Below are 123,618 nucleotides of genomic sequence, written 5' to 3'. Positions count from 1 at the left end.
GGCCACAAGTGTGTAATCTTCTAATTGAAGTGTAGATTTCATCCTAGAGAGAATACAAGGTATGAAGTTATCAGATCATCAGATTCCTCAGCCTTTAGAAGCCAGGTGGACTTAAGCAGGTAGAAATTCTTTCAACAGCAGCCATGCAGATACAGAAAAAATTTTAGTACAGAGGAACAAAAAAAAAAGAAAAAAAAGAAGCTAATTAAATCATATCTCCACATTACAAACCAGTATGCCAACAAAGCATTCGGTGTGCGTATGTTTTATAAAGCTGAAATTATAATTTATTATGTAGACATGCTGGCAAAAAAATGTTTAAAATCTCCGAGGAAATGAAGGACAGGGCCGGTCAAACTAAGTGAGGCTTAGGGGGTCAGCAGTTCACTCAGCACAATTACCTGCGAGACCCGGTCTGACCCCTGAGGATCCTGACCTCTCGTCCCCTCCCCACCTTCAGACAGCAGGGATTTACTGCCAGCGACAGCTGAGGGGAAAACTTCAGATTCGAAGGTTCAGTGCTCTCTGGATGAGTGCATGCAGCCAGACCTTTGTTTCCATGTAGAATGGTCGAGATTTATAAATTCTGTTAAGAATACGCCGTCCCGTGTTCTGTCACGTTCCGTGGCGTTCGATGCCATCTGCCAGTGACGGCACACCCTTTACGGACAAATCGGCAAGAGAGGTTTCACACGAATCGACCTCTTAACCGCACCTTAGACCTCATACATTACATGAGGCAAACAATGCATTATACATAGGTCCAAAGCAAAGATGAACAAATTGACAGTGACATGATCCTGCTCATCATTAAGGAGAACAGCGTTGGGCACCATCAGAACTGCTGCTCATCATTAAGGAGAACAGCGTTGGGCACCGTCAGAACTCCTGCTCATCATTAAGGAGAACAGCATTGGGCACTGGCAGAACTGCTGTTCGTCTATAAGGAGAACAGCATCAGGCTCCATCAGAACTGCTGCTCATCATTAAGGAGAACAGCATTGGGCACCGTCAGAACTGCTGTTCATCTATAAGGAGAACAGCATCAGGCATTGGCAAAACTGCTGGTCATCATTAAGGAGAACAGCATCAGGCACCATCAGAACTGCTGTCCATCATTAAGGAGAATAGCATTATGCACCAGCAGAACTGCTGCTCCTACAACAGCCTCAGGATTGGACAGGAACCTTGTTGACACAATAATAATCCACTGAAGGCTTACACAAATCTACATCCCTTTGTCATATCAATAATCTATTTTTCCATTGAGTATGATGGCAATTTTTTCTGGGTTTTTTTCTTACCAGCCAGGTTCAGTACGGCAGGAATGCTTCAGGGCATGAGAAGCTGGATCACATGGTACAGTTAAGGAGCAGGCCCACTGCATTAGGTCTGAAGGGTCACAGCCACATATGCAAGACTGATTTCAAGCCCTATTTCCAGCTACACAAAATAAGAGAAAGGAGCTCATAATTTTATAGGATTAATATCTGATGGAAAGCCCACCCCCCCCAAAAAAAAGTCTCACCTTGTTCCAGACTGAGCTCCGCTGGGAACTAGAATCTCTATGAAAATAGTTCAATTGTTCCAATTTACAGCCGGTATAGAATAACTTTATTTTACCACCTAAAATTACGTCTCGCCTGCACCTTGCCAAAAACAACAGCACATTGATTACTGTACCAGGTTTTAGGCTGCGAGGTCTCAGCAGAGAATTTTGAATTTTCTTTTTTTTTTTGGGAACAAATGCTTCGGCTGTTTTCACAGTGGGAAACGGAGGATAATATTCAAACACCGATGCCTGAAATGGGAGAGAAATTGAAACTGATAATCTCCTGAGTAAACAGACTTCACTCCTTGGTGGCTGTGAGAAGGGAATTGTGGGAAAACCGTGTGGAAATGAACTGCTTCTGCATGCGCGGGTCTGACCTCATAAAGCAAAGCATTTGAATGATGGACACTGCCCTTGTGCTCAATCTTTCTTCAGGCAGCGTGAAAGAGAAAATAAACAAGACCAGCTTCATTCATTTGCTCACAATGTCAAATTCAATCAAATGAATGCAAAATTCCACCAGACGTGCTCTTCCAGATTTTGTAATACATAGACATATATGACAAAAATACATTTTCAATTGCCAGCAGCGATAAAACATGTATTTTTTTCACTTTACACTGATAACAGATTTTCTTTACCATAGTTGCACACTAGAAATGCACCTTTGGTCTGAAGCTAACGTCAATGTTTTTCCATGCCCGATTACAAAGTACATCCACGCAAGTGAAACGCGTTGCACCTGTGAAATAATTCCACCATAATAATCTGTGATAAACTAGGCAGCGGTTTATCTGAAGATCGCGTTTCTCTTTGAACAGGCTGTAGTCTCTCCCCCCCGCCCCCCCCCGGGTTCAGTAGCTGCGCTTGGCAGTGCGTGCTGGAAATCTGCTGTGAGGCGTAGTCATTTCGGGTCGGATTTCAGCAGATAGAAATATTTATTGAGACAAACATTAAAATAATGGGGGGGGGGGGAAACATTGGATTGTCTGGAGCTGTCAGTTGTGGCCAAAGGAAAGTAAAAAACCCCTTTGATGCAAATTCATGTGCAAAATGTTCTCTCAACGCTCACGATTGAGATATCAAGTCAGTGCGTTATCTGGTGGCCAAGCTGGGAAACCAAATCTTCAGCCCATAAAACACAGAGAAATACTGACTGCTGTTCCCTGTGATAGCATCTTCAGGAACAAAGGCGGGTGCTGGAATTAAATATAACAAATATTTACGCAAAAAAAAAAAAAGGTTTTTTTTGCCAGCCATGGTTCGTACTTCCAACACCACTGGGATCATTTCACCGCAGATCTTTAAAGCGCTCAGACTTTTACCACCTCTCCCTGCGTATCAGCTTTTATTACGCCCCAGGACCCAACTGAACAACAATTAAACATGAACCAGACTATTAAAAACCATTTAAAAGGTAAGGTTTCCCACAGCCTGAGCAGAGATGGGGAAAAATATGTGAAACTGATGGATATGATTTGCAGGATATTATAGCCGTAGGTAAATATAAACAGGCCGGGCCCGTGTGGTGATCTGATCTGTTATGGATATATTGGCTGGAAAAGCCTGGTAACGGCAGCACATTCGGGTGGCAGCAGTAGCGGGACAGTCGGGCCCACTGGGTCTTCACACCCCCCCCCCCTTACCTCTAAGAGAGGCATAAAAGGCCCGAAATGCTACCCGGCTCCACGGACGTCACTCCCTGAGCCGCGGACCAGGGGCGGGAGGCTCGGGAGGCTAATATTTTAGTAAGTGTGAAGGCTAAGAATGAAGATGATAATGCCCGTATGATGTAATGTGCTCTTTCTGTGCCGGTGAGGAATCAGGGCTTGATTACTGATGGGGGGCGGTGGGGGGGGGGGGGCGGGGGGGGGGGGCGGTGGCTCTGATTACACCATGCGGTGCGGGGACTTATTTTTACACGCTGCACCATCTTAGCCATTTGACAATAGAATTAGGTGTGACATCAGATATTGGATTGTGTCCGGTTTAGGGCGAAAATGACGGGAACTGTGGGCCTTGACAGATTGTTCCCATAAATAAGCAAACAGAAACACGTTGCATCTACTCACAGCTTCTACCAAATAAATAAACTGAAGCTAACACGAAGCGTAGCGTGACCCTACTGTTGCTTCAAGAACAGCACTTTCTGCTCCAAGTTACTGTGTGTACGTGTGTGTGTGTTTGTGTGTGCGTGTGTGTGAGAGTGTGTGTGTGTGTGCTTCTCATGTGTACAACTTTTGATCAATTAGCATAGTACTACTTCACATGGATATGAAACGGATTTATGCGAGGGACAGAAGAACACGCGATAACACACTATTGGTGAAATGAATCCTCTGCCTTTAAAATTGGAAAAGCACACAGCTCAAGGACAAAATGGGATGCCTGTGGAAGGACATCTGCCGTCTTCATTCCTGCTTGCCAAAGGCGTCCTCCAGCAAGGCGGAGTAGGTGATGCTCCTCAACGCCGGGCCAACCGCTTCTCCAGTCCGGTCCACATCGAACTGAGGAATGAAGGATGATGAAAGGGGAATGATGACATGGACACTGGAGGCCCCAAATGGCCGACAAACCCACCGCACTCGTTCCTGAACCTCGGGCGAGCCGCAGCTGGCCGATATTAACGCCTGGACCTTTAAGCTCATTTGAAATGGCCGCCCCAGCGTGAGGAGAGGGCCTCAGTGAGCGCAGTTGGAAATGTGGGAGGAACACGGTAGCGAAGGTAGCGGGAAGTAGGACTGTCAAGCTGGCACAGAGATGCCCTCAGACAGAAGGGCTCTTCTGAGAGGGTCAGGTGGCTTTTCGGCCGTCAGTGGCGTCGTGTACAGTAAAGAGCTGGGTTTGGCAGACAGACAGACAGCCAGATGGACGCCACTCAGGCTGTTCGTTCTTCGCTCTTCAGGATCAGCCGCTGAGCTCCCGCGCGTGAGCGGAGCAGCACCCCTTTAACTGGCTGAGAGGTCTGGGCTGACCCTGTGCTACCGTAATGTAAGGGACTAAACACCAGCCACAGATGAGAGGAGTCAGACAAATTAGAGAAGACCATAGACTGCGAGGACCACAGTGCACATCTCCCAACAAGAGTCACCTGCTAAGCCGACTGCGCCTCATTCTTTCTGTGTGTGTGTGTGTGTGTGCCTGTGTGTTTGTGTGTGTGTATGTGTGCACATGTGGGGACTTATATGAGTGTAGCGGACTTGCCTCAGCTATTATTACCCCATGAATGTCAACCGATCGACAGTTTCTCTACAAAGCGCTCTGCAGCCAACAAACAGGCTCTCCATCTGTTGGAGAGGGCTGGAACTGCCCCAGAAATTCCTCGCTCTTCTCACATCCTGCCGCGTGTGTCCTGGGCAGATGTTTCTGCTTAGAGTCTCATGTGGCGGAGCACGCTGACTGACTTCTGCATAAGAAAATAAACACATCTAGAAGCAGCGCTCCTGAAAGGGGTTTCTCAGGGCCCAGCCCAAAATGAGACCTTTATCTGGAACAACAGGCTTGGCCAGACCCAGTGCCACTGGACATCCAGGACACAGATTCTGCTGTAACCATGACCCACAATGGTTTAAAAAAAACTCCTCTTTAGTTTCACTGCGAACGAAGCAAGCAGCTGCAGGAGATCCGGAGGAAGTGAGTCTGACGCGTGCGCTGTCAGCTGTCACTCACCTTCATGACATCATCCGGGAGAAGCGGGGGCAACGGGTTCTCTCTCCAGTTGATCTTAGACAGGAAGGAGTTGTAGTCCAGTTCCTCTGCCTCATTCTCAAACCTGGTCAGGAGAGTGGGCAGTAAAAAGAAAGATTCATGTAGGAAAATAAAATGGAATTGAGGCATAAGAAAGACAACAAAGAAAAGAAAGTAATACTCTCGTTTTCTCTCACTTTTCAAAGAGGGCCATCAGCAGGTTGTCTGCCAGGGGGATCTTGAAGGCTTTGCAGATAGTTCTGGCCTCCATGGTGGCCAAGCGTCCAGTCCTACAGCACCATGGGAGGGCAGGCATGAGAGATCCAAGAGAGCCGATATCGCTTACAGCTTAGCTACAGGCGAAGCAAAACCAAGTCATCAACGTCACCCACAGAGTCATCAATTAAGAGGCTCAGAAGCATCTCTGCGAGACACACATGTCTGTTCTACATGGGAGGTGGCCCGTTGTTTTCTCAGGATCCTGCAGGCCCACTGGAGCCAGTCTTGACATTACGTCTTTATTACCAGGAGAAGACAAGTCAGAAAAAATATGAAAATAACAGACGCGCGATTAACCCTTCGGTGCCCCGAGCCATCTATTTTCACCCGTCTGCAACGTGCCACCCTGTCTTTGCAGGACCATCTGTTTCCAATGTTACACTTGAATCCGCTGGAACTAATCGCAGCTCCTCTCTCTCGGGGGGCTGATGGCTTGCAGACCCCGGCAGGAGGTCTCTCTCTCCCCTGCCTGGGACGGGGACGTGGACGGGGGTGGGGGAGACGTGCCGGTACCTGTCCCGGTCCTCGTAGACGAAGGCATTGCTCATTTCGGAGAAGCTCTCGAAGTGGCTCTTCTTCAGGCGCTCCTGCGCCAGCGACAGCATCAGGCCCAGGTCCGGCTCCCTCTGCTCCCGGACCGCGTAGCTCCGCCCCAGAGTCATGACCTCATGATCTGACAGTTGGCAGCCCGCCCCTGCCAGCAGCCTCCTGCGGTGATAAGATCGTCTCTCACACATTCACCGGCTCGACAGCTCTGCTCTGACAAATGACCCACGGTTTACTGTACAATTACCAATTTACATCTCATAGGATCATTTACCGTACAATTACCAATTTACATCTCATAGGATCCTGAAACTGGGTGTACCGAGTATCTGTAAATCAGCCATGTTACGACATACTAACTGTCTGTGCTTAGCACACTCTGGTAACACTTGGGGTGGTTTCTACAGATTATTTTTCCAATAAGTACGAATTGTTTCAGAAAAGGCCATATTACATTCAGCCCCCAATTAGCTACACATATTAAATGACGATCAGTTATGATAACTCACAGAAGAGCCCTTGGGGCTGTTCTCCATGCTCGTCACTAACATGCAGACAGATTTGGCCCTGAGGAAATCTACTGACTGTATTATAATATACCTGACAGTGTCTAACGAGTCCTCACCTGAAAGGCTCGTAGTGGACGACCCCAGTGTTCCCCGGGTCGCTCATGACCAGGAACTGCTTGATCTCCTTCCGCTGGTCCTCGCTGAGGGACTTCAGCTTGCTCAGAATGGTCCCAAGGTTGGCCATGGGGAACTGGACAAAACATGTCATTTTAAGCACGGTGATGATATTTCTTCCATACATTTCATAATAAAGACATTTGCATGTTGTATTCCTTATATGTTTTTTTTAACGTTTTACAGTTATAATTTTACACATACGAATGCATATGCACAGGTACAAAAACTCATTTAGAAGCATACATTTTACAGAAAGGTCTGTTATTAATTTTATAAACCCTACAGAAGTCTGGAAAAAGTGCAGGAACCGTGAACACACAAAAGGGCGTATTCAAGGACAGTCGCTCAATTAGCGCTTTATTATCTGCTTTCTGACTGGCCAGTGCTGCCTTGACCGCACTACTGTGGTATCTGAAGGGAGTGACGGTACTGCTGAGCCACCGAGGATAATGAACAAGCCTGTCTCTCTGTTTCACTCCATAGGAATGTGCTGCTCCTCGTGTGAGACTTATCTCCCACGTGCACAGGTAAATAAAGCCTTCCCTGCTGCATTACTGCATGGCTTGACTTTTCACAATGGGCATTGTTGGCCAGGACCCAACAGTTGTTATTTCTTTTTTTGTTTTTCAACATGATGGAGTAACATGCACTTACCACCAAGGTTATAAAAGTCTCAGTGTAAGTTCAAATGTATGACCGAGCAACAGCCATAGAACGCACAGCAGCAGATATGTATCGACTTGAACAGACCGAGCCTGCATCGCACTGTGCTAAATTAGGAGAATGGAAATTAATGAGACCCTTCAAAATCAAAATGATCTACTGCTCAACAGAGCAGAGTTCAGAAATACTCCCAGGAATCGTCAGCTTGAGGGTGTCCAGTCTTATCATGAAAGGGCCAATGTGGGTGCAGGTTTTGGTTTCAGCCCAACATTACAACACCTGATTGAACTAATCACAGTCCTCCATAAAGACCTGGTTAAGTGGAATCGGGTGTGTTAGTGCTGGGCTAAAACAAAAACCTGCACCCACGCCGGCTCTTTTTGGATAAGACTGGAGCACCCCTGCACTAGAAGATAAGAACAATGACTCATCCATTTGTTGACCCGTGTCACAAATAAGGGATCCCTGCTCCTTTGTGTCTGAGTGAAGACAAGCAGAGTGGAGAGAAATAATGACTGGGAGAGAAGAGGAGAGGAGAGGAAGGGAGGAGAGGGGAGAGGACAGGAGAAGAGAGGAGAGGAGGGGAGAGGAACAGAGAGGAGAGAAAGGAAGAGGAGAAGAGAGGAGAGGAGGGAGGAGGAGAGGAAAAGAGAGAAGAGGAGATGAGAGGAAAGAAGAGAAGGACAGAGGAGAGGAGAGAAGAGGAGAAGAGAGGAGAGGAGGGGAGGACAAGGGAGGATGATGAGTGGAAGCTGAGCACCTCCTCTGCGTTTTGCTCCATGTAGCTGATGGTGAACTCGTCTGCATCCACCAGCTGGAACTCCTGTGAGTTCATGCAGAGTCTGGCTCCCAGGTACAGGTCCTGGGCGTTGAAGTACTCTGACATCTCAGACTTAAACAGCTCCTGTCCCGGCTTCTTCACCCTCCCCCTCTCCAGGAATTTACCTCCCATCACACCTGCAACACACAGAGCAAAACCCTCACCTGCCAGTCCACACCAACTCAGGCCAGGCCATTATTCAGGCACATTATCCTGCAGCGTTGCAAAACATTTTTATAAACTGAATCTAAGTGTCTTCATTTGGAACATATTTGCTGGACTGACAGTTCACAAGGACTTTACATGGATTTTAAGTTGTAACAGGTTTAACATTAAACGCTGCCGCATGCGCCAAAGCAATTACAAGGTACTTCATTACCCAGGTTCCTCTTGGTGCGCTCGTACACGGAGATGGTGTCATCGCTAAGGAAGTAGGAGACGATGAACATCCTCTCTGTGTCTGTCGGGACGTCGGACACCATCCTGCCCACAAACCGCAGCACGTTGCTCACCAGCCCCTGTCTGAGAGAGGACGCACTTAAGCAGACAGACACACAGACGGACAAACAGACAGACACACAGGTGGACAAACAGACAGACACACAGACGGACAAACAGACAGGCACACAGATGGACAAACACACAGACACACAGACGGACAAACAGACAGACACACAGATGGACAAACAGACAGACACACAGACGGACAAACAGACAGACACACAGATGGAAAAACAGACAGACACACAGACGAACGCACAGACGGACACACAGACGAACACACAGACAGACGCACAGACAGGCGCACAGACGGACACACAGACCCTTCCAGGCTACCTGCTCTCATAACGCGGTTAAAACTCCAGCCTTTTCACACAAAACTGCCACGCAAAATGTCATTTTTCTTTGAAGATAGGGCGAAGCCCAGTGAGCGCTTGCACATGGGATTCAAAGACAGCGATCAAGGCGCTGGCCTCGATAAAGCTAATGGGATCTTCAGAAGTGAGCCCCAATCCGCAGATCAAACAAAAAAATGAAAAACAAACGCAGATGCGGCGAAAATGCGTGCAGGAAAGTCGCCCGCTGTTAGAAGCTCTAGGAAATAAAAGCTGACTCTGAGATGGCTGTGGTGGCATTCATACACACAGACACACAGACACACACACACACGCCACCTGGCCCGCACCCACCTGTCTTTTTCCATCAGCTTCCGGAAGTCCTTCCTCGGGGCCTTGAGCACCAGGCCCTTGCAGGAGCACAGGGAGTCCTCCTCGGACCCGAAGCCATTGTAGGGCGGCACCTCCCTGGGGACTCTGGGGGCCGGGCCGGGCCTGTAGTCCACCGGCGTGAAGTCCTCTGAGATCAAAGAGAGAGAGAGAGAGTGAGAGAGTGAGAGAGAGAAAGAGGCCGATGTAGCGGAACAGTAACAACCTGCCCTCGCGTCTGAGAGCCGCGTCCCGCCATCGCGGTGGCGTGACGAAGCGGCGCCATTTTGAGATGTTTGTGACCGGTCCGACGAAGCCTTCCGTTGGCAGAACACGGTGTGACGTGCAAGGGTTCGTATCGCATCGCTTCCTGTTGGCTAGGGGCGCGCACGTCCCGGCGTTTGAAGACAAAGAGGCGGAGAGGCCACCTCTCGTTTCTCCTGCTCTGACACCGACGCGTCTCTCTCAGGCGTGTAAAGTGGTCGCGCCTCGATGGCCCGCACAGCTTCCCCAGAAACGCTTCATGCCACAACGAGCGCGCGGCCAACGGGGAAGCAGCGGCTCGGCGTGTTTTTGGCTGCACTCTTGGTGAATACTCACCGCCCTCGGGGGATCTGGGGGGTAAACCTCCGAAAAACGAAACACTGAACTCGCTCTTTAAGTTCCTGTGACCGTGAGCCAAAGAGTTGGAAGGGGTTGTTTTATGTCTTCTGCACATATCCATAAATCTGTTTTCTGTTTGTGCAAATAGGCTAGCCGTGGCTGATAAAAAAAAAACGGTATAGAGTCACTGCTTCTACATTTCAAATGATAATTCCACTAGCGCGCCAGATGCTTTTTTTAACCCCTTTTTTCTCCCTGTGCGGAATGGCCAATTTGAGTGAGACAGACACAGCCGTAGCAGATAGCCGTGTTTTGAGTTTTGAGAAAAGCACTATATAAATGTAAGGAATAATGATTATTATTATTATCTAGAAATGTAATCACTGGCAAGAATATTATTTCTTTTTAAGAAAGCATCCAAAAAACATACACACAGTGGATATATAAGGATTGTAAATGGTTAAAAGCTCTTCAAATGTTTCTCCCTTCTGCCCTCTAGTGACCATGCATGAGTAGTACAAGAAGATGACACAGGAGTGGGCTCCAGTTACTGTATTGTCAGTTAAATTCCACAGCTGAAGTTGAGGAAGCTGTGCAGCAGATGAGTAATTAGCTGCTTCCCATTCATGACATTCCTGCTCTGTGATGGATGAAGCCTTCTTCTGTAACCTGAATAATCGGCACGATCTCCTCTGCTCAAAAGAGCAGCGTGACCAAAGCGCAGCGACTCACCAATGCCGTACTTGGAGCGGAAGTACTCCTTGGTGAAGTTGTCGCAGTCGCAGAGCACCACGTTTCTACCCCACACGTTGATCACCGCGCCCAGGGTCAGATCGCAGTCCTTGTAGAACTCCTCACTGGTCGTGCCAATCTGGAATAGGAAAAGGGTAAACAGACTGAATGATTTGGTAGTGTACATAGTTGTGAAGGTTTTGTGTAATTCTGGACTCTGACATTTGCACAGTACTGTATATATTTATAATGTATTTCTTCCCCTAAACTTCACCTACTTTGAGATTATCCAGAAGGTAGCGACCCTTGTTCCCTGTGGGCCCAAACACGTTGAGTACCGTGCGGTCGGTCACTTCTCCAGGCTGGCGGGTGGGCAGGGGGGCGTACTGTCCATCGAGCGAGAGAGAAAGGCAGAGAGTAACACCATGATTTCTTTAGCGAGGAGTGCATCCGTTCCACAGACAGGAGGCGTCCCATCTCAACATGTCCAATGACATTTTGCAAAAGATGGTGCAGCTTTTGGGGGTGGGGGTGCACAGGCATCACCGACACAAGATACAGACTGCATGAGTTCTGACCGTCTTTCACGATGAATCATATCTCAGCGGTAAGTGGGGAGGAAGGTAAGAGTGCTTTGGGGAAGGCCCTGTCGGCCTGGATACGGGCTCTGTGAGGGGGATGCAAAGCTTGCCCAGGCGGAAGGAGGAGAAGGCTGGTGCCACCCCACTGGGCTGAAACAGAGAGGAGAAGGAACTGGCGACTGCAGTTCCGCTGCGGCGCTCGACTTTTGGCCTGCAACGCTGAGACAGTTCCACCAGGGGGCCACAGAGCACCCCAGGTTTTTACCAGGGAACCTGCACTGTAGGCAGAGCCAGAAAGGAATGACTATATTCTGAGAAAGCAGCATTTGTCTCCTTCTGCAGACAGAGAGAAGGAGGGTTACCACGTAACAGCAACAGATTCCCCTTTGTGTCTCTGGCACCACCTGCTGGGCTGACATAAGAACTGCGCTCCCGGCTCACCTTGGGCAGCTTGCTGCGGTTCAGGAACTTGGGGACGACGTCGCGGCCCGAGTTGCGGCTGAAGACCTCGCGGATCTCTATGGTGTCGTCGGACAGGAAGTAGTGCAGCGTGAGCTCGTGGGGGACGCCAAATGTGGTGTCCGAGTCGTCCCAGTAGCAGAAGAAGCGAAGCACGTTGCGGTCGTGGTCCAGAAACTGCTTCAGCGTGTCCTGCCTCTCATATGGCCGCAGGGGCTTCATGCTTCCCTCCATCTGCACGCACACAGCCACAACAGCTTTAAACAGGGCATCATTTCACTTCCTCTCTTACCTAGAAAATATACTTTACACATCTCAAATACAGGTGTAATTTCTTACTGTTTTATCGATAAATAACTGAGCTAATGTTTTCTATGATTCTTGCTCAAGCTACAGTATATATGTATATATATGCAGCATCTTGAGTGCCAGAAGGTTACATAGCCAGTGCCATTTTGTAATTAAAGTACACAAATACTCAACATGCAATTTGTCTACTAATCACAATATCACATCTTATCATTTCAAACACCAATTTAGGATCATTTAGTGTTTTAACATCCAAAAGCCTCAGGTTTCTCCCAAAATATGCGCCAGTCAAAATGGTTGAACTTGTGGAATATTGTGGAAAGTGAACAGCGGCTCCATGTATAGCTGTGCTGGCTGCTAGCGCAGCTAACCTCTGACCTCTTTGCGGAGGCTGCTGTAGGGGTCCTCTGGGGTAGAGGCAGGGGGGTTGATGCGCATCCCCTGTTTCCGCAAGAAGTTGAGGGTGAAGGGGTCGCAGTTTGTGAGTTTGAAGGTCCGGCAGAACAGCACCACCTCCTGGTTGAGGTTGAAGTGGTGAGAGGTGTAGTACTGGTCATCCATTGGAGGCGGAAGAGCGATGCGTTGACGTCGAATCAAGGTTCCTGCGTGGCCATCGCAAACAGAAACACATATTATCAATTACCCCAGAATTATACAGTGGCCATTTCTATACCATAAACCTGCTTGCGCACAAAGGAAAATAAAAACAATTAAACTCGACAAATTATTTGGGATAATTTTGGGACTTTGGGATCTACGTTCCATTGCTACAGTGCAGATCACTTCATTAGGATTATTACCCACAATCACATTGTTAAGACTGCATTTTTAAACTTTTATCTCTGATGTACATTTGTTTTACCAAACAACAGTATGTGAATCGGATACGTCAGTCAAAAAGTTCAATCCTTTACCATATAATGTTCCCTTTATGAGTGAATTCAGATAATTACCCTGTGATATTCCACTGTTCCTCACTTCTGGCTCCACCACCTGAATGGTGTCATCCTCCAGATAGAAGTAAATCTTACACTTCCTCACTCTGTAAGTCTCCTCTCTCTTCTGGCACACAGGCTCTTGAAAGTGAGCATCAAAACAGAGAACCTACGGACACAAGCAAGTGTCGAATGCAGTGAATGCAGACTCCTGAATGAACTCACAGGTTAACAGAAGTACCTAACAATATGCAAAATTATTATTATTATGCATAAAATGACTGATCTAAATACAATCGAAACCAAATTCTCATGGACATCGAATCAATCATATGTCTGAAAAAAAAATGCAATTAATTAACAGATATATTGCTAAATTGAATCATTCTCATTACAAATGCCAAAATAAATAAGCTTATTTAAAGGTAATCAGGTTCTAGCATCTGGTCTTCAAAATGTTTATTCATTTTTTTAAATCATTCAAATCGCTGCCACTAACTAGCAAGGCAGTCCTACAGATCCGTTAAACTAAGTAGCTCACTGGTGAATATTTCTGCGACGGTTTGAATGACCTGTTTGTCAAATGCTAGCCACGACGGAGCACCGCTACCCCCTCCGCTCGATAGTCGGGAGCGGGGCTTCTGTCCGAGGAGCAGCTCTCCTCCAATGCCCGGTTTGTTGGTTCCCACCAAGAACGGGACTCCATGGGAATAGTCGAAATGCTGGGATTTGTGAAACTTCTCTTTGCCCAGCTGTACGAACACACGTCGGAAGAGTTTGCATTAGCTTAGATCAGTGGTTCCCAACCTCGGTCCTGGGGGACCACTGCGTATGCTGGTTTCAGTTCCAACCGCAATTGCTATCCCATAATTTTAACAAGATGTCAATTTTTTCTTGATCAGGTGCTTTTAATGTTTAGAGGGATTATTTACCCTCCTAAGTCACATTATGTCAGAAATAGCAGCGCATGTCATGAAGAATGAAACTCCCATGTTCACATTGTGCTTATTGTGTAAGGTAAAGAAATGTAATTGATCAAATTAATGACTAAGATGAATCATTAGGCTCCTAGGTTGTTGAACACATGTTTAAGTTCTTTCATCATTTTTTCCCCTTTAATGTATGAATTCAATGCAAGCTTTATTCATAGTTGTCTTTGAATTCATTGTCTAGAAAATGGTTCATTTTAGTAGCAATGTGATCATACTTTCATTTGAGCAGGTAAAAAATTGTTACTTTTGTTTATATAATTGTTTCCAATATATAACAATCAGTATAATGTGGACACAGGACTTCGATTCTTTATGGCATGCATAGTTATAAGAGGATAAATAATTCCTCTAAATATAAAAAGCACCTAATTAAGAAAAATGAGCATCTTGTTAAAATTCTGGGTTTGCAAGTGTAGGTTAGTTGGAATGAAAACGATAGGGTCCCCCTGGACCCAGGTTGGGAACCACCGGCTTAATTTAGATCTTTCTAATAAGCGAGCTCATTTGTTACCGTTAGCAATTCTTGTTAGCTAGCTATCATTCTAACTCTACCTAACACAACCGATCATTGACAAATATTGTTACCTGGAAAAAAACGGACAACGAATGAAGAAAAGAACACTTTAGTATATAGCTAACTTGGTTATTTAAAGGCAATTGGCTATTTATGCAGTTACTAAGTGGGACGACTCATACGTTCTAGTGCAATGTATCAGGTAAAGGAATGTTAGCTTGTAGCTAACGTTAACTCAGGTGCATTTCTCTTGCAAACGTTAGGTAGTAGCGAAGTGCTTAGAGTGTGTAGTTCTGGTGTTAAAATTTTATGCCAATATTTTATAGTAACTTACGTTTTTATTGGGCGAATTTCCCGGCAGCATAGGCAGCGCCACGGTGGCAGAATAAAGCAGGACTAGTTTCACCGAGAAAAGTACACTTGACTACTGCCAAAGCAGACTGGGCAGCTCACTGTCTTGGAGTTGCTATGGAGAGTGCGTTGTTTGCTCTCGTTGCTCAGATACTCGAAACGTCCTGTAGGATTGGTGCATTTTCAGAAAAACTGGAAAATAACAAAACAAAACTGGCAGGAATACACATTATCTGCGGCACGGGAAAAGAGCTCATAAGTAGCGTAGCTTTGTTTCAACATTTTCCGATAAATGTTGACGAGTGAGTAGGACCTGATCGGCAGTCTATCCTTGTTTTAGGACAAACTGCTAAACAGTCCATTTTATCACGTATACAAATGCACTGTATTTGTTGAGCAGAAAAACAACTAGCAAGCTATTCAGTTAGGCAATTGAAATTAGAATGGAATCTTTTTTGTAACAAGGAGTAGGCTAATCTATATTTTCAAAAACAATGTTTCTGGCACCAGTGCGCTAGGGATTCAAATCCGAGTTTTTGTGCTTTGGGTCATTGCCCAGTTGGAACATGAATCTTTGCCCAGAGCGCAGAGCTCTTGTGCATTGAAACAGGTTCTCTTCAAGGATTTGCCTGCATTTGGCTCCATCCATCTCCTCTTTGATGGAAACAAGCTGCCCAGTCTCTCCTGCTGAATTGCAACCTCATAGCATGAGGCTGCCACCACCATCATGCCTGACAGTGGGGATGGAGTTACCTGGGTGACAGGCTGTGTTTCAGGCCAAAGAGGTGAACTTTAGTCTAATCTTACCACAAAACCACGTGACTTCTGGCAAACTCCCGGCCTGACATAATGTTGGCCCCCGTCAGAAGCGGCTTCTCTGGATGGTTTCTGCCATTTCCTTGGTCACTTTTCTGAAATTTGCCCTTTGTGTCCCGTTTTTCAGGTGGGGCAGCCTAATCTTGGCAGTGCATGCGTTGTGCCATTGTTTCCCATTTTATTATGCTTAAGACTTAATAGTGCTCCTACAAAATGTCAAAGCACAGCCAGTCTTTTTTGAATCTTCCTTCCTAAAAACTCAAATCTTGAAGTTACACAGACAGTTTCTTGGTCTTCAAGGCAGCGTGACTGATCTGATCTGCCATTTCCGTCAGAAGACTTTAAAAAGTTGGTGATGTTTATTCTGCAGTCATGCAATTGCATACACAAGGATTCAAAATAAACCTTCAATTCAAAATAAGGATTTAAAAAATCTCATTTAAATATATTTTAGTTTGTCTTTGCAATAACAATAATGAGGGTTGAACATTTTTGGAAGGTAGTTATGGATCAAGAATCAATTTTCAAACCTCACTGAAGAGGTCATTCACAAAACTCTAATTTGGCCACTTTAGCCAAATGCATGTCATAACACATTGGGGATATCATAGCACATTACTGCCCAATACATGATAATTCAATCTGATCTGCTGCAACAATATCATATGGAACAATTCATACACATAACATTGGCTTCTTTCCCTTAGGAAAAATAACGAACAAAACATGATGTTTTGCCAAACTAGGCTTCAAACACATTTATTTCAGCTGTACACTTTAAAAATCATAGTTAAAGGAAAAAAAGGCTATTTGGTATTCATGAGGGAGAGAGGAGACATAGATTATACTGAAGGTCAAGGAATATTGCGCTGTTAAAAGGCAAGAAATGAATCCAAACAATGTGATAATGACTCATTACTGAACATAATCATGTTTTCTACACTGGTAAGAGGACGCATCGTGAAGCTGCACTGGTTCCTATTTAGCACATTAGAACACTTAAATAATATGACCGTGGTCTAGGATGCCACAGATTGCCTGAAGACGCATCTCACCAATGACAAGCCACAATACATAGATGACCGTAATGCGAGGAGTGAAGCTCATCCTATGTACAGTTGGGTGTCAGTTGGGTTGCGAGACCTGCCAGGGGTGACTGGCTACAGAGGCACAGTTTTACAGGGGGGCTGGGGGGGGGGTAATATTTCAGCAGCCTGCACAGCCGAAACGGTGCGTCCACCCTCCCATCCCTGCTGCTTCACAGTATACGCATCTCCCCGTTTCTCCCGCAGTGGAACAGGAGGAAATGCTTCACAGTTATGACAACTTCCTGTGTGCAGTAGCAATTCGTGGGCCGGCCTGGGCTAGCCTGGCCTGGCGGTGGACCCACGCCGGATTCTAAGACGCCAGTCCGAGCAGAAAGCCTCCGACAAATCCGCTGGAAAGGACAATGTTCCTCTTCACGAAATCTGTAGACTAAAAGGAAAGGCGAAAGGAAGAAAGTACACTGTCATACAGTATCACAAAAACTGAGGAAGCCTTCCCAACAGCGTGAAAAGTCCTGAAGAAGCTCCCACATTCTTCAATTTTAATTTGCTGATTTTTTTCTTCTTCTTTTTTTCTCAAAGGGGATAATTGCTCATTGATAATACTGTGAATTAGAATGTTTATAGTAAAGTATTCCAGGGGTGCCAAACTCAGCCCTGAGGCCTCCCCGTATATGCTGGTTTACTTTTCAACCAAAATGACCGTTTCCAAGTGTAAAGGGCTCTTTATTGTTCAAAATGTGAACAATGAATGCAAAAGATCGGATCCGAGCAAAAAAAGGCCTGTAATGTGAACCCTAAAACTACACCATTTGTGGAAAAGGAGGCAATAATGACAAGAAGAAAATGGCTATGCGCCAAACCTTCATTCTGATAAAATCACTTTAAGGCAGGGGACTGCAACCCTGGTCCGGGAGAGCCACGGGCTTTGCTGGTTTTCATTGTTACTCTGCACTTAATCCATTAGAGCCAACTCACTTCATCTGGTTACCTGGGTCTGGATTGGGTGCTGACAGCAAAAACCAACAGAGCGTACAGCTCTCCCGGACCAGGGTGGCAGACCCCTGCTTTAAGCACAAAACTATGGAAGCATTTCACCAAATCATGTTAATAAGCCTCATCGATCACAAGACTGTCTGAAATGAAAACCAGAGTACATGGGGACTGGGGAGGTCCCAATTCTAAGTTTGAGAAAATGCATTATATCCCTATACGAATGCTCTTTATGAATGCTTTCTTTTCATCTACCAATAGGGGGCGCCATTACTTTAATATTTAATGAATGTGATAAAGTAGGGCAAACTGATTGGGGGGGGGGGGGATGCTTACAGATCGCTGCCTGTTCATCTTCAGGATGAATAAAACATTTTTTTGCCATTTCAAAGTGATTACATTAACCTAAATTACACTTCTCAGATCAATTTGAAACTGAGGGATTACTACACACCATAAATTAATTAGCACACAATAATGACACCTCAGATCAGAAGCTAATGAGTGTGAATGCAATAACAACACATAACGACAGCTAATGATGTCTGCAATGAAAGCTGTGTGCCCTCCACAGCCCACTTCCATCATCACATTATCGGTGCCTCGTACTTCCTCAGGATACTTCACACATTTCCCAGAATGCCTAGGGGAGATACGGCTGAGGACCAGCAGCAATGACAACTGTGCCATTATTAGGACACCCTGCTGCTGCAACATCGGAAGGACTCATTTATTAATACGGCAAGAGCCACATTTGTGGGAATGTGTGAAAAAAAAATGAAGAAAAAAACAGGATCCATTGGCTTTTTGTTTTTTTGAGACGCCAACTTCAAACCCCTGGATAAGTAAATAGGGATGTACGGTTAAACCCTCCCCCCCCACCCCCCCAAAAAAAAACACTTGCATATCTGGTATAAAATCTGCAAGCCATGGCCCCATTTCCAACATCACACAAATGGAACAGTAGAACACGACAGTTTAAGTGTCAAGGTCCTTGCAGATGCGAAACACTAACTGATAATTTCATGGTATCATAGTCAATACAGCATTTTAATTCAAAATGCTTTTTACGTAAGAGCTGTATAAAGCAACACCCTAGTTCATAAGGCCTCACCTCTTCAATGAATGAGTTGATTTCAGGTGCTGCCTTGTTGGCTTTTTTCTTCAGATGTTTCTTTGCTTTGTTCACGTCCTTCTCGACCTTCTTCCAGTCGACCTGCACATACCCACTGTGATTTGCAATCTGCAAAATAAAAACAGCAGGAAAACGTGAATGCAAACTGTAAATGGAATTCAAAAGCGATAAGCGTCAAAACATATCCGTTTCATTTCATCTGGCGGAACATTTCACAGTTCACAAAGCACCGTGACTTCACAGAGCCTTCGGTTATTCGAAGTCTGGACATTTTTCAAATTCAAAGTCTTAGAATTCAACTTTTACCACCACAGAAGCATTCTTCCTCATTTAGCTTTGTATCAGTTATTTTACACTTTGGTTTGAGATTAGCACTATGCTTTTAAAAGCAAAGGAAGTGTTCCGGACAGTTGGAAAAGATGTTCCTGTGTTTGTCTTCTATACTCAATTTATCAATATCAATTTATCTGGTTAACATGGTACTAAATGGTTTGACGTATATATTTTGTAATACATACATATATACATAAAATTGCACATTTGGTGTTAAATATCGCCTTTAACAAAATTGCATGTTACCTTGCCCTGAGTACTTTTCTAGTACTTGTTTATTTCGTAATATGGACATGACCAATTCATTACAAATGCATACTGTCCAATTGAAAATTCAGTAAATATATTGAAAAGGCAGAAGTGGAAGAAGATGACTTCGATTGTAAGAGCCAGCAATGGGAGGACGAAGAAGGAACTCAAATAAGGCATAGCTGGTTTCTAACTGCGGGAAAGATGCAATGCGATCTGCAATCTGGATAGGAGAGGGCCATCTGGGAGCAGCAGTCAGTTCCACAAGGAGAACGGTCAGCCTGCTTTAAGTATCGCAATTATATCAATCAGCTAAACTGAAAAATATGCAAATAACTAACATGCATTAGGAATCACACTTACGAAAGAGAATTTAGTAAAAAAAAAAGCAAAGATGCAGCTAGCTGCCAACCTGAGCGACAATATGTGCTCTGTCGTGAAGGAGGAAGAGTACATTCAAATCCCTGCAAGAGTTCTAGACTGTAGGCCAAGTTCTGAACAAGCTCCCAAATAAGACAGCGACTAAAAACAAGCGCATCCTACTGTTCCTAAAGGTCAGCTTGAAATGCAGCCATCTCTACTCAGGCGTAATAAAATGAGCACAAGCAGGCCTATTAGGTTTACTGAGCATTAGTCAAGCTTTAAAACGTAGAATGTTACTATTAAGAGCATTTTTATTATTTTAAATGTTACGCAGTAACATGTGAACGCCCTCGGTTTTAACAAACATTAGCAAGTTCCCAGAACACAGAGGAGGAAAAACAAAATCAGTGATTCTATGAATGATCTAGAGCAGACAAATTGGTGGTGGGGGGGTTATCCTTGTAGTTCCTGGTAATACATTGCCATTTCCTGAAGTGACGTTGCCTTAGCTTGTACAGTACGATGTATGAAATTACACAGCCTTACTTGCAACAAGAGGAATCCTCCACCAACCGCCGTGGCTGCGATCTTTCCCACCCTCTGAAAAAGATATCCTGCACACCTTTCAGGAGAAAAGAAAGCTGTTAGCACCGAAGTTCCATGCATTAATTGAAACAAGTGCAGTGCTGATTCTCAGCTTTTTAAAGGGCATTTCTATACATTTTGGTTTCACCATGTAGAAATTACAGCACTTTTTATACACAGACCCCCCCATTTCAACATTACCATACGTTTGGGACATTAATGTTATGTAAATGAAAGTAGTCATGTTCAGTACTTTGTCACACTGCCTTTGTACGCAATGACTGCTTGAGATTGTTCAATGAGTTTGGAGGCTTTTGCTCGAACTTGAGCAGATAATTCTGTACACATCTGAATTAATTCTGCTGTTGCTGTTAGCAGCTACATCATCAATGAAGACAAGTGAGCCAGTACCTGTGGCAGCCACACATGCCCAAACCATAACAATGCCACCACCACCATGCTTCACAGATGGAGGGGGTGCTTTGGATCTTGGGCAGCTCCTTCTGGCCCCCACACTTTGCTCATGCCATCACTCTGTTCTGTTTGTGAAGCTTTCTGCAGACAGTAGTCATCTACACATCCACGCATGCCTCCTGAAGAGTCTTTCTGATCTATCGAAAAGGTATTTGGGGTTTTTTCTTCATTATGGCGAGAATTCTTCAGTCACCGACTGTAGAGGTCCTCCTTGGCCTACCAGGCCCTATGTGATTACTGAGCTCACCACCAATACCCTTTAATAAAAGCTGAGAATCTGCACTATATCCACATGAGAACCGTTTGATTACAAATTTTAAATTGTGGAGTACAAATGCCAAATCAAGAAAAAATATGTCTTTGTCCATAACATTATGGAGCTCACTGTATACTGAATTGTGGAAAAGATAATACCCATCAGAAATCAGAGCTGAAAGAAAGGTTTGGTTGTGCTAAATTTGCACTGATTGAAAGGGCACTGCAAGACTTGGGGAATGCTGAGACACAGCTATCGCGCTAACAGCACTCTTGCCCTCCCTGAACAGCATCACAGCCAATTACGTGCTGGTTTTGCAGAACAGCAAGCTGCAGACAGAACTGGACTGGTATAACTCTGGTTCAATATCAGACCTTGGGTCATATGCACACACAAGAATAGTGCCTTAATTGGGCGAGTCTCCCAGAAGCTCCTTGGTGTCTTAACAGAATTTCCATTTTAGCGGCTTACCAACACCATGCATTGAGACTTTAATAATGGCAAGCGTAACACTTCACACTTGGTGCTATAAATGACTGGCGTTCATAGGGCTGTACGGCGAGCCATTGCATTGTGACTGAAGAACAGTGCTCACGGTCACACCCCCACTATCCCTCTGTGCCTCAAGATCACCTGTGCAAACGTTACATACCAGCCGCTCACTCCCCCCATCATGATCTGAGTGGCCACAGAGTACTTCTCTGCGATTGGTCCAGAATTGTTCCCGAAAACACGGCTCCACCATTGATGCCGCCTGGCATAGTCAGTAAGGTCCAACACTTCATACGAGTCATCTTCACTCTCTGGATCTTAATGAAGAGATTGGCATCAGTTTATAAATTTGATCAGAAAAGACCTCCAAATGTATTATTTATTTAAGTGTCTTTCCAGAATACTTTAAACAGGTAGTATTGAAAAGATCAATCGTCTGGAATAAATGGCATGACACAATACGAATCTCCATATTCTCTATGAGTTTAAAGAACCTGGTGTTGCATAAAACCTACCCACGCAGTCCGTTTTAACGGTAGGGAGCACAAATAAATATCGTTAGCAAGGGTAATACGCTATACCACACCTGCCTGTGTTATTGTGCGAACCAATATAGCTCTGGATTACGTTAGTAACTCACAGCAGGACCTACAGCTTCATCAAATTTAGAAATAAACTGAAAAAGATCAATCAGCCCTGCACCTAGTAGCTAATAAACGAACACTACAATGGAACACATTTTTAGAAAAACTTCTTGAATAAAAACGTTCACGTGCTACAAATATGGTTTCCCAGCGACGTTAGCAAAAGTGCTGGTTTGTCACTTTAAAAAAATTATTCATACTAGCTAAATTAAACAATGCCCATATGCAAACTACGCACTTTCAGTGAGCTTGGCAGTGATTGACAGAGCCATTAATTTCTAACTAGCAGCACAATTTCGCAAAATGTGGGCATGGTAAGTAATATTAGCATACAGCTATATATAGAAAGCAACAGTACATGGTCCTAGCTAATGCATTCCGATCAGTTTCGTTGGCTAATACTATAGATTGTTGATGTAGCTAGCTAGTTGGCTATTCTGTCAACTAGCTATTTAGCAGCATACCACCAACAACCTGTAGACTAACGATTAATATATCTAAACAAATGATTGTGATGTGTTAATGTTGTTCCTTGTTGTAGAGCTAGTAATAGCAAGCTAAAGACCAGCATATTTTATTTGAATGTTAAATGAACTAGCAAGCTAGCTAAAGTCAGGTAGCTACAAAGACATGCTAGGTAGTAGTTAGCTAGCATTTGCTACAAAAAATACATTCACAAAATGGAATTTCAGTAGCACGTAGTCTGGTAGTACATTACGGTTTTAAGGCCAAGAAACTTAATGGAATGCTGCAATTATGTCATTTTGTTTGAGGCATGTAACACTGCGATACCTACACACAGCTAGTTAGCTATATACACCTCACTAACCTTCTCTGCGACCGGCCATTTTGCAGTATGTTGACAATGTAGCCGTTCCTGATAACGCCCACTAAGTTCTACTACGTCACCATTTAAAAAGACAAGTAGTTCCCAGCCCAGTGCCTGGTCGTACCACTAATAAACTCAATAGTACGCCCAGTAGTTGAAATGTCGACTAAACGTTACATATAAAAAATAAGGCCCACTGCACGGTGATGACAAACAATATATTTTTTGTAATCATCACGTCCATAATTAAAGTAACAAATAACAAGCAAGAGACCTTTTAGATAAAAATTTAGCTACACAGCAAAACCACACGTTTCGTTAAACCTTGCAGATTTAAGTCTACGTTCATTTGACATAGTAAATGTAGAAAGCCAACAACTGGTAAAAGTAACATTTAAGGCTGTTTTTACCATTTTCATGTTAAACCAACATCTACAACAGCCTCCATCACATTGCACAGGGTCAGTTACCATTTTCAAGCACTTTCTTTAAATTGTGAGTGAATACAAATTCAATACTTGTGCAAATCATTTATAAATGTTCCTGAATGGAACCAAATTAAGTTTGCTGATTCCTTCCAGAATTCATGCTACAATCCTTACAATATTACAATAGCATAAGCTATGTTTAGCCTACTTAAAACCACTTTCAGCAGGTCAGCATGCCCTGATCAGAGGCAATGTGCCAGTTTACTTCGAGTAAACATTGTCAGCTTAACTTAATGGAGACTTGCATAAGCAGTCGCACGTAAAGGTTACATTTTTTTGTTATCTCTCATTTCCAACAACTATTTATATTATTTTAAGAATATGAACTCATTGTCTCATTTGCATGGTTTAGTTTTTATTTCCATCATCTTTTTTTATGAATACAGCAGTCTCACTTTACAGTTCACACAAATACAGATGGCAATTTAACTAAAATGCAATTATCAATTAAAGAATATTTAAATATATAAATATTCTAATCTCAGTACATCAGCACCACAATTGTACCTGAATCTGACTCATTTTAAGAGATGACCAACAATGCTCCAGCAATGAAAGCAAATCTAAAGTAAAACAAAAAGTAAAATAGTCATGTTGTAAAATGAGAACATTCATTTGGCTGGCTCCAAATAAAGGAATCCGCTAACTCAGAAACGGTTCTGTTACTATTTTAGGAAAAGGCCCTAAGTTTGAGCATAAAGAATGGTGGAGAACCCTATACTGAGCAAAGAAAACATGGTATGTAGTCCATTTTAACTGGGAATGTACACCTTGGATGAACTAAAAATAACCAGTGTAAGGATTTTGCATTTCTGAAGGACATGGAAAAGCTTATATAAAATTGAGGGGCATTTTTCTGGACCATGGAGCCCTGTGTGCAAGAACACCAAAAAAAATGTTTATATAGAAGTAGTGTCTTTCTGTATACCCAGACTGACTTCTGACAAATATACAGTATAGCACTAGATGGGTGGCACTATACATTTGTGGCATCCTGCAACACCATGATAGAGAAACATAAAAACCATCATGCTTGAAAGTTATCTTCCGTAATGTTCATAATTCTTTTAAAATAATGATGTTCATTCACAATGGCAAACTTGGTTCCGCAATATTAATTTTATATCGCTTCACTGACATTGCCGTCTGAGGGAAAAGGCCAGAGAGAATGGTGTGATCATTTTCCCTCATCTTCCTTCCCTCATATTTCACAGGTTAATTTCCACAAGTAATGACAGAAAGCCATTAATCTCTTCCATGGACACCCAGGACAGATTTACTGTTCAGTTGGTCTGTACCAATTTAGGCAGTGGAGCCCCTTTAAAACAAGCAGGCTTTGAATGATTACAAGCAAATTAAAACATATTTTCAGCGCTCCCAAAGCACTGTGAGACAATCTTCAGATTAAGTCCATTTTAGAATGGTTATTTCAATTACATTTTCGCAAACTGTACATTTTCGTGTGCAGTGCAGTAAGGACTGTATGAGAATAGTCACGGTTACCAACATCATCAACAGAAACACAACCAAAAGCAAGCAAAAATCTAAAGACTAAAAGATGCAACTTAAACCCGTTTTTAACCTTTCTTGGATTTGTGCTGTGCCCAACATCAAGGCAACCAACCAAATTAGAAAATCGCATAATTGCAACTGTTCTGATGAAAATGCACGATCAAGACACAGTCGCGACGTGTTACTTGTGTACTGGCCTTTGTAACAACAAATATCGTACCACAATCAATTATTACCGTACCTAGCTTCCACAAACACGCCAGTAAAAGACGCAGCCTTCGCAAATTGCTCGTATATATCAGGCCAAACAACCAAACATGCTGCTTCTTACTTTGAGTATGCTAACAGTACTTACAAACGACAGCTGCTGTATCCAATAGGACATCTGAACACCGACTAACGTCACGTTATTATAGAAGGGCAAACCAATCATAACAGCGAGCACGGGTGCGTAAAGTTGAGTGTTTTTCATCCTTCTCGAGAAAGTTTATATGAGAAACGAGGCTCCAGAGAAAGGACCCCCAAGATAAGGACAGTCACGTGCCGATATACAACCGATACCATTGGTGGGAAAAGGAGGAGAGGGCGTTCCGACGGCGGCGGCGTGGGTTCGCCTGTGTGACACAATTACAACAACTTTGAGCTGGTGGCTAGGGGGAAGTTTGTGATATTACCAAATAACGCCCTGTTTAACAACCCTACATCATCAGCACTCCATGCACCACACGGTATTGGCGGCATAAAATATTTTGAATAAAAATGTAAAAAGAAGATCGCAGAAGTTTCTTCTTACGGAATTACACTTCTTTTACATTTTAATCCTGGAAAAAAGTTGCTTTTCCCCGTTCTATTTTTCGTTCGGGTTTTTAATTTGGTGGAGTTTCTGGTTTGCTAACCCGTTGCGTTTCCATGAAATCGTGCGGAGTGTCGCTCGCCGCTGCTGCCTGCGTTGCTGTTCGAAGTCTCGGCGCTGCTGGTGATGAGGAAAAGAAAATGGCGGCGGGAAAAGCGAGTGAAACCGAAGAGGACTTTCCGAGGCTGACAGCGCAGGAGAGGGACAGCTTGGTCGAAATTGACAGGTTAGATACCCGACCTGGCACGGACTTGTTGTGTTTTCTGATGTCTTTGTACACATTTTCCTGTTTCCAAAACACATAGAAATTCAAAGTGGAGCACTTAAAGTAACACGGAGCCGCCTGTGTTGTTCTCTGCCTTGCAGCCGACTGTTTGGATTTCAGAGGCTTCATGAAGATGGCGCCAGAACGAAGGCCTTGCTGTTAAAGGTAACTAGCCAGTTAGCTAGCTAGCTGTGTCAATAATGGGACCCTTGCCGGTTCTTCTCAAAAAGCTGTTCTCGTGTATTTAGCACCTGGATTATGGATAGATAATTATGTTTGTTTGGAAACTTGTTTACTCACTTAGTGCACAAGACAGTGGATAATTAAGACAGATTTCTTAATGTGCGCATAGACAGCTAGCTAGCGTTAGCCAGTGAACCTGCGTTTACGCACCATTCTCAGTTCCTAATCCAGCACCACGTAGCCAGCGAGCTAACACATTGTGATTCATAGAGCTAAGGCTCAGTCGAGGCACAAAACTAATTAAAGTTCACTTTTTAGCCGTGGTGACATGTTTTAGTATTTGAATGGATATGCATGATATGAAATATAGCGATAAGATAAATAACAATTCTATACCGTTAATTTGCACTCGCTCTGCAGTGCCAGCTGTGGCTGAGTAACGTTAGCTAGCAGGCAGACTTGCAAGAGTAGACGAGGTAGCTTTCAAGCTAAATGGTTAGTTGTGATTTTGACAGTTCGGCAAATTGCAATGAATCTAATCGTCTGCTGCTAACTAGCCTTTGGACAAATGTCTCTCGTATGAGCGATCAGTGAGTTGTGAGAAGGAGCAAGAATTGCTATTCAAATAGCCTATAAGGAGTTGAACTGGGCATTGGAGATTGAAGTTTGATTTGTGCGGCATGCTTGGTCGTGGATTGAAACCATGTTTACTTTTGCCATCGTTGCAAGCTGGGTAGTTGGCTACCCATCTGCGTTTTGCTGCTTACATGTTATTTTCTAAGTTTCACGCTCATGCAGTTTGGACCCAAAGCTTCTTTCGACTATAATGTCAGCTAGCTGGGTAATTGCTAACTAACTTAGTCCTTACTATGCAGAATAGCTAAATTGCACATGATTCTTTATATGCTGAGCTATTATATGCTGATAGGATTATCCGCATGACGCTGTTTTGAGTGGCTTTGAAATTCAGTTTTTGCTCGTGGTTTTAAACATGGCTAGCAATGTAGCTAACGTTAGTAATGGCTGCTTGGATCGGCCCAAGATGGCGGGACAGGGAGGAGAAAAGTGAGAAACATCGGTGGGTAATATAGGAGACCCACGTAGCTAATGTAACTCGTTATGGCGAATAAACCGAAATACAATGTCGGTTTAAATACATTTCGTACTATTGTGTTATGTTCATTATACATGCCAAGGGTCAGCCGTTTGTAGATTTGGCACAGGGGTTTTGGCATGCGTTCCACCCTCCGTTTCTGCATCACATCATCATCAACCTGTAGAACATTGGACACTGAACAAAGGCCACAAAAAGATCGTAGCTAGTTTTGTTTGTATTGTGTTGAGTAGTGCATACGGTATTTTAGCCGCACAGTACTCTGCGTCTCACTTCCAAGGTGCTGGAGATTTTCGAGGATTTAGCACGGCCTCTTATGTGTCCCCAAAATCACTGGATGAGGCTGGCTTGGTAGGCTAGCTGGTTAACCGTAGCTCGCTAGCGCTGTATTAAACAAAGCACTCACTTGTCACCGAGGCTTCGTTTATTACACTCGGTTTTAGGATCAAGTTTTTTGACTGTTACGAAACGTATGTTCTCCTTGCCAGGTTCCTCCGATGTGTGCAGCGGTGTGCATTCCGATTTGTATGTGGAAGCCACTGCCGGGTAAACCGCGCGCATGGCTCAGTTAAGGTCCTGCAACAGCGAAACGTTTTCCGTTTAATCTGCAATGATCTTTTTGGGGTTTGGGGGAGGGGATACGCACAAACAAAGGGTTTACATAAACATTGGCGTTAATAGGATAATGCAATATCAGTACGCCTAGCAAACGGACAATCTGCTTGTTGGCATACCCAAGTTGGGAATTATTTTTAGTTTGAAGTTCAGCAATTGGAATTGATCGTCAGTCGAATCCGTGGATTTACATTTGTTGTCCATGAGCCATATTTGTTTTCTGAGGACACAAAAAGTGTGCAAACATGCAAGGTTACGAAGAACAATGTACCGATTATGAATCAGGCAAAACTTCGTGTCACTGAGTTCATTCTCTGCTGCTTTGCCTGTATCAAATGCGCTGTCATAATCTGAAAGGACGAGGCTCTTAGTTAGCCCTAAAAGAAAAACATGCTCTTCCCGAGTAATACATTTGACGAGACCCTCAAGCCAATGTGTTTATATTGTTGCTTTCATAGGACTTATCAGTGTCTTAAGATTGTCTGTTAGAGCTACTATTTAGCCTTTGAGTTGTCTAAGGCCATACCTAGCATGGTGTTGTAATTGAGGCTGGGGTAACAAAAGCAATGTGCTTAAACCTGTCTGGGTTTAGACAGGAGACTAATCCAACGAGCTCTCTTTGAATCGTGTGCCCGTATTAATGCAATTATGTATTTTTTAGCAGGCCATTTTTGTAGCTAGTGGTCTGTGTGATTTCTCATTTTGCAATACGATAGATAAGCTCATGTTATATTTCCTGTTAGTTTGAGATGATACTTGTCATTCTTTTGTGCACATGAGCGCCATGTCATCAGTTAGACAGGAAGGTCTGTTGAACTGAAATCCAGTTGATGGATGTCTTGTCACAAGCATTTTTATGTCTGGAGGCTGCTGACTGTAGTCACTGTTGGTACAAGAGCAAAGGTGTAATCTGGGTGAGTTTCTGCAGTTGAAGAATCATTCACAGACTTACGGAATTCACCTTTGAAAACACAATTAAAATTTTCAAAGTGAATGAAATGGAAGTTCACTGTGGCGTGCCAACTGCCATGGTAACCGGCACTGTTGAAATGCTGGAAATTGGGCCGGGGGGTGGGGGCATGCATGCCACGGTATGCAGGAAGCACGAATTGAAATAACTCGCAATCACAATGCTTTATGGCCTTTGTATCTGGCTTATTCTGATGGATCACTGAGGAGATGTAATACAGGATGTAATGCACATGCAGCTCTCTCCTGTTCCGAATGGTCGAATGTGAGACCATGGTTAAAAAACAGCTGGTAAATCACTGCATATCGTACTTCTGCCTCCTAAAAAAAATCCTTCAAAGTCTGTACCCAGGTCAGGATGATAGCAGCCCTCCGTAAGTGCTGTTGAATTGTGGCTAGCTAAGTGTTGCCTTGTGGCGATAGTGTTTTAGACTGTAGTTGTACCCTTGCTATTAACCGCACCTGTGTGATTCTCTGAGTCCTTGTCATGCCTCGTGAACACCAGCCGTAGTGCTCTTGTTGGAATCCCATCTCTTTTCCCTTTGAATTAGCCTGACTCTGTAAAAAGAAAAATGCATGCTTAGTACTGGGCTATGTGGATTTATGAATGCTGCTGTGGACTGCGGTCTATTTTATGATCATAGTATTGATTTAGGGACCCCCCCCCATCCCCCCCACCCCGTGTGAACATTTAGAACAATAACATGCTCATGAACACACTTGTAGCCGGATACTTTAGTCTGTATTAGGCTTACCTGTCAGTTGGAATGAGGAACAGCAACTACAGAAGGATGCTGAGATTGTAGAACATTTACGCATCTGCAAAATGGGTGCCGTATGTAGAATATAATTAATCTGGTAGGTACATTCTGATGTATTGTTAAGACCAGGTACATTTTTTGCACAGTATTTTAGTGATATGATGCATGTTGCCCAGGTCTGACCTCTAAAATGCTGCTAGGTTTTATGTTCAATTGTGTCATTAAAAGCATAATTGAACTGCTTTGTTCTGCTAATTTTATTAGTTATCATTTGAACACTGGACTATCGGTTTGTACCTGCCCATAGTGCACCCCGAAAGTGTTCATCATTACTGATGGAAGCACTGGCATCTCCCATCATTCAGCATTTACAAAAGAGAGTTGACAGGTTAGTTTTTTCACCCAGAAAACGTGTAAAATGTTGACACTGGGACAAAAACCTAACAGAGGTAGGTAACGGTCTCAACAGCTGGATGAATTAATAATAAACGTGAGTGCATAAATTAAGGATTAGACTACATAATGGTGTTTTATTTAAATTTGTAGCAAAAAACTGTTACATTGTAACTCTTTCCTTTTGCATAGTTTATTACATTGATGTCAAGCAGTACATTATGTAGATTATTCCGTTAAAGGCTGTTTAATTCTATCTTTACCTCAATAGCACCTCCTTTGGAATATGGCATATAAACATAAAAAAAGAAAGTAAGTGAAATACAGATTACGGTTACGTTCGGTTAAATACATTTACTTAAATCGTAGCATTAATGGGAAGATTAGCCAATTGGCAATCTGGGAGCTGAATTTATTGGTTAGCAGATCAGTAAGTACTAGTTAGGCCTAACTTATTTATTTTTGCATATATTTGCATAGTATGGCTTGAGTGGGCAGATAATTTTAAAGGGCTAATTTAGGCTTTAGTCAAACAAAAGGCTCATGTTTTTCGGAGTTTTTCAGTTTAGACGGAAGGAAAACCAACAAACGCACCAAAGCCACACAACTGAGTTTTGGGAAGCCCTGATCTAATCCACTCTTGAGTAAATCTAATCATTTCTTTCCAGTATCCGAGGAGCAAATTTCTTATGTTTGGTTTCATTGATTTCATTTTAGAATTGGTTTTATTTCACCGTTTTAAAGTTTGCAGTATGCAGTTTTGTATTTGCTCATTTAATTGGTTTCTCAAAAGTTAAACTTATGTCTGGCTACACTGGATTTTAGCAGATTGACTTAGTCATGTTGCTATGGAGAGGGAACACACTGAGGGTGCTCAGTCCTGAGTTGCTGTCATGTGGTGAAACATGCTCATTGGAGGCCGTCAAGAAATCCGGGCGTCTGCTTTGTGGAATACAGAAAGGATGCCCAGTGAAACTGTTGAAATAAGCTTTTTATTTTGTATTGCCAAAGAGGGCCCTTAAGAGCCCACTCTTATCGGTTTAGCTTTTCGAGTGGCCGTAATATCTGTTCCGCTTTTGTACAGGGCGCTCTGCCAATGCTAGTGACCATGACAGTACCAAAATTGTCTTTTGTACAAAAAAAAAGTGCTGTAAATGAATTTTTATCCCTCCTGCTTCAGAACTGAGAAAGCTGAATGCTGAGCCTGGATATCGGCCACTGTTTTTGGCCAATCAAGTGAAGTTGGCTTTTAAAAAAAACTTGTGTTTTGTTCTTCTTTGATTGAATGAGTTCTACTGTGGTTATATATCCTAATGTTTGCTCTAATACTGGAACTAATATTGCCAATAGGGCAGATTGGAATATAGGAACAGGGACACTAGCATCGCCTGTAGGGCAGATAGGAACTTGGTGCCACTAGTGTTGGGCTCAAGACCTGCAAGCCAAAGGGAGAGAAAGGTTAGTTTGAATATAGCAAGGGGGGTGGTACCCATTGGATTTGAATTGAATGCAAGTGTCCTCTGGAAGCCAGTGAGGGGTGCTGCTTCTAGTTTGTTAAAACACTGTTCTGAATTCTAGAACAAATGGACACTGCAGCCCATCTGTATATCTGCTATGCTACAAAAATGACGTTTCGGGACAACTAATCAGAAAGCCCGTGCAGGCGTTTGCAAAACCTTGCAGAAATTGTTTTACAAGAGCAGAACCGACTCCTGCAACCATGATTTCCGCTGTTTTTTAATGTAGTATAGCCTGTCAGCTTGAAGCTATGAAATGATGACTATAACTTATTTAGACTAGCTTGCAAAATTTTGTCATATCAAATATTCTAAATTGTTTACTACGTGAAATCGTTCGCGTAGTTATTTTTCTGGCAGTAAACAAATTGACTCTAGCTTTCCTAATGTGCATAGTTAATTTGGGAATACCCAGCTAGGGCTTAGTTCGCACTCTAGCTAGTGCTAGTCATCTGTTGTCTGCCTCAACTCACTAAAGTAAGTAGAGTCTCCGTAGTGGGTAGTTTGGGTTGGTCAATGTTATGTAACCAATTTACCTAGGCAGTGCAAGCTCGCTGCAATACAGTATGTACTTGGTTTGCTGCTAATTTATTGAATCGGCTAGTCTTGCTAACATTAGTTCTACATTAAAAAGCATATTCTTGATTTCTACATCTACGTGAACTCGACTTATGCTAACATATTTTGCTGTCATTCCCAATGTGTAAATCTGAGGCAACGTCCATCTTCATACCATGTTGTGCATCTATCATGAGAATCATCCGTTACATATTATACCCTGTGTAGTTAAAGGGGCAGTTCACCTAAAAATGAAATTAAGGTTTGTATCCACTAACTTGCCCATCCGGGTATTCTTCCTGAAATGTTGTGCGTTTCGCCGCACCCTGATTAAACGGACCTTGCGGGCCCATCTTCGTGTGGCCTCAACGCGCCCAAAATTTGGGTGACCTTGTGGGTTGCAGTGCATATTACGTTTTAGCATCAGTTTTTGAGTGGACTGCCCCTTTAGCTTGCGTTAACTGTGGCTCTAGACGGTTTGCGGGTCTGGATGATTGCGTAACTATGGCTCTGGACAGAAGTTTCTCGCAATGTAGAGTAAGTACGGAACCAGTTAAAATGCAAACTTGCCTCTGTGCGAATCACTTGTAGCTTTTCAGGCGGGAAAAACGATACGCACTGTGCTGCACTGTGCAAGGAAAGGACCGGTAAGAACGCTGCGCTGCTCTTGCTTTCTTTGTAAGGAACCTTTTTTTTAATCGTCAGTTGCGTAATCAGTTTGAGGCTGTCACTCGTCGTTCCTAATTGGCTGTTTTTCCCCCCCTTGTGAGGATTGAGGAAAAATGGAAGGGAAATTCTCATTTATTGTTGTGGCAGCTTGTTGAGTAGCAGCCAAGAGAGAAGCAGTCAGCGGGATTTCGTAACATCCGAGGAGCGTTGAAGAAACATTTCTCATGTACTTGCCTTTCCTATTTTTTTTTTTGATCCAGTTTTTTCGCCTCTACTCAGGTTTTCTTTCGTTTGGCAAATCGCATTCATCACGTTGTGGTTGAGGTTGCCTTTGGATGCCTTCCAGAAGGTTCTTTTCAAGGACAAGTAAGAGCATCTGAAGCATTGAGTCTGTTGCTGTAAATATTTAGATTTGAGGCTGGTAGTGCACCTCCTGAAAATATAATAAATGGGCGTGCAATAAAATTTAAGTGTGTATTCCTACTGGGAGCAGGATATGTATTATATGTTACCCCAAATATTGACTTTATCGCAGCTAATGTGCCATGGAGCATTTGTAAATAATTCACTCTCAAACAACCATGCCTGTGGAGCTTGGCTAGACGGCCAGACGGGGTTTTTCTTGTCGATGCACCCAATTTGAACTTTAATCACTTTACACCGAGCAGACCTGGGCCTTTCACAGTGTCTACACGGATCGCTCGGTGAGCGGGGAAAAAGCAGAGCCTTCTTTCGGATATCTCAGGGCTAGACCCTTCTGGCGAAAGTGGGTCACTGTAACGACGCGGCCTGTTGAAGGTGTGCTTCACTGCGTCAGAATGCGAGGCGAGGCTGCTGCTCTTACGTGTGGTATGGCAGCGATTCAGCAGCAGCACTACTCCGACGGCATTTAGTGTGGGTTTCCTGTCCAATCTGGCGTTGGCTTTGGTTTCAGATGGTGGCATGAAATACCGGCAACAACCTATCTCTAGATTATTTTTTTTTGCAGAACGAGAGGCTTGTCGGTCAAGCTGACTTCTCTGTGAATTCTCTCATGTCCGGTGCATATCATGCTCAGATTTTAGAGGGAGACTCGGGCTATGTTGATTGTTGATTTTGGCACTCTCGAATCTTCAGGCCATGAAGCTTCGGCTGGCGTGGGGAGTAGCTGCTGCAGGGACACGGAGCCTGTGTGAATGTGGTTATCGCTTCGTATCGCATCATCGTGTTATGCAACTCGGGGGCCCTTTGATGTCCTCCAAAAGCTATTTGAAGTAGAAAAAACAATACATTTTATTTCCAATCGCACGTACTGATTGCATTGTAATCTGGCAACAATAAAAGCACCTAATGAAGAGCTGCTGTACTGGCTGTTTATCGAGCCTTGGGAATTCACAAGGCAGTATGTAGGCTGTACGTTTATGTGCTTTCCTCTTCAACCAAAAATATACATGCATTGAGATAAGCCTGCAAAAATGAGCAGCTTCTATTTTTATCAGGTTTTATGGTTAAATAGACAGGCGCTTTGTTGTGTGGTAATGGGTGATGGCTCACTTCGTACAGTACTCATTAAATCTGGTCATTAGCGTGCTTCAAAGATATCAGCAGAGCTGTTTATTCACCCCAGGCAGCAATTGATTAATGCATTCGTATACGGTTTATTATTTTTAGACGGTCTAATGGAAATATTTAAAGTACTGCGGTGCACCGAGATTTGCATTGGTGTTATTTTTGGAAAATTATTTTTCTTGTCTACTATTTAAGCATTGCTTTCGTCTGTGAATTTAGTCATTGTAGCGTGTAGAAATAGGAGAAGCATAGATGTGTTCTGTTTTTTCTTCTTTAAATCATGCTTGTGGACCTCCAAGACTTTTCTCCCGTGGAGTAAAAAGATGCTTCTGTCTAAATTAGGGCGCTGTGCTTTATTTCTAGGTATACCGGCATGAATTCATGCGACGGTATGTGATTTTGCCCCATCTCTTTGTTGATGGTATTTTATTGTTTTTCATCCAATGAATATTAAAAATTGGACATTGCAGCGACGTACACTTGAAGTGAATTGTCCATTTTTGAACGATACTCGCAGAATTTCGTTAACAAACGTGATATGACTTAGCAAACGGCACGTGCTGAGAAGTTTGTCGAAACACACGATTGCGTCGGAACAAGGTCACAACAGCAGTGAGCCCTCTCGTGCTTGTGTTTCCATCACTTCACTTAGCAGCGATAACGCTGCTTCTGTCTGAAGCCATTCATACAGGTTGTGCGGTTAGCATGGAGCCCATAGATATTGTCTAATATTTTTGTCCTGGATGCACAGGGAGGATATTGGTATCAATCTCATTGTCTAAGTGGTAAGATATCCAAAAAGCAAATTTACGACAACCCTTTGATGCGGTTCATTTGCAAGTTGTAGTTGTCTTTGTGATATATATATATATATATATATATATATATATATATACATGTATGTATGTATATATATATATATATGTGTGTATATATATATATATATGTATGTATATATTTTTGTTTTTTCCAATTAGACGCATATAGTTTCCATCTGATATTCTGCAGAAAAAAAGATCTGTGGTTGTGTGACCTGAATTGAAAGCGGTCTACACTCAGCATGTTATTTAAGTACTATCTGGTATTTGAACTTTCAAATGAACCACAAGGCTGAGAGACTTTTTTTGAGCTTAATGGGATGTAATTTTAGCTTTCACTTTTGAGCATGCTACCTGCGGCTACATAGACTCCCACTGTTTTCAGACATAAATGCTAGCTGTTGATTGATGTGTTTTCAAGTAGGTGGCAAATGTGCTTAACTCTTCTTCGGGTGTGTAGTACATTGTATTGAAAGGCAACTAAATGATAATGATATTGCATTTGGGAGAACTCCCTTAAGGATAGATTAGTACAGCCACCGTTTGTAGTCACACACATGAAGATGGTTTATTTTTGGGAGGAGTTAATAAGAAGATTAGGTTGCAAATGTGTAAATAGGCTGAGGCCTTGAGTTGAATCAAAATCAGTCAAGGGTTCGAGTTCCATAACTTTGTATTTATATAATATTTCAGCCCCATTTCAGAAGTTTGCATGAACAAGTGAATGTGACCTGGCAGATGGAAAAAGAGGAAAAAATATATTTTTCTACCCCCTGCTGTTCTAGGAGCAGCCATTCTCATGAACCTTGCTTCAATTTCTCCCTCAGAGTACATTCATTTCTGTTCTTTTGAATTGTGTACATCTTTCACTTAGCGGTGCCAAAGTTGACCACACAGGAAGGCAGATCAGAATGGTATTGATGCTGATGCTCTGACATGTTTTGCAGGCAGCCTGCACGTTTGTGTTGGGGGTGGGGACTGGAGGGCTGGGCGTGTGGAGCATAGCGGGCAGCTGCACCGCTAGACTTCCTGCCAGCTGACCGGACGCTTTTCATGCAGAGTGCTCCGCTCAAAATTCATCTCGACTTCGCAGTTTCCAGAAGGCCATTTAAGAGAGAAATAAACCCATGTGGAAACTTTATGGTTAAAGGGGACGCTAATCCATACAATTTTTAAAAATGAAATTTCCTGTTTCTGGCAGTACATTGCCACATGTCTCGTTGCCTCTTGCTGTGTTGATCCGGAGTCCTGGTCTCTGCCGGTCTCTGCCGGTCTCTGCCGGTCTCTGCCGGTCTCTGCCGGTCCCTGCCGGTCTCTGCCGGTCTCTGCTGGTCTCTGCCGGTCTCTGCCGGTCTCTGCTGGTCCCTGCCGGTCTCTGCTGGTCCCTGCCGGTCTTTGCTTGTCTTTGCTGGTCTCGGCTGGTCTCTGCTGGTCCCTGCTGATCCCTGCCTGTCTTTGCTACTCTCTGCTGGTATTTTCTGGTCTTTTCTGGTCTCTGCCGGTCTCTGCTGGTCCCTGACTGCTTTCCGGTTGGGTGAGCCTGACAGGGAGCTGGGGATGAGAGATGTGACATTTGCACCTCAGCAAATCTCTCACCCTGTGGAGTGGCGCTCTCCCTCGCGTCTGACACGTTTACTGCCCACTGTCCGCAAGCAGGACTCCTCGCTCAAATCAGAAAAGCTCATTTCCATTCTTCATTCCGCTCCAGGCGAGGGCTCCGCTCCTTCGTATCAATTCCCGCCCTGACCCAACCGCAGCAAATTCTCTTTGGGCCCAACACCAAAAAATTTTAAATTAAATTTTAAATAAAACTTTATTTAATTTTTTTACCTGAAACGACCAGGACACAAGTTGTTCATCCTTTGTGACGATCCAGCTGGAGATTTGAGTACAAAATCAATCCTAAAATTAATGTCATTATTTTTAGAATTTTTCATATGGGTTTTCCAATTTTGATGGGCAGGCTGGTTGCTGACTAGTTGACTGCTAGAAGGCTAAATGTTATCGTTAGCTCTGTGGCCATCTTTTTTAGCAAGGACTTTCATGAAAGGTTTCATGTTGAATAATCAGTTATTTAGTGTAGCATTGTAGCTAGAACATGGTCGGAGATTGCATGAGGTCATCTGTCTTCCTCCTCTGTATAGCACTGTTTTTGTATTAATGTGGTATTGATCCGGTGCAGTGTTCTGCTCTGTCAGTGGAGGTGATCTGAGTGTAAATTGGATGTATCCAGCGGTGTCATCTGTCACCACCGTTATCCGTCTAGTCCCTCCCCTCTGCATGAAGGAAAACTGCTCAGCGTAGACTGCCTGTACTTGGGCCTCTAAATCTCTGGGAATCCTTCCACTCACCAATGCTATTTACCTTCTGTTATAAGCACACTAAAAGCATGAACGGCACTGCAGGAACATGGGTCATTAATTGTGCGTTTATTAAAAGCTGGCTGAACTTGTCAAGAACCCAAAAGGTGTGACGCATGATGTCTAGCGAATGGCAGCGTGGCATAGTGGGTAAGGAACTGGGCTTGTAACCGAAAGGTCGTAGGTTTGATTCCTGGGTAGGACACTGCCGCTGTACCCTTAAGCATGGTACTTAACCTGCATTGGTTCAGTATATATCCAGCTGTATGAAATGGATGCTATGTAAATGTTAAAAAGTTGTGTCAGTCGCTCTGGATAAGAAGTCTGCTAAATGCCTGTAATGTAATGTAACCAACCTGCTCCTGACGTGTCATATCGGGCTCCTACTACTCCGAAGCCCAGCGCGTGCCGTTCTGCATGCACTGGAAGCTGATCTGGTCCTGTAGTTCTGTCTCCTTTGGCTCCACTTGCACGGTGTGGCAGCTGTGGTTGTTGTGTGTGGGGATTTCATGCCAGTGCGGGTGCGATGGATCATTTTATCTGGGTGAGAGCTTTCTGTCAGCGAAATGAAAAAGGTGCCATTCCGCACACATAAATTTCTAGATAAATGCAGCAGATCGGCGCCCCCCTTGCGCTTCTGAAAATGAAGACAGTCATGGCCAGTTAACCCCTTATTTGCTGCTTGCTCAATGGAGGAAGCATCTACACACTGGGCACTACAGCGCTCCCATTTTATGGAGCATTAGCACACATAGCATTGTGTGCTAACTGGAAAAATAATGTAGGAGCACATCTGCCAAGGCATTAGTGTGGTCCTAAATTAGTGCGCTCCTAAATTTTGAAAACTTAGAAGCACATGTGCTCCTTGGAAGAAAATGTTAACGTGGAGACCTGATACGCAGCCGCCAAACATCTGAAGGTCAATCTATTTGATAAATCTGTTTTTGTGGTACAGAATGCATACGTCAATTGTTGAATAGCACAGCAAGGCAAATTATCAACAATTGATATAGTCCATTTTGTAGGCCAACGGTTCATATGGAGACGTCTGTATGTACTGGGGATGAAGAGGCGCAGTTGATGTCTCAGATGGAGATTCCTTTGTGTGGAGGGCCTGTGTTGCTCTTCCACAGCAGGGCCAGATATGAGCGGTGTGTGAGGAGCTGGGAAGTGCACTGGTACGATCAATTATGATTTCATTAAAGCAGGTAGTGTGTCCTTACGCAGGGCAACTAAATGCCTTCATTAGGTTCAGCCTCCCTTATATTTATGGTATCGCATAACTGATCTTATGTGACTTATCGCATTATTTATGGCAATCTGATAAGTCTCAGCCCTTTATTATGGCTGGGGGATTAATGATCAAGCAGACACTTTTAGATTTGGCCAGACGGGCACTCATTTGAGGTGGTGGATTACTGTAGCCTGGCAAAGTTGTATTTACACCCATCAGAAATCCTGCGTAAGTACATTACATTACATTAAATTACATTACATTCTTTTAGCAGCCACTCTTACCCAGAGCGTTTTACAGTGCAGGAGAAACGCAAGTGCATTCACCGGATTAATGTGAGCAGTAGAGCCAGACCTGGCTAACGACATCCCCAGACCAGCCAGTATAGATGCAACATGACTGAAGCACCAGTGCGAGTTACCTATGCTGAACAAGAGCCTAAATGCATATCAATTAAACACGCATAATGTGTAATCAGTCATTAGAGAAGGACCATAAAACCATAAGAGCATAACCTATATGTTAGCATAACCTGAATTGGTACGAAGGGTGGGGGGAACTAGGGTGTGGGAATGGGAGAGGAACCAACATACAGTCTGGAGAGGTGGGTCTTCAGTCTGTGATCCACGATGGCCAATGACTCTGCTGGCCTTGAACTTGGCTCCTCCGGGGTGGGGGCGGGGTGGGGGGCGGTGGGGGCCGGTGGAGGCCGGTGGGGGCGGGCTGAGGACAGACAGGCACTTTGATTGGGAGAGGTAACCACACAGGGAGGGGAGAGCCCGTCGCTGTGAGGCTACGGAGCAGAGAGATCTCCTAGCGCCAAGGTTTGAAACTCGATGCCGTAGCGGGGAGCCGGGGACGGGAGCTGGGGAGGGCTGTGACATCAGCACACTTGGGTCGAGTGCAGGAAAGACATGGAGCTGTGTTCCGTGTGGTAGAGAAGTTGTGTAGCTGCATTTTGTGTTGTAGGAAAGTTGCGTAGCTGCATTTTGAGTTGTAGGAAAGTTGTTTTGTCTCATTCTGTATCGTATGAAAGTTCTGTAGCTATGTTCTCTTCTATTGTATGAAAGTTGTGTAGCTGGGTTCTGTATCGTATGTAGCTGCATTCTGCATGGTTGGAAAGTTGCGCAGCTGCATTTTGTGTTGCAGGAAAGTTGCGCAGCTGCATTTTGTGTTGCAGGAAAGTCGCGCAGCTGCATTTTGTGCTGTAGTAAAGTCGCGTAGCTGCATTTTGTGTTGTAGGAAAGTTGCGTAGCTGCATTTTGAGTTGTAGGAAAGTTGTTTTGTCTCATTCTGTATCGTATGAAAGTTCTGTAGCTATGTTCTCTTCTATTGTATGAAAGTTGTGTAGCTGGGTTCTGTATCGTATGTAGCTGCATTCTGCATGGTTGGAAAGTTGCGCAGCTGCATTTTGTGTTGCAGGAAAGTCGCGCAGCTGCATTTTGTGTTGCAGGAAAGTCGCGCAGCTGCATTTTGTGCTGTAGTAAAGTCGCGTAGCTGCATTTTGTGTTGTAGGAAAGTTGTTTTGTCTCATTCTGTATCGTATGAAGGTTCTGTAGCTGTGTTCTCTTCTATTGTATGAAAGTTGTGTAGCTGGGTTCTGTATCGCATGTAGCTGCATTCTGCATGGTTGGAAAGTTGCGCAGCTGCATTTTGTGTTGTAGGAAAGTTGCGCAGCTGCATTTTGTGTTGTAGTAAAGTCGCGCAGCTGCGTTTTGTGTTGTTGGAAAGTCGCGTAGCTGCATTTTGTGTTGTAGGAAAGTTGCGCAGCTGCATTTTGTGTTGCAGGAAAGTTGCGCAGCTGCATTTTGTGTTGTAGGAAAGTCACGCAGCTGCATTTTGTGTTGTAGGAAAGTTGCGCAGCTGCATTTTGTGTTGTAGTAAAGTCGCGCAGCTGCGTTTTGTGTTGTAGGAAAGTTGCGCAGCTGCATTTTGTGTTGCAGGAAAGTTGCGCAGCTGCATTTTGTGTTGTAGTAAAGTCGCGCAGCTGCATTTTGTGTTGCAGGAAAGTCGCGTAGCTGCATTTTGTGTTGTAGGAAAGTTGCGCAGCTGCATTTTGTGTTGCAGGAAAGTCACGTAGCTGCGTTCTGTGTTGGCTGTGTGGCTTTAGCGGAGCCAGCAATGAGAGGAGTGTGAGGGGACGTGCAGTAGTGCAGGCGGGAGACCACATTGACCAGCTCATTAATTAAAACACAAATCGGTTTGAGATTGATTTTATATTTTAGAGGGAATCACCCTGAGCATAATTAACTGCCAGCATGCCGATGAGCTCATGTTGACACGCTCAGTTGTGCCTCTGACCTAATAAAGCGATTGGATGGTTTGTCGTACGAGCAGTTTCTCTCTCTCTCAGCAGTAAATTGTGTGCCACTGCTGGGAACCCTGTTTTGGTAACTGAACATTCACGTTGTTGTGCATGTGTTTGTGGTTTCGAATTGGAGGTGTACCATTGCTGCTCCTCCTGTTGATCCTCCATAGCTTCCTCCGGACACCCAGAGAATGATTGACTTGCCTTCCTCTGAAGTAGCTTGCTAGATTTAATCAGACAACTTGCTTCTTCCAGTATCCGCGAGCACCCTTATGTGTTCTCATACCACTGCACTCTGTTATGGCCTCTGCCAGTCAGATGCATTTTAAATTATTCTGAGATGTAACATTATAACATTGGGTAAATATAATCAGTTGATCCTATTAAGTGGGGACCTGCAGTGCTTATTTTAATTCCTGGTGGACCGTGAATGTTTGATCTATGAATTGACGGTGGGAACACAATTGTAAAATCTGCCACAGATTTTCAGGGAAAGGTAGGATTGCCTCGGTCATCGGCCTGAAACTGGCATAGCTGGAGAGGGTGCTGACTGGCTACACCATCCCTCGTCTGGCCAGCCGTCCTTCCATGGAATCGGATTCTGACCAAACCAGCCATCGGTGTCAGATTACGGTTTGCCCGATTAAAGTGTGTCATTGTTTCTGGTTCTGCGGCAGGAGGTTTCAGGGCCGTCGTTGAGTCACGTTATTAGCACACAAGGGGCAAACAAGGAGCCGATGTTTCCTGCTAGCTCTTCAGTGGGCACCGGATTCCGGCCTGTGTCTTCTGTTAGCCCCGCTAGCTGATGAGTCAGGGTGTTAGCTGGAAGAAATATTTTCCCTGTACCGGATACGAGTGTTTTGCATCTGTACTGGGCTGATTCATATGGCTAATATCAGTGGACCTGCATTTGAAGGAAGGTCTTTTCATTCAGCTAGTCTTGATTGTCCAGTTAGTGCACATAATGGGCATTGACAAATAGCAGGGGTTTGAGCGGCAATAGAACACATCTGTGAAGTCCGGTCAGTTCTTGAGTCATGTGAAACGCGCGAGTGCTGTTTACGTGTGTGTGTGTGTGTGTGTGGTGTGTGTGTGTGTCTGTGGGCGGGCGAGCGGGCGAGCGAGCGTGCGTGTGGGCGAGCGGGCGAGCGAGTGTGCTGCGTGAGAAGCGTTCGTATCGCGAGTGGGAGGGTGTGCAGCGCTCTGTGTGTTTTCATTAGTCATGGGGGAAGGGAACTGGCGAGGGTCTCGGTCACATGATCTCTGAGCTGAACTCCGGTTCCTGGGTTTCTGCGTGTCAAGGATTTGGCAGTTCCGACGGTCCCCTCAGTTTCAGACCCTCCGCGCTCACGCCGGCGGCCGCGGATGAGGCGCTGCTGTAGCGGGATTGTAGTGGGACCGCAGCGGGACCGTAGCTGGGACGGTACTGGGACCGCAGGTGGGCCGCAGCCGAGCTCTCCTCCCTGCGCCGTGTATGACCCTCCTGTTTGGCGCGTCTCCTTCAGCAGCCGTAGTGGAAGCTCGTGTGTTTTTGCAGAAGTGTTTGGTGGCCGGTGAGCTCCGCCCTGACCGCACCGCCGCTCTGTGGTTTGGGTCCGGCGCTGCTCACACATCTCGCTCATCATCTCGTTCAGCGCCGAAGCCTCCCTCGGGCCCTCCGCCGGCGCTGATGTCACACGGGTCTCCCCCCGAGAAACCTGTCCGTCCTGCCGCGAAGCGCTGCGGCGCTGCTAGCCTGACCGCGGGGCTAAACGCACGGCGTAGCGAGCGGCGCTGCTAGCCTGACCGTGGGGCTAAACGCCGCTACGCTAAACGCACGACGTAGCGAGCAGCGCTGCTAGCCTGACCGCGGGGCTAAACGCAACTACGCTAAACGCACGGCGTGGCAAGCGGCGCTGCTAGCCTGACCGTGGGGCTAAACGCCGCTACGCTAAACGCACGACGTAGTGAGCAGCGCTGCTAGCCTGACCGCGGGGCTAAACGCAACTATGCTAAACGCACGGCGTAGCGAGCGGCGCTGCTAGCCTGACGCGGGGCTAAACGCCGCTATGCTAAACGCACGACGTAGCGAGCAGCGCTGCTAGCCTGACCGCGGGGCTAAACGCAACTATGCTAAACGCACGGCGTAGCGAGCGGCGCTGCTAGCCTGACGCGGGGCTGAACGCCGCTATGCTAAACGCACGACGTAGCGAGCAGCGCTGCTAGCCTGACCACGGGGCTAAACGCAACTATGCTAAACGCACGGCGTAGCGAGCGGCACTGCTAGCCTGACGCGGGGCTAAACGCCGCTACGCCTTTGGACTGTTTGAAGGGCCGAGTGAGGCCGGCCTGTGTTTTTTTTTAGGAAGAGGTCATCTTTTAGAGTCTGGAGCGGGGCTCGGGTAACTAGTCCCACAGGAAGTGTGAGCTGGCGTTCTTTGCTGGAAGCGATGAATAGCTCCTCCTGCTACAGAGTGTTGCCTAATGCACCCTTTGAAAATACCGTCTGTTTTTTTACAGAAAATATTCAGTCCAGCCATATTGCCGTTTAAATAAATGACTGTTTTTATTACAAAAACCATCCCTTGGTCCGCTTTTAAATTGGGTTGCATAATGTACCAAGACCTACGGTTCACCGTAGTATCCAACCGAGATGACATGTACGATCTGTAACCGTTGGATACAATGTAATTGTCAGCTTTGGTCTTATTCTGAACTAATGTGTTTTTAACAAATGGTGGTTTTTCTAGCTTGGTAAAGGGCCAGCTGCTCACTGTATTCATACTCATTAATGGGTGGAAGTATTAATTAATCCGATCATAATTTGCTTGGTCTAGTGCCGGTCCAGAAAACTCTTTCAAAATGGCCTTTCCATCTGTCTCTCTCGAACTTTCTCGAACTCTTTCTTGAAACCGTCTTAATGGTTTTATTTAACCCATCACGCTCCTTCCCTTATGACCAGTGGCTGTTGACAGGCGCCAGGCGAGTGGCTGAAGTTGTAGTAGTGTGTGAGAAGGAGTCATTAAAAAAGCCCAGCAATCCTTTGCTGGCATTTAATTAAATCAGTGGTTCTCAAACTCGGTCCTGGGGGACCCCTGTGTATGCTGGTTTTCATTCCAACCTCAACAGCAATCCCAGAATTTTAACAAGCTGTTAATTTTTCTTAATGTTTTGGAGCTGGGGTGCCCAGTCTTATCCAGAAAGGGCCAGTGTGGGTGCACACACCTGATCCTGATTCTACTAATCAAGGTGCTTAGCAGTGACTCTAGTGATTGATTAGTAGAATCAGGTGTGTGCACCCACACTGGCCCTTTCTGGAACCCTAGCTCTTAAACATGAAAAGCACCTAATTAAGAATTGAGGTTGGAATGAAAACCAGCATACACAGGGGTCCCCCTGGACCGAGTTTGAGAACCACTGATTTAAATAACGTAAGAAGTCTCTCCATTCTGGGCAGAGGCTGACCTGAAATTTATTATTGCCCACAAATGTTAAAAGATCAGTAAGACTATTTGGCACACACACACACACAGATGCATGAACACACTCACGCACACACACGCTGTCTCTCACCCACAAGCAATCTCACCCTCGCGCACACGCGCACACACACACATGCGCACAGTCTTTCTCCCCAATTCTGTCTTTCACAGGCAAATTCTCACACTTGCAGACGTGCAGATCACACATTAAAAATTCTCGCGCACACACTTCTCTAGCTTTCTCGCATAAACACACACACATTCTCAAACAGTCCACCTCGTACACTCTTTCTCTCGCACACACACGCACGCACACACACATGCACACACATACACACACACACAAACACTGCTCTGTGACGCTGCCCTTCAGCCTTCCTGGGCAGCCGTGTTGCATCCAATCAGATTTCAGATTTATGGAAGTAGACCAGTGGTGATACTTCACGTTATGCTCCTTCCTGTGGCCCCCACTTTGTCTTCCAGAGACTCCGGAGTAGAGAAATGTAGGAAACGGTACTGCACTCACCTTTACCCCCAGAGCATCCCAGTAAATTATATTTGTATAATTTGTAAATGAACTTTGAAAGGATCGGACTGATCTGGTATTGATTCGTAGCTATATATCTTAAGAAACGTATGAACCGTATCATACAGCAATCGTGTATGAACCATATGAGAGAGGATTTGTGTGACATCAGTCATGGGAATCCTAGGTGTTTCAGTGTTTTTAAAATTTTATTTTCTGTGCATGTTGATTTGCTCATTATCTCACCAGCCGCTAGCGACAGAATCCTTACAGCACGAGTTACTGCTTAAACTGACTATCTATTTTAACTGGGGGGGGGGGGGGGGGGGGGAAATCATTAATTTGAACCTTGGATGTTGAGTTGATTTTGTTATGTGCATGAGATGGTTAGGGATTTCTCCCTGTTAGCCTGTAATGGGTAACCTTTAAACTCTTTCCAGGGTTTCATCCATCCTGCGATGAGGCTGGTGGTTGCTGTAGAATAGAGATTAGAATTGTAGGACTGGAGAAAATGAGTTTCCGGCGTGTTCATCGTGCAGCCAGACTGCGTGGCTGAGCTGTCCTCCTTCATCGTTCAGATACAGATTTTCACCAGCCATGAATCTCAGGTGTTGTGTGGATGCGTTTAATCCTGGACGTGACCTTACTGTGTGAGACCCATTCAGGGTAAACCCTGTAAAACTTGGCCAGCGTCTCTGAGTGCAGTCCTTAAAAGCCGGGGAAGTACAAAGCTCTGCCTCCTGACCTCTGCATATAGCTGCATTTTCAGTTTTCATTAGCGGAGGTCAGAAGCAATACGCAGGGCGCGTACTTGGGCTTGAAACTTCGGATGCAGCAGGACTGTTTGTAGGTCAGGGCGCCAACTCGACTGACATTCAAAATGTAATGGGTTGAACCCTTCAAAGGGTGAACTGACTCTAGCAACTGGCAATTTAGCGACAGAAATAAATGCCCATTAATTCTCCTTTGAGAACCACAGACCGCTTGAAATCATCCTTCTCCTGAAACACACTTTTTTTTTCCCTCTCTCACCTTTTCTGTTGAGCGATTTGTATAGCTTTAAGTTGAATGGTGTTTTCATGTAATTTGACCTTGGTTTATGTGTGTAGGTGTGCAAACTTCCTGAAGTCTCATTGTAAATTGCAGTGACATGCTCCCCCGTTTCCTCATAGCTGTCTTATACTGAAGTTACATGGAGTGATTCTTCGGTTTGTACATGGAATAGCGGCAAAGCAATTGTTTCAGTAAGCTGGCGGGCCAGTAGGAGGCACTCTCCTCTCTGGCACAAGTGAAATTGAATGTAGCTATAGCACTGGCATACTGGATTTTCGTAACATGAAAGAAATGGGAATTTTGAATTGAAATTAGTCTTGTACCTGGCAGTTTTATTGGCCCGTGTGGTTTCATAGACGTGTTGTCCTGATGATAAAAATGGATGACGTGGTGGGTTTCAGCACCCCTGCTGAGCTGGACCCCGGCAGACATTAGATACAGTTAAGCCTTACTCGTTTTGTTCACACGCTCGTATTCCCGAGACAAGACGCCAGCGATGACCGCCAAGGCGGAACAGATCCGCTCTGGCTCATCTCCGCCCGTCGAGATTTACTCTCCGGTACAGCACTGGCTAACCGCGCTGCTCAAGCCATATTTCTGAAAATGTATAAATTTGCGGTTATAGCCTTGGGTGTTAAATGAGTTGCTTTTATAAGGCGTCCTAAATCTCGTCGGTGTCGGGCGTAAGGGCCAGTTAATCAGAATTTAATCGGAATTAATCATCCCGGTTCCCTGGAAAGTCGAGCGCGAATGTTTTATGTGTGTTTGGTGGGGGGGGGGGGGGGGGGGCTTGTCGGTTTATCAATTATTTGCACTTGGAAGTTTAAGTTCACCTTGAGTCACGAGGCTGCGAAGGCGCTCGCGTGAGTTAAAGCGGCAGGCTGATTAAACGGTCGGATTGGCGAGCCGTTAAAAGGGAATGAATGTTATTTATTTGTGTTTTGTTTTTTTCCGTTGCCCCCGCAGGCCGTTCGCTGCTACGACGCTCTGATCCTGAAGGCGGAAGGGAAGGTGGACCCGGAGCTGTTCTGCCAGCTCGGACACTTCAACCTCTTACTGGAGGATTATCCAAAAGGTGAGCTCCCCTCCTCGTTTCATCCCAAACTGAACAGGCTGTGAATATTCTCTTATTTATGGTTCTCAGGGTATTTTTTCCGTGAATATTCTCTTATTTATGGTTCTCAGGGTATTTTTTTGCATGAATATTCTCTTATTTATGGTTCTCAGGGCATTTTTTTTGCATGAATATTCATTAATTTATTTATGATTCTCAGGGCATTTGTTTTTTCCAGTTTCTCCTTTTGTATTTTACTTAGGCTATTTCAAGAGACCATTAAGATAAGTCTGTGACAAAACTTTTTCTCAGTGTAACTATACAGTTCAGTCTGTTTTATTCTTAAATCTTTATTCATATACAGGCTGTGCTGTGTGTTCCCAGAGTTTAAGGCTTTGCTCTGGGTTTTGTCATTAGCTGCCTGTGTTTGGGGGTCTAAAATAGCAGGACACCACTTTACAGTTCAGTCTGCTTTATCCTCAAGGCAGGTACAGTCTGGCTGGCATAGCGGAGACTTATGAGGCGAAAACGGTTAATTGGACCCACAGAGACATTTTAAAAATGAGTGAAAATCCTGTCTAAGGCACTTAAATCAGCAGGACGGGGGGGCGGGGAGATTTTTCGTGTGTCATGATTAACCCGTTGGATAAACAGTTTGCCCGCCTCACGGTCAGGGACCCCCCCAGGCTGTGGGGTGTAACGGCTGGGAGGGCTGTGTGTTTCCGTTCAGTGGTAAAGGCTGAAAAAGCTCTTTGGTTTAGCTGGAAAGGTTGGATCATATATGGATTAGAGGGAGGGTAATACGGCCTAAAAGTATTGTCATAGTATTTGCCTGTTTTCGGGCGATTGTGACGTGTGCTGTTGTATGGATGCTTTGTAAATACCGTTCTTGTTAAGAAGTACAATTTTAATTGATAATTAGATTCCGCTGATTGAACATGGCCAGGCTTGACTGCAACCAGCCCCGTTAAATCCAAACCTTGCTCATATTTAACCTTGAGCTTCACAAATAATTGTGTGACTAAGATCTAGGTAGCTGGCTAACTGGCTGAGTAAAATAGTAATCTAAGAATGATGCAGTCCCACCTTGGCTGTAGAGGTATTTGTTCTTTCACATGCATGGCAGGCTATTCATGCCCACATAGACCCCATTGGTTTATTTTCAGACTCTCTGTGAACAAGAGATTGAGGAAGTAAGGCTAAGTCTTGAAATAGCTTTACTAAAAAAAGCTACTGTATTCTATTGTGATATTCTCAGTAGTGTTAAGTCTATGCCTTCTCAGAAATTAACGCGACAATTAGCATTTTCAGTATAGCATTCGTCATAGTGTTTAACGTGGCTACGTTTCTGTGTGGTCAGCTCTTACAGTCAGAACCCTTCTTGGGGACGATACGTAGCCTGCACGTGCACTTTTTTTCCAGTCCTTATTCCGCCAGGCAGTACAGCTTAATCAGACAGGTGTGCTTGCTCTGGTGCCGGTGGCTTTGCACTCCCAAATATTACCCCACGCTTTACCGCTGCTTGGCCCGTGGAGAGACACTCTCTGCGGTTCTTGGTGCCGTGAGCTTTGCCGCTCCGCTTGACTCTGAATGTCCGTTTAAAAAACAAAGGCAGTAGCGGCGAGCTTTTCTGCTGCAGCCGCTGCTGCCTTGACCCCTTAGTTTCCTGTGTGCTTTGTCCCCTCTGCAAACTGAAAAAGAAAAGCTTGTGAAAAAAATAAATAAATAAAAATGAGGGTAAAAAAGCAACGGCCTGCTCCATAAAATGGCATTTCAAGTACGCCCGATTGTCATCCCGATCGTCTGAATCGTATGCAGCTGTGTTTTGCAACACTTTCATTATTTCATTATCCCCCCCCCTCCCCCCCTTTTGAATGGTTCTGGCCTGTGTGCCGTGCGCGGACTCAAGGACACTCTTTCTCAGTGTGTGGAGGTTAAGCACACTCTATTGAGGATGCACAGATAAACCCAAAGCGGGCGGTGTGGTTTGACATTTCACTTCTGAATGGCAAAATGCCTGCAGTTCTCATGGCCGTGTGCATCTTTGTCTCTAAACAAAAATCGCTGACTTCGGTCTTCTGGGCTTAGAAAATGGAAATGCTTTAAAATTTGGCCTAACAAAGGCAGGAGTGTGGGCGTATACACCTTTGTTAACTAAGAAACTTCTGTCTTCCTTCAGGTGATTTTTAAAAAACTTTTCCTCAGCTAGTTCGTGAACTTTCATTCAGGGAAAAATGTCTAGTCAATATTCAAGGTCTGCTTGAAGCAATTTCTGTAAAATAGCAAGCAGTGACCCTTGGCAATCCTATCTTGCCGATTTTCATTGTTAATTATAAAATATTGCAAAAAGCTCATTTAATTCTGGTAGTGCTCAAGTCACCAATAAGCATGTGTCACATGAGAGTGTAGGAGTGTTGTTGGTAGGAGACATTGACTGAATTTAATGACAGCCGTTTGTATTGTACATACATCCTTTCTTTTGATTGCTTTCAGCTTTGCTTGTTTAATCTTTGTAAATAGCTTTGTCTGTACCTGTCTGTTACTCTTCATTTTTACATCCTGGTTTGAACCTGCCACAGTGTTACAGGTTAATTATAATACGCCCAAGCGGCTTTACAGGTGTGCCCAACGCTCTTTCGGTGAAAACGTGCGTCCCACCAGCTCACGAGCTAAGTGAGAAAGTCGCAAGTTTTCTTCTAAAACTTTGCTGATAACTGGAACATTTCTGTGGTGAACAGTGGAGGGTCACATATAGCACTTTCTGGGCACGGGAATGATTTGGGAGTAGCTGCTGCTTTTGATCAGGACCATAAAGGTTAAGCCACTTGTATCTCTCACAAACAAATAAAACTCTTGCTGGCATGTTTTGACATTGTCAGGTGCAACAATGCGTGTTTATTCATTTCTGCCGGCATGGGTGTGTATTCCCATTTCCCTTGTAAATTGAATGCAGTTGATCAGCTAGTGGGCAGATGCTGAAATGCAGTGGATTCCTATGGGAGGAAGTTTGGTGGTGAGAAATAGGGGGCGGTAACCGAGGGTGACAGTTTTATGGAGTGGATGGTAAAGAGATACGTCTTGATTGTGTGTTTTGGCACCAAGTATTGCCCCATCATGCACATTTAACCTTCTAAAAACAAGCCTCTCAGATCGGTACTCTGTGTTTATTGGATGGTTCTTTCACGCAGTGTCTGAATTAGTCAAAGGAGATGGGGGGAAAAAAACATATACTTTCATGTCTAACTGTAAAGATTGTCTTGGTGTGTGTACAAATGGAGTCCAGCGCTGTGACCGTACAATGCACAGGGTCTTTATGAGGACCTATGCCCATATGAAATACAATTATATGTCCTCACAAAGACCTCTCGCACATTTCACACACACACTTGCACATGCTTACTTTTCTCCCTGTGTCTCTTGCAGCATTATCGGCATACCAGAGGTACTACAGTTTACAGTCTGACTACTGGAAGGTGAGTACCATTTCATACCGGTCCATTCACAACACCGGATTCTGCCTGCGTAGGCGGGCTGCAGTAATCCGGGTATCCCAGGATCCTCCTGGTGAAACCGGGGGCGATGGGGGAGTGAGGGGAGGATTGGGGGGTATTAGTGGAGTCTGACGGAGGGGGGGCAGGTAGGGGTCCTCCACGGCCTGCAGCTGCTGGACCCCTCTGCAGGAGACTATGTGCTGGGAGCTGAACTGGGCCCGTACCAGAGCGCCAGTAGGACAGCCTTCATAGCCTGTTCATTACTGAAGCTTTCTGCTTTATTTGGTGGTGAAGGAAGGGGCTGTGTTGTGCGTGTGTATATCCGTACCTGTGTGTGTGTGTGTGGGGGGGTGTGGGGGGGTGTGTGTGTGCGTGCGCACACTCCCAATTATTCAATTTGATAAATACGATTTTTGAATGTGTGTATATGGCACAGTCTGAAATCCAAGCAGGTGCAGAAATGCATTTTGCCTTTACTGAAGGAAATGTGTGATCTCGCTGTAACCTGTATGGCAGGCCTGGCGGAGTGGCGCAAGGTCGTCGTCAGAGGCTCTCAGTGTTTACTCCTACCAGTGTTCGGCTCAGAGGCTGATTACCATACACAGGATCACGCTTCACCTGCCTGCTCGCGCGCACGCACGCACACACACACACGCGCGCACTCTCTCACACACACACACACATTCACACACGCACCTCTATCTCAGTTGGGAGTACCATGTTCTGCTGCATAACGGGCTGCTGGGGTAGTGCATACGACTGGAAAGTCAGACCGTTGGTGATGTATGCGGTTTTAATTATTCGAGCTAATTTGAGCATGGCTGCTTTGCCGTCTTTCCAAGTGTTTCGCAGAAGGGCGTTGGCATCTGTTGCAATGGGCCGGTGCTGCCAACTTCTCCACTGATCAAGAGCCTTTTAAAGCCACCAAATGGCGTTTAAGCACTAACGTTGTGGGGTGTTACGCCAAACCCATTTGTGTGTTTTTCTTGATTAATAAAGCTATTCATTAGCCGAATAATGAATTGCTTTGCTGTTAATCAAGAAAAACAAACAAACAGGGTTTGCGTACCACCCTGAAACATCAACGCTATCCCCTTAACTCACAGGGCCGGAGTGGGTTTATTTGCATTCATTCAGTTTTTCTACGGGGAAATTTTCAGTCAGCCTGATCACACGACATACTGTTTGGGAGCTTTAAAACTTACGGTTCTATCTGTATGAGCTAGTTCTCCATCTCCATGCGACAATAGTTCCTTATTTTGTAACATGTGGGGTGATGGAACAGGCTTGGGGGGGGACATTCTTTGCGTGTTGGAACTTCTCGGATGACACACATCACAATAAAGTTGATATGCTTGTCATGGCAACAATCCAGTGATCTTTGTTTTTTTAGTCGATCTTGACACAAACATTTGCCTGAAAAGGTTTTGTTGAAATGCAGTAGATGTTCATGTGGTGACCTCTGCGTCTCCCAGACTCGTACAGTTCTAAGCCAGGTGTATCTTACCTGTACCTCATAATAATCTATGCCCTAAAAACCTGACTGAGGGGTCTCGCTCAAACAGTCAGCCGAGGACAGGTCTGCCGTTAGTCTGATTGCTAACATCCAGGTTCCCGTGGTCTAGCAGACCCACTTCCTCTTCCTGCTCCTGGTAAGCTGGTGCAAACAGGTTTGCAGCCGGTCCACATGTCACTGATTGGTGCAGGGCCGTTACGAGGGCTGTGAATCATGCCATTGGAGGAGGCTCCGCTAGTTAGCTTTGGCAGAAATATAGCACAGGAAACATGAGCGTGGTAGATAAAAAAATTTTTTTTTAAATCTGCAGTTGGCGGATAGATAATCTCCCGCTGCTGGCAGTGAAAAGCTTTCTTTAATGAAGTGATTAGATATAACTGATGGTGAGTGATATCAGCTAAAAATAAACGCATGTCCCCCCCTTTTCCCTCCTGGATTCTGAATGCGTAAGGGTTGCGTAAGATTGCACATACAGCACCTCACATAGCTGCACCTGTGCCTCTGAAAGTGGACTATTGAATGCCTGTTGTGTGTGTGGGTTTATACCCATTTTCCTGTGTGCAGTGGAGGGTCTCCCATGTTTCCCAGTTTGTCTGTTGAAGCCGGTTAAGTTTAATTTCACCGCTGTGCAGCACAGATAACGGATTCTCAGGGCATACCTGGCAGGTATTTCATGTTGACAGTCTAGTTGGCATGCCGTTCCCTAAAATGAATTTGGTTACCTATCGGTCTAATGTACAGTAAAACGTGTTTAGGAGTAGGCTGGAACATCAGACTGTTTTCAAAGGTGAGATGGAGGACATTATGTGTTGAGGGAATTATGCCCGTTGCACAGAATGCTTCAACACTTTGGTTAACTGGTTATATTCCTGTTTGTTTACATCCATAGATGATTAAGTCAAGTGTAATGAAATAATAATCCCTAAAAGAAATAAATATTCTTTGCATAGATGTTCTTTCATTACTGTTGTTTAATCATCTACCTCATGTGCTAGGACTCAAACATACATTAACTGTGTAATCCTTATCCCACAAGTGTGCTAGAACCTCTCTTTGCATTGATGGCACTTTCACAATACGTTTTTTTTTTGCCATTTCAGAATGGGTTAACCCTCACCCCCCTTGTATTTTGTGTCGGCTCTGCAGAGCTTCTGTGGATTTATGAGTGTGTGTGCACGGAGGCGGTGTGTTTTGGTGTTTACAGACTTGGGTTTTTAGCTGAAGGGTTGTGGGTTAGAATACTAGCTTTGGCACTGGCATTGTACCATTCAGCTGGGCACTTACCTTGAACAGCTTCAGTAAATATCCAGCTATGAATGGGCTGTATGTAAAATAAAAGATGAATCTGTGTTAGTCTCTACAGGTCAGACCTTTTGCTAAATGCTGAAATTTAAATGTAGTGCATGGAGCTGCAGCCTGGTGCTGCCTGCTGGTGCACAGAGGAGGAGACTGGCCTCGCGCTCTACGAACAGTGACACCTAGGGGTTGGTGATGAATCTGCGCGTGCCTGCCTGTGACAGGGACGTCTCTCCAGATGAGACGCCACGCGCCGGACTTATTTCTCTGCTGATGATGCAGGGTCGGAGGCTCGCCTCAGACATGGCACTTTCTCCCTGAGGGCGAAATTATAAGGCGACTGATGAATTGCAGTTTGATGAATTAGGATAAATCCTGTAAAGGTTTGCTTCCCTGCTGTTGTCTTCACAGCAGACTTTTTCTGAATTAGCGTTGCCTGATGATAAGTTTCAAAGTGAGATGTACTGACCAAGGTGTTTGTATGGCCAAAGATTATGGTATTTTCCCCTCCACAGTCTTCATTTAACATTAGAAAAACATTAGCAAACCCAGAGCCTCACAGTGGAAGAGACATTTAAACAGATGGAGATGTGAAAATGGCCAAGGGTTTATGCTTCCATTGCTCTCTTGCTGTTGGACTGACACCTGTCCATTTTTACTAATGTTTGTGTTTAATACTGCTGTGCACATTTATCCACTTATATAGCATAAACACTTGCTTTATTCCGCACCCCAGACTCATGCAGTGTAATGTTGTGCACTGCTTACTCTGCCATGCATATTGCAGCGGGTTGTTGTTGTCCAAACGGCAGATTCATGCCTGGATGTGTTGTTTTTGAAGGCATCTCTCGCAGTGTTGGTTGTGTAGGAACCGCCTTGGGGCTCAGGGTGAGGATTGTGAGCGCTGCGGTCGAGCGATGTTCCTGCGGCTTTTAGCTTTGAGTCACGGACTGCGTTGTGTAGGCGGGGCCAGACCTAGGTGGTTAGCTCCTGTGGTTAGTTTACATCAGAGTTTCTGGCGTTTGACGTTTCAGGTTTCGAGCCATAGACCTGCCTTTTGATGTTGTCATGGAAATGTCTTGTTCACCGATGCAGGCCCGCGTCTGATTCGTCGATCGCAGCACGAAATGCTGTCGGATTCTCGGTGGAAATCAGCGAACTTCGATTGCTTTGATGATTCTTTTCTAATTTTCTTTGCAATATTGTCCTTAATTTGTCTCCTTTATTACTTCGAATTTGTGTTAATTGCTTTTCTCCGTTCCCCCCGTTTTACCTGCTGTTTGAAAGCCAAAAACAACAGAGCTGAAGATGGAGTGGCGATGGGATGAAGTGCTGTTTTTCCTCTGATTGGATGTTAGCCAGCGGCATCTGGAGCAGTGTGCTCTCCAATGTGCAGCTGGCATTAAAAAAAAAAAAAAAAAAATTAAGGACAGTGTGTTCGATTTTACTGTGGAACCTCTGGAGAAACACCAGTGTGTGTACTTCACAGCGTTTTGACTAATCTGAGTATATATCTGTACATATCCATATTAATCATCAAACTTTTCCAAGCGGTGATTTTCTCCTTACCTCCTTTTCCAAGCGGCGTGCTGACCAGCCCCATGTTTGGTTACACGTTTATGGGGGGTAGAGACCTTCCATTCATTCTTTTCATCCGTATGATTTATTAACATTTTGCGCCGTATATAACATTTTATTTACAGCCCTGCCGTGCTTGTTTCAACACATTTCTGGTTGCAAAACATTGCGGGCGCTTGATTTATGGCAGCTCTTTGCCCGGGAGACGGGAGCGACGGCGGTGCTGATTTATTTCTGCCAGTTGCGTGTCTGTAGGGTAACCGGCTTTGTTTTAATCCTGTTGAGTGCTCGTCGTGTTATCGGGGCTGGATCCGTTCCCAGCGATCGCTGAAGAGATAAACGCGCCGGCGTACCTGACCGCTCGCTGTGCCTGGGGGTTTTTTGGCGCTCTTTCCAGGTGCGCCTCCCTGCTTTCTGCAGGTGCGCCTGAGTTCTCTTGGCCCACGGAGGAGTCCTCGAGTTCCAGAAAACCCCCCCCGCCGCCTTAACGTGTCACACGCGCTTCGGTGTCGCGTCACATGACCCAAAACGCACACACTGTGAGTGACTGTGGGTTTCCAATGGACACTGCTGTGAACGTTTTCGTGCAGAGATGCTTCACTGCAATTTGACCACTTCCCTGGTGTCAGTCACTTCCCCTTGCGGTGGAAGTGTAGTTAGCCAAATGAAAATCATCATTTTAACGTTTTAAATGCGGTTGTGTAAAATGCAGTGTTTTGTTTATTTATTCATTTCGTTTTTTTGGTAGTCTTTCTAACATGTCCCTTCTCTTGCTTCTTGCAGAATGCTGCCTTTCTATACGGCCTCGGTATGGTTTACTTCTATTACAATGCATTTCAGTGGTAAGTACACTCCCATCTGCAGTTTGACTGAATATTGTGCATGAACACTTTTTGTTTATCGGAGCATGCCAATCAAGGAAGAGAGGGGGTTTATTGCAAAATTGTCATGCAAACCATGCAAAAGTCATAACTCATGCAAGGCACTTGGGTGCCAGTCAAGATGACCAGATACTTTTTCCTTCCCATATGCTGTCATTTGGTTGCATTGTGGTGGACATTTTGAAGTCTGTATGCTCCTAAATTTAACCAGGATCCAGATGCTTTATTTGATTCCTGTGAAATTAACGTTATATTACATTACAGGCGTTTAGCAAATGCTCTTATCCAGAGCCACTTGAACATCTTTTTCAGAGAATTTACATTGCATCCATTTATACAGCTGGATATATACTGAAGCAATGCAGTTTAAGTACCGTGCTCAAGGGTACAATGGTGGTGGGAATCAAACCCGTGACCTTTAGGTTACAAGGCCAGTTCCTTACCCATTGTACTGCACTGCCACCCAGCATTCGCTGACAGCACAGAATAGTATCGGCATGCAGAAACGTGACACTGAAACAGTGCCTCAGAGAAGACACGCCCCCTACAGATCTTTGCATTTTTATTTTCGCTCAATCCTGTGATGAGTTTCTTAGATTAATAACTCTCTCGAATGTCATCGCCTTCTCATCGAATCCTCTCAAGCGTGACGGCTTGCAGGTCTTGCGCAACGCGTTCAGGTTGGGTAAACGGCAGTTCGGCGTTTCACAAGCCCTCAATCCCAAGGGACACCAGAAATTAAATTTATGAATGCACACTTTGCATATTCAAATGCGGTTATTCCCTCTATTGGCTTTTTAGTCATTAGCCTGTTTGCTTTTTAGGTTCCCCTGCAAAATATAAAGACCTCATTTTCACACGTCGATAAATGAAATGAAAACTTCATAGGAAGCATGTGAATGTGGCATAGTTTTGGCTTTTGTTTCATCTGAACATGAATGGCATATTGTAGCATATTTTCCCTTCTCCGCGGAGCATGTCATCTGGGCCGATTACCATCTCTTGTCTCCTAAAAGTATGTTCATGTGTATTAGGAATGTGCTTTGGCTCACGTGCTTATCCATTGGTGGGGCCAATAGGTGTCACTTAACCTTAAATTGGTCCCATGATGCTAAAATGGAACCTTTATTCTTTGTTTAGAACATTTGTATATGCATAGTTTTGTGTCTGTTACATTTTCAGAACATGAAATTGGGTTAGCTGTGTTAGCTGCAGCATAGCTGTGAAAACGGGTTGGCTGTGTTAGCTGCAGTGTAGCTGTGAAAAAGGGTTGGCTATGTTAGCTGCAGTGTAGCTGTGAAAACGGGTTGGCTGTGTTAGCTGCAGTGTAGCTGTGAAAAAGGGTTGGCTATGTTAGCTGCAGTGTAGCTTAATGGTTGGGAAACTTTGATCTTGGTTTCGACTGGGGCACTGACATTGTTTCCTTAAGCCAAGGCACTTAACAACAGTTGATCCAGTAAAATATCCAGCTTGTATTAGAGCCCGACCGATGCCAGATTTTTGGGTCCGATGCCGATCTCGATTTTGGAGAGTCCTAGCCCACCGATTACCCATGTTTTGACCGATATTTTGTCAAAAAGTGCAACATTTTCAAATCAATTTGAAAAAAGTATATTTTATTAAAGTTTCTATATTTAAGAACATTTAACTTATAAGCAAACAAATAAAAATAAAAATAAACACACAAAGAACTTTTTAGATAAAAAAAATGTAAAAGATGATATTAAATTAAATATATATATATATATATTAACACCATCTTTAAGTGTGTGAAATCAAAATAACTCCACACCTTGCTTTTACTCCTTTCTTTTCTAGCCATCTATAAAAAATTAATTTAAAAAAGTCAGTTTTCCAGTTTCAAACATATTTTTATAAATATAATTATTATTGTTGTTCTTATTAATTTGTTATTATTATTTCTTAGTATCTATTCTCAGTAAATTAATTTTAATTATATTTTCTTATTTTATTCCTACTACATGATCTCAAAGAGTAAGACTTTATCTAGCGAGCTTCCCAGGCCATAAGAATTTGGTGGTGAAAATAACTACAATGCGCTCTGACACTCGCTTGCAATAACGCATTAGCTATTGACACAGCCTCATTATTTCTTATTATATATTCTCAGTAAGTTAAATGAATTATATTTTCTTATTTTATTTTTACTACATGATCTCAAAGAGTAAGACATTATCTAGCGGAGCTAATGAGTGAATCATGTGTAACGTTAGATGAAATTAAATTGACTGGATGAAATACGTGAAAAAAACTACAATGCGCTTTCGTGCAGGTTACCCGCGCTAACTGTTGGTTGATTCACTTCTCCAACAGCAATCCTTCTCTCATGTTATCACGAAAAAGCTAGATAACATGGCTTAAAATGATCCACGTTAGAAGTGTTTTATCACCGTTTTTACTGTTTGGTATCTTGCTACGATGACGCGTGACTAGATGACACACTCGCTTGCAATAACGCGTTGGCTATCGACGCAGCATCAAATAGTAGCTAATATCATTATCTCAGATAAAAACTAATGTGTGATGCATTCAATCACCATTTTATTTTGGCTGGTTATTTATTTGAGAATACAGCGATGTCCTCTGGAAATGTAGATCCTACGCTGCTTATGTGCTCACTGCCACTTCATAAAGGCTTGATAGCCAGCTAGCTTGCTAAAGTGAACCAAATATGGTAGCTAGCTCGCTCGATTGATAATGAGGATTGATAAACATATAGTGGTCGTATAAACGCATTTAATTAAAAACTTTCACTAAATATACATACCTTTATTTCGGCAATCGAATCTGTGCAGACAAGTCTTGCAGTGGAGAATATTGGATGAGGCACGAGTGACAAACATCTTATTACAAAAGTAGCGCGTCAGCTGCTGCAGTTCACACTTGTATTAGCGCTCCCTCTACTGGATAATTCTAGTAAATAGCAATTACAACGTTCGAACAGACAAGTACAGATAAATAATCAATGTTTTTTTTTGTTTATTATACTTATTTAAAAACCGGGACACATCGGCTGCATAACTGCCGATCCCGATGTCGTCAAAAAAGTCAAATAATGGCCGATATATCGGCCATACCGATATATCGGTCGGGCTCTAGCTTGTATAAATGGGTTTTTTTAGCGAACTTTGTAATCTGGAATTTTATCTGAATAAAAGCATTTGCTTGATTCTAAAATGCAATGGGATGTTAGCTGAGTCTGACACACCTTGTAATAGTTTGGCTGTTGTTTTCTATGTGACTGCACATCTTTCTGGCAAGGCTGTGTGAAAGGGCTTGCTGTACATGCTAACAGAGTTTGCGGTTAGCCTCTGCTTTCCCGTAGAAAGTCCAGATGGGTCTCATTTGCTTTCTCTCTGTATAGGCGGTCATATGTGTGGTTTTACCGCGTAGTCTGCGTTCAACTATCGTTTTTTGGGCCGTGTTTTTCTTTTCGGTAAATTTTAACCGCTGTCTTGCTTGTTTGTTATTGTTAAATCACACACCGAATGTTAATAAATTTTTTTTAGCATTTATTCTTATTGACACTCATGTTCCATCCATTAAAAATCATTTTTTTTAAATGCAATTTTTCAAAGAAAAGGCAAAGCAATTTAGATGAGAAATCAGGTTAGATTGAGTATAGACCTACGCCGGGTACAGTGTTCTGTCATAACTATCTCATTGTCGTTTATGTCTCCCCTCCCCTCATAGCTGCGGGGGGGGGGGGGGGGGGGGGGGGGAGTGGTGAGGTGGCACTTACAGGAGATCTGATTAAATGCCAAAAAAACGAAGGATTTGTTATCTTGGGCATATCACTGCTTAACCTTCAAGAAGGAGAATTTGGCAGAACTCCAGAGAGTGTTTTTCGCATTTTATCAATTGCGGTTTGGTTTTTTTGGGTGGGGCACGTCATTTTTGAGCAAACAATTTTCACCCTAAAGAAAAAAAAAAAAGAAAAGAAAGAAAGAAATATTGCAAATGCCAGTGATGGGTTTGATATATTCAGTTGTCCTTACTTGCACTTGTGTCTCAGGAATTCTCACTTCGGGGGCTGCGAAACTGTTGCTTCGCTTGCCGTGAAGTCGAGAAAGTTAAATAAGGACATTGGAAGCGAGAGTTTATTTCTGCGTGTTTACTCCCCTCTCTGTCTCACGTACACTTTCCAGTGCCGGTTTTCTGCAGCAGTAACTTATTTCTCGCCACGCAGTCAGAAGTCGTTGTGCAGCGTCTTTTGTGTAACTCCCGCTGTAACACTGGGCACAGGCTTTATCGATCCGTAGGGCTGCTGCGACTTCTCAATGTCACTGAATACGTCGGCGCTGTAAAAGGCTTAGATTTGCATATTCGTGATGAACGTCTTTCTTCGAAGCTAGTAGTGGTGCGGAGCTTTAACGGCAGAAATCAATGTTCGTTACTTGTGTCAAAGTAGATATCGTTGCCATTGGTTACAGTGTTTGTGTCACTCTGATATGTTATGTTAGTTTTTCATGTTCAGCCCAATGAACTCAGTCACCTCTTTAGGGTGCTCTACTGCGGATATGTTGGTGTAGCATGCATACTGCAATCTGTGCTAATGTAAAAGGGCTAGCGAAACCGGAACTGCAGCAGGATGAGTGTACAATGTACGATCAAAAGCGTCTGGCCACCCCTTTGTCTGGGGCTGTTTTTCATGGTTTGGGCTAGGCTTCGTATGGGGCGAAGCGTCGTTTGTATCAGGTGAGGCGATACGTACCGGGGCCTAATTTGTGTTCTCCTTGGTTTGAAGTGACGTAGGAATGTAGCTTTGTTTTAGCAACAATTGGTCGCAAACAACTCATTAATGTTACACCATTGTTCGTGTGTTACAGTATTTGATAAATGGAAGATTATGGACCATTAAACATGAAGTAGCATCCCAATTTCTGTTGGTTCCAGCTTACACACATTTATCATTACTTTGTCAAAATGCAAATACAGAATTTGAACAATCCAATCTCTATCTCTATGTTGGATGCTAATTAAAGCAGGCTACCATAATGTGGTGCACTGGGCTCAGTTGTATTGACAGGGAAAGAAAGTTATTCATTTTTGGGCTTACACTTAAAGAGCATTTGCCCGTTTTGTCGGTTGTTTACTGAAGGGCCCCACATCCGCCTAAAGCAGCAGCATTTTATCGCTGCAAAATGCCATCCCTTTAAAAATGCTGAAGTCAAGTGCTTTTTTGGTGAAATAGCATCTGTTTCTGCAAACATTTGAAGCAGCACTTCATAGGATTAATCATCAGCGTGCCCTGCTGGGCAAGGCTGGCCACAGCTGAACCAAAGCTTCATCTCATTTATTTATTTATTAAGTTGTTTTTTACTTAAATGTCATTCTCTTTACGTAAATAAATGCAGTCGTTACAGGGGTTTTTTTTAGAACTGTGTTGGGATTGGTTGTCGCTGTAAATGGTGTCAGATAAGATGTGACTGGGAGTAAATGTGCTTTTATGTGCTTTTTTGTTTTACTTTGGTTGTGAATTCACTTCATACAACTATATACATATAGTTATAGATAGTGGTATAAATCATGATTTATGATGTTTTGAGACATTATAGATAATCTTAGAAGAGGGTCAACAAATTGTTTTTGTATTTTTATTTGTATCCCTAGATATAGTTTTAAACTCTTCGACAGGTGGTGTATTGTGTGGTGTTTTTCTAGCATGGAAAAACCGGTGTAAAACTTTCATAAAGGAGGGGAAAATGTCAGCTATTTAGGGTCAGACTGAATGACAGTTGGATCAGCTTCCCCAAAAAGTTTAGCCTCTGTCCTGTAAATGTAAGATATGATGTGTAAGAATGTAAGCGTTGTGTAGCTGGCCCCTGATATTGTTGTACATTGCCCAGCTGTTAAATTAAATGATGGCAAATTGATGCTTTGAGGTTTTGGAGAGGAAGGTTGCCTGCTGCATTTCCTGGAATTTACTACTGTAGGTTCCCTCTTCCCCTGTCTAGGCCAGTGCAGCCCTCCTCAGCTGATGCCCACTCAGGACAGAGAAGGTAGGCACGCCGTGCTGATGCCCGGGGTAGCAGTTACATTTTTAAGGCTGCTCTCGAGGATGCTCCTGAGCAGCAGCAAGGGTCTAGTGCACCTGGATTCCAAATATAATGTTGACATCATTTAAAAAAAAAAAAAAAAAAACATTTTTTATTAAACCCCATTGAGATCGAAATCTCTCTTGCAAGGGGGGGGGGGGGGGGGACCTGACATGAAACACAAAGTTACAAAGACACTACACTGTATTTGAATTTGTAGTCTGAAGTTGGTCTGAAGTGCTTTTTTTGTTGCTGAAGAGCTGCAGCAGTCTCCCTTGCTTCTGAGTTCTCTACTGAAACGTGCTGATTTTCCTGTGCTGTCGTCTTGCATGCTCTTTCAAGCTCGCCCTCTTTCGGTTCATCGGCTTCGAAAGTCAACAGTTCCAATGCCGCGCGCGCAGGCTACACGTGGGCTATTTGACCAGCGGTCTGAGGGACGCCGTCCTGAGTCATTGTGCGTGTGTGGCTTTCACAGACAGGGTAGCGAGGATTGAAGTCCGAAAAGCTGGAAACTAGACAAACCAGACTGTAGATTGTTGTCAAGGTAACTGACTTGCCACGAGCATGAGTTTTCATTGGCTCATTATTATTCCATTTGATATCTTTTGGCCTGATGCGCAATAGGACGTGTGTGTGTGTGCCTGCGTATGTGCGTGAAGAGTAAAGCATCAGAGTGCATTTCAAAGCTCTGAGATGGTCATTCAGTTCATTCACCACAAAAGATTAAAAACAAGGATTTCTGTAAGCATCGTCTATAATACCAGGCTTGTGCTATTGCTGATATATACTATAGTACATTAGTAGTTATGGTACAGTTACCCATAATGTTTCGTATTCTTCTCTTCCCCTTCCTCTTCCTGGCCTGTAATTTTTCGTATTCTTCTCTTCCTCTTCCTGAGCAGTGCATGAGCTCTGTCTCCATATGCTTGGAGAAGAACTTAAATGACCCCGCTCCCCCCCCCCCCCCTCCCATTAGGCTCCCCCGCCCCCACCAGGAACTCGCCACCCAGAATGAGTGCTGCTATGTAAACTTGGCAGCATGACAACGCCGGAGACTTCAAGGCCAAAGGGGCGGAGTCAGGCTTTGGAATGCCGTTACTAGGCTGCAGCGGGGCCTCTGGTCTCTGGCACTGTGGGAGAGTGTCCTGGGCCTGGGGCTTAAAGAGACACTCCAGCCAATTTTTACAGGACTCTCCAAGTTTGTTCAGAACAAGTGTGCTTGTATTGCTGATTATTAATACCTTGTTTTTGAGGGGGTGGTGTTTGGCAATTAAAATTGAGACATCACTAATTTTTTTTTTTTTTTTTTTTTTTGTTATTTTTTTCTATTTTCTTGTTAAAATAACAGACAGTAAGTCTGGTGGCAGTGTAGCATAATGGCTAAGGATTTGGTCTTGTAACCTAAAGGTCGCTGGTTCGATTCCCCGGTAGGACACTGCCACTGTACCCTTGAGCAAGGTACTTAACCTGCATTGCTTCAGTATATATCCAACTGTATAATTGGATACAGTGTAAGTCGCTCTGGATAAGAGCATCTGCTGAATGCCTGTAAGGTATTAGGTTTTAGTCAGTCATCAGCCTTATTTCTACATGTGACAGAAAAGGCAAAAAAAAAAAATGTATATATATACATTTTGATTGTATAAAAAAACTTAAATTGTTGCTTTCTCAGCCTGGATACCTGTTAATCTTGTAAAATAATATATATTCAGATATTAGATATGATTGGCATAGCTTAGCAGTATTACAGTGGCTCTTATACTGGTAAATTTCATGTGGTCCTCCACCAATGGCTGCTCAGTATTAAATGGTTTTCCTGTATCCTTGGAGAAGGTTATGTCAGAGTTTCTATTACAAGGAAATGTGTGTGTGGCTCGAGTAATGGCTACCAGCCTGCCAAGACCCTATGGTAGCTGGCTGTATGACCAAAGTTACATAAGCACTTCCATACCAGGTTGTGTGCAGTCCCGCTCAGTTCCACGACTATTGCAGCCTGTCTCGGTATTAGCTGTTTCTTTTCATTGCCAACTTGTGCAGATCTGGTAATGAAATTCTTGTTTCATGAATATAAATAAGATGATTTTGATTGGAACGGAGATGATGGATAGCTTAGCCTGTCCTTACGCAGCCCTTTTTGCCTGCGTCTTAAGCTCTAGTTTTTGTGAGTTTGTTGAGGCGGTGGTTATTGCTGCTTTGAGTCGGTGAGGCCCGTGGGCCCCGCACGGGTTTGCTGTGGGATCTACAGACCGGAGCTTCGTCAGGACTGCAGCTCGACTGTATTTACCCTGGGTCATGTGCCGGGGGAAGAGTACCTGATATTTAGTCAGTGGAGAATGATGGCAGGGAGTGCCTTTTTATCAGCCAGGGCCAGGGTCAAGTTCAGGTTTTATTTGACATGTTTAACACGTACTAGCACTTCTCACAAAATAAAAAAAGTAAAAAGATCACAATAGAAGTATATAAATCACCATACAATATAAGTAGCTTATAAGAAGAAGCAATAGCAGTAAAGTGGCTGTACAGTGAATTGCCTAAGGATGTCAGTGGTCCAGTAAAGATGCTGTGCAGTGAATAGCCTAAGGATGTCAGTAGTCCAGTAAAGTGGCTGGTGCAGTGAGGCTGTCAGTGGTCCAGTAAAGTGTCTAGTGCAGTGAGGCTGTCAGTGGTCCAGTAAAGTGTCTAGTGCAGTGAGGCTGTCAGTGGTCCAGTAAAGTGTCTAGTGCAGTGAGGCTGTCAGTGGTCCAGTAAAGTAGCACGTGCGGTCAGTGGAGGTGGTGGGCACACAGGGCTGTTCGCGTTCCTCTGAGAAGAGGAACAGCGGGTCTTTGAACTGTTCTTTCAGTGTCCTTCGCTGTTCCTTTCCCAGTCTGTGCTCTTCCAATAGGACAGAAATCCCCTTCTCTACATCTGCAGGTGTGTTACCCTGTCCCCTTTCTGGCAGCTCAGATGCTAGCAATGCTTAAATCAGTATGGTGACTGGGATGGTTATTCTTGCCTGTCCTAGTGTATTTAAAGTTGTTTTTAAAATGCTCTAATTGTCAATGTGGCCTTGGTTTTGAACTCACTCATGGCTCTCCTTTGACTGAAGCTACATTAGGAAGAAAAAAGAATTTAAAATGTTGATATATAATCCCCTAAGCGTATTAATTCATCAAAATGACAGCATATGGGACCTGATTAGTATCACAATACAAAACCTATGGTTTTTATTACTTAATCAGATTTGAATGGATTTGTATGAAAATAGATTACCGTGTCTAGACGGTTGATTATTGTAATTTTCATAACCAGTATTTACTTCCCTGAGTTATACATGCTCTAAAACAGTCTGTCTGTAAAAAGCTGTGAAGGTGGGAACATTTGCGAGCAGTAACAGTTTCACTGAGAATTGGTGCAGGTGTTTGGTGTAAATATTTTCTGATGGCATTATTTAAAAAATGATCACACCTGTGTCCCTGTACCATCTGTGTTTGTGCTTTTATCTGTCTACTGTTCTCTGTCTTTCTCTTGCCAAAGGTAGATGGATATATAGATGCACAAATGAAAGAGTAAATGAATTGAATAACCCTTTGGAGTTTGGAATGCTAGACAAAGGTGTTCAGTCAATGGAAAGAAGTATGGCTGGCCTGTGAGCAGTGGTGATAGGATTTCTAGTCCTTTATATACATCTGGAGGCTTTCCAGAGCTAGCGTGTTTCCCTACAGAGCAGCACTGCTAACAGAGCTAGCAGAGTAGCACTGCTAATAGAGCCAGCAGAGTAGCACTGCTAACAGAGCTAACGCGTTTCCCTACAGAGCAGCACTGCTGACAGAGCCAGCAGAGTCGCAGTACTCACAGAGCCAGCAGAGTAGCACTGCTAACAGAGCTAGCGCGTTTCCCTGCAGAACAGCACTGCTAACAGAGCCAACAGAGTAGCACTGCTAACAGAGCTAGCGCGTTTCCCTGCAGAACAGCACTGCTAACAGAGCCAACAGAGTAGCACTGCTAACAGAGCTAACGCGTTTCCCTACAGAGCAGCACTGCTAACAGAGCCAGCAGAGTAGCACTGCCAACAGAACCAGTGCGTTTCCTTGCAGAGTAGCACTGCTAACAGAGCTAGCGTGTTTCCCTGCAGAACAGTACTGCTAGCAGAGCCTAGCGGAGTAGCACTGCTAATAGAGCTAACGCGTTTCCCTGCAGAACAGTACTGCGAACAGAGCCAGCAGAGTAGCACTGCTAACAGTGGGAGTCTCTGCAGTGGGAGGAGGGGGCGGGGCAGGAGGCAGGAGAGAGAGAGCGAGGGGCCAGCGAGTTCATTCCTGCTGAATGTACAGCATGTCTTGTTCCAGAGAGGGCAGCGTGAAGCAGGCAGGCTGCTCAGGGCTTGAACACCTGTTGGCTGGGTGCTGAGTGCGTGTGTGTTCTGCCTGACCGGCAGCACCCTCAGGGATGGGGGGGGGGGGTGTTAAAGCCCCCGTGTTTTTAACCTGCAGTCATTACGCCAGCCCTGATATCAAAGTGTGGGGTGGGGGGGGTGTTGGAGTGTTGCCACGGCAACGCTGACGGCTGCTCCGCAGTGGAAGCGCGATTGTAGGAAATGAGATGGCGGGGGATCCGTGTGCCGGTCCCGCTGTCAGTCCAGGGCTTCAGAAATAAAAGGGTAAATGGTAGTTTGATGAGAGGAGCTGGGTTTTTTCCCCCCCCTGCGCAGTAGCTGATCCCTGCTACCTCTGTGCCACCTGCGTCCTGCGGGCTGCTTTCATCTGCTGCTCTGGTTTCGTCCTCCTGGCCTGTAACCGGCGCGCTGTTGCCCCGTGTGTGTCTCCCAGGGCGATCAAGGCCTTCCAGGAGGTGCTCTACGTCGACCCCTGCTTCTCTCGCGCCAAGGAGATCCACCTGCGGCTCGGGCTGATGTTCAAAGTAAACACAGACTACGAGTCAAGCCTAAAGGTAAGCCTGCGCACCTGTTCTCCCTCATCGGTCATCAGGCGTCTGTGATCAGGGGCGGGGCACGCAAACCTGATCTGATTGGTTGATCTGCGGCGTTTCCGTCTTTGTTTCGTCTGGCTTCGGCGGGTCGCTGTGTGATGGCTGCCGCGGTGTCGGGAGAGTTCGCCGTTCGTTTCTTCATCTGTGAACACGTGCGTTATCTCCTGAGCGTTCGGTTTCGGGCCCTGGCGATAAAACATTTCGGGCCCTTCTTTTAATCCACCTCAGGCACGCCCCGGGCCCCGGGGCTGCCCTTTCAGACTCTGTGCGGGGCAGACAAAAGGAAACCTTGGCCTTTTTAAAAAAAAATTCCATTCAGCTTTTATGCGTCTGTGTTGTGTGAAGTGAATGATCCCACAGGCGTCTCTCGCTACGCGTGCGTTGTGCCCGGTGCGGCGCCGCTGGGCGTGTTTGTGAATCCGCTGGCTCGGTGTCGACCGCTGGCAGCGCTTCATCTGGCGTTTCCCACAGAACCGTCTCTACAGACAAGGAGGCTTTTAAAAAGCCAGGCATCACAACATTTCTTTTTATTTCATTTCTTTTTTAAATCATTATTATTATTTTATTATTTGTGTCCCCCCCCCCTCTCTCTCCCCCGGTGTGGGAGCGCTCCTGCGGAGGAGCCATCTGCGCGCAGAGCCTGAGAGCGGAGAGAGAGAAGTCCGCGCGCGGCGCGTTTGAGGCATTGTTTCCTCTCGCTCTCCTTTATCCTCCTCTAGCGCCACAAGGACAGCGGGCAATCGCCGAGAACGCTCCGTCTATATATAGACGCGGCGGCAGATGTGCGGTAGCCAGGACGTGCTCAGCACCGCCTCGCGTCTGAGGCCTTTGGAGGATGGGCTGTGAAGCCTTGGTTATAGGGGTGCTGTTGACAGGGGATCTTTTCTTGCGTGGGCGTATATGCATCTGATGTGTGCCCCGAGCCACACCCGCCGATTCTGCTACAGTGGCAGTAATTAAGGAAGTGTGTTTGGCTTCACAAGCGCTGGGGAGAATGTAGGCTGTGGGTGTGCCGTTGGGTTTTCCACTGAATTGCGGATAAGAAACGGAATTAAGATAAGTAAGCACCTTAAAAAAATATGTGAATTTTTTTAATTAAGGAATATAAATTCCCCCTTTAAGCTTCAAGTGAAAAAATGTGTTTTACCTTTTCTTGTTGCTCATTATTGTTTTATAATCGATTCATTTAAGAATATCTTTAAGTATATGCGCGTGCGTGTGTGTGTGTGCGTGCATGTAAACGTTTGTTTGTGTGTGCCTGGATGGGCGTGTGTTTGTGCATTCACACATATGTATGTGTTGCATGTGCATGCGTGAGTGCATTTGCATGCATGCACGTTTGTGTGTGTGCGATGTACATGTACCTTTGTGTGTGTGCATTTTTGTGCATTTGTACCAGCACGCTGGTCGGCGCGGATGCGTGTTTGCACGTCTGTGTGCGTGCATGCACCCTGGTTTCTGTGTGAGCATGCGTGCAGGATTGCGTGCGCGCGTGCACATAGGGGACGCAGCGAAGGCCCTGGAGAGCGCATTAACGGGTTCCTCCAGCTGCACGTGCAGCACGTCCTCTCTGCCCCCCCCCCCCCCCGCAGACCCAGCGGTGCGCTGGCAGCGTGCCGAGCCTTGATTACGCCTGACCCTGCGAGCGCCCGCCCCACTTCTCTGAACAAAGACACGGCTCCGAGCAGCAGCAATATGTCACACCGCCTCCCCAAAATCTGCGCCCCTCCTCCCCCCCCGCCATCCCCCCTTCACACGGCTCTCCCCCCCCTTTCCTCTCCCGCGAAGAGCTCATCTGCTGCGAGCGCTCTGATTGCCTGTTCGGCAGCGCGCGTTCTGCGCAGGGAGCGGCGCTCATCTGGGGAATTAGCAGAGCTAGCCGAGCCGAGCCGAGCCGAGCCGAGCCGAGCCGGGCCGGGCCGGGCTGAGCTGCAGCCGCGCTCCTGTAGAAATAAACGGCCCTCCTTTTTTTTTACCTGCTCACCACCAGGAGAACCTGCTCTCCAGACCCCTCCCCTCCTCTTCCTCCTCCCTCGAGGGCCCCCTCCCCCCCGGCGCATGCTGAAGTGAGGGCGCGGTGGGGGCGCAGGGGGGTGTCGAACGCACCCCTGGAGAGCCCCGCTGCCACAGCCTGCCACCGCTGCTGCTGCTGCGCTTTTTTATTTGCATTCATTACTTATTTATTCTTTTGTTTTTTATTTTTATTTTTATTTTTTTCCTCGCCATTGGGTTTCTCTCTGGCTGTTTCTGTGCAGACTAGAGTAGTAGTGCTGCTGCTTTAAGTGGGGAGTCAGTGTCAGTCAGTGTTGGGGGGGGGGAGGCGGTGTGTGTCTGAGGTAGTGTGTGTGTGTGTGTGTGTGTGTGTGTCTGAGGTACTCAGTGTGTGTGTGTATATTTGAGGTACTTTGTGTGTGTGTGTGTGTGTGTGTCTGAGGTAGTGTGTGTGTGTGTGTGTGTCTGAGGTACTCCGTGTGTGTGTATATCTGAGGTACTCCGTGTGTGTGTGTGTCTGAGGTACTGTGTGTGCTTGTGTGTGTGTGTGTGTCTGAGGTACTGTGTGCTTGTGTGTGTGTCTGAGGTACTGCTGGTGTGTGTGTCTGAGGTACTGTGTGTGTGTGTCTGAGGTACTGTGTGTGTGTGTCTGAGGTACTGTGTGTGTGTCTGAGGTACGGTGTGTGTGTGTGTGTGTCTGAGGTACTGTGTGTGCTTGCACGTGTGTGTGTGTGTCTGAGGTACTGTGTGTGCTTGCGTGTGTGTGTGTGTGTCTGAGGTACTGTGTGTGCTTGTGTGTGTGTGTGTGTGTGTGCTTGTGTGTGTGTGTGTGTGTGTGTCTGAGGTACTGTGTGTGCTTGAGCGTGTGTGTGTGTCTGAGGTACGGTGTATGTGTGTGTCTTGAGGTACTGTGTGTGCTTGCGTGTGTGTGTCTGAGGTACTGTGTGTGTGTGTCTGAGGTACTGTGTGTGTGTGTCTGAGGTACTGTGTGTGCTTGAGCGTGTGTGTGTGTGCTTGAGCGTGTGTGTGTGTGTCTGAGGTACTGTGTGTGTGTGTGTCTGAGGTACGGTGTGTGTGTGTGTGTGTGAGGTACGGTGTGTGTGTGTGTCTGAGGTACTGTGCGTGTGTGTGTGTGTGTGTCTGAGGTACGGTGTGTGTGTGTGTGTGTGTGTCTGAGGTACGGTGCGTGTGTGTGTGTCTGAGGTACGGTGCGTGTGTGTGTCTGAGGTACGGTGTGTGCTTGTGTGTGTGTGTGTGTGAGGTACGGTGTGTGTGTGTGTGAGGTACGGTGTGTGTGTGTCTGAGGTACGGTGTGTGCTTGTGTGTGTGTGTGTGAGGTACGGTGTGTGTGTGTGAGAGGTACGGTGTGTGCCTGCGCGTGTGTGTGTGAGGTACGGTGTGTGCCTGCGCGTGTGTGTGTGAGGTACGGTGTGTGCCTGCGCGTGTGTGTCTGAGGTACGGTGTGTGTGTGTGTGTCTGAGGTATGGTGTGTGTGTGTCTGAGGTACGGTGTGTGTGTGTCTGAGGTACGGTGTGTGTGTGTGTGAGGTACGGTGTGTGTGTCTGAGGTACGGTGTGTGTGTGAGGTACTGTGTGTGTGTGTGTGTGTGTGTGTGTGTGTCTGAGGTACGGTGTGTGTGTGTGTGTCTGAGGTACGGTGTGTGTGTGTCTGATGTACGGTGTGTGTGTCTGAGGTACGGTGTGTGTGTGTCTGATGTACGGTGTGTGTGTGTGAGGTACGGTGTGTGCTTGCGCGCGTGTGTGTGTGTGTGTGTGAGGTACGGTGTGTGTGTGAGGTACGGTGTGTGCCTGTGCGTGTGTGTCTGATGTACTGTGTGTGTGTCTGAGGTACGGTGTGTGTGTGTGAGGTACGGTGTGTGCCTGCGCGTGTGTGTGTGAGGTACTGTGCGTGCCTGCGCGTGTGTGATCTCTTGACTGCGGCGCTCCCCTGAATAGTAAGCAGCGTGTGTCTGGGGGAGGTGAGAGAGAGAGCAGGACGAGGAGCCGGCGATCCTGCCTCAGACCCGACTGCAGGCTGAGCGGCGGCACTGAGGCAGCCCTGCCTCCTCCCTCTCTCCCCCATTCATCCAGTCAGCTCTGCTTCTGAGGAGAAGGAGCCGCTTAGCGCCGGGGCGGCCGCGCGGCGCTGCGCGAGGCTGGTAACGTATGTCGCTGGGCTCGTCTCCGTGGTAGCGGCGCTCGGCGGCGGCGGGTGGGGGACGCGGCTCGGCGTGCGGCGGCGGCGGCGGCTCCGGTCGTAATTCGGGTTGACTGTCACGGCGGCGGCGCCGCGGAAGGGCAGCGGCGTTCACGGTGCGAGACGACGTGCTCCGATGCCGTTCGCTTCGTTTCAGTTTTAAAAAAACAAATGCTTCCTTTTATTTTCTGCTTTAATCTGTAAAATGTATTCATTTAACTGTGTGTTTTTTTTCCTATCAGTTTGGTGCTGTGGATTTAAATGTGTAAGATGTGTTGAATTTTTGTTATTATTATTTTTTGCGTTTTCTTTGTGTGGCTGCATAACTTGGTTCTCCTCTGTGGAGCAGCCATGTCGTGTCTGTCGGCGGTGTTGCGTGAGTGGGATGAGATCAGAATCCCAATGCCTCCCGTCTCTGAGGTGCCAGTCTGATGCTCGCTGCGCGTTTGTGCTGTGATCAGGGCGAGAGCCGTGTACCGTGTGGCAGAGAACAAACGGCCTCTGCGCTTCCCCGCTGTGCAGTTCTTCTCTCCCTTTGGGCAGTGAGAGGGGTTCATTCAGTCTATCTGCCACAGCGCTGGTGGTCGTGGTGTGACTGGCACCAGGTGACCCAGACCAGCTGTAGGCTGCACGCGCTCTGGTTTCTGTGTGGGTGGGTTGGGGGGGCGGTTGGGCTGTTTGTGTTTACCTCCAGGGTCATGCGCTGGCCTTGGTGCTGGAGTGGTTGGGTGTAATTAAGGGGATTTTTTTGGAGGAGGAAGGTGTCTCCATCCAGCCCAGCTGACACTGTGGAGCAGAGGTGGTGTTCCAGCGGGAGATTAGAGGAGTGGGAGGCGGAGCTGCTTTCATGTCAGATGAGATCTTGTGCGGAAGGTCACTGAGCGGGGGCTTTTGAGCTGTTGCTGTGTTAAAGCATTCGAGCTTTGTGTGAATGGAAGCCACTGCTGCTTGGCGGCTTCCCACACTGCTCTGGTAGAAAGGAAGGCCGTGGTGTTGGACCACCAGTCAACTATAGCAAATGGAGAATTTTTTGGCAATTGAAGATGGAGGGTAGTGTGAGATGTGCCTGCCACTATCGGGACAGTGACATGTTCTTCTCTGTGTGTTTGGCATGCCTTCGCAGTGGAACAGTGTCATGTTGAAGGATCGTGTTAGCCTGTTCTAGCAGCCGGTCTCATGTTGGCTATATCATGGCTAGGTGTCTCATGTCAGTCTTAATGCTCAAAAGCCCGGCGGCTGGGGCTTGCTGTTTCTGCCACTAAATTTTAAATCACTTTCCTACTTACGTCCTAAATTTTGCCTGCTCATAAAAGAATCTTCAGCTCTGCTCTCAAACTGTAGTGCACTTCAGTAGCAATCGTATTCTGGTGAATCTGGGCCTGTATCCAGAATTCACCTCTAAAGGTAGACCTGCATCCGGCGTGTAGCTGTAAGAGTAGGTGGAATAAGAGAACAGTTATGGACAGAAAGAAGCAGCCACGCATGATCATATGAAATCCCCCTAAGTGTGGACACAGCTCAGTTGTCATCTAAAGGGTCATGTCTGACCTTGTTTGTTCAGAGTATGAGATGTGATCCTCAGTGTTGAGTTGTAATAACAGAGTGGACCTGCAGTGTCATTGCTAAAGATGTGCTGAGCTTTCAGATGGCAACAGTCCGTGTTTGGTAAACATCGTCATTAACCTTGATCTGAAGCTTAGCCTGTTGTCCTTTCTGCTTTGGAAAAATGCTGCCTCTACACTCCCGGATGCTATGTGAGTAGAGACAGGGAGTATCTAGTTATTTATATCTCTCAATGGTATTCTGTATTGTATACTTATTGTAACCTTATTTAGGGTACTCTTATTTTCAAAGAGGGTGCTCAAATCTTGTGGCTATGAACCTTCAAATAAATAATAACAAAACCAATAGTAATTGTGGTCTCATTAAAACCACATCTGGCATTAAAACGATGTCCCATTTTAAAACGTCGTCTCTGCTTTTCGGTAACCTGACTGATCTTGCAGGCCGGTTTCGTTCAGTTTGCTCTTCAGTACCAGTCCTAAGACATGACCCTTTCTTACATTGTGATAATATTTTATAGAGTTTCCAATAGAAAGCAGATTGTTCCTGTTGTATGCTTGGCTTTTCAGGGTCTACGGTAAGCATTTTGCCAGGGAGTGCAGGTGCTCCTGATCTGGAAAATTTAGAAGCAAATAGAGGAGCACAAACTGCATACACAGTTTGTTTTTTTTCTTACTACTCCCCATGACAGGAACACCCTCAAAATAGCCTGTAAAAATAGTTTAAAAAATTTTATTGAACAGAATAATTTTCCTTTTTTCAATACTGTATGCGGTGCTCAAGTTGCCAGTGCATTTCAGGGGGTGCTCAAACCTTTTCATCCCGTCTCTGGAATAGATTTGCCCCTCATGTGCACCAGTGCTTGTTTTTTACCGTGAGGGTTGTTCTCCCGCATATTCCACTGAACGAAAATAACTCGCAGTATTTTCTTCATTTTGAGAAAAGTAGCTTAACCCACTGTTGGCGATTGGTACCACGCTAACGTCAGACGGCGAGTTCCAGAAGAATCGACGTGTGCTCTCATCATTTCAGAGAGTGACTTTTGTGGTCGTGCCTCATTAATACAGATGAGTTTATTCACTGGCATGTTCCAGAGAGCTCATATTTAATATTTATTTTGTGGCTCAAAGTGCCAAGGACAAGACGGTGTAAGAAGTCCACTCTGGTTCTGGGTATTCCCTGGCTCATAAAGAGGCTTAGATAGTGCCTAAGTGTGGCCGGTCTGTCTGTGTCGTCGTGGCTACCTTAACACCTGTTCCGCCTTATATTCCAGTTTTACATTTTGATATGGGTAAATAAATGTAATGGGTAGATGCCGATTTTTGGCATAGACTGACGCTGTCCTAGATTATGAATTTTTCAGCTTTTGTGCGTTTTATTTCTTTATATAATTAATATAATTCTATTGTATACATTTTTCTGTGGCTAAGAGGACTGGGGAAAGGTACATGAGTTTGTCAGCATTAGTTCATCACTTCAGTTGTTCCCAGTAGGCATCTCGATGAGTGGCTGGGATTTTAAAGTCTATTAAAGGTCATTGTCATTGCCATTGCCATTGCCAGTCGTTAGGAATCGTGATACACGGGCAGCATTTTGAGGCAATGCAGATTCTTGCAGGCAATATTTCCCATCTGCATTGGTTAAAAATATTGCCCGAGTATCATGGGCTTTCAGTATTAAGTGTACCCATTACTGACCTAAATATATCTTATGTTATGACAGTGGCCGGCTGTTTGTCATGGAAGTCGCAGGTTTTGTTATTTACCTTTTTTTTTTTTTAAGCAGTTCTGTGACTTTCTGTTTTTTTTAAAATCTCTATTTCCGTGATTTCCCCCATTCTTAGTGCTTTCTGTGATTTAAAAAAAAAAAAATTTATTTATTTATTTTTTGGCGGTTTCGGATGGCTGCCAACCTTAATGTAGCCTTCAGTGCGATTTGTATGGGCCATTGCCTTTTAACCTGACACATGCTGTGAGAAACATAGTGGGACTGTGTAAAATGTAATTCACTTGTTTTTTTAATTTAAAAAAAAGCAGGAGCTAATGTGAGCATTTTGCTTGTGCTGTAGAACACTGTAGAACTATTGCACCAGAGATAACAAACACAGTTCTCTTTGGGTTAGCGTGATGAGGCTCAATCGCATGTGCCAGTCCTGGTTGCCTGTCCTGTCCGATTGACCAATCAGCACGTGATTCTGCGGTTCTGCTGTGTGTAGGGCGGTTGGTTCTGACCAGGTGCATGGCAGAATATGAACATCACACTCCATTGACCAGCTTGGCGGAAGGAAACTGGCTGTCTTTGATTTCTCATGAACTGCCATTCATTAGTGTAAAGCATTTAAAGGGCATGATCACATCGGTTAATTATGTTTTATTGTTGGCTAATTTTATATTTAAAGCTGGTAGCTGTGAAAATCCTGGTTTTACCAGTAGGCGCTTATAGTATTGTGCCTCTTAATGGGCCAGTTTCATCATTTTTCTGTGTGTTCGCTCGTCCGCAAAAAATGAATTCTGCACGCTGGTGCTTTCTGTGTGCATTACACACCTTTCTCTTCTGACAGTCATTATGCAGCGTGGTTTAAAATGAATTTCATTGGGTTTCTGTTGTGATGAACACAAAGCTACTGGAGATGGAAATTTACAACCCCTCTCTCTCTCTCTCTCTCTCTCTCTCTCTCTCTCTCTCTCTCTCTCTCTCTCTCTCTCTCTCTCTCTCTCTCTCTATCTCTCTATCTCTCTCTCTCTCGCTCTCTCTATCTCTCTATCTATCTCTCTCTCTATCTCTATCTCTCTCTCTCTCTCTATCTCTGTCTCTATCTCTCTCTCTCTCTCTATCTCTCTCTCTATCTCTCTCTCTCTCTCTCTCTCTCTATCTCTCTATCTATCTTTCTCGCTCTCTCTCTATCTCTCTATCTCTCTCTGCAGCATTTTCAGCTGGCTTTGATTGACTCGACCCCCTGCACTTTGTCCAAAGCTGAAAGTAAGTACCCCGAATCATAAAAACCATTTCCCTGCTGCAGCTTCCGTTTTTAAACTGATTACTGTGCTGTACTCGGCATGGAACAAACTGCACACGAAGGGCTTCGTTTCCAAACCGACGATTCTCTAATAAACGGCCTCTTTTTGTAATTAAAGTGGATGCTCTTATACCGGATTTTTTTTATTTTTATAATGTTTTTTTTTTCTTTTCCTTTTCCGTTTTTTTTTTCATTTTCCTCGCATTGCCATTTCATATTTGCCTGAGACGGTGGTTACCAAGGAAACACCAATAGCCATTTCCCCAGACTCTCGGGAGAAGAAGGGCAGCCTCACCTCTCTCCTTTTTCCATCTGAATGTGCACTCCTCTGGTTTATTAGAGAGAGGGATACCATTAAACCCCTGGCACCGCACTCATTTCAGCATTTATAACGCCAGTAAGACCAGTGAACGATGTGGGGATCTTCTCCATGGCTGCCCCTTACGGTTCCTGCCTGTGAAGTTGTTTTTATCTGTGATTTATCTAATCCTTGACTTCTTTCCTTCTTTTCACAGTTCAGTTTCACATTGCGCATTTATATGAAATTCAGGTAAGCCCTCCCTTGTGGGTGGATTTATTATTCTGTTTTTCACTGTATTTTAACGCCTGTTACTGTATTTCCAGTCAACGTGCACTTTAATTGCTAGCTATCTGTGAAGGGCTGAATTGGTAGTGGTGGGTCAGTGGCGTGCATGGGCTCCGGTTAGCTAAGTGGGGTTAATAGGGAGGGCTTTCCCGTTGTGTGACGGGCTGTATTTACCGGGTCCTGGGCTGTGAGCGTCCTGCCTGTGCTTCCCTGTGTCCTGGGCTGTGAGCGTCCTGCCTGTGCTTCCCCGGGTCCTGGGCTGTGAGCGTCCTGCCTGTGCTTCCCTGTGTCCTGGGCTGTGAGCGTCCTGCCTGTGCTTCCCTGGGTCCTGGGCTGTGAGCGTCCTGCCTGTGCTTCCCTGGGTCCTGGGCTGTGAGCGTCCTGCCTGTGCTTCCCTGTGTCCTGGGCTGTGAGCGTCCTGCCTGTGCTTCCCTGGGTCCTGGGCTGTGAGCGTCCTGCCTGTGCTTCCCTGTGTCCTGGGCTGTGAGCGTCCTGCCTGTGCTTCCCTGGGTCCTGGGCTGTGAGCGTCCTGCCTGTGCTTCCCTGTGTCGTAGCTGCGCTGCGTGTCGTTCTGACGCCCTGCTGGAGTGCGTGTGTGTTCTGGGCCTCGCTCCGGCGTCTGAGCCCGGGGTGTTGGGGAGAGAGACGGGGCCGAGCGTTCGCCGTGTGTGTGTGTGGGAGCCGGGGATCTGGGCCGCGGCGCGTTTAGTCCGCCCGTGCGCCACCTGTTACCCACGGCGGTAATGAAGCTGGCGGTAACAGACGCTCCGGGGAGGCCTGGCTCCCGGTCCCCTGCTCGCCCCCCACCGGTCCCTAGCCCCCCCCCCCGGCTTGCCCCCCGATCCCTGGGCGGAAACCTGCCTACGTGCCGTTCTCTCGACCCCCTTCCGAGCGCCGGTGTCAGCTCAGGCGATAAACAAGATGGCGGACCTTTGACTCCTGCGAGCTGGAGTCTGGACCCCCAGGAACGCCCCTTTCGGGGCGACTCTCCCCCCGTTCCCCCGGGCGTTCAGCCACGGACTCGCTCATTAACCGCTTCTCCCCTGCGGAATCCTGGCACAGCGCACGGCGGCGCCATGGCAACCGCTCGAGCCGCACAGACCCAGATGTGCCGCTAATGATAATGCGACTGACTGGGATGCATGCAGGGCCTCCTCCACTCGGCTTATTATAGAGAGAGAGAGAGAGACAGAGAGAGAGAGAGAGAGAGAGGGGTCTGTATAGCGCACGCATCAAAGCGCTCCTTACTCTGGGTGAATGAGTAACACTCGCCGTTGCCCTCGGCGTTTGGTTCTCGATCACCCGCTACGAACGTGTCACTGCGTCAGCGTTTGTGGTGATAGTATTGTTTGAGCACGGTGCTCACAGCGCCTCATAGAGAGGGTTTGTGTGGCTGCAGGCTTTAGTGACGTAACACACTAGTGTGCCTTTTGGGCATTTTTTTGTTTATTTGGCGTTTCTCTGAAGTGCTGCGTCTGTCGGGCCGTGTACAGCAGTAATGCATGGCCAGCCGTTTCCATTAGCTGTCAAGAAACTGCTTGATAGTCAGGGTGTTGCCGGTTTGAATCTGGGGTGGGACACAGCTGCCTCAATTAGACTAAAATGACATATATTTCTGTAACAAATGTGCAGCTGTGCTGTATAGACTGTAAAAATCTTAAGTGCATGGTGTAGTCTCTTGAATGCAACTGATAAGGTTTCGTTATGGGATATGGTCTTGGCATTCTGACGTCTGGGCCGTCCTGTGATCAGGCTCCTGTGTCCTCATTGGGATGTGTGTGCTGTGCTTCTCTCAAGCTACTGCTCGGGCTCTCCTGGTGTTCTGTGCTGTTTCTCTTTACGAGCTGTCGACGTGTCACTCAGTGCTGTGGACTTGCAGAGACTGTAAATGGGTTGTGTTGGAGAGCTGTGCAGCGAATGGCACGCGTGTCATTTTACAGAACCAGTGCAGTTTTACGGGTCGATTCTGAGCAGCCGTGTCCAGATGTGTTTTGCCAGGATGCCACTGCACATCTACGCAAATGCGTGTACACAGACACACACACACACACACACACACACACAGACGTGTACACACACACACTCACACACACACACACACACACACACACACACACACACACTCACACACACGAACATGCGCACACATACTCAGTCTCTGTCCGTCCCGTAGGCACAGACACACACGCCCTCGCAGACAGGATCTGTCTACTGTTTAGTTTTCCTCAAGGTTGTAGCGTATCTACCGCCGTCTGTCGTCCAGATCGTTGGCCTTTAACCCCATCCTGGTGTTTGGCCCAAGCCGAGGTTCGACCGCCCCTGAAAACGCGTTGGCGGGTTACCTGCGCCCCGCCGGACCTTGGAGGGGGATGTTCTTACCCCCCTGCGCTTGGGGCCGCGGGGGCATTCGGCCTCGGGCCCGGCTCAGAGAGGACAGACAGCCTGGCCCTCAGGTTACTGAGAGAAAACAAACACAGACGTCTGAAGTGGAGTTCTCCTGTTTCACTGATACCGCCGGCTGCAGGAGCTGAATGGGCCCGGCGGGGCGGGGGGGGGGCGGGGTGGGGGTGGGGGGCGTGGGGGGGGGTCGACAGAGCTGCCGGACTTGTTGAGTCTGGCATGGCTGGTCTCCTAGACTGACCCTCCCCCAGGGCGTGTTGTGGGTCTTAGCCCCCCCGCCCCCCTCCCCTTTCTTCACAGGCTAGTTAACGTTGTCATTTCCTCCTCCCAGTCGCCCTGAGAAAGCTCCGCATTCTCAGTGTCCGTCTGGCGAGCTCCCGGAGCCGCTGGCTTTGTTGTCTGTCCCCGCGGAGAGCGCTCGTAAAAAAAAACCACCCCTTTCCCGTCCGCCAAACCGCTGTCCTCTGCTCCCCTCCCCTGCTCTCCGGCCCGCAGAAGAAGTACCGCGCGGCCAAGGAAGCCTATGAGGCCCTCCTGCAGACGGAAAACCTTCCCTCTCCGGTCAAGGCGACGACCCTGCAGCAGCTGGGTAAGCCCACCGGCCGTCTCCTTCCCTCACAGCGCCACGTGTGTGTGTGTGTGTGTGTGTGTGTGTGGGGTGTGCCGTGCTGGGTGAACCTGGACCCCCACACGCTCACAGCGCATTTACTGAACTGCACTGTCTAAATGTCCTTAAAGTCATAAAAGGGTACTTCTTAAAAAAAAATTTGATAGTGTTTGCCTGTTATAGACTGGGGCGTATTTAAATAAAGGAAGTGTATATTTTGGCGTTCGAAAAAGCCTTTTGCTTGAAGGAGTGCACTGTGAGTGTTATCTGTCTCGGTGATGATTTCATGATTGTTTGGGACTGCTGTTTCTTTGTCTGCATTATTATGTTTATGTGAGTTCTGTGTGGTTTTTACAGTCCTTCGGCGTTCTCGGTGAGGTCGGGTTTTTATTTTAGAGGGTCAGTCTAATAAAGGAGTGAAGTGAGGTTTTGTCGGTGGCCGTGCTGTGGAAGCCCCTGGGTTCTGTTCCTGTTCCCGTGCGTTCCCTCCTCTGCTTTTCCCAAAAATCCCGAGCCCGTGCTGCTCCAGCCTCTGCTCCTCATGACCGTGGGGCGTGCACGCACACACACCGCTGTCCCCGGCACCCCCCAGCCGTCCCCAGCACCCCCCGGCCCTCCTCTTAAAACACCCTGGGCTCGTTTCAGGGCCTCTCTGGGCAGACTGTCACTCGGCCATAAAACCATTTCCATTCTGTGCCGAATTGCTGGTGTTGGTGCGGTTGCCATGGTGAACTTCTCCTGGGCGGCCTGCAACAGGTGTCAGGAGAAGAAGCTGTGTGTGTGTGTGCGTGTGTGTGTGTGTGTGTGTGTGTGTCTGTCTGCCTGCCTGCCTGCCTGCCTGCCTGTGTGTGTGTCTGGGTCTTCTGTGTGCGTTTGTGCGTTTGTTTGTTTGTGTCTGTGTGTGCCTGTGTCTGTGTGTTTTTGTGTGTGTGTGTGTGTGTGTGCCTGTGTGTATGCCTGCGTGTGTGTGTCTGTGTGTCTGGGTCTTGTGTGTATGTTTGCGTGTTTGTGTCTGTGACTGTGTGTGTGTGTGTGTGTGTGTGCGCGCGCCTGTGTGTATGCCTGCGTGTGTTTGTCTGTGTCTGTGTGTCTGGGTCTTGTGTGTATGTTTGCGTGTGTGTTTGTGTCTGTGTGAGAGTGTGTGTGTGTCTGAGAGAGAGAGAGAGAGAGTGAGTATGTGCATGTGTACATGTCTGTACATGTGGCTGTGGGTCTGTAGCTGTAGAGCAGGGGGGTTGTTTCTGCCGTCTCCGGCTCCTGACAGCTGTTTTGGCGCCTGAATTCTGACGGTGGGGAAGGGGTTTGGGCAGATTGGGCTGGGACGGGACCTTTGAAGAGCCCTTCCCCCACCCTGCGTTCCCCCCTCGCTGCAGGGCTGCAGACCGGCCATTTGCTCTGTTTATGGGAGGCTCTTACTCCTCTGAGCCCCGCTAGCGCTCGAGCACGCCGCCGCGAGCTACGCTGTTTCAGTTTCACCCTCCACGCCGTGGACACGCCAAATTATTTACCCGCTAGTGTGCTCTAGCTGGGCCACAGCAGCAGTAGCCAGTGCGCTTTAACTGAGTCAGATTCACTGCCAGCCCCAGTGCGCTTTAACTGAGTCAGATTCACCTCCAGCCCCAGTGTGCTTTAACTGAGTCAGATTCACCCCCAGCCCCAGTGCGCTTTAACTGAGTCAGATTCACCCCCAGCCCCAGTGCGCTTTAACTGAGTCAGATTCACTGCCTGCCCCAGTGCGCTTTAACTGAGTCAGATTCACCCCCAGCCCCAGTGCGCTTTAACTGAGTCAGATTCACCCCCAGCCCCAGTGTGCTTTAACTGAGTCAGATTCACCTCCAGCCCCAGTGTGCTTTAACTGAGTCAGATTCACTGCCTGCCCCAGTGCGCTTTAACTGAGTCAGATTCACCACCAGCCCCAGTGTGCTTTAACTGAGTCAGATTCACCTCCAGCCCCAGTGTGCTTTAACTGAGTCAGATTCACCTCCAGCCCCAGTGTACTTTAACTGAGTCAGATTCACTGCCAGCCCCAGTGCGCTTTAACTGAGTCAGATTCACTGCCAGCCCCAGTGCGCTTTAACTGAGTCAGATTCACCTCCAGCCCCAGTGTGCTTTAACTGAGTCAGATTCACTGCCAGCCCCAGTGCGCTTTAACTGAGTCAGATTCACCCCCAGCCCCAGTGCGCTTTAACTGAGTCAGATTCACTGCCAGCCCCAGTGCGCTTTAACTGAGTCAGATTCACCCCCAGCCCCAGTGTGCTTTAACTGAGTCAGATTCACTGCCAGCCCCAGTGCGCTTTAACTGAGTCAGATTCACTGCCAGCCCCAGTGCGCTTTAACTGAGTCAGATTCACTGCCTGCCCCAGTGTGCTTTAACTGAGTCAGATTCACTGCCAGCCCCAGTGCGCTTTAACTGAGTCAGATTCACTGCCTCCCCCAGTGTGCTTTAACTGAGTCAGATTCACCACCAGCCCCAGTGTGCTTTAACTGAGTCAGATTCACCTCCAGCCCCAGTGCGCTTTAACTGAGTCAGATTCACTGCCTGCCCCAGTGCGCTTTAACTGAGTCAGATTCACCCCCAGCCCCAGTGCGCTTTAACTGAGTCAGATTCACCCCCAGCCCCAGTGTGCTTTAACTGAGTCAGATTCACCTCCAGCCCCAGTGTGCTTTAACTGAGTCAGATTCACTGCCTGCCCCAGTGCGCTTTAACTGAGTCAGATTCACCACCAGCCCCAGTGTGCTTTAACTGAGTCAGATTCACCTCCAGCCCCAGTGTGCTTTAACTGAGTCAGATTCACCTCCAGCCCCAGTGTACTTTAACTGAGTCAGATTCACTGCCAGCCCCAGTGCGCTTTAACTGAGTCAGATTCACTGCCAGCCCCAGTGCGCTTAACTGAGTCAGATTCACCTCCAGCCCCAGTGTGCTTTAACTGAGTCAGATTCACTGCCAGCCCCAGTGCGCTTTAACTGAGTCAGATTCACCCCCAGCCCCAGTGCGCTTAACTGAGTCAGATTCACTGCCAGCCCCAGTGCGCTTTAACTGAGTCAGATTCACCCCCAGCCCCAGTGTGCTTTACTGAGTCAGATTCACTGCCAGCCCCAGTGCGCTTTAACTGAGTCAGATTCACTGCCAGCCCCAGTGCGCTTTAACTGAGTCAGATTCACTGCCTGCCCCAGTGTGCTTTAACTGAGTCAGATTCACGGCCAGCCCCAGTGCGCTTTAACTGAGTCAGATTCACTGCCTCCCCCAGTGTGCTTTACTGAGTCAGATTCACCACCAGCCCCAGTGCGCTTTAACTGAGTCAGATTCACCTCCAGCCCCAGTGCGCTTTAACTGAGTCAGATTCACTGCCTGCCCCAGTGTGCTTTAACTGAGTCAGATTCACTGCCAGCCCCAGTGCGCTTTAACTGAGTCAGATTCACCTCCAGCCCCAGTGTGCTTTAACTGAGTCAGATTCACCCCCAGCCCCAGTGCGCTTTAACTGAGTCAGATTCACCCCCAGCCCCAGTGTGCTTTAACTGAGTCAGATTCACTGCCTGCCCCAGTGTGCTTTAACTGAGTCAGATTCACTGCCAGCCCCAGTGTGCTTTAACTGAGTCAGATTCACTGCCTGCCCCAGTGTGCTTTAACTGAGTCAGATTCACTGCCTGCCCCAGTGTGCTTTACTGAGTCAGATTCACTGCCTGCCCCAGTGCGCTTTAACTGAGTCAGATTCCACTGCCTGCCCCAGTGGTGCTTTAACTGAGTCAGATTCACCACCAGCCCCAGTGTGCTTTAACTGAGTCAGATTCACCTCCAGCCCCAGTGCGCTTTAACTGAGTCAGATTCACTGCCTGCCCCAGTGCGCTTTAACTGAGTCAGATTCACCCCCAGCCCCAGTGCGCTTTAACTGAGTCAGATTCACCCCCAGCCCCAGTGCTGCTTTAACTGAGTCAGATTCACCTCCAGCCCCAGTGTGCTTTAACTGAGTCAGATTCACTGCCTGCCCCAGTGCGCTTTAACTGAGTCAGATTCACCTCCAGCCCCAGTGTGCTTAACTGAGTCAGATTCACCTGCCTGCCCCAGTGTGCTTTAACTGAGTCAGATTCACCTCCAGCCCCAGTGTACTTTAACTGAGTCAGATTCACTGCCTGCCCCAGTGCGCTTTAACTGAGTCAGATTCACCTGCCAGCCCCAGTGCGCTTTAACTGAGTCAGATTCACCTGCCAGCCCCAGTGTGCTTTAACTGAGTCAGATTCACTGCCAGCCCCAGTGCGCTTTAACTGAGTCAGATTCACCTCCAGCCCCAGTGCGCTTTAACTGAGTCAGATTCACTGCCAGCCCCAGTGCGCTTTAACTGAGTCAGATTCACTGCCAGCCCCAGTGTGCTTTAACTGAGTCAGATTCACTGCCAGCCCCAGTGCGCTTTAACTGAGTCAGATTCACTGCCAGCCCCAGTGCGCTTTAACTGAGTCAGATTCACTGCCAGCCCCAGTGTGCTTTAACTGAGTCAGATTCACTGCCAGCCCCAGTGCGCTTTAACTGAGTCAGATTCACTGCCTCCCCCAGTGTGCTTTAACTGAGTCAGATTCACCACCAGCCCCAGTGCGCTTTAACTGAGTCAGATTCACCTCCAGCCCCAGTGCGCTTTAACTGAGTCAGATTCACTGCCTGCCCCAGTGTGCTTTAACTGAGTCAGATTCACTGCCAGCCCCAGTGCGCTTTAACTGAGTCAGATTCACCTCCAGCCCCAGTGCGCTTTAACTGAGTCAGATTCACCCCCAGCCCCAGTGCGCTTTAACTGAGTCAGATTCACCCCCAGCCCCAGTGTGCTTTAACTGAGTCAGATTCACTGCCTGCCCCAGTGTGCTTTAACTGAGTCAGATTCACTGCCAGCCCCAGTGTGCTTTAACTGAGTCAGATTCACTGCCTGCCCCAGTGTGCTTTAACTGAGTCAGATTCACTGCCTGCCCCAGTGTGCTTTAACTGAGTCAGATTCACTGCCTGCCCCAGTGCGCTTTAACTGAGTCAGATTCACTGCCTGCCCCAGTGCGCTTTAACTGAGTCAGATTCACCCCCAGCCCCAGTGCGCTTTAACTGAGTCAGATTCACCTCCAGCCCCAGTGTGCTTTAACTGAGTCAGATTCACCCCCAGCCCCAGTGCGCTTTAACTGAGTCAGATTCACCCCCAGCCCCAGTGCGCTTTAACTGAGTCAGATTCACTGCCTGCCCCAGTGCGCTTTAACTGAGTCAGATTCACCTCCAGCCCCAGTGCGCTTTAACTGAGTCAGATTCACCTCCAGCCCCAGTGTGCTTTAACTGAGTCAGATTCACTGCCAGCCCCAGTGCGCTTTAACTGAGTCAGATTCACTGCCTGCCCCAGTGCGCTTTAACTGAGTCAGATTCACTGCCAGCCCCAGTGCGCTTTAACTGAGTCAGATTCACTGCCTGCCCCAGTGCGCTTTAACTGAGTCAGATTCACCCCCAGCCCCAGTGCGCTTTAACTGAGTCAGATTCACTGCAGCCCCAGTGCTCTTTAACTGAGTCAGATTCACCCCCAGCCCAGTGCGCTTTAACTGAGTCAGATTCACCCCCAGCCCCAGTGCGCTTTAACTGAGTCAGATTCACCACCAGCCCCAGTGCGCTTTAACTGAGTCAGATTCACCTCCAGCCCCAGTGCACTTTAACTGAGTCAGATTCACGCCCAGCCCCAGTGCGCTTAACTGAGTCAGATTCACTGCCAGCCCCAGTGCGCTTTAACTGAGTCAGATTCACTGCCTGCCCCAGTGTGGCTTTAACTGAGTCAGATTCACCTCCAGCCCCAGTGCGCTTTAACTGAGTCAGATTCACCCCCAGCCCCAGTGTGCTTTAACTGAGTCAGATTCACCCCCAGCCCCAGTGTGCTTTAACTGAGTCAGATTCACCTCCAGCCCCAGTGCGCTTTAACTGAGTCAGATTCACTGCCTGCCCCAGTGCGCTTTAACTGAGTCAGATTCACCTCCAGCCCCAGTGCGCTTTAACTGAGTCAGATTCACTGCCTGCCCCAGTGTGCTTTAACTGAGTCAGATTCACCTCCAGCCCCAGTGTACTTTAACTGAGTCAGATTCACTGCCTGCCCCAGTGCGCTTTAACTGAGTCAGATTCACCTCCAGCCCCAGTGCGCTTTAACTGAGTCAGATTCACTGCCAGCCCCAGTGTGCTTTAACTGAGTCAGATTCACTGCCAGCCCCAGTGTGCTTTAACTGAGTCAGATTCACCTCCAGCCCCAGTGCGCTTTAACTGAGTCAGATTCACTGCCAGCCCCAGTGCGCTTTAACTGAGTCAGATTCACTGCCAGCCCCAGTGTGCTTTAACTGAGTCAGATTCACTGCCTGCCCCAGTGCGCTTTAACTGAGTCAGATTCACTGCCTGCCCCAGTGCGCTTTAACTGAGTCAGATTCACCTCCAGCCCCAGTGCGCTTTAACTGAGTCAGATTCACCGCCAGCCCCAGTGTGCTTTAACTGAGTCAGATTCACTGCCTGCCCCAGTGCGCTTTAACTGAGTCAGATTCACTGCCTGCCCCAGTGCGCTTTAACTGAGTCAGATTCACCTCCAGCCCCAGTGCGCTTTAACTGAGTCAGATTCACTGCCTGCCCCAGTGTGCTTTAACTGAGTCAGATTCACTGCCAGCCCCAGTGCGCTTTAACTGAGTCAGATTCACCTCCAGCCCCAGTGCGCTTTAACTGAGTCAGATTCACCCCCAGCCCCAGTGCGCTTTAACTGAGTCAGATTCACCCCCAGCCCCAGTGTGCTTTAACTGAGTCAGATTCACTGCCTGCCCCAGTGTGCTTTAACTGAGTCAGATTCACTGCCAGCCCCAGTGTGCTTTAACTGAGTCAGATTCACTGCCTGCCCCAGTGTGCTTTAACTGAGTCAGATTCACTGCCTGCCCCAGTGTGCTTTAACTGAGTCAGATTCACTGCCTGCCCCAGTGCGCTTTAACTGAGTCAGATTCACTGCCTGCCCCAGTGCGCTTTAACTGAGTCAGATTCACCCCCAGCCCCAGTGCGCTTTAACTGAGTCAGATTCACCTCCAGCCCCAGTGTGCTTTAACTGAGTCAGATTCACCCCCAGCCCCAGTGCGCTTTAACTGAGTCAGATTCACCCCCAGCCCCCAGTGCGCTTTAACTGAGTCAGATTCACTGCCTGCCCCAGTGCGCTTTAACTGAGTCAGATTCACCTCCAGCCCCAGTGCGCTTTAACTGAGTCAGATTCACCTCCAGCCCCAGTGTGCTTTAACTGAGTCAGATTCACTGCCAGCCCCAGTGCGCTTTAACTGAGTCAGATTCACTGCCTGCCCCAGTGCGCTTTAACTGAGTCAGATTCACTGCCAGCCCCAGTGCGCTTTAACTGAGTCAGATTCACTGCCTGCCCCAGTGCGCTTTAACTGAGTCAGATTCACCCCCAGCCCCAGTGCGCTTTAACTGAGTCAGATTCACTGCCAGCCCCAGTGCGCTTTAACTGAGTCAGATTCACCCCCAGCCCCAGTGCGCTTTAACTGAGTCAGATTCACTGCCTCCCCCAGTGTGCTTTAACTGAGTCAGATTCACCTCCAGCCTCAGTGCGCTTTAACTGAGTCAGATTCACTGCCTGCCCCAGTGCTCTTTAACTGAGTCAGATTCACCCCCAGCCCCAGTGCGCTTTAACTGAGTCAGATTCACCCCCAGCCCCAGTGCGCTTTAACTGAGTCAGATTCACCACCAGCCCCAGTGCGCTTTAACTGAGTCAGATTCACCTCCAGCCCCAGTGCACTTTAACTGAGTCAGATTCACCCCCAGCCCCAGTGCGCTTTAACTGAGTCAGATTCACTGCCAGCCCCAGTGCGCTTTAACTGAGTCAGATTCACTGCCTGCCCCAGTGTGCTTTAACTGAGTCAGATTCACCTCCAGCCCCAGTGCGCTTTAACTGAGTCAGATTCACCCCCAGCCCCAGTGTGCTTTAACTGAGTCAGATTCACCCCCAGCCCCAGTGTGCTTTAACTGAGTCAGATTCACCTCCAGCCCCAGTGCGCTTTAACTGAGTCAGATTCACTGCCTGCCCCAGTGCGCTTTAACTGAGTCAGATTCACCTCCAGCCCCAGTGCGCTTTAACTGAGTCAGATTCACTGCCTGCCCCAGTGTGCTTTAACTGAGTCAGATTCACCTCCAGCCCCAGTGTACTTTAACTGAGTCAGATTCACTGCCTGCCCCAGTGCGCTTTAACTGAGTCAGATTCACCTCCAGCCCCAGTGCGCTTTAACTGAGTCAGATTCACTGCCAGCCCCAGTGTGCTTTAACTGAGTCAGATTCACTGCCAGCCCCAGTGTGCTTTAACTGAGTCAGATTCACCTCCAGCCCCAGTGCGCTTTAACTGAGTCAGATTCACTGCCAGCCCCAGTGCGCTTTAACTGAGTCAGATTCACTGCCAGCCCCAGTGTGCTTTAACTGAGTCAGATTCACTGCCTGCCCCAGTGCGCTTTAACTGAGTCAGATTCACTGCCTGCCCCAGTGCGCTTTAACTGAGTCAGATTCACCTCCAGCCCCAGTGCGCTTTAACTGAGTCAGATTCACCGCCAGCCCCAGTGTGCTTTAACTGAGTCAGATTCACTGCCTGCCCCAGTGCGCTTTAACTGAGTCAGATTCACTGCCTGCCCCAGTGCGCTTTAACTGAGTCAGATTCACTGCCAGCCCCAGTGTGCTTTAACTGAGTCAGATTCACTGCCAGCCCCAGTGTGCTTTAACTGAGTCAGATTCACTGCCAGCCCCAGTGTGCTTTAACTGAGTCAGATTCACTGCCTGCCCCAGTGTGCTTTAACTGAGTCAGATTCACCTCCAGCCCCAGTGTGCTTTAACTGAGTCAGATTCACTGCCTGCCCCAGTGCGCTTTAATCAGGGACAGTGGGGGAAGACGGTTGAGAGAAGATTTGTGAAGAAATGTGTGCATTTTTAAACCCCGCCCACATGCTGCCTTCCCCTTTAGGCTGGATGCATCACACGGTGGAGCAGCTGGGAGATAAAGCCAACAAGGACAGCTATGCTATCCAGTGTCTGCAGCAGTCTCTAGAGGCAGACCCCAACTCTGGCCAGTCTTGGTACTTTCTTGGCAGGTAAGTTTTTTTTTTTTTTTTAAAAAGAAAAAGAAGAAAGAAACTGTGTGTCTCTGTGTTCTTCTGGAAGTACTACTGCGTTTAAAAAATGGGGTAAGGTCTCCCAATTGTGGCACGCTAGAGAGTGTGTGACACTGTGTTGTTTACTGTAGGATACAAGCCTGTGCTGGTGTGTGCGGTGTGGGCACGTGTGTCTGAATGTGTGGGGCACAGGTCTGCCTGTGTGCTGGGCTCTGGGGCCAGGACGAGTGCTTCAGTAAAGGCTGCCTGAATGATTCAGGAACTGCTCACTGTGTGCGGAAGGACCAGTGCGTTTGGATGTCATGAAACGTTAGCTCAGTGCAGTCCTGCTTATTTTGCCTTGGATTTGGTGGCGCGTAGCTAAAACCTGACTGGTGCCTGCAGACCCCTCGTAAAGACAGCGCTGGGCCTGTCCCGCTGCGGTTTCGGGCCGCCCAGTCTGGGGTGGGGTCTTTAGCACCCCTGCTGCTGCTCGTTTGAAAAAGGGCTCATTCTGTGGTGAGCTCAGAAGCGATAGTGGCTGGCGAGGGAACTGAGTAATTAGAGGGTTTGCTGCAAGTTCTCCTTTTTGTGCACTGTCCCACAGTGTCTCCTTTCAGAATGATTTGACCCGAGAACCTTGTAGTGCTTTCAGTTGTGTACACTTAACCTCGGTTTCAGAGTTTTTTTTAATTGTGTTTGTTTGTACTGTGTTGTAATACGGAGAACATCCTTATAATGGGGGAGGTTAGCAAAGATACTTACACGCTGATTTTCTGCTGTAGTCGATGCCTGTGTCTAGTAGATCCTTCAGCTCATCATACTGTAACAGACCTAGTTTGACCATGATGTTTTTTTTTTCTATCTGACTGTATCATTTGCCTTTTTGGGCTTTTAGCAGTGTTCTTATCCAGAGCGACTTGCACAGAATGCATTCTTTTTTCTCCCCCTGCATCGCTGCCCATAGTGCTAAGCCAGCGAGTGTTAGTGTTCTGGTCAAGCCCTTGGTTCCGGATGTCATTATTGGAAGTACTGCGCACTGATGGGTGTGAATATGGTTTCAGGAATTTGTGTGTATGAAACTCTGTTTATATTATCAAGGTTATTTGTTTTGTTGGTGTTATGTAACTGCAGGAGAGCGGAGGTGCTTGTGTGTGTAATATTTGTTGATGTTGTGCTCATTCCTGTCCTTCCTCCTGCAGGTGCTACTCCAGTATTGGGCGGGTCCAGGATGCCTTCATTTCCTACAGGCAGTCTATTGATAAATCCGAGGCCAGTGCAGACACCTGGTGCTCTATAGGGTGAGTGGCCTTCTGCTCTCTGTCCGTTCCTCATCGCCATCTTTCTTTCTGCTCTCTTCTTTTACTGCGCTCTCTCCTTTTTTTCTTTTTTTTTTTTTACTGTCCCCAATTTTGATTGAAAGTTCTCTCTGAACATTTCGGTCTTTTATTCTCTCCCCCAGTTTTTGATTCAGCAAAGCTCTACGCTAACAGTTTTTTTTTTTTCCCCAAAGAGCACCTTGTGCTTCTAAGTTGAGAAAATTTCAGAGCACTCTAATGTATCCCAATTAGCCGACGTGCTCCTGGATTATTTCCCCCGGTCCTGCCACGCACCGGTGTTCAGGGGCTAGTGCTCCCGAAATGCGAGCGCGGTAGAGGCCCGTTCAGGGGGCTCTCCGAATCGTTGGGTCCTTTGTTCTCCCGCGGTGTTGGGTCCGTCAGCAGGGCAGGCGCCGGCGTGTGGCAGTAGCGCTGCTCTCACCGGCGGTGACGTGTTAATGAGACGCGCTGGCGGCCGAACCCTGAGGGAGTCTGCCTGAACGCGTGTTACCGCTGGGAGGAGGAGCGGGCCTCTGCGCGTCTGTGTACAGGTGATGGCGGGGTGCTTGGGTTCAGCCGGTCGCTGAAGGACCGCCCACTCGATGCCCGCTCTCTGCCCATTCGATGCCCGCTCTCTGCCCACCACTCGATGCCCGCTCGCTCCCGAGCCACACAGGAGGAGTTTGCTCCTCTCCTCAGGAGTACAGAGCGGATGCCATGGCACAGCATGGCAGTGTGTTTACTCTGCAGCTTTACTCCCTCCTGTGTGCCGAATCGGCTCCTTTTGTCACCGAGGTGTTTTCAGGGCGCAGATAAACGTGCTGTAAATCTTCGGCCTGGCACCGGGGAAGCGGGTAGTGCTGCTGCTGCTGCTGCTGTCAGTCACCCCCCCCCCCCCCCCCCCCCCCCCGACCCCAGGCGAATCTGCGCATCTCTGTACTGCTGCAGCGCAGGAGCATGCTTCTGCGCAGCTGAGACCTCACTGTAGCGTGGCAGTTTTGAGGAAGTGGTTGACGAGGAGAACCTAAACGGGCCCCACGGTAGACGCCTCTCTAAGGGCCCTGGCCTGTCATTTATGCGCCTTTTCCTGGCCTGTTTTGTAAAATGTCATTTTTAAATGCACTCGTATTAAAGGCTAGTGTTTCCTCTTCTGTGCCCACCCCCTGAAACTCCTGTGTCTTTCATTATCCATTTAACTCTCTCTCTGTCTCTCGCTCCCTACCTCCCTCTTTCCCTCCCTATACCTTCCTCTCTCCCTTGTTCACTCCCTCCCTCTCTCCCCTCCATCTCTCCCTCTGTCTCTTCCTCTCTCTCCCCCTCCCTTCTTCTCATCTTCCCTCCCCCCTCTCTCTCCCTCTCCCTTCTCCCTTCCTCCCTCTGTCCCTCTCCCCCCCCTCGCTCGCTCTCGCTCTCCCCCCCCCCCCCCTCCCTCCCGTCTCTCCCCTCTCCCTCCCCCCCCCCAGTGTGCTGTACCAGCAGCAGAGCCAGCCCATGGACGCCCTGCAGGCGTACATCTGCGCGGTGCAGCTGGACCACGGGCACTCGGCGGCCTGGATGGACCTGGGCACGCTGTACGAGTCCTGCAACCAGCCTCAGGACGCCATCAAGTGCTACATCAACGCCACCCGCAGCAAGTCCTGCGCCAACACGTCCGCCCTCACCACGCGCATTAAATGCCTGCAGGTACCCGTCCGCGCCGCGCGTCTCACCTCTGAGTCACCGCCCACTTTGGGTCGGCCTTGTCTACGGCGGGGCGGGAGCCTGTGTGCCATTCTGCAGTGTGCCATCAGTGCTCCTGAGTGTATTCACCCACTGAGAAGGCTGCGTTCGTCCACGCCGAATCTGTTCATTCCTGCATTTACTTTCCTGCCCGTCTCGTTTGAAGCCAAAGTAATTGAGCTGGATGGCTTTTGTGTTTAATGTGTATGAGTGGAGAGGGCATTATCACCTGTAGCATGTAAACATATTTTCACACCATTAAGACCACCAGCCTATTTCCCCACTGAGTTGTTTGACCTTTTTTTTGTTATAATTTTTTACCATTTCATTCATTTATAAATATGTAATGATGAAGCCTCTTCGTCTCTTGTTAATGTTAAGTGCAGTGTCTCACCTGTGTAGTTGGAAGACACGGTTGTAGTAGAACACTGGAGTTCGTATATCCTCGTAGGTCAGCATTGAATGTGTTCTTACGCAATTTCTCCTAGGCTCAGTTGTGTAACCTTCAACAAGGTAGTCTACCGAGTAAAAGTAAAATGCTTCCTAGTATTGAGGAGGCGTGGAGCCTACCAATCCCAGCAGAGCTCACGTCCAGACAGGGAGGCCTGAACGCAGCACACCAGGTGAGAGGAGCTAGCCTGTCCTGTAGACCCCCCCCCCCACCCCCACCCCCCTCTGCCGCCAACTTCGCTAAACACTTACACCAGTGACGCCTTCTAAAAAACTTTTCCCCTGGCCTTCCTTGTGCAAGGAAAAACAAAAAAGTGCTAATATCACCGGCCTTGGATCCTAGATAAAACATCCTTTCACACAAGCTGACATTTCCTTTTTAGATTTAGTTTTAATAAGGGGTGTTTTTAAAAAAACACCAGAAATTGTGCGTACGTGTATGCGCTTTGTCAATGCAGCCTAGCTTAATTTGTGCTACGGTGATTGCGATGCTTGACATTTTTTTTTTCTCCTTTTACAACTGGAGAAAGAATTAGATACAGCTTTTTAAAAAAATAAATTGAATGAATGCTCACTGAAAGTAATGTTTAGTGAATGTGGCTCATTTCTGTTATTTCTTCTTTTTTTTTTTTTTTACCTTATTAACAATATTGATTAAATTGCACACAAAAATCTTAATTAAAAAATGAACTAATTACACGTAGACACACAATTTGTATGGCTGTGTTTGAGATTCAGGAGTGTTTGCTATGACTTCTGTGGATTCTAAGACCAAGGCTGCTTAAAGTTGGCCGTGTTAGTTTAGACATCATTTAGCGGTTTGTTCAAATGTATTTTTATTAATAGTGCAGTACGATGTAGCCTTTAGCATTGGAGAGGTTGATTGTTTTTACCGTGGCAACAACCATCACATGCATCAGTTTCCAAATAATGTAATTCTCACTCATCCATTCTGTCAACATGCAGCAAACTGCTAACTGTTGCTAACTGTGGGTGGATAACTTATTTAAATTGTCTACAGGTAACACTGACGTGTGACGGTATATTCCTGCTTACTTAAATGTTTCTGGTGCAGTTGACTGTTTATCACCTGTCCTTTATTGACTGTTGGAGGTTGACCGATTGTCAGCGGTCTGTGGAAGGTTCTGGAAGTGTCAGTATTTCAGCGACATTAACCTGGTCATAAATTCTCTGGCCGCCAATGACTCCATCTTTGTTTTCTTGGGCAGCCGTTTGACGTTAAGAGCTTCTCAGCGAGAAAATGCTTTAATGGCAAACGGTGGCAAGACAGAATTTGTTTGTTCATTTTTTTTATTATTATTTTTTTAATTTCTCATCCTTCATGCCAAGAAAAACACATTGGCTGATTAATAGTGCCGAAAGATTCTGTGCCAGAATCGGAGAGTTTATGACTCAGGAACTGTCCTTGAAAATCAGAAAATCAGTCTCTTGATTAGGAGGAAATGGGTTATTTTTTGTCCAGCAGGAAAATATTTATTTAATTATTTTTGAGATGATGTACATTGGGAAGTAAGAAATCTAGGGAAAAACAAGTCTAGAATTAAAGTTTTCATACAAACTTACTAAATGTCATTTTTAAAAAGTGCTGTTGAACTATGTCATGCGCTGACTTTGGAGAATACCCTCCTTTTTGATCTGGACAACACCTGTAAGGAAAGCATGTACATTTGATATACCGGCTTTTATAATTCTTGTGATTCTGATCAGTGTTATCTCTGCACCTGTTGCTGTTGTGATTCTTGCCTGTTAATTGGTTCGCAGTGATGGAGGCTCATACAGAGACGTGTGTGTGAGCGTGTGTCTGACTCTGCTGTAGCGGCTGTGGGCCTGCGGTTGCCCCTGTGTGAGGGTGCTCTGGCACCGCCCCCCCACCCCACCCACCCCCCAGGCACTCAGAGTGTGAATGTGGTGTCGGCAGGAGGGAGGCTGTGTTATGTAACACTGTAATGGTCTCCCCTGCTCTGTGTAGATGGCAGGCCTGTACTGCTCATTGGAGTGATGATGAGGGAGGAGGAAGGCCGGTGTAACAGTGTACAGTGTAATGCTGTAATGGTATCACTGACGCTGTAATGGTGATTGTGCTCTGTGTTGATGGCAGGCCTGTAGTTCAGAGTGATGATGAGGGAGGAGGAAGGCCGGTGTAACAGTGTACAGTGTAATGCTGTAATGGTATCACTGACGCTGTAATGGTGATTGTGCTCTGTGTTGCTGGCAGGCCTGTAGTTCAGAGTGATGATGAGGGAGGAGGAAGGCCGGTGTTACAGTGTACAGTGTAATGCTGTAACGGTATCACTGACGCTGTAATGGTGATTGTGCTCTGTGTTGCTGGCAGGCCTGTAATGCTCATCAGAGTGATGATGAGGGAGGAGGAAGGCCGGTGTTACAGTGTACAGTGTAATGCTGTAACGGTATCTCTGACGCTGTAATGGTGATTGTGCTCTGTGTTGCTGGCAGGCCTGTAGTTCAGAGTGATGATGAGGGAGGAGGAAGGCCGGTGTTACAGTGTACAGTGTAATGCTGTAACGGTATCTCTGACGCTGTAATGGTGATTGTGCTCTGTGTTGCTGGCAGGCCTGTAATTCAGAGTGATGATGAGGGAGGAGGAAGGTCGGTGGTACAGTGTAATGCTGTAATGGTATCTCTGACGCTGTAATGGTGATTGTGCTCTGTGTTGCTGGCAGGCCTGTAAAGCTCATCAGAGTAATGATGGCGGCTTGCGGCCCCCTCAGGCGACGGCGCAGTCGTTGCCTCAGCACGTGGGCCCCTCGACCCAAACCGAGGACCAGTCCAGCCCCGCCAAGAGGAAGAGGACGTCCAGCCCAGCCAAGGTACGAGGGTTGGGTTTCCCGAAACCCGGTACCGCTATGGCACCAGTTCCCATACAGCCGGTACCGACCGGACCGAACGACAACACGGGTTTCAGTGCCTCATTTCAGTGCCCCACGTCTTCACTAGCTTAACTTCACACTCGCTCTGTCAACCTTTGGCAAGCTGTGTCAAAATGGCAAAGCGAAATGGTATAAATTATAATTACAAACTGTCGTTGGATTTCCTTGCCTTATGAAGACGTTCTTTAATGTTGTCGTGTTCTCTTTATTTAAAAGCAGGTGATTGGTTCAGGCACCATGTAGGTGCTAGTTGTGCCCCAGTAGCTGGCTGTTTATTCATCATCCCCTTTATATTTTTTACTTTTAGTCGCAGAACTCTCTGGATTCCTGGGTGAGCAGTCCTGTCCAGCAGCAGGCCCCTAGCTGGTACCTAACGCCGCAGAAGCTGCAGGTGCGTTGGGTCGGGGGCGAGCCGCCGTCGGCTCTGCTGCGCCGCGCGTTGAGCGCGGTCGATGGCGGTAAGCTCGCGGTCTCCGTCTCTTGACTGGCGTTCCTCTGCGTCTGCGCAGTTCCTGGAGCAGTTGCGGGCGAACAGGACGAGCCTGAAGCCGACGCAGCTGCAGGTCCTGGAGCAGCTGGAAGGCCAGTACGCCCTCATGCAGCAGCATCAGCAGCAGGTGCGTGGCCCTCTGGGTCGCCTCTTCTGCCCCTTTTCTCCCCCGTTTAAAATGCCTCATCAGCGCTGCAGCGCTCATGGCAACCTCCTCTGTCAGTTTGGGAGTGCTAAAGAAGTGAATGAACGCTATGTAAATAAATGGCTTGTGTATAAAAGACTGTGAGTTGTGGAAGGTGTTCTGGATGAGAGTTTGCTGAAGGCCCAACTCTGCACACCTCGTTCAACAGCTAGTTGTTGGGCTGTTAATTAGTAGAGTCAGGTGTGCCAAAGTAGGGTTGAAATAAAAACAACCCACAGGTTGATTTGCAGGAACAGGGTTGGGCAGCACTGAGCTGAATGGAAGTGTAAATGCTGCACAAATAGCTGGTATGTAAGAGAAGTGAGAAGTCAGTTAGGATGAGAGAGTCTGCTAACTACCTAAAGTGTGATACAGTAGCGGTAACCTTGACGCAGGTCAAAGAAACGTGTAGCGCGTTGAGCTCGAGAGCTGTCTGCTTTGTGTGGCAAACTGATGAAGATGACCGGACCCTCCTCTTCCTCCCCCTGACCAGATGAGACACAACGCGGCCGGACAGGCCCGACCCACCGTGCCCAACGGCCCCACCGCCAACTCTTCGCCGCCCGCCGCTCAGACCCCCAACGCCGCCCCGCCCCCCTCAGCCCGCTCCCCCTGCACCGGCCCGCCCGTGGCCAACGGACCTTTCCTGGCAAGCCCCGCCCCCTGTAGCACAGCAGGAACGCTGGGTAACGCGGACACTGTTTCTGTAGGCAATAATCACACGACAGGAATGGGGAGCAACGGAAATGTGCCTTACCTGCAGCTAAACGCACTACCTCACAACTGCACAACCCCGAGCAGCGCGGAGGAGCCGTGGAAACACCAACACGTCAACTCCACTCAGGTACGTTATCCCCATGGTTACCAACACCTTAACTCCACTCAGGTACGTTATCCCCATGGTTACCAACACCTTAACTCCACTCAGGTACGTTATCCCCATGGTTACCAACACCTTAACTCCACTCAGGTACGTTATCCCCATGGTTACCAACACCTTAACTCCACTCAGGTACTTTATCCCCATGGTTACCAACACCTTAACTCCACTCAGGTACGTTATCCCCATGGTTACCAACACCTTAACTCCACTCAGGTACGTTATCCCCATGGTTACCAACACCAACACGTTAACTCCACTCAGGTACTTTATCCCCATGGTTACCAACACCTTAACTCCACTCAGGTACGTTATCCCCATGGTTACCAACACCTTAACTCCACTCAGGTACGTTATCCCCATGGTTACCAACACCTTAACTCCACTCAGGTACTTTATCCCCATGGTTACCAACACCTTAACTCCACTCAGGTACTTTATCCCCATGGTTACCAACACCAACACGTTAACTCCACTCAGGTACTTTCAAATCCCCATGGTTACCAACACCTTAACTCCACTCAGATACTTTAAATCCCCATGGTTACCAACATCAACACCTTAACTCCACTCAGATACTTTCAAATCCCCATGGTTACCAACACCTTAACTCCACTCAGATACTTTAAATCCCCATGGTTACCAACATCAACACCTTAACTCCACTCAGATACTTTCAAATCCCCATGGTTACCAACACCTTAACTCCACTCAGGTACCAGAGCAACCACCCCCTTCTCCCACAGTTACTCATTCAGACAAACAAATAAAAAAAACATTTCTGACATGGATACTGTGCATGTTGTTGTGAAATATAGACCCTATATTTATTTACTTAAGCGCTTCAAGGTGAATATCTTGCACAAGTTAATGTGAGGATAATCGCCTGAAACCTAAAAAAAATGAGTCTTTTCTGAGATGTGGATGGATTTTCAGAGATTTTGCTCAATGTGGCGCTCTGTTAACTTTTTTCCCAATGAGCATATGTGCTGCTAAGTTCAGAAATTTAGGAGCGCACAAATGCTTCCCAGTTAGTAGATGTGCTCCTAAATCATTTTTTCCAGCTGGCACTCACCAGTTTTCAGGGGCAGATGCTCTTAAAATGGGAGCACTGCTGAATGTAGCTACGCAGAAGTGATAGTACTGACAGAAGTGAATGTTTGAATTCTTCTGAAGGCATTTTAGACTTGGATGCCCCCCCTCACCATCAGTGTAATTCTGAATGCAGCCATGCCTGCATTCATCTGACTGACCTGTTGTACCTGTCTGTTGATCGATTAGTGGGTCATGAACCCCCTGCTGGTCAGAATCAATATTGCGGTTGGAATAGCGTGTGGTTAAGATCTCTGTTAGTGAGACATTTGCCTGAGTCGTGGTGACTGACGTCCGGGAATACTGACCCCCCTCCTTCCTTTTCTCTGTGGTTCCAGGGCCTTCACAAAGGTCCCGGTTCGCATTCGGCAGGTCCCAATGGCGAACGGCCTTTCTCTTCCGCTGGCACGCCCCAGCACTTCCAGGCGGCTGGCCCCGGCGTTCAGAATCAGGTTGGACATTCCGGGCCGGCCGGTGGGCCGGCGGCGCCGGGCGCGGCTCTCAATCACCGCCCCTCCCCCCCCCCACTCTGCTACCTCAGGCGGACAGCAAGGCATTACCTTAACCAAAGAGAGCAAGCCATCAGGAAACGGCGACAGGCATTCCGGGGAGACGCCCAACAGCACTGCCACCGCGGAGGGACTCCCTAATCACGTCCATCAGGCGGCGGCGGGGGCGGGGCCGGCCGACGCCCCGCCCGACCCCGGCCGCGCGGAACCCGAGTCACCAGGTGTACTTAGTCCAGACAATCCTCCTCCGCTCTCTGCCTTGTTGACGGGAAAAGCCAGTAGCGGCGGGGCGGCGGGACCCTGCGGAAAAGTCAACAACGTCCACCCGGCCCTCCACGGCGCCCCCGGGGCCCCCGGGAGCTCGGCGGCGTCCTCGCCGGCCTCGGCCATGTCCACCGCCACCCCGTCCCCAAAGTCCACGGAGCACGCTCCAGCCAACAGCGCCGCCAGCCTTAACAGCCCCTCCGCGTCCCGGCCCACGGTGAACGGCAAGGGCCCGGAGGACTCCCGCAGCCCCGCGAAGGTGGACCCGCCCGCAGTCAGCCGCAAGCCTGCCCTGCCCCTCACGCCCTCCTCCTCCGTCTCCATCTACCCCAGCTCCAGCGACGTGCTCAAAGCCTGCAGGTGAGCCCTCCGCCCGGTCTCAGCGTCGCCCTCTTCAGGCAGAGGAAGGCAGCGCGGGGTCGACATAGGTGACTTCCGATCCACAGCGCTCCTGGTTCAGCGTTGCCTGTAGGGCAGCGTTTCCCCAACCCCGTTCTACCGTCTACTGTTCTGTAGCTTTTCATTTCACACGCCCCATTCCACCAATTAGCAGCTCAACGAGATCTCCTGCTGTCGAATGAGGTGTGCTTTTGTTAGCGCTGGAGTGAAAACCTTTGCGACAGTAGACCTGCAGGAACAGGGTTCGGTAACTGCTGGTGTGGAGGATGTTGATGCACAAGCCCTTACTCACTGCCTCTAGTTTTGGCCATTGTTGTTATTTGTTTAGAGAGATCACTGTTAATGATGGTCAGATGAATGCAGTGCTGTTGGTTTAGTGTTGTGTGTGTTTTATAAGTGCCGCGGATGCTGATGCCATTCTTGGCTCTCTGCATGTTGTTTTGGTCACTGTGGTAGCGACGTCACTTTCAGTGATTGTCCAATGGATGCGATGTTGGAATCTTGGCCTGTAGCTTACGAAAGGGGCTTTTAAAGGTGTTGAGTGTTGCTGGTTCAGCCTATAGATTTTGACTGTATACTTTCCAGCCCAAAGCTTCTGTCCTAGAATTAAAGCTTCCTTTCCTACACTTAAATAGGTTATTTAAGAATATTACGCTTACTATGTAAATCCAGTCAACTGCTTAGAACCTGATGGCTATGATGTCACATCACTGAAAATGGGGCCAGTGCAGCTGATTTCAGTTCTGTTCTGTAAACGGAACTGAGATACTTTGCCTATAGCGGCAGTGATCCTGGCTTGTTTGTGCCCTTGGCAAAATTTCAAGTTAAGCACTTCCATTGTAATGAACGGAGAAATTCTCCTCTATCGCATTTGTTTTTGTTTTTGGCGGGGGCGCCATGGATAAGTGAACGAGGAGCGCGAGCCGTGTGCGCTGCGGCGACCTTACAAAGTTCCCGCCCGGCGCAGTTGCCTACATCGCCTGTTGTCTCAGACCGCTGCTGGCCTGTAGCTCTGTTAAACTGTCGGCTGACGCAGAAGCAGAAGCATGCCCAATAAACAAAGCGGACTCTGTTTAATTCAGTTAATTGTTTCTTGCTTTGGAGAGGCGATGTAATTTTTTTAACAGGGCGTATTTTAAAAAAATAGTTAGCATATAAAATCCGTGCACTCTGCCCATAATCACGTGTACAGATATCGAATAAGTCTTCCCTCGCTTCCAGTAACATTGATAAGGATCTCTGGCCCTGCTTGGGATGCTCTTGCGGAGAAGGACGGTGGGCGTCGAGGTGAAATGTGAGACGCGGGAGTTTCCGAGTCCCGTGCAGAGAGGGTGAAGCGCCTGGGCTCCTGCTCTACGCTCATGTGCTCGTGTGGGACGGCTGAACCCTGATTCCTGTTGGAGCCGCGCGGGGTAAACCGTGCTCATCCGGGCTCTGGGATTGATTAATACACCTGATACTGCCCAGGTCCCGCATTTGAGCCTTTTTCCGTTCTCTGCAGATTACTAACGAGGCCTAAATGCACCAGCGATTATTATTTTTTTTTTTATTGAATTCTGCTGTATCTTAAGTGACCTGCGGTAAATCTGCTTCTTTCCCCTCCTGGCCTTATTTGAGTCTGACCATTTTAACCCCCCCCCCTCCCCCCTTTGTGGCTGTGAATGCGCGCGGTGTTAGAGGTGTAATGGTCCATTGAGCTTGTAAATCTCAGAACTGTAACATGAAATAGCGCTTAATGGCGGTGCCCCCGCGAAGGGAACTGTGTGAGCTTTTTACAGTTTCGGGTTCTGTCCTGTGATGGGAGAGTGGAGATCCAGGTGTGGAGACCGGAAGGGAAAGCGTTGCATTGTGGGCCGGCGCTGCCCTCTCGGTGCCTAGTGAAAGCTGAGAAGCAGTCCCCTGTGAGACGCCGCTGGATGTTATTCTGGGCCTTTCCGTAAGCGAGCGCAGATCCTTCCGTCGTCTCCGGTCGTCCCATGAGCCCACGGGAGACGGAGGGATCAGATATGAGACGGTGGCAGCCATTCGATCTCGCCGGAGTGAGGCGCGGGGGCGGGGGGCGGGGGGGGCGATGGTATGGCGTAGCGACGCGGTGTGTTGAGCCGACCCCCTCCGGATCGACGCACTCGCGGCTCTGCTCCACGGTGCTCAGGAGCGCATCGCGCCTGAACGCGGCCAGCCGCCTGGTCTGCTCACGCTGTGCGCTGTGGATTCGCACACAGTGCACACGGACGTCAGCAACGCGAGCTCTGCACCTTCCGGAATGTTCTCCGCTTGACTGAAGCGAAGGTGCTTATTTATGTAAAGCTGTAATAATGTTGTCAGTTTTTTTATGGCAAGCGACAATACCTCTATGTGTTGGTTAATCCTAAGAAAATAATGGGTTTGCTGAGAGATTTGAATTTAAAAATTAATGAATAAATATATATACTGATTGTGACATGCCAACCAAGTGAAGGCTGGGAGTTGTAGTTCTCCATTATGTGCATGATTATAGTTCTGGTTCTTGCATATTTATACTTCATATGAACTGTACTTACTCTAGCTGATCTGTATTTTATGCTCTGATTTGCAGACCTGTTTTTATTTAACTTGGCATCAGTGATTTCCAGTACAGGGTCTAGACGGTCCTTGCTGTGATGTTTCCAAGCGGAAAATTTATATTTCTATAATTGATGATAGTTTTTTTTTTTTTTCAAATGCAATGCAGTGGCGAGTCAATTTTGCTTGAAAAATGTCTAACAAGTCTCAAAGTCTGAGCAAAACAAACTTAGGAAAACCTTGCTTTGTCTTGACAATTGCAGTACAAAAAGAGTGGAAGCTTCAGTGAGGTGATATCCCTTAGAACAGAGACCAGTAAATGTTTGACGTTGTAGGAAGTTGTGATTTAAATCACAGTCGGTGTTATGTGTCTGCTGTGAGTGTGCTGGAATGACTCCAGGCATTCTATTAAGTTCCTGGGGTTGCTTGTATAAAAGTGCTTAAGTCTGATCTGAGTCATGAGCTGCGTGCGAGTCTCTGTGGGTAAGAGTGTCTGCTGAATGTCAGTAGTGTAGCGTAATGGCAATCATTCATTCAGCATTCAAGTCAATCATAGCTGACTCATTTTCAAGCCTCGATTTCAATTTTGAGTCTTAATTTTCAGAATTCAGTTTTAATGAAAAAGTTCTTTCCAGTTTTTTTTAACCTGTTTCTTCCCTTACGTTTTTCTACGGACGTGCATTAGTTAGAATGCTCACTGTCATTCCCTCTGTGTGTGCTTGAAGGGTCCACACGCCACAGAGTTTGTCAGATACCTCCTGTGGCTACTTTGATTCACCGGCTAGTGCTGTAGAATTAGGCTATTTGTGCTTCAGACGCTAGAACACAAATCGATCGCTCGTTCCTGTTGGTTTTTCCAGCTTGCGTCACCCAACCATATCGCTGTGTGCAGCAGTTCAGTTCTGATGAAGGAGCCCTTTGCTTTGCTTGCTCCATTCTGTCACCCAGCAGTACCTCAGAATATGGAAGGAAAATGCACTTGTGCAATGGCCATTTACAGTTTAGTATTCCAAAAAGGTTTTTTTTTTTTCGGACACTGGGTATTGATCGAGCTTTTGAATGCGAGTTAGCCTATACTTTTCTGTTAATTTTACTCTGTTGTGTGCAAATTTGTTGGAAAATTAGAGCATGCTTATGTTGGCCAAGTGTAAGATGGCTAAGCGATGCCTGGCTTACTGTTAGTCTTATTCATAGACCTGTGGCTGCCTGTGCCACCGATCGCTGGCGTCTATGGTTAGCAGTCTCAAGCCTGTGGGAGCTCAGTCCTCCTGCTGTCCCAGAATGCACTGCGCCTTGCAGTGAGCAGTGTGAATAGTGCTCTCCGTGCTCGAGACTGCCATGGAAATGCTAGAAATGGATCAGGGGAGGAATTATGAAAGATGAAAGATGAGAATGAAGCTTGGTCTCCGTGGTAGTAGTCCGGTATTGACTCCCATAATACTCTCGCCCCCGTGTCCTTCGCTTGGAGCGATGCATTGTGGGCGATGACGGTTGAGGTAGCACAGTTCAGTGTCTGACTGGGACAGATCCGCAAAGCTGTTACAGGTACAGCCGAGCAGACAGGTCAGTCCCCCCCACCGCCCCCCTCTGAGAAAAAGAGATGGATCAGCAGTAACTCTTTTTGTTATTAATTTAGTGATTTTATTTTTCACGCCACAGGCAGATTGTGTTTTTCTTGGGCTTATTTGTGTTTACTATGGTTAACTTTTCCATTTTTAACTTTTAACTTTTGTTAACTTTTCAGGGAGCAACTCGCTCCCTGAAGCTAATGAAAATTCAAAAGGCACAAGTCGGGTAAAACTACCAAAAACTATATTCTGTAGTCTGATATTATTGGTCATTTGGACACGATATGCCCTCTGGGTGAGTCCAAAATTAGCTTTTTCAGTAATGAATTGCACAGTTGGCTCCAGACCAGATATCTTTCAATTTAGCCTTTCTCTGTTCCAGATTTCATTAAATTCTCATTGGCTAGACCAGCTGTCACATGATCATGGACCTCATTCTGAGGGTTGTGTGTCACCAGATGTGCACTTTGACCTAATGTCCCTAGGAGTAATGTCAGCTCCATGTGACCATGTGGAGTCTCCAAACCTGTTAAAATTGCTCTCCTGCTTTTCTGATAGTGCAGTAACACTAGCGGCAGTTAATTCAGCTTTTCCAAATGCTATTTAAAAAAATAATTAAAAAATCCAGTGATGCTGGCCTCTGGCAAATGGATTTCCCTGTGCGTTGTTCAGTCAAATTGATTCTTGGTGAAATTCCAGAAGTTGACTCTCTTTTTAATGACCGTGTTGTTTTGTTTCAGGAACCTGGGAAAGAACGGTTTATCTAACAGCAGCATATTGTTGGACAAGTGTCCCCCCCCTCGACTGCCTCCCCCGCCTTTCCCCTCACTGCCAAAGGACAAGCTCAACCCCCCCACACCCAGCATATATGTGAGTACGCCTGATTTACCCCCCTCCACACGCACACACACACGCACACACACCCAGCATATATGTGAGTACGCCTAATTTACCCCTCCACACACACACACACGCACACACACCTGGCATATATGTGAGTACGCCCAATTTACCCCTCCACACACACACACACACGCACACACACCTGGCATATATGTGAGTACGCCCAATTTACCCCTCCACACACACGCACACACACCCAGCATATATGTGAGTACGCCTAATCTACCCCTCCACACACACACACACACACACACGCACACACACCCAGCATATATGTGAGTACGCCTAATTTACCCCTCCACACACACACACACACACCCAGCATATATGTGAGTACGCCTAATTTACCCCTCCACACACACACGCACACCCACACCTGGCATATATGTGAGTACGCCTAATTTACCCCTACACACACACACACACACGCACACGCACACACACCCAGCATATATGTGAGTACGCCTAATCTACCCCTCCACACACACACACACACACACACGCACACACACCCAGCATATATGTGAGTACGCCTAATTTACCCCTCCACACACACACTCACACACACACACACACACACACACACACCCGGCATATATGTGAGTACACCTAATTTACCCCTCCACACACCCCCCACCCCCCCCCTCCAACCCGTAGCAGACATCAAATAGTTTTCTCCGACGTATCGGAATTATTGAGTTGAGAATATGTGAGGTTTTAACACTGCTCTATCACTGCATCAGTCACAGCCTAGAAAAGGCTCCGGAAGGCTTTGTCACGCTGTTGCCATGGCAAAATTAAAAAATAAATAAAGAGAAGGGTTTTGTGAAATGAATAATCGCACAGTTTCGCGGGCGGGCGGGGCGGCTCGTTTCCCTCCTGTGAGAGCGCCGCCTCCACGCAGGCGTCCTGCTCGAGCGCCCGTGAGTTTTCTTTTTTTTTATCGCAGCGTTTGATTTCTGACGTTCCCTTCTCTCCCCCCAAAACGCCCGCAGCTGGAGAACAAGCGAGACGCCTTCTTCCCTCCCCTGCACCAGTTCTGCACCAACCCCTCGAACCCGGTGACCGTGATCCGCGGGCTGGCGGGAGCACTGAAGCTGGGTGAGCCTCGCGCCCGCGTCCCCGCGTCCTCACGTCCCGTACGGGTGCTGGGCGTGTGTGTGTGCGGGTCAGGGGAGCACGATGGGCCCGCGTTTGGGGGAGGTGTTAATGAGCGGCCTGCTCTCATTGAGCTCAAACTCCCCCTCTGCTGCAGTAATTGGGCCCGCTTCTCTGATGTTGCGGCTCGGTGCCGATCTCACTGGGAGTCTCAGAGAAAGCCGTGCGCCAGAGAACCTCTCTGTGTGTCCGTTCTGCTGCGTGTGTGTGTGTGTGTGTGTGTGTGTGTGTGTGTGTGCATGTCCATGTATCTCTGCGTGTATCTGTGTGTGTGCGTGCATGCGTGTGTGTGCGTGTGTATCTGCGTGTGTACCTGTGTTTGTGCGTGCGCATGTGCGTGTATCTGTGTGTGTGTTTGTGTGCGTGCGTGTGTGTGAGCGTGTATCTGTGTGTGTGTTTGTGTGCGTGCGTGTAGGTATGTGCGTGGGGGGGTGTGTGTGAGTGATGTGTGCGTGTATCTGTATCTGTGTGTGTGTGTGTGTGTGTGTGTGCGCGCGTGCGTGAAAGTATCTGTGTGTGTGTGTGTGTGTGTGCGTGCGTGAAAGTATCTGTGTGTGTGTGTGGGCGTACGTGAAAGTATCTGTGTGTGTGTGCGTGCGTGAAAGTATCTGTGTGTGTGTGTGTGTGTGCGTGCGTGAAAGTATCTGTGTGTGTGTGTGTGTGCGTACGTGAAAGTATCTGTGTGTGTGTGTGTGTGCGTGCGTGTGCACATGCCTGTGTGTGGGGACGAAATTCGATGTACGTTACAACAGCACCACCTGCAGGCTGGTATTGTAAGAAGCTGCAGTGTCCAGCTAAGCCAGTGATTACAGAAGCACTCCTTTATCCGCTCCTGTGCATCCAGCCTCCACTGCTGCTGCAGGGTCCTACAGCTCAGTTACAGGATCACACTGCCTTCATCTGGGCTGGGCGCGGGTTGGAGAGAGAGAGTTTAGCTGAGCAGCTCTGTTCTGGGCCGAGCGCTCACAGCTTGTGTAGTTTGGGGTGGTGGTGAGTGCTGGCCGGTCTGTTGTCTGGGGGGAGGGCGGTGGGAAGTGCTTATGGCAGCTGCAGCCTTCTGTGAAGCGGCTGAATTTGCATGGTTTTTGCCAGAGGCTTTTGTTAGATGTTCTCTGAAACAGCGATACCCTTTGAAAGCATTGTTTGGAATCATTTCCCCAATCGCCCGGTCCAGTGAGTAAGTAACAGTCCGTGGAGAAGAAGCTCACATTTAAGCATTATACTGCAGTGTATGGTCCGTTGTGCTGGAGCTGCATGCCTGTAAAGAGCCTTCCCTAATGCTATTGGGCCGTATATGATATGATGTGTGTGCATTGCGGGTGTGTTTGTGGATTGCATGGCCCTGAGCCCAGCCCCTCGTCACATGACTCTGCTTCCCTGTTCCCAGACCTGGGCCTGTTCTCCACCAAGACCCTGGTGGAGGCCAACCCGGACCACCTGGTGGAGGTGCGCACGCAGCTGGCCCAGCCCACCGACGAGAACTGGGACCTGACGGGCACCCGCAAGATGTGGCGCTGCGAGAGCAGCCGCTCGCTCACCACCATCGCCAAATACGCGCAGTACCAGGCCTCCTCCTTCCAGGAGTCTCTGCGGGTCAGTCTCCCACAATGCACTTCACTGTGTCTGTGTGCCCCGCCGTTGGGTCTGTTTCCCACAGTGCAGTTCACTGCCTGTGTGTGCCCCGCCCCTCGGTCTGTTTCCCACAATGCACTTCATCGTGTCTGTGTGCCCCGCCGTTGGGTCTGTTTCCCACAATGCTGTTCACTGCCTCTATAGGCCCCGCCCCTGGGTATGTTTCCCACAATGCCTTTCACTGCCTCTGTATGCCCCACCCCTGGGTCAGTATCCCACAATGCAGTTCACTGTGCCTGTATGCCCCACCCCTGGGTCAGTCTCCCAGAATGCAGTTCACTGCGTCTGTGTGCCCCGCCCCTGGGTCTGTTTCCCACAATGCAGTTCACTGCCTCTGTATGCCCTGCCCCTGGGTCAGTCTCTCACAATGTAGTTCACTGTGTCTGTATGTAAGTTCATGGTCTATTAAAGGCTTGTCATTGGTTGTTGGCTTCACAGAGGTCTCGTGGTTGAGAGTCAGTGGTCTTTCCTTGGAAGACGGTGCTGTGCCACCTTGTGTTTTTGACTCCTTGATCTGCTGATTCATGGTCACTCTTGTTTTCTGTGAGAAAATGGGGTTCATTATGAAAGAATAATGGGGGGGGAAAAAACTCAACATCCACGTGAAATTCTGTTAGATATGTACTCAGAGAGAGAATTGTAAAATACTTCACCCATATTTTTACAGAGAACCATCCCACTGCCTTCTGAACCTACCTGTAATTTCAAAGTGATGCCATCTCAAACATGCTAAATTACATCTGAGGCAGCAGGTCGATAATGGAATACGGAGCATAGTGTATCTCTAGAAGGTTCTCCAGCATCCCTTGAGGGCTTGGCTCAGTTGAATAGCATGGACTTTCTGAGATGAAACCACGTCCCTTTCTAACCATGTCAGAAAGCCATCATCTATCCGTCTGTTTGTTTTTAATCATCCATATCCCCGGTGTGCTGCGAGTCTGTCCAAGTAAACACTGAGAGGTTTAAAGTATTTTCAGTTTGTGGAGTAGAGATGAGTGTAGATGCAGTATGGTGACATTGACTAAACCCTCCTTTGCGGTGGCTTCAGGAAGGGTTGGGGATTTTCCGTATCGAAGGTTTGCATGAGAAAAATTCAGCTTCTGCTTCTGAGTGGAGAAGAGGGCTGCATTCTCTGACCTCTGTGTCTTTGTTTTGATCTTTGCGTCCTCTAAGGAGGAGAACGAGAAGAAGGGGCAGAAGGAGCTTTCGGACACAGAGTCTACATCCTCAGAGAAGTAAGTCCTGTTCGCTAACGGCGGACTAGCATCGGGCTACACGCCTGACATCCGCTGTGGTCTGACCCTCCTTCCCCTCTTCCCCCTCCAGCTTGGTGCGACGGAGAAAAGGTCCCTTCAAACACATCAAGTTCGGGACGAACATCGACCTGTCGGACGAGAGGAAGTGAGTGCTTTGGCTTTGCCCTCCGGAAACGTCGGGTTAGACGGGGACCTGTTATTTAGAAGCAGTTGTTCTGCAGGCCTGGTGCTGATCGGTTTACCCCAGTGTCCATGTTGTCACTGTCGCTGGTTATCTCAAGCAGGCCCGAACACATGGCTTTCAGAAAAATGATAATTCATGTAAATTTAAACGTCACCGTTTGGAGCCAGTAGCCTGTGGCCTGTGTGGGTTATGGCAGCGGGGGTGCCTGACACAGTGTGCCCGGGGCGGGGGGAGTGGGGTGCCCGCTGGTGGGGGGGTGCCCGCGGGGGGGGGGGCGTAGGGGGTGTGGGGCACACAGTGCCTGGCAGCGCCCGTTAGCTCGCTCTCTCTGACCCGTCGCAGGTGGAAGCTGCAGCTGCACGAGCTGAGCAAGCTCCCGGCCTTCGCCCGCGTGGTGTCTGCGGGGAACCTGCTGAGTCACGTGGGCCACACCATCCTGGGCATGAACACCGTGCAGCTCTACATGAAGGTGCCCGGGAGCCGCACGCCAGGTCAGCGCCCCTCTGCGTACTTGTGTGCCTGCATGCGTGTGTGCATCTACACACACATTCCTGTGCAACTACACGCGTGTGTGTGTGTGCGCACGCAGCCCCTGCTCGCTCATCGGCGTGTGTGTGTGTACACATGCGGCTCTCCCTAATACCATATAAAACCAGCATAAAATCACATTAGCTACACGTATGCTCACCTGAAAGCACTTAGTCAGTAAGGAATAGGACATCTGTTGTTTTCAGTGTTGCACATTCTAGTTTTCGTTAATTTATTTTGGTGGATTCAGAGGAGACGTCTGGTATCTAGATTACGTCCCTAACGGAATTACTCTGTTGAAGAAGGAGGCTCAGCTCGGGAGGCCGGTGTCTTTATCGCTCTCTGATTTCACATGCCTGTATTTTTAAGGTCACCAAGAAAACAACAACTTCTGTTCTGTGAACATCAACATCGGGCCGGGGGACTGCGAGTGGTTTGCCGTGCCGGAGCCGTACTGGGGCGTCATGAACGAGTTCTGCGAAAAGTACGTGAGCAGCGTCGCTCAAACACACTGGTGTTTCCATCTTTAAATACTCAGGGGTAAAAAAAGATCATCTTTGATTGATCACTGTTCACAGCAAAGAGCGTATGCTACCAGGTCATCTGCCCTTGAGTCCCTGTGACGTTGTAGTTCATGTGAATTTCTTTTTCCCTTATGTTAAGCATTTGAGCCTTTTGATGGCCTTATGAATGTAGAACTTTCAGCTGCAATATGACTTCATTCACAAGGTGGTGTTGTGCCCCAACTTGTCTCTACTACATGTGGATCCAGTGAGCTATCGTAGATGTGGCTTTCTGGTTTTATTAAATATATTTATTAAGTGCATGCCATATTTTAAACTGTGTGGAGCAGTCCAATAGGGCGGTCCACTCTCAACATACATGTACTCTGTGTGGCCTGGGGTTCGATTACCCATGACACTTTCTGTACCGTGATCTCTGTCTGTAACCCTCTCTGCTTTCCCCCTGCCTGAATAAAGAGAAAAATACATAAGGAGGGCAGCCTGTATGTCCTTCTCAAATGAAGCTCCATCCTGGTGTCCCCTGGTGACTGTCCGTTGCTCTGTGTCCCATCTCCGCAGGAATAATATCAATTTCCTAATGGGCTCGTGGTGGCCCAACCTGGAGGACCTGTACGAGGCCAACGTGCCCGTGTACCGGTTCATCCAGCGGCCGGGCGACCTGGTGTGGCTCAACACGGGCACGGTGCACTGGGTGCAGGCCATCGGCTGGTGCAACAACATCGCCTGGAACGTGGGCCCGCTGACGGGTACGCTCGCCGGGACGCCCCCGGGAACGCCCTCCTTTAAACGCTCTAATGCGTGTGTGTGTGTGTGTGTGTCCCCCCCCCCCAGGCCCACGCCTGGGCTCCGGCCCCCACGACTACCTGGAACAGATGATCACTTTGTAAAATTTATTTCCCAGTTGTGAGAACATTAGTTATTGTTTTTAACCCATTGATGAGTAGGATTTCTGGAATATTTTTTCAAAATCCAGTGTTCTAGAACTCCCCAGTGTTCAGCTACCAGCAGTGATTGTTGACATCAGCGTTAGAATGTTCAGTTAAGAACATTCTAATCACGTGCTGTGTTTGTGATCTCGCACCTTAAAGGGTTAAAGGGCTAATGGTCTTCAGTAGTAGAGTAGTTTGTGGGACTCCGTTGTTCCTCTGCTGATGTGTGATCTGTCCTGGAATCTAACCCATGCTTTTACCTGCTCCCCCCCCCCCCCCCCCCCACAGCGTACCAGTACAAACTGGCAGTGGAGCGATACGAGTGGAACAAGCTGCAGAGTGTCAAGTCCATCGTCCCCATGATTCACCTGTCCTGGAACATGGCCAGGAACATCAAAGTCTCCGACCACAAGCTCTTTGAAATGATCAAGTGAGTCGACTGTTTTTAACAGATGGATGTCAGCGTGCAGATGTGATGTGATGCTGTCCATCTGTGAACAAGTGCTGGTTCTTGCGTGAATTTTACTGGTTCCGTCTGAAGGTTTCTGTTTGTCTTACTGATGCTCTAGTAGATGTGTTTGTTCTTTCTCGGTTGTAATAATACATATTTGTTGGCAGAGTTGTGGAAACCACTGCCTCAGTGGTTAAGTTGCTTTGACCCGCCCTGTGGGCTGTGTTCTCTGTGGAATGCCACTGTGGGATTTGATTGGACACACGCAAGAGAACATGGGCAGGAGCTTGAGTGTATACTATTGGGCAAAGCACACATCGTCAGGGCTGATGAATGTAAACCGTGTCTGTGTGCTTCTGCAGATACTGCTTGTTGAGGACGCTGAAGCAGTGTCAGATGATGAAAGAGGCTCTGGTAGCCGCAGGGAAAGAGGTGGTTTGGCACGGGAGGACCAAGGACGAGCCCGCCCACTACTGCAGCATCTGCGAGGTGGGTCCCGCCTTCACCCCCGACCGTGCGCACGCCCGTCCCGCGCCCTGCGTACGCCCCGCAGTGCCCCTCTGTCCCTCGCCGTTCGCCGAGACCACACCCACCCCGCAGACTCCTCACTCCCCCGCCCCCAGCCCAGATCATACGCGCCCACACGCGTCCTGCAAGACCCCTCACTCCCCCGCCCCCAACCCAGATCATACGCGCCCACACGCGTCCTGCAAGACCCCTCACTCCCCCGCCCCCAACCCAGATCATACGCGCCCACACCCACCCTGCAGACCCCTCACTCCCTCATGCGTGCCACCCTGCAGACCCCCTCACTCCCCCGTGCGTGCCCCCTGCAGACCCCTCACTCCCTCATGCGTGCCCCCCGCAGACCCCTCACTCCCTCACGCGTGCCCCCTGCAGACCCCTCACTCCCCCGTGCGTGCCCCCTGCAGACCCCTCACTCCCCCCGTGCGTGCCCCCTGCAGACCCCTCACCCCCCCGTCTCTCCCGCCCGCTCCAGGTGGAGGTGTTCGACCTGCTCTTTGTGACGAGCGAGAGCAACTCGCGGAAGACGTACGTGGTGCACTGCCAGGACTGCGCCCGCCGGGGCAGCTCCAACCTGGACAACTTTGTGGTGCTGGAACAGTACAAAATGGAGGACCTGATGCAAGTGTATGACCAGTTCACATTAGTAAGTTGGACATAAGTAAGTTCTGGCATTTTGTTACTTTCCTTTTTTCGTCTAAAATGTATGTCTTAACGTCAGGGTCCAGAATTATGTTTACCGCATTTAAGTATTATTTTTGAGCAGTTAAATTTTTTTTAGGTATTCAATTAACTTCGGATAAACTGGAGATGCGAAATTAATTATTCTGAAATGTTAATCCTTAACTTTTTAAAATGCTCCTGGTTCAAGGTAGATTTGAAATGGCTGTTGTTTACAGTTACATAGCACTAAGGTGGGTGAGAGACAGACCAGGAGCTTTTCAGCTATTATATTGTACTGTAAAGTTTAAATATATATTGTGTTGTAAAGTTTAAATATGTCCCATGAATGCTAATGTCTGAGGCTTGGTCAGCTGAAGCGCTGGTTCTGGCTGCAGTGATGCACCCCCAGCCCAGAACTGAATCCAGTTTCTGGTTTCACAGAGTACAATGCAGAGTACAGTACAGCACTGCGATTCCCTTCTGTTTGTGTTGAAGGTTATCATGCCATCCTAATCCTGACCTTGCCTGAGCCAGTCATGTGTGTAAATCCAGATTGGGTGTGTTATCAGGAGGGCGGGGGGGGGGGGGGGGGGGGGGGGGTTCATTCTGTAGGGTCTTCCCTGTCTCCTTGTGCAGTGGGGAGTGCATTCATTGGGCCCCCCCAGGTTATAGGTGCTCAATGCAGCGAGCGTATCGCACAGTAAAAATAAGCGGCGATTGGCTGCACCTGCCTCTGCTGCGTGCAGGTGTACTTGGTGGGGGATGGAACAGGTGAACAGATGTGACTGGGTGCTCTAGACTGGGGTATGAGGTAGTAGGGGGTTATAAACGTGTTAAAACTTCACGCGCGCGTGCTGACGTTTCTCTCGCCCTTTCTCCGTCCCACAGGCTCCTCCTCCTCCTCCTCTGCCTTCGTCCTCATCTTGACATTTAACGTTTATTGTTCTGTGGACAGTACACATGGACTAAATGAACCGTTTCTGATATTCAGGAAGTGACCCAGTTCTGCACCACTGGTTTCTGTAGCTACCCCCCCCCCTCATCCCCCATCCCCCCCATCTGCCCCCCCCCCCCCCCCCCAACAAAAAGGCTGCTGGCTGAAAGCTGTGTGTCTATGCAACCTGCCAAGTGCGGAGAGTCAGCCCTACTGGATGGGTGTGGCTGCCACCCCTCCCCTGGACTGCTTATAGCTGGTTCAGCTGTACTTATATAGAAAAAAAAAACAAAAAGGAAAAAAAAAAAATATTGGAAAAATAAAAAATGTTTTGTGTATATTATCTGTCACAACTGGCAATGTCACACAGACTACTGACTTGAGAACTTTCTCTCTTTGTATTCTGTTTATGGGCTGATATACATGACTTTTTTCTCATTGAAGTTTTCTCCCTTAAATGAGTACTAGCTTAGCTGGTCTTTTGTATGGTAGATAGACATTTTAAGTCTCTTTGGGCAGCAAAAATCTAAAATAAAAAAACAAAAAAAACGACAAAAAAAAATTTTGTAATGTGAAGAGTTAGGTGATATAATTTTTTACGGCTTTTATGTTTTATCTGTCTTGTTATTTTGAAACATGATGTTAATTTTTGTTCTGTTTATTAGGTAAAAAAAGAGGAAAAAAGAGAAGAAAAAAAAAACAGCCAAGTCACAAAGAAAATGGGTTGCACATAGACTAAGGAATAAACTATAATTTGTGATTTCTTTTTGTTCTGTTTCTAATCTTGATGTAAATTTACACTATTTATAAATACATATTTATTGCTTGAAAATATTTGTGGATGGAATGCTGTTATTTTTTCCAGAGTACCTGCCATTAAATTTTAAGGAGTTTTGTCATTTTAAACACTACTCCCATTACGTTTTCTATATATAAATAAAACTGCTTAGCAAGTATTGTACAGAAACCTACATTAAAAAAATTGTTTTATTGTTTGAAGAATGTTCTGAGTTATTAAAATGAAGTTGTCATCTTTATTATGAAAAGCCATTACTCTGAATTGTTCTTCCAATGGTTGAGCATGATGTTAAGTGTTTCCTCCTCCTATGGGAGCCTCAGTTGGTACACGGCCACCAAAGCACGCATTCACCTGGATGTAAATAAACTCTGCCCCCAAGTTCCTACTTCACTGGGCCTTGTACACTTCCCCTGTGCATAACTATAAAAAAATAGTGTTTAAATATGAAATGTGTTCCTCATAATGACATGCATACTACTTCACTTGTAACTATCTTATTTACAATCAAAAACTTGCACCTGAATAATTACACAATAATTAATATATCAAATAATCCGTATTTTCATATAAAAGTTGTGTATATAGTACATAATATCTGGTATTTATATATCCTGTATTGTTCTCCCCAGTAATTTGGACATTAACAGTCCACTTCTGATAAGGGATCTTTCTTACATGAAAAATAAATTAAATGGTAGAATGAATGCCAATTGGTAATATAACAAATTGGATGGAAAATCTGTTGGGGAAAATTAGTGGTTCTGTCATATGAACGTGTTTGTTTTGTGCAGGATTTTTTTCTTTGTACCAAGTGGTGAGCTCTGAGTGCATTGAATTTCACCTGCCCTGCTGTGTTTGAAACTGAATTTGAAGTGTGTTCGTTATCACTGAATCTGCCTTAATGAGCGAAGCCATTTGCCCCCTAGTTAAGAGTTCCCGTGTGGCTTTGTGAAGTGTTTTCTCACTGTGTTTGTGTCCCCAGTGGGATAATCAGCTGTGTCTTCCAGCCAATGAGAAGGAGGGGCCTCAGGCGGCCTAACGCGATGTCATTGGTCTGGAGTCTCTGGACAGGCACCTCCATAACCAATCCTGGATCGAGAGCACGGTGAAGAGAACAAGATGAAAGGAGCCTTACTGAATCTTCGGCCTTGTGCAGCGCCAGACCTAAAATCTTCACGAATGTCTTTCGTTAGCGATGCATTTAGGATTGTGGAAGTGGTGCGCAAGTGTTTGAAGGTCCATGGGAAAAAGAAACGGTGTTGGGTACACACTGGGGGGTGCGTCTAAAGTGTAAGGCTGTTATTTCCTGTGTGGGCCAGCCCAGAAGGATGGGGATTAAACTGTTGGAACAGCACTGCACTGTGTGGGAAGTTTTCCCACGTCTCCTGAGGTCGCACAGAATTTGAATACCGGAGGGGAACTTGCAGTGTGCCTCCGTACTATGTGTATTTATACAAGACTTTTATGGAGTGAATTTTGTGTCAAAATGTTTGTATTCCCAAGGCCCCTGGGTATTGTATTTATAGTTAAAGTATTAAAAATACTCTGATGTACCATAGGACAGTCTCTGGCCAGAAATCCCATTTAGGAGCCTGTGCTCTGCTTGAATAAGTTGTGTCTGTTGTGTGATCCTGTGGTGCAGTAACCTGTGAAAACAACTTAACTGCTGTCTACATGCTTTTCTGAAGAAGTCTGCCCTAGTGTACACACACAAACTGGCAGAGGACATGAGAAATTAGGCAGGCCTAGCTCTGCTATACTGGGGAGGAAAATGAAGATAATAGATTTAAAAAATGACTGTCTGAAAATCATCCATAAGTTGTGGAAAAAAATGTAGTTTTGCTGAGGTGGTTTGTTTTGGGCTTTCTAGAACTTGTGAGAGGGACAGGGTTTAGGTTCTATAGGTCGAAAAGGTATAGGTGGTTGAAGGTACAGTAAATGAGTGTGTGAGCAAGTGCCGTTTCACACAACTATTAATGGATGATATCAGTTAAATGACGTCAGTCCAAGAGTAGTTACTGGAGATATGTGTTTAAGACCAAGCTTTACAGAGTTTTGGGTGCATTCTAAAACTTTTCCCTCAAGCAAAATTAACCATTTGGCCCGTTACATCTTTTGGTGCGACTTTTAGGTTAGTACCCCATAAATAATATGTGGGAAATGAAGTAGGAATTGTATTTCATGCCTTTTTTTTTTACGACGCTTAAAATTGCAGCTGGGCTCAATTTAATTAGCCACGCCCGAATCAAAAACTTGATTGAAGTGAAAAAAACCGGAAGTGAAATAAATTAGTCCCTAAGTGAGATGGTGACAGGGCAGGGTGAAACGATAAAGACGGACGTTGTGTAGTTGGACGAGGACGTGTACAATGATGGACGAGAAGGACCACAGCCGTACATGTTTTCGTCTGCTCGGCGTCCAAACAGGCGACATTGAAATTGAGTCTGACCAGAACTTGTGGAAGTTGGGCATGTCTGGGTGAGTGACCATTGCTAATTTAGCTTAACTACACCTGTGATTCAAGCTTGCTTTAATGTAGGTGGCTCGCATCAGACACAGCGTTCGGAATGATCTAGATTGGTTATATGGTGTTGAACATCATAGCTTTGTGGAGGGAAAAGGCATTGTGAGGGGGCTTGGCTTAATGAAACCATTGAATCACCTCCTCCATTGTGCAGCATTGTAAATCCCTTGTGTCATCGGCAATCCCTGCATTATAAAACAGAAATGACAAACTGTCAGTTATGTAAACTGTAATTATACATAGACGTCGGGCAAAACCACAGAATTCCAAAACATAAAATTCCATATGAAAGTGTGGGCTTCACACGATCCACCAGTATGAACACATACAGCAGTTTACAATTGTATTTTTACTGTCGTCCACGGTGATGCGTTCCTCACGCTGGCTATCGGTAAAATAGATTCTCATTTATAAAATCAACAAAACATGCTGTTAGGCCCGGGCTGCCCAAATTTTAGCGTTCCTTTTTTGAACTATAACCGCCTTTATTTATATGATACTATTACGATACTGTGGTGGAGTCCAATCAATACTGTAATGGTCTAATGTCCGCTCTTCTGCTTATGTGTTTGTTTGTTTGTTTTTTAATCCATCAATCCCACAAACTGTTAATAGGCCCCAATAGCAAAATGTAACCAGCAGATGTCCCCATTCGTTATAGAAATGGAGCAAGTTGTTTCACAAGTTACGCACGTATGATAAGCTCAATAACATGTTAATGTTCTTCCCGTCGTATTAGTCACACGCGTGATTCAGCTTGTGTTTACTATAGGCGACTATGCCCATTAAACGCTATTTTTTCTTAGCAAGCTTTGTTGTTCATGACTCATAGATACTTCCGAACAGAAAGAACATGCGCGTTTTATTAGGAGGGGAAAATGCAAGTGATCTTGTCTTCGGCTTAGCCTAAATTAATTTGAGCCAGCTGTAGCTCGCACACGGAATATCACTTTTTTCGATATTGAAATAATTTAGGCCTATATGCGTTTGTATAGCCTATACTGTTGGCTCAATTTATGCTTCAGAATTGCAAAGAAACACGAGCATTTCTGTGCAATTCTGCTGAAATTTAATGTTGAATAGTTTGATCTCTTTACACACTCAGAAACAAGGTAGGCTACAACTCTTGTCACGCATGGGTTGGTAAGCTACCTTATGAGTACATACAGTTGTGCCCCTAACCATTAATTTGTACTTTTAAATTATTATTATTGTTGTCTATGTATTTATTTTTAGTTTATTTATTTTTTGCTTAAAAGGAAATTATTGTTGCCCAAAGAACATTATTGTACCTGTAGCTTATTCTGTTATTGTGGGAGATGTGTTCCTTAAATTTAAACAGAACAAATCAAAATGCAGAATGCAGCTCCACAACTTATATTTCTGAGTGTTAATTTTAACGTGTGCTCTTTAAAAATATAAAGTCCAGTGACTATATTGCCTTGCTTTAAGCCGATATCGTTTACTTTTCTCTGCTGGACTATCGCTGCCATTCATTTAGTGGACTCGAGGGCGAAGTAAAGTAGGAGTCATACATAGACTGTAGCCACACGTTTAAAGGCTAACGCGCCAGCGCCACTGTTTACTTAGCCTACTAGCAATGATCAAGTGGCACGAGCACAATTCGCCTGGAGCTGCTCAACGCTTAAGAATATTTAAAGGCAAATATTTTTTAACAGTGTAAAATATACGTTCATATTGCGTACACAATTAAACAAACACGTGCGCGTTGATGCGTGGTCTACAGTAGCCTAATGTCAGTGAATAGACAGTCTTGTGACTTACCAGCTTCAGTTGCCCCTAGTTTGAGACTGTTTCTGTGTCTATATATACGGGTTTATAAATACAAGTCCGTTTGTGAGTCATCCGGCATTATTCATCGCCGCTGCGGTCTGTTCCTAATCGCTACGAGGAAATGAAGTGTATTGACCTAGTGACTAACCCGAAGCCCACTTCATGAAAACATCGAACAGAGGAAGTGTTGGCACAACATTGCAGCAAACACCTACTGGGTTCATGTGCGCTAATCACCGCGTTCGCAGCATGCATTTTCAGCACCAGAACCCGCACTGTTCTTTTGCGCCTTAATATTCGCGCGCTCTGTAAACATGGTTAGCCCACACTCGTCCGTGATTTATCAGACTGTATGATGTTGTCATTATTTAGCGAAATGTTTGCTCTTTTAAGTGAAAACATAAACGGTTGTATAACGTTTGAATTCGTGAACATAAAAAATATAGTTTGTATGCTATTCGTTCTATGTAGATGTTGTCAATGGCATCACTGTTTTACAATATCCTAGATGATTTGTAATTCTTAATGTTTGTGAGACACTGTTTGAAGTAGGCCTATATCAATAGCCCTGCGATTTGGAGAAATGTAGTTGAGAACTACTGGTTTATATTATATTTTTGTTTTAATCCATGGAATGGCACTACTGTATGTTTGATTTATTGTGATACTGTTTTGTAAAGCATTAAGGTGAGAGGTCTTCTCTCTCTTTCAATCAATGCATGACTCCATTATAAACTGAAATCCAGCAGACCATCCACAAGTCTCATCTCACAGTGCAATGAACCTGCTAACAACTCAGTCAGGATGCGGTAGAAATCCCCCGGATTTTTGTCAAATTAGTGGCCGTGCTTGTTCCGTGAGTCACAGGATGTGCCGGTTTAGATTTCAGTGTCGGTTGTGGCACACGCGCTCAGGCAGCGGATTTGGACAAGGTGGGAAGTGAACTATATAGACGTATCTCATAATATCCACAGCCTTTGGGGTCAACGCAAGCAATGCTGTCCCCACATGTTTATCAAAACTCCCCTTCATCCTGTGTGCATTCCACGATTCTTCAATGCAGGTGAAGTTGTTGAAAGGAAGGGAACTGTTGAAGTAACGGTTGGGCTCTTTAAAAAAAAAAAAAAAAAAAAACAGTCATAGCCAAAAAATGTGTGGGGCACATTTAAAAAAAAAAAAAAAAAAAAAACGGATGTTTTTGTAGGTTTATCGTTGTCATTCTGATGCAGTCTAACTGGCATTAGTACTTTTGAACAAATTACTCTTTCAGGGTTTCTGTCTACATGCACAACATGAATGTGTGATATTGCTAGAAAATATGTTTTATGCTCTGGACATTTCCAGTCAGTCTTGCATTGATGCATGTATGCTGCTAACATACTACTTGAAATGTTAAAGTTTGTATTTAAGTCATACAGTCATGTAACACTGTTACACTGAAAAGTTCAATTGCTGTGAGCTGTAGGTTATGCTTGATGCAACAATATGCAATGTCACCCAAATTGGCAACACAGAATGTAACTAGATAGCATCATATCATGCAATACAATGTGGACCATTGCAGCCAGTGATTAAAATGGTGAGTCACATATTTTCATAATACTGTGATTCATTATAGAATATCATAAAACGTTTATAATGGTTAAAAGTGTTTGTGAGGTATACACATTCTGAAACGGAACATCTGTGATGCTTGTCCCATATTTTCCCATGGCCACTTCCCCCATTGGGCAATGATCCAAAAAACAAAATGTGTGCAGTGTTACCACACCCTTTTAAATGTGCCTATATTTGCCTTCCATAAGAACACAGATGTTTGTCACAATTACATCTCTGTCTGAATGGCGCTCCAAGGATAGGTCTGCATTCGGGCTGGGCCAAATGGTATTGTGAGGAATTTGTGTGGCCGTACGTTTAGCAGATAAAGGATAACATGGGAGAATCCTATAGATGTGCATGCAAATCTCTGCGCCAACCGTCATATGTCAACGTAAAAGGTGATCGTACCTAAATTCCCCCTCCCTCGGTGACTGCATTTTAAGATGTGTCCCTGTACCTGTCTGTGTAAGAGGCGGGGCTGGTGGGGTGGCAGTGGTATCATTTTAATAATGGCATGTATTTGAATGACAATAGGGCCCCTTCCTGCCTGAGACATGCTTTGTGTGAAGCGGCAGGTCGCCTGCTTGTATCCATAATGTCTGTGACATTCTGTGCATAGGCGAAGTGCAAAAACATCATTCACATTTTCATAGAGATGCGATGGCCTGAGCGAGTATAGCCAGACAGGGAGGTGGAGCTGCTTTTGTTCCATAGATCAAGGAGAGGAAAGATATATTTTTGTAGCCATTCAGGTGATGGGGAGGAGAGCTTCACACTTTTTGTCAGGGTGATTATGGGAGAAACATTTTCGAAAAGTTTATAAGCTGCTCGAACAGTTTGACCACACTGCCTCTGGCCTTCCATAAATCCTCAAGATTCATAGCATTCCAACTTAAATATAGAGATTGACAGCGACTGGATTCTTGCCACAAGAAATTCACGACAAAGTAACTTTTGTCTGTCTCAGCTTGCCTCTTCTGCGAGATTTCTATTTTCTGCAAACAAAAGTATTTTTTAAAAATGCAATGCTCTGAACAAGCACCTTACTATTGCAGCGACCTGAAAAATGTTGAATTTCAGTGTTTTTCGCTTGCTCAAACCATCACATGCAGCAGTCGGTCCATGCACTAGTGCCTGGCTGGGCTAAGTCTTTCAAATACTGTGCAGTATGCTGTTTATGGCAATGCATACAGGGGGTTGGACAAAGTAACCAAAACAATGCAAGGAAAATGACTTCAGTTTTGAAGCAACTAAATCGCAATTACAAAAGCAGCTGTCCTGGTTAGTCATTAAATTCAGTGGCAATTGCCAGTACGTGTCAGCTGTAAAAGAGGTCTGACAAGCATCACATTTTTATTGCATATACATCTGGGCACACTGAATACTGAAGACTTTTTATAAATTTCCAAGAGTGTCATATTAAGATGATTCAAGTGAAGTTTTAGTTTTACGTTGAACTATGAACTTTGCTTGCACTTGTTTGTTCTTCTTTGGTGGATATGCAAGTCATTCAGGGATAATGGGACAAATCAGTGTCATTCCACGAATGAACTCCGTGAGGACCTCATTCACTTAAGGACAGACTTACAGAGGATCTCCCAGCCGCAGTCCTCACGCATCACCAGTTATGCTGGTCTTAATTCCAGCTGTGCGTTTAATTAAATCAGATCTCATTTAGCCGTCAATTGCACGCTTTTACGGAAAGGGGAAAAGCCGCAATGATTCTAATCACTGACATGTCTGACTGACAGCGATGTTGCACTTTCACTGGTGAACCACACGGGGGCAGTGTGTGCACCTGCGCAACACTGAGGCTATTCGCCCAAGAGCCCTCTGGTCTGATATACATCGCATACCTCTCTGATGCTAAACGAGGCCATTTCCAGTGAACGTGTAGGAATGGGTTTTCCCGGGGCTATTTTACCATAAGCTGCAGTTGTACATATTTTTGTTCAAGCGTGCGTAAACATGCTAATGTTACCAGCAGGAAAAAAAAAAAAAAAAAAAAACATTTGTCATCTCCGCCATGTGGAATTTACTCTACATTTAATAGACTCAGTGCTGGGTGTGTCATAATGTGTTTGGAAATATACCGTGAGATGAAAGGGCAAAGTTTATTTTAAGAGACTGGGTAGTTTGCTTAAGCCAACATTCTTGTTACATGAATACACTAATGAATCATAGGAAGAAATGTTGGCAAGGAGACAACACATTTTAAAGAAAAGGAAAGCGTTTTTTTTCCCCCCTCATTGGTGAACTACTGGGACTATATGTCCTTCTCTGAAAGTACTGGTCTGTTTCTCTTGCAGGGTTTACAATAGGATTCTTTTGTGAAAAAAAGTTCAGTATTATTTTTTTAAAAACTGTAAGAAAAAAACCCAGTATATTATTTGATTCTGCATGCTGCGTGTCCATTGTCTTGGGATCTGTCAGTAAATTTCATTCTATTAGGTTGTTTTAACAATGTCTAAAGAGAGTCTAAACATCAGTTAAGGTACATGCATTTTGATATGTCAGACACTGAACAAAATTATACAAAAAGTTTTACCAAGTCAGACCTAAAATCACATCAATAAACAATGGAATACATTTTATAAAGTAAAAAAAAAAAAACAACAATTCTTCGCTCTTTCTTGCTTGGTTTCAGTGCATTTTAATTTATTCATTTCCTAATTGATATCATTGCTGCTGTGCCAGTGCTCTTCAGATAATTTGATTCTGTTGGGACTTTCAGTTTAACTCAATGAATTCTAATTAAAAAAGTTGACATCTTGTATTAAGTATTGGAGTTGGAGTTTCATGTCCTCCCCTTGTTTTTGTTTTCTCTGAGTTTTCTTTCACGGTCTAAAGACATGTAGCCTGGGGACTACAGATCGGTTTAGCCTTCCTAGCAAGCGCTGGCACATTTACATAAATGTTATTAATGTGCACTGTCCCTGTCAATTAAGCTAATAATAAATGAAAAAGAAACGTTCCAGATTCATACGGAGTTGAGGTAATGCCGTCCTCTAGACCATTTCAACATCCCGTGGTCTATAATGATGGCCTTCATCGAAAGAGTGCCAGCTTTTAATTCCCCGAAATAAATTGCAAATTGTTCATAAGGATTTTCTTGAGGAATGGAAGTGCGATGAGTACATCATATTAATTAGACAGTGGCCACGAGGTAATTGTATGTGAGAGCACACAAGTGATGTAAAAAAAAAAAAAAAAAAAGGGATTTGTTTTTGCAATTCAGACTATGGGATTGAAATCATAATTTTGAGTAAAATTGTATACATCAAACCAAGAAAAACTGGAATATTAAGCCTATTATTCATTTGAGATTTTAAATCTCAATTCTGAATTCAACAAGGTTATTATACTGCACATTGTAGGAGAATCTGGATTTTATGTTGATCACATATGAAAACTTCTGGAGAGTGAGTCTCCTTACAGAATGGAAATGCCATGTCAGAACTCCAGCTGTCATATTTAAAAATAATATACTTCACACTGAATGGAAATGTTATTCATTTCCTGTTTAGAAATTTGAAACACCTTCATCTTTGATTTAATGAACAATTTAAATATAAGAATGAAAGGGACTGTACAAGGTTTTTAATATGCATTTTAATTCGTGTGACTCACGGTAAAACTTCACGCCAAATATGAACTTGAATCAGCAGTGGAGTGGAAAACGGTGAGACAAAACCTCGAGTTTGGAAGGGGAAATTCATGGCAGATATACAAGCCCTGAAGACTTGTACTTGACTTTCAGAACAGTGCAAAGAACGAGTTGGTTCAAAATTTGTCATCAATATCCTGAAGTTGCTTGAATTCACACCCATGAAGACCTAGCTAAAGTTAGTGATTCAGACTAAATGAACACACTTTGCACACCATAGCTCAAATTCACCAGCCATTTTCTCATAAAATACCCCTCCCTCACAGCACTGTGAAAATGGTGATGAAATTTCTGAAACAATATATGCAACCAAAAGTGAAATGCTACCCTGCAGCGCAATATACTTTTTTTTTTTTTTTTTACAAGTTGTTCCGTGGATTTTAATCTTCTAACGTTATTGTAAGCACTGGATTAGAGCTTCTGCTAAATTAAAAAAAAAATTAATAAATAGAATGTAATGTGAATGCAAATATTTTTATAGTGGCAGTAGATTTTTCACATTGGGTGTATGTCTGTAATTGTTAGACCAGACTGTGTGAGTATGTGTGTGTGTGTGTGCACTCTTTTGCCTTTGATAAGTGTGAG

The 123,618-nt window shown here is 46.5% G+C and overlaps 3 protein-coding genes across 3 annotated transcripts; 1 reads left to right on the top strand and 2 right to left on the bottom strand.

The window, feature by feature from the left end:
- Positions 1-3,872: 3,872 nt before the first annotated feature.
- efhc2 (EF-hand domain (C-terminal) containing 2) lies at positions 3,873-15,048 on the bottom strand. The gene is made up of 15 exons (XM_035392717.1): positions 14,898-15,048; positions 13,630-13,809; positions 13,076-13,226; positions 12,501-12,724; positions 11,796-12,047; positions 11,052-11,159; positions 10,774-10,912; positions 9,424-9,589; positions 8,613-8,755; positions 8,174-8,370; positions 6,690-6,823; positions 6,032-6,226; positions 5,437-5,529; positions 5,222-5,324; positions 3,873-4,059 (listed from the first exon to the last, which is right to left on the bottom strand). The coding sequence occupies exons 1-15, from the start codon at positions 14,925-14,927 to the stop codon at positions 3,964-3,966; spliced, it is 2,211 nt and encodes a 736-aa protein (XP_035248608.1). The 5' UTR covers positions 14,928-15,048; the 3' UTR covers positions 3,873-3,963.
- A 1,409-nt stretch (positions 15,049-16,457) lies between these two features.
- Positions 16,458-23,226, bottom strand: fundc1 (FUN14 domain containing 1). The gene is made up of 5 exons (XM_035392556.1): positions 23,130-23,226; positions 21,817-21,973; positions 20,396-20,471; positions 18,884-19,012; positions 16,458-17,206 (listed from the first exon to the last, which is right to left on the bottom strand). The coding sequence occupies exons 1-5, from the start codon at positions 23,146-23,148 to the stop codon at positions 17,129-17,131; spliced, it is 459 nt and encodes a 152-aa protein (XP_035248447.1). The 5' UTR covers positions 23,149-23,226; the 3' UTR covers positions 16,458-17,128.
- A 2,266-nt stretch (positions 23,227-25,492) lies between these two features.
- Positions 25,493-112,778, top strand: kdm6a (lysine (K)-specific demethylase 6A). Its single transcript, XM_035392554.1, is given in 32 exon segments — positions 25,493-26,208; positions 26,349-26,412; positions 47,301-47,409; positions 50,812-50,861; positions 56,053-56,111; positions 62,129-62,173; positions 67,018-67,138; positions 75,853-75,907; positions 76,460-76,494; positions 79,426-79,519; positions 88,513-88,639; positions 89,842-89,940; positions 91,422-91,641; positions 92,166-92,300; positions 94,830-94,976; positions 95,344-95,427; positions 95,546-95,653; positions 96,204-96,554; positions 98,021-98,206; positions 98,208-98,815; positions 103,704-103,833; positions 104,862-104,967; positions 106,412-106,617; positions 107,830-107,891; positions 107,983-108,057; positions 108,439-108,587; positions 108,994-109,108; positions 109,707-109,894; positions 110,366-110,507; positions 110,891-111,017; positions 111,529-111,699; positions 112,605-112,778. Coding segments are annotated over 32 exon segments (4,377 nt in total). The 5' UTR covers positions 25,493-26,038; the 3' UTR covers positions 112,644-112,778.
- The last annotated feature ends 10,840 nt before the right edge of the window (positions 112,779-123,618 follow it).

This window comes from Anguilla anguilla, chromosome 15 (assembly GCF_013347855.1).
Source record: "Anguilla anguilla isolate fAngAng1 chromosome 15, fAngAng1.pri, whole genome shotgun sequence".
NCBI lineage: Eukaryota > Metazoa > Chordata > Actinopteri > Anguilliformes > Anguillidae > Anguilla > Anguilla anguilla.
The sequence above is the reverse complement of the archived record's forward strand: the minus strand, read 5'-3'. Positions and strand labels throughout refer to the sequence as shown.

Bases quoted from the DNA above. Each gene is read 5' to 3' on its own strand.
- fundc1 (XM_035392556.1), bottom strand. The intron at 20,472-21,816 runs GTATGTAACGTT...TTCTCCTGAAAG, and splicing joins ATGGGGGGAGTGAGCGGCTG to GTGTGCAGGATATCTTTTTC. The intron at 19,013-20,395 runs GTAAGGCTGTGT...TTTATTTTGCAG, and splicing joins GAGGATTCCTCTTGTTGCAA to ATTGCAAATCACAGTGGGTA.
- efhc2 (XM_035392717.1), bottom strand. From the start codon at position 14,927: ATGCTGCCGGGAAATTCGCCCAATAAAAAC. The intron at 13,227-13,629 runs GTCATTCAAACC...TTGTGTCCGTAG, and splicing joins GGCTAGCATTTGACAAACAG to GTTCTCTGTTTTGATGCTCA. The intron at 12,725-13,075 runs GTAATTATCTGA...ATGGCCACGCAG, and splicing joins GAACAGTGGAATATCACAGG to GAACCTTGATTCGACGTCAA.